We start from the raw sequence: 130,817 nt of genomic DNA, 5'->3' as shown, positions 1-130,817 counted from the left end.
TATTGTTGGGAGAATTAAGTGTGTCCTCCCTGTGAGACCCCCGGAGAAGGAACTCCTGAAAACTTACACCTGATTACCCCTAGGCCTCTCCCCATGCACCTTTTTCCTTGGCTGACTGGTCTGTTTCCTTTCACAGTAATAAAGTGCAACCACGCGTATAACAGCCTTTCTGAATCCTTCTAGTAACTCCTGGAGCCCAAGGGTGGGCTTGGGGACCCCCACCACAGTATCTAATACACTATGCTAACTACCCTACCGGGTCCTGAAGTATGTTCATTGTAAACTTAGGTCTTCAGTGGGAAAATAAATCTTTTTATAAGTAACATTTGTATCATAAAACATTTCAATGCTAATTTTTAGAGATACATAGTTTTAAATTTGGAGCTTACTTACAAAATAACACCGATAAGAGAGTTTTCAATCACTCTTGTGTTTCTTGGCAAGCACAAAGTAAACTTTTAACCAATTAGCTAAAGCAAAATGAAGTAAATTAGTTTATGTTGCTAAAAGGAAGTCTATTGCCTCATTTTTAAAGAAAATCATAGGAAATATGACTATTATATTTATTTAGAGAAGTGGTTTTGACATGTGGCATGATACAAATACCACTGATTTGGGAGTCTATAAATCTCGTTTTAGCCACAGATTAGACCTTGGTTAAGCATGACCCTCATTTTACTCATCTAGAACCTACAATTATACTCTACTTGTAATACCTCATTAAATCATAGTGAAGAGAAAAAGAGATAAAACATACAGAAAAAAAATCTAAAAACATGAAAATAGTATGAGAATATGAAACCTTGTTATATATTCTCAACTTAGTGGCAAAAAAGCAATATTTTCAGTGCAGGTCATTTGTGCTCTTAAGTGGACTTTTTCATAGTAGTTACTTGAATCCTTTACCCTGAAACTCATAATTAAAAACTTGGGAATTTTAGTCATAAAAATAACATATACTTTTGGGCACCTGGGTGGCTTAGTTGTTAAGTGTCTGCCTTTGGCTCAGGTCATGATCCCAGGGTCCTGAGATCGAGTCCTGAATTGGGCTCCCTGCAGAGCAGGAAGTCTTCTTCTCCCTCTGCCCCTTTCCCCTTCTCATGTTCTCTCTCTCTCAAAAATAAATAAATAAAGTCTTTAAAAAAAAAAAAAAAAAACTTCTGGAATCTAGTACAACAAACTCCTGTGTTCCTTGGTAGATTATACATTGCACAATTTTATGTAACAGACATGGGTTGGCCTATACTATGCATTATGGGTTGGGCACCTCCCCAGTATCCATTTACTCCAACTACCTTCTCCCTTGATAAACATATACACTAATTTCCCAAGCAGTACATGTAATACAGGGGAAGGTAATCTCACTCTGTCTACAAGGATGAGTCTTCGATGGTTTAATAGCCTTCCCTTGGCCAGCAGCTCTAATTCAGATGTAGACATGTGAAAAAAGTGGTCTGATTAAGGAGACTCTCAGCAGTCTTGCTTGAAATAGTTGGGCAAAAGTTTCCTTTCACAGTGGGCAGATGTAAAGCATGGAATGTGCTGTGATAAGCATGAGGATGAGGGTAACACAAAGAAGTCACAACCAATAGAATAAAAAAGAAATGGAGTCTGAGTCACTGGATTGAGTCAATCATGAAGCCCTGTCCTTCTTCTACACTTGCAGACAGAGGAGACCCGCATAAGTCTTCATAAGGCCATTGAGTCAAGTATTCTCTGGGCAACCAAAGATATTTTAACAGATTGAACACCTAAATTCTGAAAATACCTGCAGGTCTATAACATGTACAGTAAGTTCAAATATATGCAGTGAGGTGACCAACAAAGCTTCATTCAAAGACCTGGATAAAACTGAGTTTACATGATAGCGTGTATGTTTGTGATCTTAACTGAATTAAAATTGGTAACTCTATGGGAACATTGTAATGAGTCTCATTTTATGTGTCAGAGTTGTCCAGAAAAAAACAGAACCAACAGCATAGAGAGGGAGAAAGGAGGAGATTTATTTATAAGAATCCACTTATACAATTATGGAGGCCAAAAAGTCCCATGATTTGCTGTCTGAAAGCTGGAAAAGCAGGAAAAGCCCTTGCATAATTCAGTTTGAGTCACAAGGCCTGAGAACCAAGGGAGCCTATGGTATGTCTGAGTCCAAAGGCTCCCAAATCAGAGAGGGGCCAATGATTTAAGTCTAGGTCCAAGGCTGAAAACTGGAGAACCAGAAGTGCTGATGTTCAAGGGCCAGAAAAGATGGATGTCCCACCTCCAGCAAAAGGAGTGAATTTGACCTTCCTCTGCCTTTTGGATCTATTTAGGCACTCAAACAATTGGGTGACCCCTACCCGCCTTGGTGAAGTAGATCTTCCTTATTCTGTTTACCAGTTCAAATGCTAGTCTCTTAAAACACACTTGGGGACACACCAAGAAATAGGATTTTGACAGCTTTCTGGGCCCCCCATAGTCCAGTCAAGTTGACTTGACTAAAATTAACCGTCACACTCATTAAATAACCTCTCAGATGAGCTCAGCCCTGATCTTTTCCTTTATTTCTCTTTACCTTTTGTTATTGACTTTAGAAAATCTTTATATTTTCTTTCATTTTACTCAAATATCATCCCTTACACTCTCCACCCCAGTGGTCTCTGACTTATGCAGCAATATTTAAGAGGTACACATATTACTGATACAAGTGGCACGTATTTTATGCAAAGAGTTACTTTACCATTAATTGAAATTTATCACTATCAAGCAAAAAGTTTGGTAGGAAAGAGTTAAAATTGGCTGAATATTCTCTTTATTTTATTTTTTTAAGTAGACTCCACATCCAGCATTGCAGCCCAGTACAAGGCTTGAACTCACAATCTTGAGATCAAGACCAGAGTTGGCATCAAGAGTCAGAAGCTTAACCAACTAAGCCACCCAGGTGACCCTGAACATGATCTTTAAAATGCGGCTACTATATCATCTATATCATGGTATAAATTGCTGGGGAAATAGAATTAAAAACAGCATCTTCTTCCAACCCAGAAATCCTCTCCACAAAGTAATAGAGAAATATCTTTGTGTGTGTGTGTGTGTGTGTGTGTGTGTGTTACTGAATAAATATTAAACCAGGATGTGAAACAGGTCATAGGCAACTCTCTAAGTGACTGTAAGAACAGAAAGGATTCACATACCTTCTTGTAGCTAAGCAGATACAACCCATCACATATATATTTGCAAGAAAAATAATAACTACTCCTCAACTAAGAAGATGTGACCACACCATCTGTCACACAGAATTCATCCTAACTTTACCTGGTAAATGAGTGACCATCTATGTTAACTAATTGGCTTTATCAAGAAGAAAAACATTTATCTTTATGATGGAAGGTAGTTTTGCAACCTGGAGCAGGTGCCCACCTAAGTTAGGCTACCATCATCCCAGGGAAACTGGGAGAGAGGGGTGCCATCTCTTTTGATGTTCACATCGCAAAGAGATGGCTCCCAGGTCCTTGAAAAACATATTCTCCATCATACCACTGGCCAAGTGCCAATCTAGTCTGCAAAAGAATTTATATACATTTCAAAGAGAGGAGAAGTACTTCCAATTACAACTTTTCTGGAAAAAAAAGGGGGGGAGGAAAAGCTCTTATTTTCAACAGAGAAAATCAAGCCTCTTATTTTTAATTTATATTTATCCTTATATGATGCACATATTTTATTTTAGTGTCCAAGAAAATAAAATGGATAAAATTTCACTCAACACGTATTTCTAGGAATGTCTACTGTGGGCAGGCGTGTGCTGGACAAATCCAAAGTCCTTTATTCTTATTCTAATATTTAAGAGCCTCTGAGCATTATTAGAAAGTTGTTAAAAATCTGGTGCAGAGATTCTTTCTGTAGCAAAACCTAACCTAAAATGACATGAGACAAAGTGCAGGCTTTTATTTATTCCACTTAGCGTGAATAATTTTAATACATTTTACTGAGAATTATTAATGTGCTTGAATACCAAGCAATATCCTACACTCTGCTCAGTTAGCTTTAGTGATTGTTTTATTTTAATTTTGGAAGGAAAAAAAGCATTAAAACATGGCACAGTGGAAGGGAGGAGATTAGATTCAATACACATAAATTGCATTCTAAAGAATTTAATGCCACGTTATAACCAGTTAATGTAGATATAAGAAGTTAAATAATGAAAGTTCAACTGAGTAAATTTTAAAGATCTAGGTGGTTTTATTAATTGATTCATGAATCAGGCAGCATCCTTTTTAGTAAGTAGAGGACAGTTCCAAGGACTACAGAAAAGGAAAGGTTTTTGAAGATAAAGAGGGCATTGAAAAAAAGGAAATTATTAGCAAAGATTCCATTGTTTGAGGCAAGGTTGCCCTCCTAAGGGAAACAGAAGGGAACTATCAGTACAATTCCTAGTGCTGATCAGGAAATTCCCACCTTTGCTGGTTAAAGTTTACATTTCTGGGGGGCTGGAACAGCAGTGAAGTTGGGTATTAAGTCTCAGTTTACTGAGTTGGGGACTTAACCTAAGTAATGCCATTTTGAGCCTGTGGTTTTCTTTTTAACAAAGTAGAAAGATAAAGTAGACAGACTGAAGGAAAAGGAAGATGCCAACATGATGTATACATACATGGGCAAGGCTCATATTTATTTTTGGTTAAATATCCTGAATTTAGCACAGAGCCTAAAACTAAGTAGACACTCGGAGCATCCATTTGGCTCAGTTGTTAAGCTTCTGCCTCTGGCTCAGGTCATGAGGTCCTGGGATCAAGACCCGCATCTGGCTCCCTGCTCAGCGGGAGGCCTGCTTCTCCCTCTCCCACTCGGCCTGCTTGTGTTCCCTCTCTCGCTGTGTCTCTCTCTGTCCAATTAATAATTAAGAAACAGAATCTTTAAAACAAAGTAGACAATAAATATTTCTGTCATGAAAGGTACAGGACGAAGGACACCTGGAAAAGAACAGAAGATAGAAAAAGACATTCATAGCAAAACCACAAAGGGAAAAGGAACAACCAGCACATTCCTTAAACGGGGAGGGGGGAGGCGGGGGGAGGCGCGCACTCTGAGCCGCAGGACGGCTATGAAGAGACAGGAAGGAAGGGGACAGGGGTGTCTAAACTATTACCCTGGTGACAGCTGAAGAGAGTGGAGAGAGACTTCAAGGTCTATTATCTTTGATCTTTGAAATGCTAATTCGTTGATTAAAGACTTTCTGACACTTGTTATTTATACTTAAATTTTCAAGCCACAGCACCTCACCAGGCAGGAAATTATTCTTTTAGTTGCACTGACAGTGACTGAGGAGCTGAGGTGATGGGGTGAAGTCCTGGCACGGTCTGAGGCTGTCCACCTTTTCTTTAGAATGAGTAAAAGAGACCCCAGCATCCGAGATGTTTGAGTTTGAAAAGAGATGTTACACAGCAGGCAAGAGCATTGTTCTTTCCTCCTGATTCTTTGTGTTTGGCAATATCATTCTCGGGCATTCATTCTCTAAGGAGACCTCTGAATAGGCATGATTCAGGAGGAGATCCTTAAACCTTCAAATTGTTCCCTGGATGATGTCTCCGATTTTGATTTTTTCCATTGTAAAATGTGGTTGTTCTTGTTAGACCCCAGATCTAATCCAGGTGCGAGGGAAGAACAAGAACCCAGGGACAGGGATAACAGAGACAAAAGAAACCCGTCTGTGAGGAAATGTTTATCAGTTGTTATTATTAGTTAGGTGATGTTAGCACTAAGATCCACAAGATTATGAGAAAATTTGAACTTAAGGTGAAAACAGCCTAATTTTAGCTTTTTCTCATCTTAGACCTGAGGAAGTTTCATACATACTTTTTAAGATTTTATTTATTTATTTGAGAGAGCGAGAGAGGGAGAAGACAGTGGGGGTGAGGGAAAGGAGGGGCAGAAAGAGAAAGCTGAGCAGGGAGCCCAACACCTCCGGGCTGATCCCAGGACCCTGGGATCAAGACTTGAGCTGAAAGCAGACACTTAACCAACTGAGCCACCCATATGCCCTGATGCTTTTAAACACACTGGTTTGTTGGTTTCACTTCAACATATTTTGAGCCAATTGCTTCAGACTGGCTCTTGTACATTCATATTAAATACACACACACACACACACACACACACACCACACTCCAGGTATTTTAATGAAAATCCAGAATTGACTACCTCTGCCCTAGGTGACCAGCTAGTCTCCTGTTATACTGAATACTGTCTACACCACTACAGTTCTCTTCTGACTTAAACACTTTTAACTACGTGTGTTGTTTTACCTCAAACTTAACTCTTGATTTTTATACCTCCCCCTTCATCCTTCTCAGGTCAGCCATCTCCTCCAAGGTACCTTCATCACTGCAAACAAACCTCATCGCCACTGACTCATGGGGAAAACCTCCTGACATCCTGCTGTACCTCACACTACCCCCACATTCCATCATCAAGTCCTGCTGATTTCACTTTTGGGAAATCTGTTTCCTTTTCCAGGTCCCTTTTGTCTTTACAGTGCTCCAGTCCCCCCTCATATGTACCTGGGTTGCTAAGATGGTCTTTGGACAAGCTTCTCTTCTTCCACTCTTCTTTTCCTACAATTCATCCTCCGCATAAATTCGGTTAGGAATCCCTATTGCTCAAGGGCTTTCAGGATCTCTCTTAGGCTCGATGGTTACTAGGTTAGAATGGAGGAAATGGGGAAGTATTAGTCAAAGGGTACAAACTTGCGGTTATGACTTGAACGAGTTCTGGGGATCTCTGTGCAGCATGGTGATTGTAGCTAATAATTCCATTTATATACTTAAAAGTTGCTACAAGAATAGATCTGAAAAGTTTCCACTACTAAAACAGAATGGTAATTATGTGATAGGAGGAAGTGTTCTCTCCACCAGTGTTCACTCCACAAAATGATCACCACCATTGCACTCCAGTAGTAATCATTTTGCAATATATAAATGTATCATGTCAGTTTGTCATACACTTTAAAGCTACACAATGTTCTATGTCAATTCTATCTCAATAAAGCTGGAAGAAAAGATAATTCTTTGCTATAAGAATAAAATCCAAATCGTTTAATTTGTCCCAGTCTACTTTTTACAGGCTTATTTCCCAGCCTCCTTCCCTAACTCCCCCTGCTTCTGTGTCTTCACTGACCTTTTTTTCTTTTTCTGTTTCTAGGCCACATCAAATCTGGTCTCTTGTGTGGCCTTCGTGCAGGATCATTGTTCATTCTGCCAGAAGCGTCCATCCTCCCATCTTTTCTTCCCCAACCCCACATCCCTGTTCCCCGCACCATCTCCTGTCATGCTGGCCTGACTAAATTCTGTGTACCTTTAGCTTCTCAAATTAAATGTTACCTTCATTCTAAATTAGCTCCATCTAACAAATGCTCTATCACCTCGTATTCTTCCTTCAAATCATTTCCAATAATTGCAATTAAGTATTTATTTTTGTATTTACATTTAAACTTGAGTTCCTCAAAGTCACAGACTAGTTCTGTCTCCTTAGTGCTGAGTGCCCACCATGGATCACAATACAGGTCTCCTAGTCCTTGAATGCTAGGTATCTGTTAAACAAATGATTAAAATTGGAGCTTCCTCTTTACAGGGCATCAGTATCCATGGGATTCTCTTGACAGGAAGACTGATAAATACTCGTGATTCCCAGTTTGGCTCTAATGGGGAGCCGAGGATGAGGACATCAGGATTGTAAGAAACTTTAGACATGATCCTGAGTAGGCATAGCCCTGAGGTTTCCTAGTAATCTGTGTACTTTTACCTAGTCTATTTTTGACAGATTAGCATCCTCGATAAAAGCATGTGCTTGTTGGCCCAGAAGGTTTTGGTGGATTACTGTCGGGTGTTATAGTAAAGCAGAGATCTGTCACGTAAGATGTGATGTACCTCATGGAACATGAACTGTGGGGGAGGTATAACAGCTAAGAATGCCACTGTAGGCACCCACTGACACCAGGGAACAGATCTCCAATAACTAACATATGTCAGTCATTCCATCACCCGGTCCAGCAATATCACTACATCTCTTCTTGAGGAGCTATACAATCTAGAATCATCCTTACCTTCTACCACATGGACATTTCTACAGTTCCTCCAGTGTTACATTAGCTATTTAACTAGACTTTCTATTCAATAGGGATAGTTGAATCATTTCTGTTTCACAGACTGCTTACAGAAATATCAAATGCTTCTGCCACTTTTATTCTGGTCCAAAGATATGTAAACAATCAAAGAGAAATCTAATCTGTTCTTTTTTTGGCAATCATCTACTAATCTAATTGCCAATGAAAAAACAATCTACTTTTTTTCAATGGCAAATAGTAAGTGTAAAAAAAAGGGGAGGAGTAAGCTCGTAATACCTAGAATTATGTAGGAAGATAGTCTAGGCATAGTTTCTAACATACCCAGCTTCAGCCACTTGGCAGTGACACAGTTAACTAGACTCTAGAACTCATCAAGGAAACTGCTGGGACTTCTGAAGGCATAACCCAGCAGAAGAATGCATAACCTTCCTCCTTCCAGACACCCAATATCATGAGCTCAGTCATCTGCAGGAAGAGCTGCTCATTTCAATATGCAGAGCACATCCAGACAGCAAATAATGCATGGGAAGCAATCTCGGGGTGGTCAACCAATAGCCACAGCTTGGAAACCTATTTTCTAGTCTCAGGGAGCCGTGGAGAATGAGACACATCATGAAACACCTGTAGATACCCAAGTCCAGCAGCAGACCAGGCCCCCATGAGCAATCTGGGTCTCTCTGCTCAACTTTCTGGGCTATCCCTACTGATACACAGGCAAAAGTACAAAGGTGTACAGGTATAAAGAAAAAGAAAAAAAGTATCTATTTTTAAATTTAATGAGTGTAGGCCAAAGATTTATTCCCCTTCTTTACTATCCTTTTATTGACTATTTTCAGTGTGTATAATAATGACCCATTATTATGACATAAATGTGTTTATCCATTATAAAGAATCTTTTTGTTATTTTAACAACTAATATAGTTATATATTGTTACTATATATTATATATTGCTATATAATCTTGTTGCTATATAATATATATCTTGCTATATGATATATTTTATATGTATTTAATATATAATATAGTTGCTATATAATATATCCCTTGTTGCTATTATTAACAACTAATATAGCCATAATATAATAGTCAGTGCTTATTCTGTGCTGGACAATGTGCTTATTATATGCATTTTCTCATTTAATTGTGACTACAAGTTATAACAGGCTAAGTAATTTGCATAACTTTATATATGAGATATTGTACTATGAAATAACTTTCATCTCATTCAATTGCAACCTGTGAGAAGTTAATAAACTTTTGTATTAGGGACTGAATAACATTAACAAAGGGAGGCTTGGGGGAAACATTTGTGGGAAAGAAAAATCAAGTCAAAGAAAGTGAAGTCAGATTTCCATGACTTGTTTTCTGTAAAAATTTGGATGACTTAGTTTTGCCAAGCTGGTTCATCAGCTGTAGAATCAGATTAATAATAGCTCTACCCTATAGTGCTGCTTTGAAATTAAAAGATAGCATAATTATTTGGCCTTAGGAAATTAAGTATAATTACCGAAATGAAAATGCTATTTGCCTAATCACATTTATAGAAACCTTATTTGATCACTGTAGGTTTTAATTCAGCAAATGTTTAAATTAGCTCTGGGTGCCAACATTCCCAACTCTGAAAAATTTTAGAAAATGATAGGATACTGCATATTTCATAGTATTTGTTATATTCATGTTTCTAAAAGCAATTTCTGACCAATTTTAGGTTGTTCAAAATTGGACATTTCATCTTAATTCTATCCAATACCTTAAAAGAAATTTTTAGGCAAACCTGGTCCCAGACAGCCAAAGACCAAGCTTTTTGCTTTATCCTCAAAGTTCCATGTGGATTACCTAATGTTATTAGTTGGTTCTTAGTCAGCTCAGGCTGCTATAACAAACTCCCATAGACTGGGTGGCTGACATAACAGACATTGATTTCTCGCAGATCTGAGGAAGTCTGCGATTGGGGCGGCAGCGTGGTTGGTTTCTGGCAAGAGCTTTGTCACTGTATCTTCACAGCGCAGGGAGATAGACACTGTAAGCTCTCTGGTAAGAACACGAATCCAATTACGGGGCCCCACTCTCACGATCTCACCTAAACCTAATTACCTCCCAAAGGCTCCACTTCTAAATACCATCACATTGGGAGGTAGGACTTCAACATATGAATTTTGAGGGACACAAACCTCCCGTCTAGAACATTTGACTAGGGCTGCCATGGCAAAGCGCCACAAACTAGGCAGCTTCCACAGTAGAAATTCTTTGTCTTCTGGGTATTGAGGGTGGGAGTCTGACATCAGTACATCATAGGGCTGGTGACTGCTCAGAGCCAGGCAGAACCTACTCCATGACTCTCTCTCAGCTGCTGGCGGTTTGAGGGCAACCTTCGACATTCTTTGGCTTCTGCTGGATCACTCTGATCTCTGTCCTCATCTTCACACCATGTTCTCTTTCTATGTCTGTGTCCAGATTTTCCCCATGCCATAAAGACATCAGTCATCAGACTAAGAGCCTACCCCACTCCAGAATGATCTCATCTCAACTAATTACATCTGCAGTGATCCTATTTCTGGGTAAGGTCATATTTTAAGGTATTAGGGGTTAAGACAACAACATTTGAATGGGGGGCACAGTTCAATTCCTAACACCTAGTTAAGTTTAATATTTGTTAAGACTTAGATAAGGAGATGAAACATTTAGTCCCAGGAATCATAGGCTATATTATTTTTTCACATCACTATAAAATTTTATTTAATGTATGATGTGGTCTATGTTTTCTCCCTTGAGAAAATATACTTTTCTCCTGGGAGAAGTATAGGCAATTGAAAGAAAGTTCTGAGCTTCGTTAATGAAAGGCAACTCTCATTTACACAAAGAAATTGAATCCGAAGTGTCATCTGAGAACACTTTGCCAAATCAAATTAGTAATTTGCTGAGTTTCCTGGTATGGTACCTCCAGTGTTTAAAAGTGATTTCTAAATTAGCTATTAAAAAGCATTTAATTTTGCATAAAGCAGTTTTCACTACAGAGCCTTAATTAAAAGTCACTATTCAATTATTTATGTACCACTCAGGGTATTCAAATGATTTAGAAGGAACCAGCAAGTCATATTTTACAGATCCAGGCCCACTGACACACAACCACTGTGGCAAATTCAAAATACTATCACAACTTTCCTTCTTCGTGTTTGTATATTAGCCTTTAGGCAAAGCTGCCAGCTAATGCGGTCTCTAACCACATCAAAGCCAAGAAGATGTTGGACGTACTCTGAATACACAAAAGTCCAGAGCAATTCAGATCTCAGAAGTTTTACCAGCTTGCAGGAGAACAATAACATTGATAATACAAACAATTTTTTTTTTTTTGAGTTGGCTCCACACCCAACATGGGGCCCGAACTCAGGATCCTGAGACCAAGAGTCACATCCTCTACCAGCTGAGCTAGCTACGTGTGCCAAAACAACATATTTTTAAAGAGCTAAGTACTAATCACACCGACAGAAAGAAGACTCTGTTATCTAACGCAACAAGGCATCTGCCACTCTGGTTACCAGGAAGGCTCTGAGGCCATTGGAGGCCCCAGTCTGGTGGCTTCCAGCCCTGGTCAGTTGCATTACGGGTTCCTGAAGAGGGGAGAGTGTAAAGGTGTGCCATGTTCTCCCAAAACAATAAGCAAATGAATGACATGGGTACTCACCACTCCTCTCTGATAACTTGATGATGTCCAAGAGGTGTTCTACAACCTGGACATCTACTGCAGGGGAGACCTACCAAGGCTGACACTGCCCATCACAGACAAGTAGCTCAGGCAAGAGCCGTGGGTATTATACACCCGGTAGAAGCAGGTCACATAGTTCTAGGTGTGGCTGTTTGGGGCAGTGAAACTGGAGAGGCAGTGGGGGCTCCCACTAGCTACAGCTTCAACTGGCAAGCCTCAATCTCTCTTTTTAAATGCACAGTATCCCGAAAGTCTTAGTCCAGGTTTAAGTTTTAATATCTCCAGTAGTATAGATACTACAAACTTACAAAAGGAGATCATTTGGAAGACTCATTTCTCTACATTTACTTAGTTTTGAAATATTTGGAAAATTAATGGTTAATTTTTTTAAGTTCCTCTGAAGAGGGTAGACACTGACTAAAACAAAAGATTAAATTAAAAATCTATTATCTGGGGGGCACCTGGATGGCTCAGGGAGTTAAACACTGGCTTCCACTCAGGTCATGATCCTGGGGTCGTGGGATCGAGCCCCGCATTGGGCTTCCTGCTCAGCGGGGAGCCTGCTTCTCCCTTTCCTTCTGCTCAACCCCCTGCTTGTCTCTCTCTCACGTGAATAAATAAAATCTTAATATATATATATATATATATATATATATATATATATATATACATTGTGTGCTGCTGGTGGAAATGCAAAACGTTGCCGCCGCTGTGCAAAGCAAGATGGCAGGTCCTCCGAAAATGGAAGATGGAGTCACACTTCTGGATATGGATCCAAAAGAATCGAAAGCTGGGTCTCGAGGAGATACTTGCACACCCATGCTCATGGCAGCATCATTCATGATAGCCGGGCGGTCGAAGCAATCCAAATGTCCACCAATGAATGACAGGATGAACAAAATGGGAACACAAACACAGTGGAATATTGTTCTGCCTTAAAAAGCAGGGAATTTTTCCCCTGGGGATAAAAATATATTATATGTTTATAAAAAATAAAAATTAAAAAAAAAAAGCAGGGAAGTTTTGACTCATGCTACAATGTGGATGAACTTAAAGGACATGATGCTAAGGGAAATGAGCCAGTCACAAAAAGACAAATATCATACAAATCCACTACTCTGACATATCTACAGTGGTCATATTCATAGAAACAGAAAATAAAATGATGATTGCCAGGAGCTGGGAAAAGGAGAAATGAGGAGCTGTTGCTTATTGGGAATGACGTTTCAGTTTTGCAAGATGAAAGTGGTCTGGTGATCGGTTGCACAAGAACGTGAAGATATTTAATACTACTTCACTGTACATTAACAAACAGTGAAGATGGTACATTTTATGATAATGAGTTTTTTACCACAACAAAAAAAATATCTTTCAAACTTTCTCAGTGCTGCATAAAAGTGTGATAAATGTAAATGATTGTATTTTCAAATGATTGGGTTTTTGTTTTTTGTTTTTTTTAAGATTTTGAAGCATTTATGCTTCTCAGATTATCAAAACTTAAAATGTCACTGACGTTTGAGTTATCGTACATTTTGGAGCTTCCCTCCATTTGTGCCTGATAGTGAGCCTTAGTAGGTTTAGATTAGCTGAAATGCTGCTGCTCTAAAATCCATGTGGTAAATAAAAGCTTCAGCGTAATTTTTGAAACACTTGATATTTTAGAACTTTGTGTGGATTTGAAATGCACTTGCATTATCGCAGAAATTTTGTAATTACATTTGGCAATACTTTCCAGCAGATTCTAAAATAAAATTTTAAGTGTATATTTTAGTATAGTTGTAAGAATAGTTTAATTTTTTCTCTCTTTGAATTATGAAAAGTTTCAAATATCTTAAAAAGGAAGAGAGATGCTGGGACAGCTGGATATCCATATTTAAGGTTCACTTGCGTGCCTATTGAAGGAGTTGGTGGGTCAGAACCCTCACAAAAGTACTATGCTACTGAGGAATAAAGAATTTTGTGTTTTTTGAAAGCAGCTGTTTTTAAAATCAACAAAGTATTTACTTGCAAAATCAAATTTTACCAGTAACAAGGCTATGGGACACTCTTACATAAATGACTAAACTTTTCTTTTTCTATGGGCTGAGTTGCTTCCAACAGGATCATTTACAGTAATCATGAGAGCTGGTGAGTCAACTCAGCCTCCTAAGACAAATATTGTTTACAACTTCAAGTGAACAAACACAATTCTCCAAAACAAATATTTTCATAAATACTGCTTTCCACAAAACAAAATAGTTCTAAGGTCAATAGTGCTTAGAGCATATTTAATAAACCAATATTAAATATAGATACAAAAAAAAAAACAAATAAAAAATTGAAATACTAGGGTAAGTTCCCTTCTTTTAGGGAACAGACTAAGATACTTTAGTATAATAAGGAACAGGCTGAATGTTGATTTAACTTACTTTTTATGGCAAATAAGGGCTAAATATTCTTTATCTTCCTTCCTTATTTCTCTAAATATATAGTTATGACTGACCTGGTGCTTTGAGTTCTTGGAGTTAATTTGTTTCAGAACTGTTTCATTATTCCTCTCAGTTTTCACTTTAGGAATCATTATCTACAGTAGCTTTTTTTCCTTTAACTTAATCAAGGCTGAATTAAAGTACCCTGAGCTAATCATTTCTTTTTCCCCTTGTAATGGTTCATTGTGAGTGCACATTACAACCAACCTTCTTTATATCCTATTGACATTTTGACAATTGTACATTGAATAATGCTACGATCTCCCTTCCCCCTCACAAAGATACCCTTGCCCTAACCTTCAGAACCTGTGAATATGTCTCTTTAGGGGATACAGGAGCTTTGCAGATGTGACTAAACCAAGGACTTTAAGATAGGAATGTGTCCTGGGTTATCCTGGAGTCACCAGAGTCCTGTAAGTGGGACAGCAGGATGTACAGAACAGAGACTCTGCTGCTGGCTTTGAACAGGGGGGAAGAGACCACAAGTCAAGGAAAACAGGCAGCTTCTAGAAGCCGATAAAGGCGAGGACCTGGACTCTTCTCTAGAGCCCACACAAGGAACACAGTTCTACTGACCCATTTTATACTTGTGACCACCTAAAGGCAAAGATGGTAAATCTGTGTGGTTGTAAGCCACGTCTGTGGTGATCTGTTACAGTGTCAGGAGGAAATTAATACAAGAATGGTCTGCAAGCAGCTTTCCCTCATCTCCTTCATGGGATCTGAAGATGTTGCTTGTGGTGCTTTTAGGTGTGTTTGCGTGGCCAGTACTGCTCACGCAAGTGCCTCCTGTTAGTGGCCTGAATCATGGTTGAGAAGTGAGGGCAATGGTGAGCTGCCTTCTAGTAAACAGCGGGGTTTCTCCCACATGTGATGACCTCAGTAACAGATTAGAAAGCTGTTTACTATAATCAAAACACTAACAAATTAAGTTGAAATAAGACAGACTTTCTAGAGGACGATTCAAGGAAATGGCATACCTAAACCCAATTAGTACCTCTCATCAGTAAGTTTCAACTGCTCCCCATCCCTGCTTCATGTCACTTGAGTTTCCTATAAATCTGAGTAGAATATACTCATCTTGAACCTTTATTGTTTCGAGATAAGTCTGGAACAATCAGATAAAATTGATATGAAAAATGCTTCCTGACTGCAATACTTTTATGCTCCTTAATTAAATATCGATCTTTGAGGTTTTCTTTGATTATCCTCTTTCCCATTTGGTTCAGATCCCAGATTCTGCTTCCACATAGAATTAAGACTACTGCTCTGTCTCCTTTTATTCTTCCCGGTTGGGTGCTGTGATTGCTTTTTCTTCCCCATCCCCACCCCCAACATTTGCCTTCCAAGATAATAACCTCAAAGCTGGTGTGTGTGTGTGTGTGTGTGTGTGTGTGCACGTGCACATTCATGTGAATGTACACGTCCACGTGTCTCCATGTTCTCCGTTTTTTTTCTGCTGAAATCCTGCTGAAAGGTGGCCTGGGAAGAAGAGGTTTTTTTTTTTTTTAAATTTTATTTTTTATAAACATATAATATATTTTTATCCCCAGGGGTACAGGTCTGTGAATCGCCAGGTTTACACACTTCACAGCACTCACCATAGCACATACCCTCCCCAATGTCCATAACCCCACTCCCTAAACCCCCCTCCCCCCATCAACCCTCAGGTTGTTTTGTGAGATTAAGAGTCACTTATGGTTTGTCTCCCTCCCAATCCCATCTTGTTTCATTTACTCTTCTCCTACCCACTTAACCCCCCATGTTGCATCTCCTCTCCCTCATATCAGGGAGATCATATGATAGTTGTTTTTCTCCGATTGACTTATTTCGCTAAGCATGATACCCTCTAGTTCCATCCACGTCATCGCAAATGGCAAGATTTCATTTCTTTTGATGGTTGCATAGTATTCCATTGTGTATATATACCACATCTTCTTTATTCATTTGTCTGTTGATGGACATCTAGGTTCTTTCCATAGTTTGGCTATTGTAGACATTGCTGCTATAAACATTCGGGTGCACGTGCCCTTTCGGATCACTACGTTTGTATCTTTAGGGTAAATACCCAGCAGTGCAATTGCTGGGTCATAGGGTAGTTCTATTTTCAACATTTTGAGGAACCTCCATGCTGTTTTCCAGAGTGGTTGCACCAGCCTGCATTCCCACCAACAGTGTAGGAGGGTTCTCCTCTCTCCGCATCCTCGCCAGCATCTGTCATTTCCTGACTTGTTAATTTTAGCGATCCTGACTGGTGTGAGGTGATATCTCATGGTGGTTTTGATTTGTATTTCCCTGATGCCGAGTGATGTGGAGCACTTTTTCATGTGTCTGTTGGCCATCTGGATGTCTTCTTTGCAGAAATGTCTGTTCATGTCTTCTGCCCATTTCTTAATTGGATTAATCCTCAAGGATTTTGATGGATTCCTTTCTCACATTGAGATCCTTCATCCATTTTGAGTCTATTTTCATGTGTGGTGTAAGGAAATGATCCAATTTCATTTTTCTGCATGTGGCTGTTCAATTTTCCCAACACCATTTATTGAAGAGGCTGTCTTTTTTCCATTGGACATTCTTTCCTACTTTGTCGAAGATGAGTTGACCATAGAGTCGAGGGTCTATTTCTGGGCTCTCTATTCTGTTCCATTGATCTATGTGTCTGTTTTTGTGCCAGTACCATGCTGTCTTGATGATGACAGCTTTGTAATAGAGCTTGAAGTCCGGAATTGTGATGCCACCAACTTTGGTTTTCTTTTTCAATATTCCTTCGGCTATTTGAGGTCTTTTCTGGTTCCATATAAATTTTAGGATTATTTGTTCCATTTCTTTGAAAAAAATGGATGGTGCTTTGATAGGGATTGCATTAAAATGTGTAGATTGCTTTAGGTAGCATAGACATTTTCACAATATTTATTCTTCCAATCCAGGAGCATGGAACATTTTTCCATTTCTTTGTGTCTTCCTCAATTTCTTTCATGAGTACTTTATAGTTTTCTGTGTATAGATTCTTAGTCTAAGAAGAGTTTTTTTTTTTTTTTTTAAGATTTTATTTATTTATTTGACAGACAGAGATCACAAGTAGGTAGAGAGGCAGGCAGAGAGAGAGGAAGGGAAGCAGGCTCCCTGCCAAGCAGAGAGCCCGATGCGGGACTCGATCCCAGGACCCTGAGATCATGACCTGAGCCGAAGGCAGCGGCTTAACTCACTGAGCCACCCAGGCGCCCCTAAGAAGAGGTTTTTTAACAAGGCAAGGCATGAAGTCATATTTAGTTCATTCTGGGTTTCACTATTCTAAATGTTAGCACCACCTCCCAACATCCCGATCAAGTTTTGAAAATTAGATCTTTAGCACTATGTGTTTTAATTTAAAAGTTTTTTTCAGTGTTAATAAAACAAGGAGAAAAAAAATCCAATTTATCCCAAACAGACATGAGTAGGTACAGACTTGGTATAGTGGTGAGCAGAGCTGCCTGCATTCCATAGCTCACTATTGTTTTGAACAATGCAAGTTTATCACCTTAGGTTTTTCGTTTTTTGTTTTTTTTTAAATATAAGTTTTAATTTTTTATTAACATATAATGTATTATCAGCCCCAGGGGTACAGGTCTGTGAATCGCCAGGTTGACACACTTCACAGCACTCACCGTAGCACATATCTTCCCTAATATCACCTTGGTTTTTAAAGTCAAAAATGTGTCATAGGTTACCTAACCTACTCCATATTTCTTAGAAAATGGGCTATAATTTTTTCCTGAAACAGTACCTGTCGTGTTCTGAGGCCACACTCCTAATCGACATGGACGGAAAGTTAGCGGGTCGCTAAGCCAGGCCCTTCAGCCCGTCAGCCCCGGTTCTTCCCTCGCCCACCCCTTCAGTCCTCTCTCCACTGAGATCCCTTTGCTCTTCATGTTTCCGTTGTGAGACTATGTCACAAGGAAGAAGAGCACCCAGGACAAAAATGTGTTGAGAGTGGGGGCGTTGACGATGCAAACACACTTCACAGGGGCGTTCGGCGGCCCAGCCTTCCCTCTTCCAGGAGTTAACTGGATACTGCTGTTAGGCAAACCCTTTCTGGTTGGCAGCAACTTTTTTTTTTTTTTTTTTTTAATCCGCATAGTCTTGCATGAGTTCTATGCACTTTTCCTGAATGCACACATTTCTAACATATTTTGCAGTCCAATCTTCAGAGGCATCTTCTGTATTCATTTGGTTATTTGCAAATCTTTCACTATTGGAATCGGTCTTTATTTCCAGCATGATTTGAAGAACCGGAATATTTTCCCCACATCTAAAACAATGCACATAGCGTAAAAACCTCTGGGGAATTAATTTGTTTACTTGAAACTTTGTTGGTCATTGTCTTTGAAAAATATTTTTTCTTTCATACACAAGGGCAAGAAACAAACAAACCTTTGGACTCTATCTAAAGCAACTTTAGGAATTAACATTGACTTAACTATTTTTAACCACAGGATGGTGGAGGAACTGGTCAGTGGCTTTTATTTGGCTTAAAAAATTTTACTATTGAGCATTTTAAAAAATCGTGGTTTGTGGTATTAGCAAGTCTTTAAATATTTCTATTATAACATTCTTTACACTGTCCTGAGAGTTTAGAGGTAGGGTTCAAAGGGGTCAGAAAGAAGTTCTGGAGAATCAGCAAGTCTCAGGTCTTATGCTTGAATTATGGGATCACACACACTTAGAAAGATAGATACTCTTAGATTTCATCATGTCTAACCATCTGATTTTGCAAGAGAAGTAACTCAAGTCCAGAGAAGATGAGAGTAAAGAACAGAGAGCACATGGTCTCTTTTATTAATTAAAAAAAAAAAAAATTGGAGGGGAGAAACCATAGCTTCTTAAATCACATACAATGCACTTGTCCCAAAAACAATGTTACTTCAGACTTTGAACATAAACATAGCCCTCCAAAGCTATTATAAGAATAAATGAATGATATAGATCTATCCATCTATCTCCCTCCTAGTGTTTTTATTCCTCTGGTAGAATTCTGACTAACACAGATATTGGTATCTTTGTATCTAGATATCATATTATGATACAAACAATTGAGCCATTGAATAAGCTCTGTCATGTAATGAAACCCACAGTCTATTTTTAAAGTTATCATCAGTCTATTTTTAAAGTTACCAGTTTTCCCTGTAAAACTACCAGGAAGTAAGGCATTATTTATAATTTTGTGTTTTTCCTATCAGCTAGAACATAACAAGGTATAATAGCTTTCAAAGGTGCCTATCAGGATAGAAAACAATCAGAGGCCTTATAACTGTCCCAATCTCCCGTGGTGGGACACTGATGCTCACTCACTGTATGATATTATTTCTGTTATATAAATTATGACCTAAAGGAATGTCCAGTCCCTGACTTTTTTTTTTTTTTTTTTTAATATAGTAGTGAGCATAGCTGCCTTCCTGGTTAAGTTGTGTGTGTGTGTGTGTGGTTTTTTTTTTTTTTTTTTTTGGTCATTGTCTTTGTTTTATAAGAATATATTTATTTACTTGACAAAGAGAGAGACAGTGAGAGAGGCAACACAAGCAGGGGGAGTGGGAGAGGAAGAAGGAAGCTTCTGCTGAGCAGAGAGCGAGATGTGGGGGCTGGATCCCAGGACGCTGGGATCATGACCTGAGCCGAAGACAGAAGCTTAACAATTAAGCCACCCAGGCACACCCCCTGGTTAAGTTTTAACAGAGATTTTTGTCCTATGGACCTTAAAATAATTTTTATAAAACATCTGCTTTTCTTGCTGCTGCTAGGTAACTAATGTCTGATGGAGATGATATTTAAACTAAAAGAGGATTTCTAGAACCAGAACCCTCTCCTTGGAGCTGTGAGCAATCAAGTTGAACATAAGCTAACTGACTTTCATACATACCTCTTAGTAGGATCTAGGCATGGAATAGAATGTGAATTATTGTTTGAGTTTATTGAAGTCAGATGCCAAATTCATAGTGACATAGGCTCTTCCTTGTTATCTCTTAGGTCTCTTTTGACTTTTGGGGGAGGCTGAACCCCACCTGAAACCATTAACAGTAACATGATAAATTGTTTCTAACATTAGCTCTCCAGATGTGGAAGCTACAGAGGTTTTTTTTTTTCCAGGTTTTTTAATGAGAAAAATGTAACATAATTGAAAAAAGCTTACATGTAGTAAATATGTACATGAACTAGGATAGCTATGGCTATTGTATGTATAGAGCTGTAAGCTGGACTAATGGGCTATTTAATAAGATTCCTAAAAGAAGGGGTGCCTGGGTGGCTCAGCGGGTTAAGCCTCTGCCTTTGGCTCAGGTCATGATCTAACGGTCCTGATATTGAGCCTGGCATCAGGCTCTCTGCTCAGCGGGGAACCTGCTTCCCCCACCCCCCGCCTGCCCACCGTCTGCCTCTCTGCCTACTTGTGATCTCTCTCTCTCTCTGTCGAATAAATAAATAAAATCTTTAAAAAATTCCCAAAAGAATTTATTGTTAAAGTTCCTGCTTCTGGTAATGGCCAAGTAGTATCTATAAGACCAAACTCCCTATAGATAACAAATAAAAACTCCAAACAAAGTAAGAAAAACAATTATTTGAAGTTACTGGAGAATGACCAAAATTCAGGCAGGTATGGTGGAGGGCAAAGAGTGGGAGGAGTTGACACTTAGAGGAAGACAAGAACAATGGGTGAGTGTGTCTCCTCTATCCTTCTAAAAAAGCGTGTATGTGTGCATGTGCGGGTGTGTGTGTGTGTGTGTGTGTGTGTGTAAATGCTTTGAGTTTGGGGCAGTTCCAAAACATTCATTTGAAACTCCCCCAACCTCTCACCAAAAAAATGGAGGTCAGCGAAACAAGCTCTTTAAGAGACTGAAAGACAAAAACTGCAATCTCAGAACACCATCCAGTGAAACTATTCTTTAATAATAAAAGCTATTAATAAAGACATTTTCAAGTAAAAGTTAATTAAGGTAATTTGTTATCAGGTCTCTACCTCTAGCAATTCTCAAAATAGGGCTTTTTGGTTTTGGTTTTATCATTAAGAGAAAGATACAAGGTAAAAACTCAGATCTTTGGGAAAGAAAGGAAGCCCTGAAATGGTCCATAAGTGGATAGGTATACAACAAGTATTTTTTAACTAGAAAAATACACCAAACGGTTAAAACAAAAGGTGATTTTGTCTTCTGGAGTGTTTACTGTTTGTAGACACAGTTTATATGATCACTATTACAAGAAAGGATGGGAGAGAGGGTAAATAGATCTGTACAGTTACAAGGAATTTATATTTTTTGTAAAGTATTACAATATTAATTCAAACTAGACTGAAAATTTGTGTTTGTTCATTGTAATCCCCAGGGCAACCACTAAAAAGGTAACAAAGAGGTATAGCTAGAAGGCAATAAATTAAAATGGAATTCCAAAAAAATTCAATTAATTATGGAAGTAGGTAGGAAAGAATGGAGAGAGGAGTAAAATCCAGAGGGAAGTGGGAAAGTGGGAAGTGGGAAAAAAATCATAAAATTGTACACTTAAATCTAACTATATTAGAGGTGGATCATACATGCCATTTAAAAGGCACAGAGTATCAAGATGGACTTTTAAAAATTATTTTTATCTTTATTTTTATTTTTTTAAAGACTTTATTTATTTATTTGACAGACAGAGATGGCAAGCACACAGAGAGGCAGGCAGAGAGAGAGGAGGAAGCAGGCTCCCTGCAGAGCAGAAAGCCCAATAAGGGGCTCGATCCCAGAACCCTGGGATCCTGACCTGAGCTGAAGGCAGAGGCTTTAACCCACTGAGCCACCCAGGCGCCCCAAGATGGACTTTTTTTTTAAAGCAAGGCTCAGTTATATGGTGTGCCCAAGAGTCAACCTTTAAATACAAGGACAAAGATAGCTTGAATGAAAAAAGATATGCCATACCAACAGTATCCTAAAAAGGGCAGAGGAGCTATACTATCAGAAAAAGTGCACTTCAAGATAAAGATTGTTACTAGAGGCAAAGAGGGACATTTCATAATGAAAAATTGGCCAGTTCATGAGAAAGACATAACAATCATAAATGTGTATCCATCTCATAACAGAGCCTCCAGGTATATGAAGCAAAATTGGTCAAATTAAACAGAGCCATGGGCAGTTTACAATCAAGGTTGATTTTGATACCCCTTTCTCAGCAGTTCATAGAATTACCGGACAAAGAAATCACTGAAGACAGAATCGCTGAACAACTCCATCAACCACCATGACCTCATATATGTTTATCGAACATTCCATCCAACAACTGCAGATTAAACATGACTTCCAAGTGCACATGGTACATTCACCAAGGCAGACCACATGCTATAAAGCAAGTCTTAATAAACATACAAGCTCTGAAACCATAATGTGTGTGCTCTCTGACCACAATGAAATTATGGTGGAAAGCAACAGCTTGTTAAAAAACAAATATCTGGAGATTTTTAGAATTTATTTATTTATTTTTAAAGATTTTATTTTTAAGCAATCTCCATACCCAATGTGGGGCCCAAACTCATACTCCTGAGATGAAGACTCTGACGCTCCGAGCCAGCCAGGCACCCCAATAACTGGAAATTTTAAAATATACTTATAAATAGTCCTTGGGCCATTGCCATTACTCATTATATTTCAGAAGCCACTGAGTGTTCGCATGCTATGATGTGAAACAGGTTTTGATGGGAACAAAAGACTAGAGGCCATATGGGCAAAGTAAACAAACAGCTTCTCTAAGCTCTGTGGAAAAGCTTTAAGGTTTGGCCAAGAGAAGATCAATGATCAGCAAGTTCATCTGTTATTTTATCCCCAGCAGTACTGCGGCATCAGAACTTCACAATCCTCTTTTTTTTTTTTTCCTTAAGATTTATTTATTTTAGAGAAAGGAGGGGGAATGAAAGAGCAAGCAGGGGGAGGGGTAGAGGAAGAAGGAGAGAGAGAAACCTGAAGCAGACTTCCCACTGAGCGGGAAACCCAACATGGGAATCGATGCCAGGACCCTGAGATAATGACCAGAGCTGAAACCAAGAGTCTGATGCCCAACCGACTGAGCGACCTGGGCACCCCTTGTACCAACCTTTGTTACAAGCTACTCAGCCTAAATGGAATTCTCCCACTTATGCATGTACACACGGACTTATCTTTCACTACTCTCTTGCCCTTATGTTCCTCTCCATTATCCAGAAATCTAGTTGGAGATATGCTTGGGCATACTTATCTTCTAGATTCCATTGCATTTGGAAAAGCTGCTGCTTGTTACTAAAACCCTGTGTTTGGTGATGAGCATATTGGAAAGAAGAAAAAATGAAATATGTTTTCATCTCATTGCTCAATAAGAAGATAAAAAGAAAAAACATCAGTGTTCAGAAGAACTATTACTTTTTAGAAGTCATTCCCACACACTTGGGAATGAGTTCATACCAGCTCTCCAGCTACTTCCATGGCTTGATCTAGACCGTACAGCTACAAGACACTGCTATCTTCATCCTCTCACAGCACTGAAGCACGCCAGGCCATCTTGCCTCCAGAGATATTTTTTAGTCTCTGATCGGCCTCCAAAAAAGTGATGTCTTTCACCTCAGCTAATCTCTTATTTGTGCCAAAGCCTGGTCCTGCCTTTGTTCTATTTGTCCTCCTACCTTGTATCTTCAAGAATGTGAGCCAAGGTGGTCTACCACTCAAAGTTTAGGTCCAGCCAGTGTTTCTTAAAATTGAGCCTGCCTCAGAATCAGCAGAGTGCTTGTTAAAATAGATTGGAGGGGAAAAAAAAAAAAAAAAAAAGATTGGACGGTCTACCCCCATAATTTCTGATTTAGCAGGTCTGGAGTGGATTCCAACAATATCCACTTCTAGTTCCCAGGTGATGCTGATGTTGTTGGTTCTGGGGGTCTACGCATAGAAAACCACAGGATTTTCCTGCTCAAAGAGAAAGCTAAGAAAGAATCCAGTATTTACTCAACCGATTTTTTTTTTTTCTCTTGTAAGAAGTCAAGACTGGCTGAATGGAGATGTTTCAAATCCTTTCACACCTCTCAAGAATACTTTAGAATTTCAGAGGAAACAGGAATTTGAGAGAGCTAGGGAAGAAATTACAGAAAGTTTTTAAGCTAGGTTCAACTCTATGGGATTGGGTTTCTTCTACATCTCAGTTACCAAGGGATTAGAAACCATCTATCCCAGGGTTTTTTGTTGTTGTTGTTGTTTGTTTGTTTGTTTGTTTGTTTTTAAAGATTTTATTTATTTATTTGACAGAGAGAGATCACAAGTAGACGGAGAGGCAGGCAGAGAGAGAGAGAGGGAAGCAGGCTTCTTGCTGAGCAGAGAGCCCGATGTGGGACTCGATCCCAGGACCCTGAGATCATGACCTGAGCCGAAGGCAGTGGCTTAACCCACTGAGCCACCCAGGCGCCCTGTTTGTTTTTTTTTAAGATTTTATTTATTTTGAGAGAGAGAGAGAGAGCGAGCGAGCACGTGAGCACAAGCCAGAGGAAGAGGCAGAGGGAAAAGCAGACTCCCCGCTAAGTAGGGAGCCTGACATGGGACTTGATCCAAGGACCCTGGGATCATGACCTGGGCCAGAGGAAGATGCTTAACCAACTGAGCCACCCAGGAGCCCCATGGTTCTTAATATGTGGTCACTGGACCAGCAGCAGCAGCAGAACCTGGGAATTTATTTGAAATGTAAATCCCCAGGCCCCACCCTAGGTGTGCAAATCAGAAACTCTGGGCTGTTGTCTATAACAATCCGTAATCCACAACCCCTCCGGGTGATTCGCATGCCCAGGAAAGTCTGAGAGCTAATGATCTAGTCCCGGGAGGCTTCACCTTTCTTAGATCTGTTCTAGGATAGGGGTGTGGGCTGAGTGGCCCACAGTTGTTCAACACTGTGTTGTCAACACTCAAAATGCACTCTTCTGGAGTTTGGCTAGAGAATACTGCAACAAAGTATTTTTGCTTCCTTTGGAAACAGATTAGGGATAGTTTCAGGATCATTTCATCTGTTACGGGCCCACATGTTATTGGCTCTGTTTTAGAGAATACCACAATCAATGATGCATTTCTGCAGAGTATAATAATCCAAATTCTTACTAAGTACCAGTCAGGCTGTGGTCTCAATGCTAAACTTTAAAAAAAAAAAAAAAGTATAGGAAAACATTAGAATGAATTTATGATCAACCTTTTAAAAGGAAATTCTTAAGGCACATTCACTCAGTTATTCATTCAAACATTTACTGAACACCTTCTCCACGAGCTATGCATCAATCTAAGATACACAACTGGGCAGAACACAACCCACCTCCTTTGCTGAAGACATCAGAGACTGCAGAAATCAGCAGAGGAATGGGTCTTAGGAACCATCTGCCCTGGTGGTTCTCAGTACCATCCTCACACCAGGAGGATCAGTTATCCCCTGAAATTTGCCTGCAGACCTTGCCCGAGGTGACCTTCTGAGTCAGAAACTCCCGGTGGAGGGGTGGGGGGAGGCGTGGCCAGCGATCCAGATTAAGCCCTTTGGGTGATCTGGACGCACACTGAGGTTTCAGAATCATCAACCTAGCCTAATTATATTTTATCTTTATTAGGTCATAGACCAGTCAGAGAACGGACTGAAAAGAGTCTTGTGTACAACATTGGGTGGTGCGCACTGTGAAGTCCCAGTCTAAGGCATGATCAGGTCCAGGCCCTTATTTTACAATTAAGCAAAGTAAATACCGAGAGTTAAGTCACTCGCTAATTAGTTAAACAGCTAATTAATGGCATAATGCCGCCTCCAAGCTCAAGCCAAACGATCCCAAATTCATCTCCGTACTCCTCTGCCTACGCAGCAGCAAAAGCAAAATGTGGGAGACGGAACACAGAATCGAAGCCCCACTAATCTGTGATTTAATTTTTATTTTTTATTTTTAATTTTTTAAAAAGATTTTATTTACTCATTTGACACACAGACAGAGATCACAAGTAGGCAGAGAGGCAGGCAGAGAGAGGGGGAAGCAGGCTCCCTGATGAGCAGAGAGCCCAATGTGGGGTTTGATCCCAGGACCCTGAGATCATGACCTGAGCCAAAGGCAGAGGCCTAACCCACTGAGCCACCCGGCGCCCCTGTGATTTAATTTTTAAAGAATCGATTTTGCCCATTTAAAAATGGGACTACTCCTTGGAGAAGGCAGCCATGATTTTCTTTTTGTAATGTCTACCATGAAGAAATGTGCGTGCTCTGAAAAACAGATATTATTCTCTGTGCCAAAATAAAATAGTGTAACTTTTGGCTCATTAAAAAAATAATGTTCTCGGGGCACCTGGGTGGCTCTGGTGGCTAAGTGTCTGACTCGATTTCAGCTCAGGTCAGGATCTCAGGGGTGTGGGATGGAGCCCCTCATCTGGTTTCAAGGTGAGCACGGAGCCTGCTTAAGATTCTCACTCTCCTTCTTCCTCTGCCTCCCTTAAAAAATAAAAAAAATGTTCTCATGTTTCACATGCTCTTGCTGAAAGAAATGGGTATCACTGTTGATAGAGAGACTGTGCTCACTTAATTACATACCAGAAAGGAACTAAACACAAAGGACAATAGCAAGGCAAAAAGTTGAATGAAAGAAGGCATAAACAAAATAACGCTGTCTGCATCCGTTTCAAAGACGGGCAAAATGACTCTGCTGTCAGAACGCAGGATGATTTATGCTGAGGAGGTGAAGGTGGAGATTGGGAAAGGCATGGGGGTGACTCTGGAATTCTGCTAATGTTTCCTGTCTCATTGGATGGCTAGTTACCCAGGTGTGCTGTTTCTACGCAAGCCATAAACCATGCATTTTTATTTATTTATAATTGAAACCCACAAAACCAAGGTGTAGAGATTTTAAATGTGGAAAGATTAGCTCTAAAAAGGTGTTTTTCACAGAGAAATGTTTTACTCACACCTATTGTGCAAGAAGAGGGCCACGACAGTGGAGAAGCATCTATCCGGAGGGACCTTGACGCCTATTACCTTTCAAAAGTATGCGTTGGACAGAAGTAACTGCTATTAGCTCAGAGAAGGTGAGGTCAGAGATGTTGAATCAGATGAGCCTAGGACACCACATTTGCTCAAATCAGACGATTCTAGAGCCAGACAAGACCTGAGGTGTTTCCAGACTGCTGGTTTTCTTGGCTTGAAAATGAAATATTTTACTTTCCCCTACTCTTACAATTTTATACATTGGATCTGCTGAATTTCATATCTTGAGAGGCTAACAGTTTTAAAATTTCTGATTAAAATGATACGGCCTTGAACTCTGTCCCAAATGGAGTAAAATGCATTCAAATGTATAAATGCAAATTCAGAAAATAAGACCACATTGCGTTAAAAGTATTCAAATTCTTTGACCCAAATTTCATTTCTATTTTTCTAAATAAGTATAGATAAAGATTTATGTGAAAATATCTTGAATGGTTATTTTTATTTATTTATTTATTTTATTTATTTTTCAAAGATTTTATTTATTTGAGACAGAGAGAGAGAGAACACAAGAGGGGGGAGTCGCACAGAGAGGGAGAAGTAGGCTTCCCGCTGAGCAGGGAGCCTGATGCAGAGTCCGATCCCAGGACCCTGAGATCATGACCTGAGCCGAAGGTAGCCTCCTAACCAACTGATCCACCCAGGTGCCCCTTGAACGGTTATTTTTAAAAGCAAAAAGTTATAAAATGTCTTATATTGAACCATAGAATCATAAATATGTCCCATACATAGCATGAACAATTATATGTATTGTAAAATCATGTTTTTGAAGAGTTATTAATGTGGTAAAATGTTACAGAATAATATTTAATAAAGAGTAGGACATAAAATTGATGTAGAATGGACTTATTATTTAAAGAATTAAGCAAAATCATATTTGTAAAAATGTAAAAATATTGGAAGTGCTCATCTCTGTGGCAGAAAACTGTGTAATAGTTTCTTCCAAATTTTTTTTCCAAAATAAACATGCTTTAGTTTTTTTAAATTAACGAGGTATTGCATGTTCTTTCTAAAGAAATTCAAGTATAAAGAGTAAGAAGAAAAAAGTTCTCCTTCTCCTTCTTCCAGCACTGCCCAAGACTAATGCAAAAATAACAAATATTAGAAAATACCATTCCCTTTCTATGTATTTGTAAAGGTACATTGTATAAACACAGCTTTCCTTAATGGGGAAAATATTCTTTTTAACTTGTATTTTCCTTTGATGATATATTATGAACAAGTTTTTGGATCTACCTCATTCCCTGATATGGATTTATCACAACTTATTCCACTAGTTCCTTTCTCAGACATTTTATTATTATTTTTTTAAGATTTATTTATTTATTTGAGAGAGAGCAAGAGAGAACAGGGGAAAGGGGGAGAGGGAGATAATATGCAAATAGCTTCCTGCTTAGCACCGAGCCCATCTCTGGGTGGGTTTGATCCTACAACCCATGAGATCAAGACCAGAGCTGCAACCAAGAGGCAGACACTTAACCAACTGAGTCACCCATGCGCCACCTCTCAGACATTTAGACACAGATATTTTAAGAATGTCTCAGTTCCTCCCAGTTTCATCAATAGAATAATCACTGCATATATGTCTGTGGGTACACCTATGGGATGGATTCTATAATGGAAAGACTGAGTCAAAGAATATGCGTTTTTTTTTTAAAGTGTTAATATTTATTGCCAAATTTTAACTCAAAAGGCTGTGTGCAAAAGGAAAGAACCCATTTATCCCACACACAGTACTGTGGATTATTGGTTTTAGGAATTTTTTCAAACACAGTAAAATATTTTCTTATTATTTTGCACATCTCTGATTAACAGTAGGATTGGCCATCTTTCTATGTTGTCCATTTTAATTGGCTTTTCATACTCATTTTGCATTTTCTTAATTTTATTGATTTATAAATGTTCTTTATATTGTAATTTTTATAAAAAGTATTTTCATCTAATCTGTTGAAACTGATCCCACGTACATTTGGTGTTTATTTACTCATGTATGAATGTTTCAATATGGAAAAAGTGTTGACATTTTATAATCAGATTTTTGGGGGGACTTTGTGTTAATGCTTTTTCCATGTCTGTTATAAAGGTATTTCCTACATTTTCTTTTAGTGCTTTCATTGTTTTAACATTAAATGAAGAGTTGTGATCTATCCAGACACTTTTTTTGGTCAGTTTTAAAAATACTTAAGATACTTTCTTTTATTTGAGTATTATTGACACACAATGTTACATTACTTTCAGGTGTACAACACAGTGATTCAATTCAATACATTATTATGCTATGCTCACAGCAAGCATAGCTACCACATCACCATATGCTATGACAATACCATTGACTGTATTCCCAATGTTGTACCTTTTATTACCATGACTAACTCATTCCTTAACAGGAAGCCTGTATCTCCCACTCCCCTTCACCCATCCCCCACCCACTTGCAACTATATTTGTTCTTTGTATTTATGGGTCTGTTTCTTCTTTTTGCTTGTTCATTTGTTTTTTAGATTATACATATTAATGAAATAATATGGTATTTGTCTTTGTCTGACTTATTTTACTTAGCTTAATACTCCCTAGGTCCATCCATGTTGTCACAAATGCCAAGTATGTGTGTGTGTGTGTGTGTGTGTGTGTGTGTGTGTATACCACACCTTCTCTATTTTAACTATTGATGCAGGAAGTCCTTGCTATTTGAACATTCCCCGCTCCATGCTTGCTTACCTTAAAATCACTACCTCAAATTCTGTTTGGGAAAAATATTCTGTGCTTGAAAGTGCTAAATATTTAGTATCCTATTATTGCTACATTTTATAGTTTAAAAAATTGATTTTCTGGATGTTTCCAGATGTTTATTCAATAAAATTGCTAGTTTAAAAAACACTTGCTTGAACTGTGGAGACATTTTTCATTAATTTGATAGCAGAACATAGGGAAGAAAAGGAGTATAGATGTGGGACTCAGAAGGTGGGACCTTAGTTCCATCTTGGTCACTAACTTTAAGGCCTCAGACAACTCCGTGCCTTTCTAGGTCTCAGTGTGGTCACTTCTGATACAGTGGGAACAAAGTCAAATATCCTCTAACACACTTTTTAATTCGTGATCTCCTAAAATGAAGGGGAAATTCTCTTACTCATTGATGTATAAAATTAAACATGATGTATATAAAGTAAGACATAAAAATTGACAAAATTTTTATTACAAATTGCAATATTCAAAAATTTACCTTTAATAAGTCTATTTTTGTCAAATATCAAATACATACTTAATACACTTCTGAAATATGCCACTTTTTGTAACTGGCAGTCAGCACTTATCAAATTAGATGGCCAAATTTATGTTCCAACTAAAATTTTTCATTTTCCATTCAATTAAACACATTAGCATGAACTCTAAGATGCAACTACCACTTCATAATTCTAATTTTTAGCTAGGAGAAAGGGTAGGTAGATAACAGAGGCCTGTCATGAACCGATGGCCTAGAAGGTATCAGACTCCTCTCCCTTCAGGTTCCTGCTTTTCCCTCACAGGACTATTCTAGAAGAACAACACATTCTAGAATTGTCCCTTTGTTTAGTACCAGGTGGTTTCCATCTCCATAACAGGAGACAAATTAATATTTTCTTTTATAAAATAGAAGGGCAATTGTGAACAGCAAGACCAGAAAGGAAATCTAGTCTGGAAGAGGGGGCATTGCTCAGCAGAATTTCAAGAAAAAGAATTGGACAGATGTCCATTCAGGGGTACTCTAATCACTCCAAGGTGCTGTAAAGCTCTTTATGCCTGGCTTAGTTATTCTGTGCTTACTGTTTCCAGTGTAATGAAAATGACATTCTCACATACAGATGATTTTTCAAAAGGATCTATGCTGGGGTAGAGAACCTGACAGTGCTCTAATGGGAAGAAAGGAATTCATCAAAGACTGAGTGTTTAAAATACAGGAGGAATCATCATGTTACAGATTTAGGTATGTGGTTAAGTCATAGGGAAAAGATCTCCTTTTCTTCTTGAGGACAAACAGGTAACCAGAAAGCTGTCTTTTGATTCAGCATGATGACGTGACACCATAAAGTTCTTCATGTAGTTAACTTGCTGATGTTGTTTGCTATGCATCCTCCTTATATCAACTCTTACTTAGGAAAAAAATGTTTGTCTTGGAGATAACCATTGCCCTGACAGCAACAGGTACAGGCCTTAAGTTTTTCAAGAGTTAAGAAAGAGCTGTGTAATAAAACTATGAACTTTCATGAACAGGAAGATGCTTCACTGTTACTACTGAGGACAAGATAATTTAAAAACTAAACTCACCTAGTTAGAAATATAAACAAAGATCTATTTACGTATGTACATCAATTAGCTCTCCTCCCAACAGGGAAGAAAGAGCGCTGAGGAAAACATGAGAAGTGTGGAACTATACATTTACATACCTAATAATTATTAATACTATCAACTCATGGTGTTAGTGCTAATGTGCATGAATTTTGGTTCGATTTCTATTTCAGTATGAAGACACGTGAAATGCGCCACTCACGATGGTAGAAGAAACAGGGCTGTTCCTATATAGATGACAAGAAATGTAACCATTCACAATGTTGGGTGGAGAAAAAAAGCATAACAATGAGAGGTCATTTGCTTAAGAAGTCAGGTGCACTGAAGAAATAAAAGCTCTGAGAATATAAGCCCAGATTTTTAAAAAGCCATTTATTTTAAAAAACTGGTTTGTCAAATCACATACACAAGCCGATACACAACTACCAAAGTGGCCCTGTTATAGACACCAGTGGGGCGTTCACCACACAGTACCTGAAAAATACAGCTAAAAAAGAGTAGGAGTCTGTTGAGTATTTAATTTCAGATACCTACTTGACTCCTTGTTGAATGGCTTTAAGTTAGCATATAGTGAGTGAGAGGTAGAGTCCCAAGAATAATAGCTGATGCCTCAGGGCTCCATTTAAAAACAAAACAAAAACGAAAACCATTTCCCCCCTCTGCACAAGGGAAGCCTATCCTATTTTTTTTTTCTTCTTCTTTGTGAAAACAGAAGCCAAGTTTCTCTTCTCAAATGGTTCAGCATTCCCAGTAAAAGTGTTGTGTGGTAGCCTGGTATTGTGCTTCATGTGCCATTTAATTTTCTTCACCTTCTGATTCGGATTCTAGGGAGAGAAGAGAAAGTCGGGGATTTTATTCAGAGATTCCTTTAAAATTTTGTTTAAAAGATTTATTTATTTTGAGAGAGAGAGAGGGGGCGTGTGTGTGTGTGTGTACCAGTGGGTGGCGGGGGAGGGTGAGAATCATCAAGCAGACTCCCCAGTGAGCGCAGAGCCTGATGCAGGGGTTTGGTCTCACAACCCATGAGATCATGACCTGAGCCAAAACCACGAGTCAAGAGGCTTAACGAACTAAGCCATGTAGGCCTCCATTTTTTAAAAATTTTATTAAGTAATTTTATTAAGTAAATTTTTTTTTTTAAATTTTATTAAGTAAATTCTATGCCCAATGTGGGACTCTAACTTATGACCCTGAGCTGCATGCTCTGCTGACTGAGCCAGCCAGTTTCCCTCAGAGGCCCCTTTAAATAAAGTCATGAAAGAGTTTCTAATATGCTACCCCACCCCAACTCCCCAAAGACATTTTTGTGCCGTAGGCATGCATTTATTAGAGAAGACAGTCATACGTGAGGACAGTAGGAAACTTCGGCTCCTTTTCGCTTTTCAATGAACTTTGCCTTTCTAAAAATGCAGCTTCCTCATAAATACTATTAGAGACTATAATTACTTTTACTCTTCTGGGTGACCTAAAATAAACTTCTCATGCTCAGTGGGATTCACTCTCATCCATTATTCTTCCACCTAGTGCTCTCATCCATTATTCTTCCACCTAGTGCTCCAATTTTATTTATTTTTTTTCAGAGATTTTATTTATTTATTTATTTGTTAGAGAGAGAGAGCATGAGCACAAGCAGACAGAGAGGTAGGCAGAGGCAGAGGGAGAAGCAGGCTCCCCGCTGAGAAAGGAGCCCGATGTGGGACTCGATCCCAGGACGCTGGGATCATGACCTGAGCTGAAGGCAGCCGCTTAACCAACTGAGACACCCAGGCATCCCTAGTGCTCCAATTTTAAATTCTAGTAACTAGTATCTATATAATCCCATAAAATGTAATTAAGCCAAAAATTATCTTTTCCTTTCAACAGCTGATGATTTATTCCTTTGTTCCCCATTAGAGTGGATAATTTAACAGGCTGGCTTTCTTTCTTTCTTTCTTTTTTTTTAAAAACCACATAGAACATTTCATTGCTTTGATTTCAGAAAGGAAGGCTAAGTTTGCAGGCAAGATGTTTGATATGGAAAACACCCTAAACACTTGAGTTTTAGGAAAGCAAAAGAAGTCTGTGGAAGAGGTGGATACCTTAAATTAGAGTGAGAAAATATTTGCTAAATGGCCACCAAAGTTGTTAAATGGAATCATACCTTCCTCTGCGTTCTGTAGCCACTCAACGAATTTCTTCATCTGGTCAAGAAAAACACTTTTGCCTTTGGCAACGTGTGCCTCTTTGTACCATTTCAATATTGCTTCTTCACTCAGTACGTCAGCTGCAATTTCAAATCAAAGATTTCAAAGTTACTATATAAATGTCATGTTTTAAAGCAACTTTAGGTCTTATAAGTTAACAGAAAGCAATCATTTTAAATATTAAAAGCCCTGCTATGAAAGAAATCTATATCTGAAATTTATCAAGAAGACAGGAACCAAGCTCATTTCCATATAGCATGGTGCTGAGTCTTAGGAGTTTGCTTAGCAAATACCTTAGTGACGATGATGACGATATACATCTCATCAGGCCTGATACATTGCAAGCTTATCTGTGAGTCACTACTGGGACTTGGAAATCTTTCCCAGCACTAATGTGCTGGTAGGAAGTGGGTTATTCTGTAATTTTGCAAATGAATCAGCAATTCCAGCAATTCAGAACACTCTGTGATCTGCCAACTTCAAACACATCTTGATTAAGCAGCAACCTCAAATGACTGGTCTTTTAAGGGGATTTACTCTCTTAGGAGAAAAAAAAAGGCAAATAAAAACACCTAAGTAGAATGTAATAATGCTATCAACAATTAAATGTGAAGATGAGCTATCTGGATGTATCACAGGACCAATACACACATTACTCAAAATTCTACATTTATTCTATCACTATGTCATGAATTTCCTATAACATAATATCCTAAACCACAAGAGTAATATTTTCCTTGTACTCCATTAAGAGGAAAACAAGAGACATTAGGTAGACTTCTTGCAGGATTCTAACAAAAAGCATTATCTATTAACTACTCATTACCTTAAATTCTAAATTCCACAGATGTCTCATGAAACCCTCAAGATACAATTAATTTAGACTACTTAATGTTAAGAATAGGAGGGGGAACAGGAAAATAATTGTCTACATATTTGCCAATGTTCCAATGGATATTCTTTTGGGATTTCAGAGTGAGAAATGAGATGGGAAGCAGATAAAAAGAATTTATTATTGTACCCAATGCCTGCCCAATCCATTATAAATGCTGAAAAATCACACTAATGCTGTTTTTGCAGTTAAAATAGAATTTTAACTTACAAAAATGAGAAAAATAATTTGATACTGTTTTCATTGAAATCATCACTGTTTTCACAACCAAAACCTGAAGTTTTTTTTTAAAAGTTAATAACTGGCTTAGATTCAGTGGAAGAGACTGAATTGACTAAAAATGCCCATGATTGGTTTTAGAAAATATCATGTTTGTTTCCTTTATTTTCATCATTAAATACACTACATTTTGCAAAGGAAAAAGGAAGTCTGGATTTACTCATTCCTAAGAACTGGGTATAAAAATTATAATCAGGAGTCCTATAGAATTACTCTTAGCGTCTAGTCTTTAGCTTCCATTTCCAGCTCCCACTCTCCACTCAGAGCCATGAAAGAACTTTCCTGCCACTTGCCATCAAAGCCCAGTGTTTGTAGAGATGAGGAGCACACACTTCACAGCCGAGGAAGTGACTTGTTCTTGTGTAAGACTGCACAGATTTTTCAAGAACACTTACTGGCTCAAACATGGATTTTAAAGAAGTCCTTTTTATATAATTTGTCTTTGTAACATTTTTAGATACTTGTGATTCATTTTTTTTATAAGATGCTATTTATTGATTTATTTGAGAGAGAGGACAAGGGGGAGCACAAGAGGGAGAGGGAGAAGCAGACTCTCTCGTTGAGCAGGGAGCCTGATGTGGGGCTCGACCCCAGGACCCTGGGATCATGACCTGAGCCGAAGGCAGTCACTTAACCAAGTAAGCCACCCAAGCACCTCAACCAAGATGCTTGTGATTTAAAGCACTTAATTTCCAAACTGTTTTGGTCATGCTCTCTATCAGTAAGACAATTTTGAGCATGTACACCCAACATATGTTTTTCCATTTATAAATTATATGCAAGTACTATAGAGCTATTATACTTTAATGGAATTTAAAATGTCACAAACACGCAGAGAAATACTATTTTACCTCCTCACTTTAATGAACTGTGCAAGATACAATGCTCATGGTGGAAAGCTGAGTTAGACTGCAGGTGAAGTTGCCTCTTTGCCTCGGTCTTTCTTCTGAAGATTGAGAGCTCATTCATGTGTTTTATTGCCCCACAGAGGCCGAAAGAGGCCATGCAACTACTACAGACACAGACACCAAATCATTAGGTAAAACTAATCAGATGCCCCGTCCAGAAAATGAGACAAACCGCAAAGGTGAGTTCTCAGAAGAGCCTACTTTAGTAATGAATACTTGCCACAAGACCAAATTTCTACAACCAGGAAATAAACCATAAGGAAACAAACTACACAGGACAACTTCGGAGGCAAAGCCAAACATTGAATTGAAGAAGAATCTCAACTTCTGTTTAGTGAAAAGTGTAATTTAAAGAGGAAAGAACTTTCTGAGAGATAGAGAACTTTTTCTCCCCGACTAAGGAAAATTGGGGAGACGAGTTCATCAACATTGAACAACGGTGTTTGATGGGACCTCCAAGAAATGCCTTGCTAGGAATACAGTACATCAGTAAAAATACAGTAAGAAAAAACAAGTGCATGCAGAATTCCCTCAGATTACAAAATATTTTTCTCCATTCTATCTAGCCGAATACTGTAGGTCCTTCCTCCAACATCCCATCGCTTTTCATCATCCACTGTGTAAGTCTTATTTTAGAAATGAAATGGTGACTATAATTCTCGGTTTTCTTCTATACTCTGAAATTTAGGAGGTCAGGAACTATTTTATTCATCATCTCATTTCCAGCATTTAATGGGAGGCCTGCTATCTACTATGCATTTGATAAAGTCTGATGGACAATTTCATCAATTTGATGAGAAAAACTACCTATTTCTCAATTTGTAGAGTTAAAATTTAAATGTTGGGTTTTCATGAGAATCAAAGAATATACTAGTGGTTTAAGTGGTTTAAGAATGGCAAAGCAGGAGGGAACATTATTTAGATATTTAAGTTAAAATCCGCATCACTTGCAGGGCACCTGGGGCCTCAGCTGGTTAGTGTTCCACTCTTGGTTTTGGCTCAGATCATGATCTCAGGGTTATGGGATCAAGCCCTGTATCAGGCTCCCTGCTCAACATGGAGTTAGCCTAAGATTCCCTCTCCATCTGCCCTCCCCCAACTCACGCACTTGTATGTGTGTGCAGCCTCTCTCTAAAATAAATATGTAGGGCGCCTGGGTGGCTCAGTGGGTTAAGCCGCTGCCTTCGGCTCAGGTCATGATCTCAGGGTCCTGGGATCGAGTCCCGCATCGGGCTCTCTGCTCAACGGAGAGCCTGCTTCCTCCTCTCTCTCTCTCTCTCTCTCTCTGCCTGCCTCTCTGCCTATTTGTGATCTCTCTGTGTGAAATAAATAAATAAAATCTTTAAAAAAAAAAAAAATAAAATAAAATAAATATGTAAATAAAATCTTTAAAAAATATATTTAAGAAAAAACCAAAACCACATCACTTAGAACTTAGGAGACTCGTTATTTTAGGGGTATCACGTAGAGACACAAGTCAAAAATAATTTTCCTTAAGAATGCTGAGAACACATGGTGAAAGGGCCACTCAAGTTTTTTTAGGATGAGAAAAGAAAGTTTCTTTCAGAAAAATATGCATGAAGGACAGAACTCAACCTAAGAACTATCTGCAAACAATACAATCTATGACAGAAGTACCGACGGTGCTCGAGAAGAGACTCTTCTATTTTTCCGATGTACATGCTGAGACTGGTACTTAGCTTTAGGAAGAAAGGAAGAGAAATTATTTTAAGAAGTGACTAATGTGGGGGTGCCTGGGTGGCTCAGTTGGTTAAGCCTCTGCCTCCCGGCTCAGGTCATGATCCCAGGGTCCTGGGATTGAGCCCCGTATCAGGCTCTCTGCTTGGCGGGGAGCCTGCTTCCCCCTGCCCCCCTGCCTGCCTCTCTGCCTACTTGTAGTCTCTGTCTGTCAAATAAACAAATAATTATAAAAAAAAAAAAAAAAGAAGTGACTAATGTGATGTCTGAAAATCAGCGATGGACTTACTATTTTTCTTATTGCATAGTAATATAAAAATCTAGATTTTAATATAGAAAGTGAATCTTGACTCAATGACCAATCACCACTTTTTTCCTTCAGTCCTGAAAAGCACTATTACTCACAGTTTATTCACTTTTATTCCCTTACTATTCACATGTTTAAAATAAAATCTTTCAAAAATGGCATTCATTTAAAATAAGGTTTGTCAAGGAGACACGGGGCATCATAGTCTTGTTTCTGTTATCCTCAAGTTCTAGAAATACAAAGAAGGTGTGTGTGTACATAACAGAGAGAGATTAAATGAAAAGGGACACATTATTTCTATTATATTTTAAAAAACCTGCTTTGAAGCAGAATGTTCCTTACAATAAATAAAAGGAATCCATATCACTCACTACAGAAACAAACTAGATACTATTTGATATTTGTTAAATGTGTATGTGTACATGGAATTAATTGTACGTATAATCTTGGAATAGGTTACTACAGTGCACAGGATTTGTCATTTCTGGCATTCAATAACCCTTTAGCCCACTGTCCTGACCAAGAATCTTGGCATCATCTGGAAATCTGTTAAAATGCAAATTTATGGGCCCAACCCTGGACCTTTGGAACTAGAATCCCCACGGAATCTGTTTTAACAAGGTGATTCATACACGCAGTAGCACTGGGAAGAGAGTGTATTAATACATACAAACTGTTCATAAAGCCTTTCTAGGCAGATAAATTACAGCATAAGAACATCCAAATCCGGGGCACCTGGGTGGCTCAGTCAGTTAAGTGTCTGCCTTTGGCTCAGGTCATGATCCCAGGGTCCTGTGATTGAGCCCCAGACTGGGCTCCCTGCAGGGAGCCTACTTCTCGCTCTCCCTGCTGCTTCCCCTGCTTGTACTCTCTCTCTCTCTTTCAAATAAAGAAATAAAATCTTGAAAAAAAAAAAAAAAGACCATCTAAGTCCTTGTGGGAGTGGGGAGGAAGTACATCTCCTGGTACACAGGTGTTTGTCATATAAAATTAAGTCAAAGAAAAGATACTATCCAAAAAAAGTAAGAAGGTAAACATGGTAACTCTTAACAGTAGGATGGAAAATCATTCCTTGTGGATTCCATCTTTCCGAGAGAAAAAAAAAAGGTAATTATTTCATTCAGAAAAACAGACTATATAATTTTGTGGGAAATTATGAAATTACCTAAAAAACAGCATTTAGTTTTCACTTCTCAGTGATGTATTTTCAGTTTCCATTTTACAGTTTCCTAATTTCATTTACAACAATAACTAAGCCAGGATAAAATTGATGCTGACACCTTCCTGTGTTCCCTCGGGTCTGCTCATACTTTCTACAGACTGTACCGACTGTTGTTTAAAAACTGACTACCTAGTTAATCAATGGCCTAAGGAAGACCTAATGCTGCTGCTTTTTACTTCTTGGTACCCACATCCGGTTATTTTATAATTTCAGGTCACTGTTCTTTAGCATTTGGGGCTGAAGAATAGGAAATAACTCAAAGCAACCGGTTTTGTTGTCAGTAGTTGTTGTAAGGAGCACAATGGGGATGGATGTCGACATTAATGGTTAAACTGGGAAACTGAAAAAGGATTTTAATAGACGCCATTACTGACAAAAAGTTGTGTGTGTATGTGCATGTGAATGAAGTAAGTCCAATGATAAAATGAGATGCTCCTGCAGATAAGGCTCGAATAAGTATGTCTCAGTTACAAAAAGATTTGGTAAGAGACACTGTTTAGTTGGGTTAGCTATTACGTGACAAGAAAGTAAATTGTGTGCTTGGGCTACTAGTTTATAAACAGTTTGCTTTTCTGTAGAGGAAAATACCGGCCACTCACAAAGCAAATGTGAAACCTGTCTCACAGGTCTACCAGTTTACAATGGAGTCAGCTATGGCTGGTGTTGACAGAATGGCCACCGGCTGGGCAGACATGGCTTCTCCTTCTTGGCTACTGGGTACCACAGGTGGGTTGGCAATATGACCTGCAGGTTTGGTTCTGATGGGTCACCTTGGGTGTCCTTTAAGCCCTAGTTTTAGGACATTGGTATCTCATGACCATGTCTAAGAGGACTTCATTTGATCTGGCCAGAGGAAAACACCAATTACTGAACTTCAAATAGGACTTGGCAGTCAGCATGTTCTCCTGATATAAACGTTGTGCCAAGAACCTTAATGCTGAGAAGTGAAGTATCACCCAAACACCTGTAGGCAAGACCTATGCAACTAAAGAAACTGGATGGCCAATGAAAACTCTGAGATGCTTGAACATGTTAATAGCTATTTAAAATTAGCTATTAATCAATAATGTAACATTTCTTACACTTCACATGACCAAATTATCATTCAATATTGACAAATTTAAGAACACATAAAAAAGAAAAGAAACATTTAGTTGATGTTAATTTATACTTTTTTTTTTTAAATTAAATTGCCATTTAAGATTGTAGTACCTTCTAACAAGCATTTTATAATGGTCAAAATGTATCATTTCTTCAGTTCTCCTTTTCCCCCCATAAAACTACATGAACTCAGGCCAAAAAATAGTTCAGGATCATTTTTTATATACTACAGGTGTTGAGATAGACCAGTTAAAAAGCATTCATTTATTAAAGGCTGTGCCAGTTGTCATGACAACCTAATCCTTACAAACACAATGAAAAGACAGTAAAGTGAAAACTCTAAAAATAGTCACTTCCTTAAAAAACAGGAGAATGGTTGGGCCAAATAATTAAAATACAAAGTAAAAAGCTAATTATTTCAGTAATTTTAGTCAGCTATTATAGCACCTGGGAAGGTCTGAACATACTACAGGCAACCTTTGGTAGCACTGTTATTAGACCTAATCCTTACAATTCAAAAGCAGACCTAATTACTTTGTGTTATTACAGTCTTTTTCACCATTCCTCCCCACCAAAAATAATAACCGGTTTATCACCAGTCTTCTGGCAGTGTGCCCAGGGGCCTAACCATGCATATACGGCATTAGCACTTTCTTCACAAAAGATGGCTGCCTTACTGAAATTTGCAAAAATTAGCATGAACCCCAATGTCCCCCTCTGCCTCAACCTCTGCGCTGGGCTTCGAAGAGCTTCAGTAAAACATGGAAACACACACACACATACACACACACGAAAACAGAAACAAAAAACCAAACCAAAAAAAACAAAAACCACGGAAACGCAGTGGTAGAGCAACATGGATAGATACCTTTATAAAAGAGAACCACGATCTTCTGAAAAGCTTTCATGAAATGGATGTTGTCATAACAATACTCTTGAACCTTCTGGAGGAGTATGAGCTCTGACTGGCCTTGGGAGCTGAACACAGCCAGCAGCGGAGCGTATTGCTGGAACAGAAGTGGGGAGTAAAACCAACCATTAATTTTCATGGGAGGTACAGGGCCAACAATACTTGAATCACAGCAGAAATCTGGAGATTTGCTTAGAAAGCATTCACTTTTAGGGATATTTTATTATAACATTATGTCCAATCAAAATTTACTTTTTATTTATTTATGTTTTTCAAAGATTTTATTTACCTGACAGATCACAAGTAGGCAGAGAGGCAGGCAGAGAGAGGGGGAAGCAGGCTCCCTGCTGAGCAGAGAACCTGATGCGGGGCTTGATCCCAGGACCCTGACATCATGACCTGAGCTGAAGGCAGAGGCTTAACCCACTGAACCACCCAGGTGCCCCCCAAATTTACTTTTTAATCCTAGTATCCTGGGGCGCCTGGGTGGTTAAGTGGGTTAAAGCTCAACTGACTGAGCCACCCAGGCGCCCCCAACATTGTGTTTAGTAAGAACTTACCTTCAATATATTTCATAGACCCTTACACCTGTGACATTTTAGGTAGTGGCAAATTTGGAAGAAATAAACACACAAAGCAACAACAAAAAACCAAAACACCCAGGAAATCTATCTCTGGCCTAAACCTGGGTGAACTGCAGTTGAACCCATGTGTCATGCATACAGTTAACAAGCTGTAGTTGGCCTGCAACCAAGACTGGTCCCTGTTGACCCTGTACCTTCAGGTGCTTAAGGGCCTGCTCTGCAACCAGTTCTTCCTTCTTGTTCCACTCAACGGCATTCATTATACAGGTCCACAGAAGTCCAATCACCGCTGTCTCAGGAAGGTCATTCCTCTTCATTTCTTCTTTAACATAGAGCACCACCTGCATTTCATGGAGAAAGGGGTCAGAGAGTAAGAGGCAGAGGGGAGCTTCCCTCTCACTGTGCCTGGATAGTAAAAGGCTTTTGGGGGGACAAACATTCAGCTTGGTCCCTCCTTTCCTAGTATCTAGTCTCAGATTACAAGAGGGAGGAAGAACAATGATTTGTTCGCAAAGCACAGTTATTTTTAGTCCAAAAATTAATAAGTTCCTGTCTGGCCGGGAGCTGCTGGGGAATAGGAAATAAGAAGGAATCTTTGTTTCTTAGGAGGTAATTCTTTTATGTGCAGGAGCCCCTCTGGGTCCAGCAGAGCTGATTACTTGAGCTGGTTTGATTCTCTGGGGTTTAAACGAGGCAACGGAGCTGTGAATCTTTACCTCCAACTCTCAGCTTTAAACCCCTTGATGAATAATGGCTTTAGTTTGTGCAAGTCCATCCACCACAATATATTCCTTAATACAGAATGATTACTTTTTTTTTTTTTTAAGATTTTATTTATTTGACACACACAGAGAGAAATCACAAGCAGGCAGAGAGGCAGGCAGAAAGAGAGAGAGAGGAGGAAACAGGCTCCCTGCTCAGCAGAGAGCCCGATGCGGGGCTCAATCCCAGGACCCTGAGATCATGACCCGAGCCGAAGGCAGAGGCTTTAACCCACTGAGCCACCCAGGCGCCCCCAGAATGATTACTTTTGAGGACCCTCATGCCCCATGTGAATAAATTGTGCAAAGGCAATTTTTTTATAGGATTCGTATCAATGCAGCAATTCTGAACAGGTTTATTTCCCTCCTTACAACCATGTTTAAATATGCAAATTTATCCTCAAATCTGATGACATGGGATAAAAGGTCTGCCCAGCTTAATGTATTTTATATCAAACTGGATTAGAAAAAAATTTTTTTCCCTTTTGAAATACAATCACAAAGAGAGGTTAGGTCCCCAAAAGTGATTAAACACCATAATCTATGTCAAGTTGTACTACTACTCTGTGACTAGCGCGACTCTTCCCCCCTCCCTGACTTAAGTGAAAAGACACTGTTTTCTTCCCCCTGGCCTGGGATGCAGAAGTGTCAGGAATGGGGTGAGTGGCCTTTGAAAAGAGAAGGAACTGAGAAGCTCCAGTGCCTGAGTTGGCTAAAGAAAGCTGCAAAGACAGGCAACATGTTTGCATCCAGATGTATCACAACATTTTTTGATTGTGCCTTTTTTTTTTTTTCCCCTCCACGGACAATCATGTTCAAATTCTTGCTTAAAGAAACGTTACTCAATATATTGCTGACCTTACTGCCATGAGATTTAGAAATATTTTTTTGTCCCAACACCTCCATCTGCTGGATAGCATTGGTCTGGGATTCTCCAGTCAAACAACGTAAGGGGCTGTGTTGGGCTTAGAGCATGCAGAGTGCTAAGGGTTGGGGACTTGGAAGCAAACAGCAAAAGGAAAGGACTTGATTTAATTTTGGATTATCATGTTAAAGTTCAAATAGGAAGTTTTCTGCAGACAGGACTTTTTAAAAAAATTACAAAGATACAGTCACAGCTCTATGAACTACTGTTATAAAAAATGTAATATTTACATTTACAGGGAAACCCAGCTACTCTGAGTATGATCCAACAAGTCACTGGCCCAACTCATCTTTTTCCACGACATGAATTCAAAAACCATCAAAATTTTTTCTCTTAAAATTAAAAAAGAAAGAAAAAACTCTATATATTCATACCTGGTGATCCATGAAATACCCAGTGTTGCTTTCAAACACTACCCGTATACTTAACCATATTATATTACCTGCGATCAAATGGAAAAAACCACCATATCATGGCCTATACTGATAGTGGATGGCAACTCTATCTGGCAGATGAGCTAGTTTGCTCACCACAGTAGCCTGATACAATAAATCAACTGTGTGGAAATGATCACTAATTTCTGGAACAAGCTAGAGGATTCTGAACCAAAACTTTGGCACTGAGCTAGTTTAAATGGTATACACAAGTAGAGGAAGTTCACAGAAGTAGACAATGGGAGGTCTCCTTAAGGAAGGTCAAGCTTGTGCGACACAATGCCATTCCTCTCATGGCATGGGTTTCGCGGTGAGGGAAGCTGACGGTTCCCCACCTCCTTGATTGGACATTCCTGAGAAAGACGCTCCTGCAGCTCCTTCTGCAGCTCCTTTCTGGTGCCCAGGGACTGCTGGACGCGGAGGAAGTCAGAAAGCTCCTTCAGGCCTGCGTCGGTGAAGTATTTAGCAAAATGATCCACGCTCTGCCTATTAACCGGAAAGAGCTCCTGAAAGACAAAAGGAAAAAGACTGCTAAACAAAAAACTATTCAAATTCCAGCAAGCCTAAAGGACAACATTTTCATATTAAAACAGCACTAAGAATATCTCATATTTGGAATGCCAGAACAGAGAATGATTGCCGAGAAGAATAAATCTTGGGTATATTTCTTGAGCATTCGCTAAGCACCTTCTAAAATTAGGCAGTTTTACAGAGGAAGCAAAAAAAAAAAAAAAAAAAAGCTAAGCAACTTACATAAACTAGCTTCACCCATTTTGAACCATATTTACTTTTCTTTCACTTTAATCAGAGTGTAGCATGTATGAATACATAAGTAAATCTGCTAAATTAAGTGCAAATAACATGGTAACTTACCAGTTAATAGACAAAAGTCAGTTTTAATAATGGGGAGATGACTTGAGATAACATCGGAAAAACAACATTAACTATTATCTCAAGAACCTCTATTCACATTCTGAGAAAACGCTATTATTCTAATACTAGCTTGGAGCTAAAGAGAATTCTTGTCTTATCTGTTTATTACGGTGGCTCTAAATTAAGTCAAAGTAAGATCTAATCTAAACCCACCCTACCAAACCCTTTGGTTCATTACGTAATTCTGCTGGAAATTTTTAAAGAGAGCAATTCACCATGGCTGCTTGCATATTTTTACCTCATTTTCATTTTACCTTACACAGCTTGGCAGAGTCTCAGTAACACTTAGTCATGTTCTAATCCTGTGTGACTTCAACACCCAACTAAGATATTAAGACAGTTTTCAAAGCTCTCACATTTTTCAGACTGCTGCAGTCTAAAAAAATAGATCCAAACTTTTATGGAGGTTAGATGTGCACACACGCATGGTCAGTGGCTATAAGGCTCCAGTAAAAATCTCAGAAGAAAAATCTGTAATAGGTTTGCTACCACATACAGGGACAGAGCCAAAGCCTTCTATGACATGACTCAAAGTTCAATTCTCTGTATCATCACCCCAAAACTTCCCTTATTGAGTTGTAAGTTTCAAAATGTCAGAAGAGTTGGTGGGAGCAGCTATTAAACACACGTTCATGTTTAGCAAACATTTCATATCAGACTGAAATTCTGCCATTTGTTCTCCCATTCAAAAGGTCTTCCAAATTCGGGATGCAGGGAACTAATCTGAGTTTCTTCCATGAATCAAAATGTGGTGGGCATTCTCCTCATAATTATGTAAAGTAAAAATTTTTACAGAAGATCAATTAAGTCTCAATAAGGCTAAGTAGCTTGAACAAAATTATGCAGCCAGATATATTTAAGGACGTAACTGAGTATACTCGTGGCCAATAATTATTCCGTTATTTCACACCAGCATTCAATATTTAATTTAGGAAGAATGGTACTGCAAAGTTTGATCTAAAGTTAAGTTCAGAGAAATATACCATCAAACATATTACTGGTGGCTTATTTATGAAATATATCCAAAATCCTTATAAATGACACATAATACATTGAAGATTATTATTCAGATTAAACTGAAGTCAAGTCAGTCTAAATCCTATCATGACATTTACCACTTGGAACACGGTTTGTATTTGTTAGAAAAACCCTATCCAGATATAAACATCCATCAGATTAGGGTGTCCCTGCTTCTGCTCTTGTTTCCATATGCACAATTCTGCTGAGAACTTCCCAAAAGCTTTTCTTTCATCTGACTCACCAAACACCCCCCCCCCCTTCATATGAGCTTCCACCCTGCTCAGCCCACCTAGTCACTTATGATTTCTCTTTCTATATGGAAGCATCTACCCTAATTCCATGAGAAAGTGGGTTCTTGAAGGCAGGGAACTTTTCTGTCCTGTCCTCTCCTGTCTCCTCAGCTTCTAGGACCATGCCTGGCACAGCACAGATACTCAAATACAGGCTGACTAAAAATTATTATCAGTGGCAGAAAATAACTGGATTCTATATCTTTCTTCTTCTTTATCATATTCTAAAGACTTTAAAGACCCCCAAAGTGCTATTTTAAGGTAAACTTCAAGAGACAAAGGAATTTTAAGTGACTGAAAGTAAAAGAATTTACAGTTAAAATTATTCTTGGGTTTTCTGAGGGGAAGAGCCCATGTTTAGAATTAGACTGACAGATACCCTTGCACACTGCAATACCTCAGAAGGAAAATACAGAGGACAGACCAGGCGAACAGAAGATAGCAAGGGTGTCTTTCTTTCTTTCTTTCTTTTTTTTTTTTTTAAAGATTTTTATTTATTTATTTGACAGAGAGATCACAAGTAGGCAGAGAGGCAGGCAGAGAGAGAGGAGGAAGCAGGCTCCCTGCCGAGCAGAGAGCCCGATGCGGGGCTCGATCCCAGGACTCTGAGATCATGACCTGAGCTGAAGGCAGTGGCTTAACCCACTGAGCCACCCAGGCGCCCCGCAAGGGTGTCTTTCAATTTTAGACTTTGTTCTAGATTGTGAAAGCAATGTCACTTGGAGAAATCTCTGTCATCTGCATAGCTGTTGAAAGAAATTGTAGAGAGCAGGTAGAAATTCAAGAACAAAATATTATTCTTGCTTTTTTTGGAAAAACGTAAAGATAGAGAAATAAAAATATAATCAAACAATCGTGATCATGGGAGCTTCAAATCAACCACAATAAACTTATTTCTTTTCCTAAAAACCTAAGTATTTCCAAGGTATCTTGGCATAAACAGGGAATCCTGTTTAAACTCTTTATTTTGTTAACAAAGTAACAACTACATGAGATCAGCATCATCCATCTCTAAACTAACATAAATGTTTAGTTAGGTGGGACTGATGGGACTTATTATTACAACTTTAAATCTATGTAGTTACTAGTTATAAAATAAAGTGTTAATTCTGATAAATGTTGACTCAATCCCGACAAACTACCCAATTTGAAAGTCTCAGTAGTCCCTATGACTATTTAATTTCATCATTCCATTTATTTACAAAGATTAAGATGGAATTCATTTCGATCTGCCAAATATACAGAAATCAACGGAACCATGTTCCAAATGAAAACAGACCCAAGCATTTCAGTCACGCATCGTCAAAGCCACAACTGAAGCATCAAGCATACAATCCCTTGTCTAGACGACACTTACAAGCAGCCTCTTGTCTAAGTTGGCTTTTCTCAAAGAAGAGGTAACAGAGTTGGCATCTTTTTCTGCCATCCATGCTTTAAAAAGCTTGACAGCAAATGAGGCTGCAATGCCTGTTTAAAAAAAAGAAAAAGAAAAAAGTGAGAGTTTCATTCCTTTCATCAGCACCCACTGGGTTTCCTGAAATGAGTAAAGTGCTCAAAGACTTGATTTGGTAGAGGTAAAACAGAGAGCTCTCTAGATACAGTTCTAGTCTCTTCTTTAGGCACATTTCTATTTTCATTACTCAAAAGAGAGCATTTTCATAAGAAGGAAAAAGAGTTAAAATATTTTTCAAAGTGGGTCTTCCTAATGCTAGCCTGGTATAATTAACTGTAAATTTATTTATTTAGTTTTACCTTGGTTTAAAAGAGATTAAAAGCCCAGTATTTTCTAGTGACTTTGCCTCTACTTCACCATGTGGCTCACCAATATTTCATGTGTTTAACAATGATCCTGAGGTACAACAAACAAATCTTGAGACATAAAAATGAAATGGAAACACATGAACTAATTTGCTGATAAATGATACCAGTTAAAAACCATTAATAGTGACAGATATAAATAAAGCTATACAAGAAAGTACATCATTTAACTTACAATTTTATTTTTGTAAAAAGCATTTGAAAATGCTCATGAGTTAAGCTATAAAAATATTGATGCTGTTTCAAATTGAACTTTTTTCTCAATATTTTTAGATGATTAAAAGAGCTATGTTAATCAGAAAACCACTGAACTACATATCCATACCGACATTAGCATTTATTTCCAAATATAAGTAATTATCATTAGTAGACAGTTCTCCTGTGAACACTTCAACTTTCCAAGGTAATGTTACATTTACTTAATGAACAGTTCAAATGTAGTTGAAATATTAAACTGATTTTTCTCAAGTGAATGCTTCACTATTTTTGATCTAAGAAGCTCTACTCCCCTTTCCTCTTTCCTAAGAGAATTTCAATTTTGGTTAGGCCAGGTGACTTCTAGCCTAAGTTCTGGTACAACCTCCTTCTGCAATGATTCGTTTAGAGTCCTCAGCAGAAGCCCATCTGCCCAGAGCATCTCCCTGGCAACTGCTACCAGGCCAAAACTGGTCATGTGGCTTATGGCAGCCAATCAGCTGAAGGCAAGATAGATTATCCTATGTTGAAAATTACTCTTCCACTCAATTTGAACAAGAAAGCATGTGCCTGGGGCGCCTGGGTGGCTCAGTGGGTTGAGCCGCTGCCTTCGGCTCGGGTCATGATCTCGGGGTCCTGGGATCGAGCCCCGCATCGGGCTCTCTGCTCAGCAGGGAGCCTGCTTCCTCCTCTCTCTCTGCCTGCCTCTCTGCCTGCTTGTGATCTCTCTCTGTCAAATAAATAAATAAAATCTTTAAAAAAAAAAAAAAAAGAAAAAAGAAAGCATGTGCCATAACTATACCAGCAGACATCTTATAATTACTAGGGAAATCATCCTTGGAGTGAAGTTGATGCTATGAATGGTAGTGAGAAATTATGGGATAAAACATTCAAGACCCGGATGCCATTGTTGTTTCACCCTGAAGTCTACCCGACTTTTACATTTTTTTGTTACATAAGAAATAAATGTTCTTATATGCCAACAAATGTTCTTATATAGCAATTTTAAGTCTTGTCTTTGAGTTAGTTGCAAGTAAAAGTGTCCAGTTGATATATCATTTATATAAACATCAACTTTGTCAAATTTTCTTTATTTGAATAAGCAGAGGAACTAGCCAAAAAACAAAACAAACAAACAAACAAACAAAACCAGAAACCATGGCTAGGACAATAACACAGGTGATACAACTTGGAGGATTTTATATTTGTTGACATGAATTCACCAAGTCAGTGTAAAATTTAGTATATATTTATGTCTTTAAATCAAAATAAAAATTAAAATGTGGTATAATCTGTATTTCACTAGAAACAAAGCATTACAATATTTTAAACTGAGAATCTAAATCTTGGCTAAACCTATCACTTTGCATTAACAGTGTTTCTTATTAGAAAATCTGGAGAATTTCTCTGTACTCAAGATTTTCCTTGGTGGGATAATCTTATTCTCCTTAGCTATTTGTTGGGTGCAGAGTTGGGAAAAAAGGGTAATTTGAATTAATATGTTCCTATTTAGGAAGCAAAAGTTTAAGCCTCTAATTTCTAAAGATGGTATAGAGTGTAAGAAAAAACTGTATGATACAAGCACTACATCATTTCCATAGCAAATGTATTTTCCTTCTCTCCCTTTCCTCAAATTTCAATATAAGAAATTTTAAATATACAAAAATATACAAAAAATTGAATAAATTGAATTTATTCACTCATATACCTACTATCTAAATTTTAATATTTTTATGCTTGCTTCATCATTGTCCATCTATCTATCTAATAATTTTTGATATATTACAAAGGAACTTGTAGATCTCATGTAGGATTTAATACAACCAGAAAGACAAGTATTTTCTGTTATAAAGGCTAGGATAATCTAATTAACATATACTCTTTACATTTTACGTGATTTATCTAAGTGTGAAAATGGCTCACAACATCAATAAGATGTGCAATATCACCAATTCTCTTCAGGAAAACACTTCAAAATGTCATAATATTAGCAACATAATATCAGCAACATATTAGTAACAATCACAGAATCAGAATTATCATAAATCTAAGCTATGTTTCGCCAAAAACTATAGAAAATCTCTAAATAATATCGCTTGACTCTCAATTTACTAATCTTTTTTCAGCCAAAAGAAAACTATAATCCATTTCACTGCAGGCATAAATGAGGCTGGGACTTCAACATTTGTAGGAGAAAAACTAAGTTCTAAGAAGAAACAGATGTTTTCACAAAAGCTCCTTTATTTTTAAGAAAAAAATAACTCTTTGTTTTGTGTTACATTATAACTCGAATATCATTATCCTCCTCCAAGAGCCCACTTTTGTTGTATTCGCTAACCAAATGATTGTATACATGCCTATCAAAATTCTTAATGCCTTAAAATTAAAGCAAGACTTTGATGCAACCATCTGGACTTTTTTCTAAAACTGAGATAATGAATATCTTAAAATGTGATCAAAATGAACATCTGAGCACAAGATTTTGAGAATTAATGGTTTAGAAGAATGTTTCTAACAGGGAAATAAACATTCAGGGCAGGGGAGTGGGGCATTTGGAAACAAGAAGGGGCCTTTTCGTTATACTAAATAGAGGTGGGTGCTACATGTGGGCATTTTGTGTCCGAGGGCAAAAAGGTTAAATGTCCCACAAAGCACAATGAAGCATTTCTCAGCAAAATATGCTAGTGACAACTAAATGGAGAGAAATGGCTTAGACTACAACAACTTCAGGGTATCCAACCTAGGCATTAAGTCGTACACCTCAAATTTCAGTTTATTATTGATTTTTCTTTGTCTTTGTACAAAAGTATGCATATTCTTTCTTCCAATTCCCCACAATAAACATGTACAATTCTTACTGTTTAAAGATAAACAGAAAATCTCTTACATGGAGGATGGGTGGGTAGCAGATCACAGGAAGAAGTGATGCTGGTATTTTCCTAAGCATGTGTGGCTTTACTTTTCACATTTGCCAGGTAAGAAAACATGAGAGTGCTTACCTTCTTTGACTAGGCTGTCGGTGAACAGACTGGTAAGGATGGTGGCGGGAAGGGTGCCATTGCCCAGCAGGATCCCGGACAGCATTGCCAGCTTTGTCTGCTCTGTTTCGGAAAAGGCTTTAAGGAAGAGGAGAAGCTGTGGGTCAAACAAAAGAAACCATGTCTATAAAGCAAAGGACTAAAGTAGGAAAAGAACGATCAGAACATCCATGCATGGCTAGATGTGAACAACCAGCGTTATTATTCATTAGAAACACATACATAGGTTCAATAAGAAACTGGATGCTAAGGAAAGTGACTTTCTCAGGCATGGTTCCTTTCTTCCAAGTTTACCTACACATAGCTATAGATAACATCCATGGGAACAAAAAGAGATATTTGGAGAACAGTGTGAATAGGTTACATAAAAAATTTACATTTGACTTTGTACAGGACTAAGGGTAAGTTTTACATAATGAGCATAATATTTACTGAAATACATTATTGTCCTTCACATTTTTCATTTTTGGGGGTGCCTCTGTCCCCCCCACTACATCTATTCATTTTCTTTGGGCTTGTTCTAGCACAATGAACAAAAAACAGGAAAAAGTCCGTAAGTTTTGACATCAGCATTCACTTGTCTGAATTCAGAGCATGTAATATTCTTTAAGACAAGAGTGTTGGGTGAGAAAGGTTTTCTAAGTTCTTGATGCTCTTATAAAAATAACAAGACTCAAACTTGCTATTTCTTGGATCACGTAGCTTTGCCGCCCTGGTGATGAGGTAATGGAGGATCTGACCCAAGTTCTTAATGGAGAAAAGGCCTCTGATGTAAGTTGGAAAGAGCAATTTTGGAGGGGAAATCAAAAAAGTAGCAACCCTAGAAAGGTTACAGGAAAACCAAAGCAAAGGGGATTATACCCCACTTTCCATTTTTAATTCTAAGAATATTTAGCAATGCCCTCCTCTTTCCTAAGGTTCCCCAACCTAATGGGTTGACTCGATTCCATGACTATCTTCTCTGTTTCATAGTCCTGGGGCATGTTACCAAGATCCCCAGGGCTCACTATCACTATTGGGTGGGGCCTTGCTGACTTTTTCACTACTTTGCACCAACCAAATGCCATTTACTCTGTGCAGCCCATAGGGCAATATTAATTTACTATCCCAGACAGTTAAAGAATTATTACATTAAGAGAAATTATCTGATTCTAAATATTTGTATTATGAGTAAGCGGCAGAACTGGAATTGAACTAGTCCATTTCACTCCCAGGTTATGCCTATTAAAGTCTCAATGAATTAAAGACAAAGTTGTAAGAAAACACCAAGGGAATGAGAGCATCAATGGGTGAAGCTCCAGGGAATACCAGGAACAAGGCAGAGTAAAAGGACTGAGAAAATCATAGACCCTTCTCATTACTTTCAACTTTTCCTCTGATTGTAAAGATGATTAAGATTCAAATGAATAGGGCGCCTGGGTGGCTCAGTGGGTTAAGCCGCTGCCTTCGGCTCAGGTCATGATCTCAGGGTACTGGGATCGAGTCCCACATCGGGCTCTCTGCTCAGCGAGAAGCCTGCTTCCCTCTCTCTCTCTCTCTGCCTGCCTCTCCGTCTACTTGTGATCTCTCTCTGTCAAATAAATAAATAAAATCTAAAAAAAAAAAAAAAAAAAAAAAAGATTCAAATTAATAATGAGAAACGGCTTCCAAAATAAACTTTTAAACACTACTTTTGAAGCACATCAATATACTCACATTCATTAAAAATACTCCATTATAACAAAATAGTGCAAAAGATAGATTTTTTAAATTAATATTCACATTGGTCAATTACATATATATTTTTAAAGATTTTATTTAATTTATTTGACAGATGGAGATCACAAGTAGGCAGAGAAGCAGGCAGAGAGAGAGGAGGAAGCAGCCTCCCTGCTGAGCAGAGAGCCTGATGCGGGGCTTGATCCCAGGACCCTGGGATCATGACCTGAGCTGAAGGCAGAGGCTTTAACCCACTGAGCCACCCAGGTGCCCCTGGTCAATTATATTAATCAATGTTAAAATCAGATGCTGTGTGTATTCCAGAACATTCCTTGAAAAATGGATATATTGTGAAAAATAAATAGTTCTTCAAAGCATATTCATCACATGAATATAATAGCTAAGGAAATTTTCAAGGTACAAATGAGCTAAGCGAAGTAAAAATATGAATGGTATTCTTAGACAAAAGTGGTAAAGTGCTTATTTAAATGCTTTACATAATTTCCCCCTATTATTTCCTCTCCTTTATTTAATCAAGTGCTTGTTATTTTGTAGGCACCTAGTAATGTAATGGATCACATTTTTTTTTTTTTACCATTTAAAAAAGTTTTAATATACAATAGGAAGAATAAAATCGACCGCTACAGAATAATAAAAATGTGATCTCCTCTCTAACCCTGCTTCCTTAGAATTAAGATTATTAGCTATTTAATGGGTGTCCTTCCAGATTTTTCAATGCACTTATATAGGTCTCCATATTATAAATAACTATATAACTATATATACATATATATGTATATATATATATACATATATATAGACACGTATTGTTTTACCTGAATTATACATTTGTAATAGCTAAAACTTGTCAAGGGTACCAGCTATTTTTATGATTCCTTTCTCTGTGTTAATACCTACAAAAGCCTTGATCCTCATTTCACAGAAAAGTAAACTGAGGCACACAGAATTTAAGTAATATGCCTGAGGTTAAACAACCAAATGGCTGCTTTGCACCTTCTCCAACTTGTCAGGGACATTCTCCCTAATCAATTCAAGTGGCCACCCTTCATTGTTTAAGGAATGATTTTACTGTCAAGATCTTCCCTTATGTATGGATCCACTTTTTTTTTTTTTCTAACAGTATGGATTTACCCTGAATAGCGGGAGGCAAGTATGTAGCAAAGTAGATGTTACGGTTCCTTTTTCCCTTGGTGTATAATTTAGGCAGATACCTAAAATTGGAAACAATAAAAAGCAACACACAAATCTGTAATAAGTTAATGGGGGTAGGTACTATATGTAAACACCCAAGAGTTAGAAACTGGAAGAGGGCGCATGTTGCAATTACTGAAAGGAGGGCTTTTTTAAATGAGGTGTGACTATTTCTTTTCCTGACTTGCTAGAGGTCACTTAAGTATTCACCACCTTATAGGTCATCTGGTTTATTTGCACAAAACTATGAGGTATGTCATCTTACGGCAGCTGTTTTACAGATGAGAAACACCATTGACATTGACACTCATATATTATCTCCCAAGAAATGCTTTTATCCCCTTTGCTAAACTGTGTTTTTGGAAATTAAAAAATGTTGCTGGGTATTAGCTGCTATCCATACATTCTTCCACTTGCTTTAACTGATTAAATCACCACACCTTGACTCTTTGCTTGATATAATCATTTTTCTTGCATATTTTGGTATCTCTAGTTTTTACTTGAAGCCCTCAAAGTCTGGGATCAGATGCTATAAAACCATTCCTATGGAGCAAAGCAGGCTATCTTACATTAAACATGAATGAACAAAGTCTAGGCTAATCGTGTATATTTTCCTATAGCTATTAGCTAATGACCCGTTGCACTCATTCATTCGACATATTTATTAAAAGCTTACTATGTTCATGGTACTTCAGCGCTATCACTGTACATGCAAAATTTTTGTCCCCCTCCATTTCATTAAACAGGTAAGACATCACATTTGAATTTTTACCTTTTTCATTTCATCCTCAAATGCTTTTTCCAAATACTTATATCTCCTGATGAGTTTATTGAAGACCTAAACATAAAAGAGAACTGTTCAATATCATATAAACAATTCTAAAAGACAATAGGTGTAGAAACTCACCACAACCACAACATGGACCTCTAATAATAATAGAAAATTGTACTTAAACGTGTGCATTCTGTGATAAAAAAAATTGGAAGGATTTCAAAGGGGTTATTATAACCTGGGGAAAGGTTGGGGGGATGAATACATCCATGTAGAATAAAAGAAATTCAGTCAGGAGTAAAATAGGTTAAGAAACCAAAAATAACTTTGATGGAAATATAATAATGTTAAAACTGTGAAACGCAGAGATTAAAAATGGAAATGAAGGGAGTTGTAGATATCATCACGAAGACCACGGCTATGATGGAGATAAGAGCAGACTTCAGGGATATCCTACTCTTAGGCCTACACGAGCAAGTTTTTTGGCAGACAAGCAAAAATTGGTATAACTTAAAGGTAATAAAAGATTACTAGCCCTCAAAATCTAGTCAGATCATTCAAGCAAGGTTTGCCACTGTGCCGGTAGAATTCTGGGCTGGTTTTTTTTTTGTTTTTTTGTTTTTTTTAACTGGAATGATGTTTGCTATGGTCTGAATGTTTGTGTTCCTACTAAGTTCCTATGTTGAAGCCCTAACCTCCAATGTGACTGTATTTGCAAGTAGGGACTTTAAAAGGTGGTTAAATGAGGCCGTTAGGGAGACCCTAATCTGATATGACTGATTGCCTTCTAAGAGCCAGAAGAGACTGTACCGGGAACCAAACTGGCTGACACCGTGATCTGCCTCCCCAGCCTTCCCAACTGGGAATAATAAAATTCTACCATTAAAGTCATCCAGTCTACAGTATTTTGTTATGGTAGCCTGAATAGAATAATACAATGTTCTTATTTAAATAAGAGATTTTATAAATGTTGATTATTTTTTATTATAACTGGAAATGATTTCTGAATCTAATTCCTTTCACTTATAGCTACATAATAAGCTCTCATCTAAAACTTTTAGTATGCTTATCCCTTAATATGATCAAGATGGAGTCCAAGAGTAAAAATGACACTATTGCCCCATGAGGAAAGAGTAATGACTCAGGCCGGCAACTAGAATGCAGTAAGGAAAAAGAATAAATGGTATTAAAATCCAGCAAACTTGATTTCCAGTTTACACAGTCACTCGAGTCCTGGGACTTGCAATCATAGTGTAGCTGAGAATAACAACTGACTGTAAGAGCCAGTGACAGAATACAAAGACACCAATCTTAAACTGACTAGTCACGATGCATGTATGTTCAGCCTTACAAGGTCATGTTTACCAGGCTACATTTCCACCACCATTCTACAGTTCCACCACTTCCTGACCTTCAGCGTATCTGCAGGATAAGGTCCTAGACATGGAAAGGCTGGGGGTCAAAGGAAGTGTGTAGTTTTAGTTTTAAAAGACAGTACCAAACTGCTCTCCCTAAACATTGTACCAATTTATACTCCCAAGAGAATTTATGTGAGCATCTGATCCTCTGTGTTCTGTATAGGTAAGAAGTAAAAAAAGCCTACTTTGGCAAAGTTTTAATGTCCACTGCCTTATTATGAATGCAGTTGAGTATCTTTTCATAGGTTTAAGAGCTATCTAACATTCCTATTAAAAAAGTAGCCTGTAGAATTTCTGAACCCAGTTACCCAAATTCTGCTCAAATGTTTCCCTTCTTACACAACAATCTCTAAATGAGGGGCTCTACCTGAGCATAATTTCGGATGGTTTCATGATCTTCATTTGCTGAAAACACACAGTGGTTGGTCATCTTGGTCTTGTCACCATCATCTATGCGTGTTCCTCCAGGGGCTGAAAAGAGAAAGATAATGATTAAGACAATACTGAAATGAAAGGAGGATTTGCAGAACAGATCAATTCCTGTACATCTAGGAGAACAGTAAAACTAGATGTAAAAATCTAGAATCACATAAAAATTCATAAGATAGGGTACATGTGGAGATGCATATGTTGTTACATATTTGTGTCTATTTCTAATAGAAAGCAATTCAGTTGATCCATTTTATAGTACCACCATAGTGTGTGAGAGTAATGTTCTACCAGGACCCTATCACTATAAGATCCTATCACTTTAAGTCTGGACTCAATTATTCTCCATGTAGTTCCTGATATGTCTCACACTGGGACATAGTTCAGTTTATCAGGCTTAATAATATTTTGCGGGACTCCAGCTCACCAGCGCTGAGGTTGGCCAGACTTGGCTCTTAGAGCAGATCTTGTTAGTTTCTACTTGAATAGGTTTGAAACCTGTTCCCTCCTCCACTAACGCTACTATCCACGCAGGGTTGAACAGTCTACATTCCGACTCCTTCCTATTTGTATTTGATGACCTGGCAGCTGTGTTGGTTAGCAAAGAGTGTATTTTATTCTCTCTCATCTTTTATCCCCACGGCCTATACAACATCATGGAATAAATGGACTAGAACAAAAGGATGTCTCTTTTTCCTGTGATTCAAATTTGCACATTCAAAGGCTTCTCCTCTAAGTTTCAATGGTGGCCATTACAAACCCTGGTTGATTAGAAGAAAAGAATTAACACTAGGTGTTTTTGTTTTCTGATTCTCCTTCATTGTAATTAGGGTAGGGAGTTTGAATAAACCAACGAATGCCTTTCAAACACTCAACAAGTATTTGACGAACATATATGTGTGCCAGCCACTTCTTTTAAGCATTTATGTAAGTATCTTGATTTAACTTGTGATTTCAGATCTTTGGATGAAAGTGCTATACCTAGTCAACCTTTTTCAGACTCCAGCATATCATTTTATAAGCAAATTACTTTTTAGAAAAGTCAGCTCTTTCAGGAATCTATTTTCATGCAATTAATTTAGGCATAAGATTTTAATTAGCCCTCTGTAATGAATACAACCACCTGGAACAAAATTTTATTAAGATGATAATCTTCTAAAAACTCTGGGCTAATGACTCCTATCTCACAGAAGTATATAACTGAAACGTCTGATTTTGAAACTCTAGTGTTATCTCTTAAGAGGTAAGTTTTAAAAACTGCATTCTTTTACAAAACATTTGTTACACATTAATAATATTGCTACAGCTTGTTAATTTCTTTTCCCCTGATACCGGACTCAAGTGTTAATTGCCCTTTCTAAAATTTTGGTAAGCCTGCTGTTTTCCTCAAAATATAAGCAAAAGAAAATATTTCTTTTAACTACTCTTCAAAAAACACAACTAAAAAACCAGGATGACTACTGTTTTAAGAACAATGGAAGAAGGTAAATTTTTTTTTTTTGTGGCTATGAAGACAATTCCCATACTCACCAAGTAAACAAAGTGTTTATGTAAAAAGAACATGCCTGGCTGGCTTTCTTCATTACATCATAGGTCTGGCCTCAGAGATATCTGGGGGTTCGGCCAGCTGTGCTCCTAAGTCTTACCATACGTGCTGCCCTACCTTTTTGGATATACAGATGTGGAGTGAAAGGGCAAAATCTGGACTGCAGATATAAATTTGCTGATCATCATAATATAGATGGTTAATGAAGATTTGAGATTATCAATGCAAAGTGCACAGATAATTTAATCCATATGTGGGGGCAGTAAGTATGGAAACCCAAGAGTCATGTGAAAGGCATCCAGAGAAATCGAAGTTGAAATGGTCTCACGCCAGGGAAGAAAGTAAACCATTTCCAGAATGACAGAGGGTCAGCAGGAGCTGCCAAGAGGACATTAAGAACTGAAAAAGGTCTACAGGAATTGACTACTGAAGTCATGAGTGACTTTGGAAAGAACTGAAACTCGCTGAAGACTATTCTTGTGTAGAACTTACCAGTACCTCAATAAAAATATATCATAATTAATGAAATAGGAAAAGCCAATCATCGCATCAGAAAATGTTCAACTTCACTATTGACTTAAAGTTTGTGAATGAAAACATCACTTACCTAATGGGCAAAATTTAAAAAAAACTGACAAGTTTGACAGTACCTAATATTATTGCTAAAGGTATAGGTAAACTTGTAGGAACACACGATTTTTGATAAAACATTAATTAGAATATTCCTTCTGAGGGCTGGTCTTCTTTCTCTGATAGGTAGACAAAGATAGATAAAGATAGCTCTAGCTCTATACTTCAATTCATTAATCCCTTACTAAATATATAAAGATATAATCAGATAAAAGTACAAAGCTATGTGTATACAGATACTAACTATTCATAATAAAGAAAACTAGGAACAAATTAAATATGCTTCAAAATCAGTATGATTCTGGTTCTTTTTGGAATCATCCAAGGTAACACCCATAGGCATGAGAGCCAACAACATTTTGTTGAGTAAATATGAGAGCCATACAGAGTATCATACTTGTATAATATCACCCTATTCTTACAAATTAGCATATGTGGGTAAAGAGATTTCTAGAAGGGAATTAATCAAAATATTAACAAGTTATCTCTGGGAAGTGAGATTTGAACACAATACACATAGCTCTTATACTTGGACTTGAATTATCAGCCGTGATAATATAAGATCTTTAAGAACAATAACAGTAATGAAACCAACCAGGTATGTGGTGAAAAGCAGCAGTACAGATCAAAAGGGGGCCAGCTAGTAGGTGGAGCCACGTACCCCAATGGAGAGATTTCTCAGAGGGAAGAATTTTTAAAGTGTGGCTCTACCTAAAAATGCATGAAAGTACGTACCTTGTCCTTAAATAGGATGGCTTAAACAGTGTTTCTTTGTCTTTCCTTTTTTTTTTTTTTTTTAAGATTTTATTTATTTATGACAGAGAGAGATAGCAAGAGAGGGAACACAAACACCGGGAAGCTGGAGATGGAGAAGCAGGCTCCCCACTGAGCAGGAGCCCGATATGGGACAGCGATCCCAGGACGCTGGGATCATGAGCTGAGCTGAAGGCAGACACTTACGACTGAGCCACTGAGGCCCCCATTAAGCAGTATTTCTCAAAGAAAGGCACTGATACCACACTGGACAGGGCCATTTTTCATTATATTGAATAGCCCTTGCAGAGCAAAATAGGTGGCACACCTCCCTCCACTACCAAGTCTTGTAGCAACCCAAACATTTCTACACACTTGCAAATGCCCCCGAGGCAGCTGAAAATCACTGGCCTAAGGGATCTGACCACTTCTCTTGATTTATGGTTACCACAGGAACTAATTATAAAAACTAAGTTCTAAGAATAACGAAGAGAGAAACAATGGGTCATTATGGCATCTAATCACCATTTAGATCAACATACCATTTCACTGAAAGAGTATTCTAAAGCTTTCTTCCTTGATGCCTCTGCTCCATAATTTTTATTTTGCTTTTTTAACGTACCTTTAATAATTTTAGAACTTCTACCCTTACTCCTTTTACCTATATGCTCACAACTACTCATTTTTTAAAAACCAGATTTGAACTGTATTTCTGACATTTTCTTATTTACGGATGAAAAAGCATTTATTTATTTATTTATTTATTTATTTTATTTGACAGAGATCACAAGCAGGCAGAGAGGCAGGCAGAGAGAGAGGAGGAAGCAGGCTCCCCAAGAGAGCAGAGAGCCCGATGTGGGGCTCGATCCCAGGACTCCGAGATCATGACCTGAGCCGAAGGCAGCGGCTTAACCCACTGAGCCACCCAGGCGCCCCTGAAAAAGCATTTAATGAAAAACAGAGAATTACTTTTAAATTTGTTAATAGTTACATTTCACCACATGAAAAAAGGCTGGGCTTCAAAAGAAAGGTGCTGTGGACTTTGGGGGTGAATTAAATACACCGGAAGGAACCAGCAGACACGCACAGAGTTATACTCTACTACAGAAATTACTTACTCCTCCTATATCTGCTCCAGAAGCATGTAAGAATTAGGGACTCATGAGCAGCTGGCCTTTGGCTGTAAAGCAAAGTGGCCATGCTATGACATCCATAAAAACTGATATTTCTAAGCCTTTCTTAACCACTAACTGTTTCTACAGCCCTGCTACTACCATTCCAAACTGCAAAGTAGGTAAAAATTGTAGAGGCTCCCATTTTTGTTTTTTTATCAAGTCTCATTAACGTGAATTTATAAAGATTCTATCTTACAAGGAAATACTCCAATGGAAGGGAAAGTACTAGAGGAAGAATCGATAACACATGGCTTACCAAGCATACTGCCAGCCACCAGGATATCGAAGAGTGTGTCTGCATAGCGACGATAATCTAATCTCGAGCCTGTGGAATCCAGAAACTTGGCTACAGCTTCAAGGTCATCACCAGCTTCATTAAGCCCCTGGACAAGTGTATCCCTGAAGACTGTGGGTTCGAATTTCTCTTTTTCATCTAAAATAAATAAGTTACAAAATATTCCTTTTATTTATAGAACCTATTCCCCGATGCAACCGTACATTTCCTTTGTTCATTATTCTTTATTTGAGAGTGTGGTTATTTTAAAAGTTGCAAGACAACTAACTTTTTATTAGATTTACATGTTCCGAAACCCCTTGTTGAAACATTTACTCAATCACACGATTTATTTTCTATTTAAAGGGGTCACAAAAATATGTTAAAAAATATTTATATATAAAATATGTTAAAAGTCGAACTAATACATAATAAAATTGATAACTGATCATTTCTGTCATTTGTAGGATAGGCCAATGTAATCTATTAACCCTAACCACTTGAGAAAAAATAAAGTATAACAATCAAAACTTAAAATTTTGTTTTATTTAGGATAAAGAAAATGACTTGGGGAGAATTGCCTAAGAATAAAGGAGAATATACAATTAACAAAATAAAGATTAGGAGCGAGGAAATGAAGAGGGACATTTCTTTATTATTTACTATTATTTTTCTTATTACTGACATACACTAGTTTCAGTTATCAATATATCAATTATATAACTGACACATTAGTTTCAGATGCGCAGCATGATTCAATGTTTGTATATTTTGCAAAATGATTACCACGGTAAGTCTAGTTAACATCCACCACCATACACAGTTAGAATTCTTTTTTCTTGTGATGAGAACTTTTAAGATCTAGCTTACCAGCAATTTTCTATTGTACCATACAGTATCATTAACTAGAGTCACCAAGCGGTACATCACATCCCTGGAACTTACTTTTTTCATTTCTGGAAGTTTGTTCCTTCTGACTACCTTCACCCATTTTGCCAGCCCCTCCACTCCCTGTCTCTGGCAACCACTAGTCTGTTCTCTGTGTGTATGAGTTTGGGGTTTTTGTTTTGTCTTAGAAGATTCCACGCATAACTAAGATCATATGGTGTTTGTGTTTTTCTGTCTGACTTATTTCATTTATCATAATGCCCTCAAGGTCTACCCGTTTGTCCCAAACAATAAGATTTCCTTCTCTTTACGGCTCAATAATATTCTATGGTATATATGTATATACCACATTTTCTTTATCCATTCATCCATCAATGGATACTTAGGTTGCTTCCATACCTTGGCTATTGTAAATAATGCTGCAATGAACATGGGGGTGCCTCTATCTTTTCAAATTACTGTTTTCATTTTCTTTTTTTTCTTTTTTTTTTAAGATTTAATTTATTTATTTGACAGACAGAGATCACAAGTAGGCAGAGAGAGAGGAAGGGAAGCAGGCTCCCCGCTGAGCAGAGAGCCGATGTGGGGCTAGATCCCAGGACCCTGGGATCATGACCTGAGCCGACAGCAGAGGCTTTAACCTACTGAGCCACCCAGGTGCCCCTGTTTTCATTTTCTTAAGATAAATACCCAGTAGTAGAATCACTGAATCATATGGAAGTTTATTTTAAAAATTTAAAAAAGATTTATTTATTTATTTGAGAGAGAGCGTGTGTGGCAGGGGTGGGGCTCATGGGAAAAGAGAGAAAGGGAAAATCCTCTAGCTAACTCCCTGCTGAGTATGGAGTCCAACTGGGGCTGGATCCCAGGACCCTGAGATGAGGACCTGAGCTGAAATCAAGAGTCAGCCACTTAATCAATTCAGTCACCCAGGTGCCCCTTTACATTTCTGAGGAAATTTCATCCTGTTTTTCATAGTGGCTATGCCACTCTACATTCCCACCAATATTTCTTTTTTTTTTTTCCTAAAGATTTTATTTATTTATTTGACAGAGAGAAATCACAAGTAAGCAGAGAGGCAGGCAGAGAGAGAGAGGAGAAAGCAGGCTCCCCACCGAGCAGAAAGCCGACGCGGGGCTCGAACCCAGGACCTGGGATCATGACCTGAGCCGAAGGCAGCGGCCTAACCCACTGAGCCACCCAGGCGCCCCCCCACCAATATTTCATGAAGATTTCCTTTTCTTCACATGTGTATTGACACTTATTTCATTTTACAAGATAAGTTATTCCAGGGCACTTAAATATTTAATATATATCATGAACTATATATGTATACTTATGGCTTCAGAGCAGATGTTCCCAATCTTTTTGGTCTCATGACCCCTTGCCACCCTTGAAAAGTACTGAGGATTCCAGAGCTTTCTTGTGTAAGAAGGTTATAACTATGGATACTTACTTTATAGAAATTAAAACAAAATTTAAAAATATTTATCAAATTAAAAAAAATTAGTGTGAAGACAGGCTTTGTTTAATCTCTTTAATGCCTGGCTTAATAGCAGACAGATGGATTCCCATATCCACTGTTTGCAATCTGTTGTGCTATCACACATCATGTAGCCTCTAGGAAATGACCATAAACCATGAGTGAACATGTAAAAGAGGCAAAACAAATCTTAGTTATAACGAAAATAGTTTTGAATTTGTAGAACCCCTGAAAGGACTTCAGAGGATGTAGGGATATGCATATATGGAGTTTCCTACCTTTAGCAGACTCAAGAAAGACTTCTTGTGGAAGGTCAGTTTGGAGTCAGATCTTATTTTTTTTATTTTCATTTTTTTTTTTTTAAGTAATCTCTATGCCCAGTGTGGGGCCTGAGCTCATGACTCCGAGATCAAGAGTCCCATATTTTATCAACTGAACCAGATGGGGGCCACTGGAACCAGATCCTAAACAAAGCAAGGATCATACACTGTTGAAAAGTGAAGATGACAAACCAGAGGTCAGAAGAGGCAGAAGAAGAATATGACTAAATTAAAGGTAAATGTAGGGTTCAATTCAAAAGGAGTTCACCTTCCTCTCTTCTTTCCGAGAATAAGTTTGGATGTGGAAAGGGGTGGGGGGTGGGGGAGGCTGAATGAGAAACTTCACAAAAATCCCATCATAAATACCTTTAGAGAGATAAGCAGACACTGCAACTGTAAGAAAGGAGGAGGAGGAAGAAAGGAAAAATAAAATGTTAAAAAAAGAAGAAACATTTCATGAACAAAAAGAGTTCTTGGAAATGAAAACTATGATAGAAAAAGTCAAAAACTCAATAGAAGAGTTGAAAAAGAAAGCTGAGACTCTCTCTCAGAAACTAGAAAAAAAATTCAAGAAAAAGAGACACAAAACATAGGAGCAAAAAAAATAAGAAAAAGGGCACTCCAGTCAAATGTCCAAATACTAATTTTAATGAGAATTTTTTTAAGATTTTATTTTTTAAAAAAATAATCTCTATACCCAAAGGAGGGCTCAAACTCATAACCTGAGATCAAGAGTCCCATATTCCACAGACTGAGCCAGCCAGATGCCCTGATAATTTTTTTTAAAGGAAAAAAAAATGATTTAAAAATTTCAAGAAACATTTTACAGAGTTGAAGGACATGAGTTTCTCAGTAAAGAGACATCCGCAAACAAGGATTCAAAGTGGGCCCACAGTAAGACGATAAGAGGCTGACGTTCTCGTGTAATCCCAATGCTGGGAACAAAGCAGTTATCGGCCAGTTTCAGGGGCAAAAACCTAAATCACATATAAACTATCAAAAAACAGAATGACATTAAAGATTTTTATTTATTTATTTTTTGACACAGAGAAAGAGAGAGCTCACCAGCAGGGGGGAGTGGCAGTCAGAGGGAGAGGGGGGAAGCAGACTCCCCGCTGAGCAAGGAGTCTGATGCAGGATTCGATCCCAGGACCCTGGGACCATGACCTGAGCCCAAGGCAGCCGCTTAACTGACCGTGCCACCCAGGCACCCCAGAATGACATTAAATTGCTCAACAGGAATACCAAAAACCAGAAGAAATTTCTTCAAAATTCTGATGGAAAATGGTTTCCAAACTCTAAGTCTGGGGTTCAAACTGTCAACTAAGCGTAAAAGCGGAATAAACGTATTTTGAGACATATGAGGCCTCAAAAATGTTTCTAACACACTCTTTTCTAAAAAGCTCCTGAAGCCGATGCTCCACCAAAATGAGAGAATACCTCATGATCTCATGGTCTTATCAAGTCATGAGATCCCAGGAAAAAGAGAAAAAAAATAGGAGATGGACAACAGGACTCTCTGGGACAGTGGAGAAAAGATACTGTAAATATCTCACATTGTCAGCTGTACCGCTGGCCTAGAAGGCTTGTCACTATGATAGCATCATCTGATATATGATAAGAAGTCCTCAAGTTTTTGTATTAAAAGAATTACATAATGAAGGAAAAGGTTGGTACTGAGTCGTGTTAAGGCACAGACAAGAACAGCAACAAAAAGGGGTAAATTAGGAAATTTAAATTATGAAACATTAACCCCAAAGATCAAATGATGTTCAGGAGAAGAAGAGTAATCCAGCAACAGCTGAACTGTGAAGGGCGTGCGCAAAGTCACAGCAAGAGAAACCCTATGCAGTGGTCTAGCTAGAAGAATCGAAAGGACGACTGCAGGTGGGTAGGGCAGTGAAGAGAGTGAAATCCTCATCTTCCTTAGTATCAAGTGCAGATATGATGCCTCCCCCAGAAAAGTCAGGAAACAACCATGTAAGAATGTTCTGTGGTTGGGCGAATGTACAATTAAAAGGAGCCTATGAAAAGCAGAAGACATTCCTCTGGGGAGTCTATCTGCCATTGCTAGAACATGTTTTGCAGGATGCTTGACTATTTAAACCATGTGACCTGCATTCATTTTTTTTTTTTAAGATTTTGTTTATTTATTTGACAGAGAGAGATCACAAGCAGGCAGAGAGGCAGGCAGAGAGAGAGAGGAGGAAGCAGGCTCCCTGCTGAGCAGAGAGCCCGATGCGGGGCTCGATCCCAGGACCCTAGGATCATGACCTGAGCCGAAGGCAGAGGTTTAACCCACTGAGCCACCCAGGTGCCCCATGACCTGCATACATTTAAAAACTACTTGAAAACCAGATAGTACCTGTCTGGTTTGTACAGACTGACTACTTATACTGGTCCAGTAAGAGGGCTGAGTTATAAGGGGTTAACCCCACAGCATCAGAAGCAGAGAAGAATGGCATTCCCAGTACCAGTCAGAGTCACACAGCGTAAGATGCCATCAAGACAGACGTAAATTGAACACGAATGTAAATTTTTCACGAACAAGAGATAAAAGTTCTTTTGATGCCATAAGCAAAACATTATGCAGCCAAGAACATGCCAATGTTGACCACAGGAAAAATATAATTAAGGTCTTGTTTTGTGGAGGGGGAGGAAGAGAATGGGGAACTCCATAGGAACAGATGACAAGAAGCTGGAGGAGGGGGCAGCTGTGACTGCGCGGGAGGAACTCACTGGCAACCTTCCACTCGGGGTCCAGCCAAAAGGTAATTCTCCTAACCCCTTGGCAAAAAAAGTTTTCTTTCCTGTTATATGAGAACATGAGAAATGAAAACACCACAAGTTGTTTATTGTCGCGTAACCAGCTTTCAAAAGCAACTGGGGCCATGCCCGTGATGGCACTATGACCTACTTGAATGTTGATTCGGGTGGTTAGGACAGACTTAGGTGATTCAAAAATTATACATTTGAGGCACTGGAAAATGAAAGTTAGTAAAGAGGTAAAAAATCTAGACCATGCTAAGAATTCACACAGAGGACTTTGGTTTGAATCAGAGAGACAACTTAAAAACTTGTGTTTGTATAAAGCCCTTCATTTCAGTTCTATTTTCCCAAGAGACGTGCCAAGGAAGAGGAAAGTAAGGTGAGGAAGACAGCATGTCAAGGCCGAAGATATTCTGGCAGTGAGCGATAATGCATTAGGTCAGGATGATCGCCTGTAGCTCTGGCATCTTAAGAAGTAGTGATGGCATGCTAGGATTAATCACTCTTCTGCAGGCTGAAAAGAAGCTCCCATCTGTTAAGATGAAATACCCATCCAGAGGAATACAAAATTCCCAAACAAGAAAATGGCAAGAACACTGACAAAAGTTTGGGGAAACACAGACAATATTTTACCCCAAAGTTCTTTTTTATCTGAAACGAAATTACATATCCTTTGTATTCCACTTGAGGACAGTCTAGCAAAAATACCAATAAAATCCTAAAGAAAATACGCTATTACTTCCTTGTGTTTCCATTTGGCAGGTATAACCTCCTTTGAAGTGGGAAGTGTATAATTAGGGTCTCAAATGTATACTGTGTTGGTGACTCACAAGTGTGACACTAGAGAGTTAGTCAGGCTGGCCCATTATACTGACAAAGAGAAACAGGCTTATTTCTGATGCTCATATATGCCTGTAAGTTATCTGAACACATTGCTTCCTCTGGGAACCACAGTAACTAGTTAATGTAACATTTTTCCTACTGTTGATTAAGTGAAAAATAACAAAACCTACATCCTTTTTTGAATGTTACTTAAGTATAGTAAATGAATAAGAACAATCATGGGCTTTCTAACCATACACATACAAATATATTCACATATATATATTTATATTTATATATATATATATACACATCATATATATATATATATATATATATATATATCAATCACACACATATTTCAACATTTAAAGGTTCACTAGATTAGTGACTAACACTTACTATAAATCTCAGAGTGATTAAAACTGCTGAAAATTCTCAGGGGGAACCCAGGGTTTGTGGGCATCCTGGATGCCTGTAGTTGGTCATTTTTTTCTCTATTTTCACTAATTTTAATCCAATTTCTCTACAAGATTTATAGGGAGGCGAGATCAGTTATTAAATATTTCATTTAGCTAAGCATAACAATATCTAAGGGGAGAAATTTCCACTGTTTCAAATTCCCACAAGCCACGCTAGAAAACACAATTCTTTGAAGAAAATACCATAAATAAGATGTGTATATTTCATAAAGGAAAAGAGTCTGAATAGATTTCTAAATGATGTGTCCTATTATGATGTTTAATTTTGATGTTAAGCAATAGAAAATACATTCTTTTTTACTAACTTGACATGGAAGAATATTAGCTTTGCTAGCAAACAGTTTTAAACTGAAGACAGATCCCCAGAAGACAGCCCATGAAAATGACCTTGAAATAGCCTCACTAGATTTTTTGCCTCAGCTCTATAAAACTGCCAACCATTTATCTGGAGTCAGCCCTATCATAATCGCAAAAGAAAAACAAAGATGATAAATCATCAGGAGGCAATTCACTAGCATAAAGTGTAGAAAATGAGGTTGACTCCATTTTTTTTTTTTTTTTTGCCCCAGCCAGCATTTTGGCACAAAATAGCTCAAGTGCTGCTGAAATCCCCAGCAGCCCTGAGTTATATAAATCCCGATCAACTGACAAATAATACGTATTTCTGGGTAGCTCTCTCTGAGTATTACAGCAGCAGGAAGACGCAGGCACAATCTTGCCCACTGAATGAATCAGAGACAAACCAGCTCAGGATTAGAGAAAATCTTTCCAGTTCAAAACTGAAGACTGACTCTCTAAGGGCCAGTGTACTTGTTGCGTCAAGTCGGCTGTTGTGCAATCCTTGGGTCCTCTCTTGGCTTTTAAGCTCAGTTAAGGTGAATCGGCGTCACAGGAATAAAGCTGCTCAAGCTGGAGATCCAGCTCTGAGATTAACACGTTCCCCCAGTGGGCAGGGGAAAGTGAACCTTTCTGCACCTCACAGTTGGGCATATGTTAGATATTATCACATTGCCAAGCTCCACAATACCTTAACTATAATTAGTGTTCTGAACTATACTGTTCCTTAAAGACAAAGTCCTTTTAAAATCATCTCGACATCATCTCTTCCCCATTGCTTTTAAACCATGAGATAATGAAAGTAATGAATTGACTGTAAGGTCTCGTATTGATAATGTCTGGATTTCAATGGGGAAATATAGTGGGGACACAATTTCTAAGCCCAAGATAAGGGCCAAGATGAGGACCAAGCAAGCAGAGGGAGATAGATGGCTCAGGCCACAGGCCTTAGTTTATAGGGATGAACCAGGGATGAAAAAAAAAATAGAAAAGGGGAAAGCACAAGACAAAAATACTGCACAAAATAACCATCTTTTGCTTACTTTACAGTTTTTTGTTTTCATTTTTAGTAGGAATGTGAATTCCCAGCAAGCAGCATTTATAGTTAAATTCAGCCTCCAAACAGTGTGGAAATTCCTTAAGAAATTAAAAATAGAGCTTCCCTATGACCCTGCAATTGCACTACTGGGTATTTACCCCAAAGATACAGATGTAGTGAAAAGAAGGGCCATCTATACCCCAATGTTTATAGCAGCAATGGCCACGGTAACCAAACTGTGGAAAGAACCAAGATGACCTTCAACAGACGAATGGATAAGCAAGATGTGGTCCATATATACTATGGAGTATTATGCCTCCATCAGAAAGGATGAATACCCAACTTTTTTTTTTTTTTTTAAGATTTTATTTATTTATTTGACAGAGAGAGATCACAAGTAGGCAGAGAGGCAGGCAGAGAGAGAGAGAGAGGAGGAAGCAGGCTCCCTGCAGAGCAGAGAGCCCGATGCGGGGCTCGATCCCAGGACTCTGAGATCATGACCTGAGCCAAAGGCAGAGGCTTTAACCCACTGAGCCACCCAGGCGCCCCGAATACCCAACTTTTGTAGCAACATGGATGGGACTGGAAGAGATTATGCTGAGTGAAATAAGTCAAGCAGAGAGAGTCAATTATCATATGATTTCACTTATTTGTGGAGCATAACAAATAACATGGAGGACATGGGGAGATGGAGAGGAGAAGGGAGTTGAGGGAAATTGGAAGGGGAGGTGAACCATGAGAGACTATGGACTCTGAAAAACAATCTGAGGGTTTTGAAGGGGCTGGGGGTGGGAGGTTGGGGGAGCCTGGTGGTGGGTATTATGGAGGGCACGGATAGCATAGAGTACTGGGTGTGGTGCATCAACAATGAATTCTGTTACACTGAAAAGAAATTAAATTAAAAAAAAAATCTGTCAAAAAAAAAAAAAATTTCAGCCTCCACTGCTATCTAGTGACTCTCATGAACTCTTCTACTCCAAACGACTGATTGCATTTGGATTTCCTCTCCTTCTGCAAGGCTGGACTTGCTACTTATGCAGTTAAGTACTTATGCAAGAGAGCATAAGCTGCAGGGGCTATCCCAACATTGGAAATGCCAAAGCCATATACTACGGGCTATGAGCTATCAATTCAACAATTTGGCACTTGGTGATCATTATCTGCCATCAAGCTTTACCACAGCAGTGAGGCCTGCACAGAGATATCCAACCGTCATTCATCTTTCTACATGATACTTCCTTAAATATGTTTCAGTTATTGTCCTCAGTGTTAGTCAACATAATAATTTCATATCATGTTTCCTTTTAAAAAAAGTATCCTTATCAAGTTATAGCTCAATTTTTTTTAAAGATTTTATTTATTTATTTGAGAGAGAGACAGTGAGAGAGAGCATGAGCGAGGAGAAGGTCAGAGGGAGAAGCAGACTCCCCATGGAGCTGGGAGCCCAATGTGGGACTCGATCCCGGAACCCCGGGATCATGACCTGAGCCGAAGACAGTCATCCAACCAACTGAGCCACCCAGGCATCCCTAGCTCAATTATTTTTTAAGTCCAAAAGGACTTCTATATAATTACGCAAAACTGATGAAAAATTCACAACTATTCTTTAGACAGGAAGGATGGTAAGGTGAACACAGCATAAAAAGAAGTCACTCGGGGCACCTGGGTCGCTCAGTGGGTTAAAGCCTCTGCCTTCGGCTCAGTTCATGATCCCAGGGTCCTGGGATCGAGCCCCACATCGGGCTCTCTGATCAGCAGGGAGCCTGCTTCCTCCTCTCTCTCTGCCTGCCTCTCTGCCTACTTGTGACCTCTCTGTCAAATAAATAAATAAAATCTTAAAAAAAAAAAAAAAAAAGAGGGACACCTGGGTGGCTCAGTTGGTTAAGCAGCTGCCTTCGGCTCAGGTCATGATCCCAGCGTCCTGGGATCGAGTCCCGCATCGGGCTCCTTGCTCGTCAGGGAACCTGCTTCTCCCTCTGCCTCTGCCTGCCATTCTGTCTGCCTGTGCTCGCTCTCTCTCCCTCGTTCTCTCTGACAAATAAATAAATAAAATTAAAAAAAAAAAAAAAAAAAAAAAGAAAGAAAATTGTTTAAAAAAAAAAAAAGTCACTCACACTAACAAAAATGTTACCAGTCATCAAACAGGGTCTGTTACTACCTTTCCACAATAAAAGACATTTGAAAATATCCTGAGCTTTAAAGATATTTAGGCAGCAAATTTAATTTAATTTGACTTCTTACATTTTCAAGTGTAAAAACTCATCAATATCTCCTTCCCTGATTTACTTTTCTCCTAAGTTTTACCATCTTTGTTCTCAACATTCCTTAAAAACAACAAAGGAAGTAAAACTCAAATACAAATGTTGATGTCAAGAACAGTAGAGTTTATTGTCTTCATAGCCTCACAGGAGAGTGAGGAAACTTGACCAGATAGAATCATTCTCCTTTAGTAGATAATGACACAAAGTTCAGACAAATTAATAAACGACCTGTCCAAAATCAAACATGTAAATAACCTGCCATTCAAAGGCTTAAATGCAAAACTTCAAATCCTACATCTAGAGCTCAAAAGAAGCGAACAAGGGAGGTTCAGTGGAAACAGGGACAATTCTAATCCCTCTGCAGTCTCCCAACTTGGTTAGAACTTCACCCACTTTCTCAACCCCCATATACACGCAGACGCGCAGCACAACCTTACCCCTTTTCCGAGTTTTGAACCGCTGGCCTGTTAGCACTGGCTTCTGATGCTTATTCATAAAATTTCTGAAAACAAAGAAAATAAATATTATATATTTCAAATAAGCAGTTCACATAAAAATATATGACAAATAAGCATATGTTCTACCTCACTTGTACTGAATATACTTTTAAAAGCAGGTTTAACTGTTGAACTACAAAACTTCTGAAATCTAATACTATCTAGTGTTGGCAAGAGACATAGGGAAAACGACCACAGGCATAAACTTGGACAGAGGGAATAAATTCCATGCAGTACTTTGGGGAAGCATTTGGTGAATATAAATATTTACATGTACATAACCTGTGGTCCACAATTCTTTTACTAGAAATTCACTTTGCCGTTTTACCCACACAAATATGCATAATTATGCCTGTCTGCATGCGTGTATATGCGTGTGTATAAAAGGATTTAGTCGAGGGACACCTGGGTGGCTCAGTGGGTTGAGAGTCTGCCTTCTGTTCGGGTCATGGTCTCACGGTCCTGGACGGAGCCCCGGCTCTGCCCAGCAGGGAGCCTGCCTACAACCCCCCTCCCCAATCTCTTTCTGCCTGCCTCTCTCCCTACTTGTCATTTCTCTCTCTATCAAATAAATAAATAAATCTTTTAAAAAAAAAAGTGTGAAGTGTAATTTTCTGGTTAAAAAGGGAATATACATAATACCTGCTTTTCTCTGCAAAGAAAATTTAAGATCACATTATCTTCAAAAAAAGTAAAAAGAACTTGCTCTGTAAGACCTCTTACATATTAAGAATAATTTTGTGGCATTAATATTATAATATGAAAATATGTCCAGATTGCCAAAATTATGAAGACAACACAATTAAGAAAATGTCAAGCAAATTATTTAATTACCTTTCAAAGTTCTTTTTAAATTGTGATTTGAGAATATCTAGATTTTTTAAATTAAATCACCACTAAACAATCAAGAAAATGTGCTCTACTCAAGTAAACGATTTAATTATGTCTCAAAGTTTTAAAAGATCCTTAAGAACATGTAAAAATGATTCTATTTATATACCAAAACTTTCCATACCACAAAAGAAGAAAATCTATCTTCATATTGAAAGTAATCTGTTTACCACTTAAAACTTTAATCATAATTTAAAAAGTGGAATGGATTAAAAAGAAAAGTAACAAACACAAAAAGGATTTTCTGTTACGCTTTAAGTAGAGAGAATTTTTATTAATACTATAAAGTGAACTTAATATATCAGGCTTTAAGCTATAAAGGTGACTAAGCCAGATTCCATGCCCTCAGGGAACACAGGGCCTAGAGAAGATAAAACAGGCAATCATTTACCATACAATAGCAGTACAGATCTAGAACAAAGGGTAGAGAAAGGGATTACTCCATGTGTGTGGGGCAGCAGTTACACACTGAAATAGTTACAAATGCAATAAACTTAATGAAATCTCATTTTATTTGATGGAAGTTGGAAACAGAGCTTCTAATGCATTATTTACATTCTCTACTATTTCATTCAGAAATTTCCTTGTTTAGCATTTTCAACAGATCACTCTGGACTAGCAAACATTTCACTGGGGTACTCACAATGAATATGCATGTGTGTTTCTTGTTTCTACACCTCGCCAAACACTACAAGTATTACATAAAATATTTTCCTGTGCCAGCAAAGAAAAAAAATACCTGCTAAGGAGTTTAGGTCTCATACTGAGGTATAAAAATAAAAACAGACTCCAAGTAGCCTGAAACTTTTCTAGCAGGTGACCATGCTGCGGTTACTCTTTGCTAAAGATGTCTCTATTTTGGAATCAATAAAGCATATTTTAAAAGTGGGAGCCTTCTCTAAAAGTTTTATTTTACAGTCCAGAATAAAAACTCACAGAATTCTCTAACTCTACCTTAGCATTTTGTTGCTGTTTTTCTGCTAATGAGTAATTTCCACAAAACACAGCCTACTGCCGAGGACAAGAGAATTACTCTATTTTAAAAATCTATAGTTCCGTTTATAGTTTCTTCAGTTGTAAGCACAAAAGTTTGTTTCTTCGTGGTCTCATCTTGTGATCTTATTTTGCACGCCCTCCATATACGGGAGGTGGAAAACAGCAGAGTAACATGTCAACAAAAATCATACAAAGATTCTGACGTACACAGCAGCAAAAATTAACAAAAACACAAACAGCAACTCACCGACTGGTATTGAAAGACAAAATGAAGATATTCTGTTCACCAAAAGTCTCTACTGCTTAGCTGTTACTATTTAGAGCAGAGGCTTGGCTTGTCTCTAAATTTAGCCATCCATGCTACATTATAATCTGCTCCAGCGAGGGTCAGCTTTATAAGGCACTCACTGAAGCCCGTGTGGGAGAGGGAAGCAAGGGCACTTTGAATAAGAAACTGTGCTAGTTTCAATCTGGGAAAGTAGCGAAGAATAACAAAGATGGCTGCATTAGGCCAATGTCAAATGCTTGTTTTGATTAGGTTGCATGAAAACAAGTAACTAAAAATACATACACATAGGTATGTATAGATACATATTTTAAATCAGAGTTTAACAGAATCCTCAGAGACAAAACTTATCTGGGGTATAGTCTATAATGCATTCAAAAATCCTTAAGCCAAACATACAGATAAAATAAAAATAAGCTCATTCCCTGCCCCCCCAATAATGGAAAAACACAACTGGATTTAAACATTTCACGTTATCTAAGAGACTCCCTTTCTTGGATATTCCACAAGAGAAACGACAATAAAATATTAAAAAGATTCAATCAATCAAAATTTCAAAACTAAGTACACTATTAATGAAATAAACATCTTTTGAATAAACTCCTGAACTGAAAGACCCAACTGAAACATTTTTCGGTTTAACACGTAAGAAATAAAATTTCACCCACCTCCCTCTGTTACTATTCTGTCCTGGGTCCTTTGTAGATTCTACCCTTTACTCCTAACTGACTCTGGGCCCAAGTGTGACTATGGGCCAGTAGTTCAGATGGATTGGCCTCTTGGCAACTGTGTACTAATTCTGCCAGTTGCCCAGCACACCTTGAGTGGATTGACAGGTTGTGTGCTGTCCTGCCTGATATTTTTCTTCTTTAATTCCCTTCATTTTGGAAAGAACCTGATCTACCAGAGAAAGACTGATTTTCTTGCTGTTCCTATAAGGGGATGACTATTCTGGTCTGGATAATTGCTGAACTATGATAATCTGCCTTATTTCATATGTTATACTGCTAATATATGCATATAACTAGGCTATTCAAATGACCTCATATAGGAATATGAATATGCTAATGGGGGCCACAATCTTCTCCTATAAAGGGATAAAAGAAAATGAGACATATGGTGTGTTCCACCTACTCAGTTCTGCTGTTAGAGCCTGAAAGCAGCCATAGATCATATGTAAACAAGTTATTCCAATAAAACTTTATTTACAGAACAAGTGGTGGATCACACTGGGATCTCAGGCTATGGTTTACCATCCCCCATTCTAAAGCCATGTATCTAACAGAAGTATCTGTGATGGTGGAAATGTTCTGTATCTGTACTGTCTAATATGGAAGCTACTAGACACATGTAGCCCTTGAATCCTTGAAATGTGGCTAGTGTAACTGAGTGTAACTAATTAAATAAATTAAATGTATTTAATTTTCATTAATTAAAGTGAAAATAGCCAATATCACTAATTGGTTATGTTAGACACGCCAGTTCTAAAGAATTCATTATGACCCAACACACTTCATTTTGATAAAAGAGGTGAAAATACATCCAAAGAATAGAAAGTTTTTAATTAACTTTTTTTTCAAGTAAAGTAGCTCTGAGGAGCATTTTGCCCAAATTTCAAAACCAGGAGGCTATGGTGAGAAAGAAAAAAACAAAACAAAACAAAAAACCAAAACAAAACCAAACTTCAAAGCAAAACTCCGTGTGTAGTAAATAATCCTGGAGACACTGAGAAGAAAAAAAGATTTTCAATTCTAAGATAATAAAAGTTATAGGGCAACAATATCATCTCCAAAGTATAAAGTGTTTTCATAAAGAAACAGTAACACTAGCACACAATTCCCGTAATATTACTGAGTCACTTCATTGCAACATTCTCAGGAAGTACTTTGTGTTTAGGAGTAACTTTCAAGAACTATCTTTTATTCTATGTTCCAAAGGAGCAAAATAATGTACCATAAAAAGAACAAACTAAAAATCGCCCATAGTTATGAACTCTTCTTTCTATTAAAGTGAAAACTCCAAGGATGTACATCATAAAATCCTTTACAGAAAGTTGTCATGTCCAGGAGTCATTTGGGTTGATAACAATGATCTCAAAAGAAGCAAAAATAATTAAGGTGCACTCTGAAAGTGTAAATTATTAACATTCTAAAGCAATAGACCAGATAAATGTTTACAGTAACACTATACTTTGCCCAGAATAACATTAGCTTGTTTAATGTCCTTGTCATGATTTTATACCAAACAGCCTCTCTATAACCAAAATCACCCAGCCTCTACAAAATGTTTCATTGCATCTCCAAGCAAATTCTATGTAGGTTTTAGTTCTTATAATAATTGAAAAAGATAAAATTTAAAATAGTAGCCTATCTATAAAAGAAAAATGTTTCTAAATAAAATCAGACATTCCCTTCTTTAGGACAAAAATATTACTGTTATATTCATATCCCCTTTACTCTTTCTTATCTTTAATGGTATGAAAGCACAAAAATAATCTTTCTTAAAGAACACCAATCATTAAAAAAAAAAACAAAACCAAACTTAATAATAGCTCACTCCTCAAAAATTTACAGCTATGTATTTCCAGAGGGACATTAATGGTGGAAACTTAAATCGTGCTAAGCAACCACCTGACAAGGAAAGAAGGACCAATGCCCAAGGGAATTATGTTGTGAAAAAAAGTACTAAGAGCTAACTGTTCATCTAAATCTTTTAAGATACAAAGGCATCATGATAAAATTTCCTTTAGCACATTTCCCAATTTCACACCTTAAACTTCTAAGTATACTTACCTTGTTTCCAAATGCTGATATCCTGTTTTCCTTGTAGCAAAAATAAAAATATTCTAAAAATTACATTTTAAGTATCACCTACCTCTTCATAGAAATAAATGAAGGTAATGTGTAATGTCATTTATTTCCTCCTAGTGAAATTAATTTAGAAAACCTTCTAGAATTGGAAATAAAATCCTAATAAAATGCTTTCATCCTACCAGTTCATGCCCTCTGTTTACAGTCACTTCTACAAAGCACCCTGGACACGTACATTCCCTTCTCTGAGCTTCCATTTTCCCCAGAAGCAATCTCTCCCAGGATCCTTCCCTTCCTTTAATAACTGACAGGCATATTCATTCAACTTTACAGGTGGTCTAATCCTGCTGATGTGATTTTGAAGTCTCTCCATACTTGAAAAGACACAAACACACATATACAACAGACACTGTAGCACACTTTGGCTTTTAGAAAACCAGTCCCTCAAATATAATGCTTCAAAGTATTTTAATAGCAAAATGCTCCCAAGCCTCTGTTCTGGGTAAGTTAAGCCACTTAGAACTTTTGTCTACCAGAAAACAGCATTGTGATGAGTGTATACCTACAATATTTCAAACCATAAATTTTGAGAATTTAGAGGAGATGGTGGTATAAAACAAGGATATGCCCAAATATTAGGCAGCTGTGGTTTAAATGTTTATTAATTTGTATTTTGGGGCAGCCTTTCATTCTGGGGTCACTGCATCTCCCCAGGGGACATGTAGCAATGTCTGTAGATCTTTATTTTGTCACACTGGGGAAGTGGGGACGCTACTGACATCTAGTTGGGAGATACCACGGACACCACTAAGTAATGGACACCGCATAGGAGAGCCCCTGCAACAAAGGGTTCTCTGGCCCAAAGTTTTAATTGTGCCAACAGTGGAAAATCCTACACCTAAAAGGAAAAAATTGTGAGCAAAACCAGAGATGTTCTTTGCTCGCAAGAGTTAAAAATTGTGCACATACATCTAGAACATACCAGATCAACGAGGCAGATATTTCCTCAAGTGACTTATTTGTTTGCCAAACACTGATGCTAATTTTAAAGAAAACACATTTATCACTGAGTAGCCTGTCATAGCTAAAATCAAAAGTACAATTAGTATACAAAATAAATGCTTCCAGCAGTCTTTAATACTAATTGCTGTCTTTCCACACTGATACTTTTACACCCTCTGATAATCAGGGGAAGATGGAGGGTAGGCAGCAATGCGGGAGTGAAGAGGGAGGCAGAGAAAGAGGATGATGAGCAAAAAAATTTTCCCTACTTTTGGATATCACAGTAGTGAGAACAGAAGGACAACAAAGAAAAAGATAAAATACATGACTGAAAACTGCAATTGTTTAATTTTTAGACTTGGAGAAAATGATATGTTAAGTAGGAACAGCAAAGCAAAAACAAAAAAACAAAAAACAAACAAAACCCAGCAAACAAAACAACCCACAAAACAACAACAAAACAAAAAAAACCCACCCAACAAATTCTATATACATGATATGATCTAAGCTACATAAAGCCCACAAGCACTCAACAGTGGTCAACATGAGCACTAAGTTCAAAGGGCATTTTCCTCTTACGTTACTGGTCTGTATCTTCTATAATATAAGGATATATAACTTTTTAATTAGAAAAATTTTATGTGTTTAAATGGAAATGCTTTACCTTCTTTTGAAGTTTAAACCAATCCCCAAAGGGTCACAAATAATATTATCTGTGCATAATGAGAAATAGGATGAAGGATCTAAGTATCACACCCTACTAAAAGAAACAAAGGTCTCTTGGACAAGTGGCTGATTCCAAGGTTGGAGCACTGAAGATACCCTATGATCCTGAGATGTCTTGTATCAAAAAAGTGAATTGATTTTAACAAAAACAATCAAACTACATAGAAACCATCCTGAGGACACTCCACTGGCATCACCTGAGACAATCTGGCCATCAAAATAATGGAAAATAGCAAGGATAATGACTCACTGAATAAAGAAAGAATCTATATGTCTATACTCATTTATTTCAGGCAAAGCAAACAGATCAGTGCACAAGGGGAAAGGAATTGGGGAGAAATGAAAGTTTTCTTTTCAGTAGAATGCCAACTGATAATAGAGAGGGAAACATGGAGTAGAAAATCACCATTTTGCAATCATTGTACCAAAAATTGATTTTTGCAAGAATCACCAACGTATACCAAAAGTGCTGGGACACGTGCGCGTGTGGGCAGGCATGATTGATGATCAACAGGATATTCAGATAGCCTCACGTAGCTTTGTAAAAATTACAAAAAGAAAAATGGTAACTCCACAGTGGAGAAACAAGGTCATGCCTTAAACCCAGAGACAACAGACATCACGTGGCTCTGGGTGCTTATAGTTAGAACAGGATATATTTACGTGGCATTCCAGACAAAAATGCATGATCTCAATCTAACGTTGAGGAAACAAATGCAGATCTAGGGACAGACATCCTTCCAAACAACTGGCCTGCACTCTTCAAAAATGTCAGTGTCTGAAAAATAAAAATCAAAGAACTGTAGCCAATGAAAGGAGACTCAAGAATACGTTATTAAATGCAGCATGCCATCCTTGACTGGATGCTGTACTGCCCTGTAAAAATATGTTAATATATTCAGGACATCACTGGGGCAACTGATGAAATCGGAGTACAGACTATGGAGATCAGTATGGTTTCTATGTTAAATCCATTCAATTTTAGTACTGTACTGTGGCTCTTTACGAGAACTATCTTCTTCTAAGGAAATGTGCTCTGATGTAACCCAGTCTGAGATGGTTCAGAAATAAAGTGGATACATAATGTAGAACCAATGGGCAAAGGCCAACACTGGAAGTCCTGCAGACTTGAGCGACTCAGGCTGGGCAAGGAGAACAATTCAGGGAGCCGAAAAAGCCCAGCACTTAAACAACATGGGGATTCTGTATTTTCTGGGACTGCTTAGAATTAAAGCTTGCCACAAAGAGGGTTACTGTAACTTCCCAGATCCTACAGAATTTGGTCAGGTGTGAAGCAGGAAATAATCCTGCTGTATGGAATGCACACTCCAAGTAAAAAAGCAAATAATGCGGGCGCCTGGGTGGCTCAGTGGGTTAAGCCACTGCCTTCGGCTCAGGTCATGATCTCAGGGTCCTGGGATCGAGTCCCGCATCGGGCTCTCTGCTCGGCAGGGAGCCTGCTTCCCTCTCTCTCTCTCTCTCTCTGCCTGCCTCTCTGTCTACTTGTGATCTCTCTCTGTCAAATATATAAATAAAATCTTTAAAAAAAAAAGCAAATAATGCAAAAGTCAAATCTTGATTTGAAGAAGTCTACAATGCTCCTCTGGTTAATATATCTCCTTGTACTTGACTGTCCCATGTGCGAGAAAATAGTTCCCCCAAACACCCTTACCGTAACATCAGAATGGGGATTCTTTATGCCAGTGCAAACACAGACTACACAAAATCTTTGGCATGAGCCAGGTATGACCTGCTTAACCATGCCCTGCACTATGTGTATTATCTCTGCCATGGAGATAGTCTTCTATGTTACAGGCTTAATGGAGGAGAGAATGAGAAGTATATTAAATGAAACTGAGTATTATTAAAGATTACCATAATAGAAAGAATAAAGTAAACAGCGGGGGAAAAATGTGTATGTATGCATGCAAAACAATATGTGAGGTTTTTAAAGATAAGAAGCTCTAACTTTTACTATGTCAAAACAAATACCTAAAGGCAAAGTTATGGTTCCTGAGCAGACAAGGCTTCTAAAAATTTTAAATAAAACAGCCCATTTTTTTTCCTGTATATTTAAAAAAAATTTATCAAAGCGAAAAACATGCAAATATAAAATGTTACATAATAACTGATTTAAAAAGATCAATTCCAGAATTTACCTACCAAATTAATTTCTTCCTTCAATACAGGGTAACTATACATTAAATTAATTATGCTGTCATTAATCAAATTTCCTTTTAGTAGCATTTTTATGAATTCCTTTTTTATGTAATGTTCAATGGCAATGAATATACTTTTCTTGTTCTAAAAAAAAATATTTTATTTATTTGAGAGAGAGAGAGAGAAAGAGAATCCCAAGCAGACTCCATGCTGAGCATGTGGGACTTGGGACTGGATCTCACGACACTGAGATCATGACCTGAGCTGAAATCAAGAGCCAGACAGACACTCAACCAACGGAGCCACTCAGACACCCCTGAATATACTTTTCAGAAAGCAACTTAAAATATTTATTGATGAGGTGCCTGCCTGCCTGGCTTGGTTGGACGTGTGATTCTTGATCTCAGGGTTGTGAATTTGAGCCCCACATTAGGTGTAGAGATTATTTAAAAATAAATAATTAAATAAACTTAAACACACACACACACACACACACACACACACACACACACAATAACACCCAAAATACATTTATCGATCAACTGTATTATCAACAGAGTAAATATAAAATCTCACAAAGTGATGATTTAGAAGGGCTATATGTACCAAGATATGGTTTTATGTTATCCACTGTTTATTTCATTAATATATGGTCATATATTTTATGTTATAATGCATAACTATTAATTCTTTGAATAAGGTATGAAAATACTTTTTATAGAGAAAATAATTCCTTAAAAATTGATAATAAAATTGGCTCATCATAAATCCATTATTGCCCATTTAGCGAAAAGAGGGAAAAAAGATGGAGAAAAAATATCTATAATTCTAACTTTAAGTAATGACCACTGTATGCATTTTAACATACTGCTTAATCCTCCACTGGGAGACTGCATATATGCAGAAAACATTTAAATCCAATTCTATCATCTTCTCTAATATCACAACAAAGAACAACTTTAACAAAATTGCATTTGAATGCACAGTCGTGATATCTGATTTAATGACATCCTCTAGGATCTTTATTTTAAAAGCCACGTGTTCTAATGCATCACTTTAGGAAAATTGGAAACATTTTATTTTATTGGGCTCTTTTAAGCTGCAAAGCACTACTAATACACTGATAGCACAAAAAACCTAGCACAGTATAAAAGGCATAAAACTGAAAAAATAAAGACCACTACTTTCCAACTTTCACTCGTTATCTTATGTTCATTAAGTGGAACCCCACTCCACAAAAAACATAAAAAATATTTCAACATTGTCTTATGTATCCTTTCAGAAAATGTCTATGCATATATGTCAACAAGTCCACATAAGTGTGTATAAAAAATGGGTTGAGGGGGCAAGTTAGTTGGACGATGGACTCTTGATTTCAGCTCAGGTCACCTTCTCCACGTCCGGAGATCAAGTCCTGCGCCACTGCTCAGGGTGGAGCCTGCTTGAGACTTTTTCCTCCCTCTCCCTCTGCCCCTCCCCCACCTCTCAAATAAATAAGTATTAAAAAAGAAAAGAAAATGGCTTGAACATTTCTGATGGGAACCCAAGATACGCCAGACCATGTGCTATCAAAAGATCCATAAATTCATCAATTGTACCAAATGTACTGCTCTCGTAGGGGATGATGATAATGGCAAAGGCTGTGTTATGTGTGGAAGCAGAAGGTCATTGAGGTAATCTCTGCACCTTCCTCTTAATTTTGCTATGAACCTAAAACTGCTCTAAAAAAGCAGTCTTAAAAAAAAAAAGAATCAGCAGGGAGTGGTGCTAAATGCCAGAGAGCAAGTCAGTTTATTAAAGTAGATTTTGTATCAAAAGCAAACCTGTTAAGAGTATATATGACTACTAGTTCAAGTGAGAAGTTAGAAGATATTATTATGACAAGGAGGATTGAGGTATATTTCATTTTTCTCAGGACTTTAATCTAGGACAGGAAAAAAGAATCCCCGGGGGGCGGGGGGGGGGGTAGTGAAGAACACTCGTGACTAATAACCAGTGGGCAAAGTCAGCTTTGGAGCATTTGCTTAAACAACATGATAATGGACCATGAGGAAGCTCAAAGGTGGTGGTGGGCAGGCATCCAACTTTCCACATTTATGAGTTCTCTCAACCAAGCCACTCCTGCTCCCATCCTCCCAGGAGGGGGCCTGCCCAAGCCTGTCTAGCAGATGAAGCCGTATTTGAAGGCTTGCACACAGAAAGCACTCACCACACACACGGATATTTCACAATGGGCAGAGCATGAATTGGAGAGAAATGCCGAAGCCAAGCCCAGGTCTTAATGGTAATTCGCAAACGATACACAGCACACTGATGATATGGGACCGTATTCCCCAATATGATTTTAGAACAGTGGACTGCACAAACTCAAATTTAAAAAGACAAGAAACCAAAAACTTAACAAACAAAACATCAGAGAGCTATAAATCCTCAAGTATATTTTTTTAAAGGTGTAAACCTAAAGAGAACCATGTGTTTGTATTTCTTTATCAAGCGTACAACTGGTACTGGTCAACAGTACCAGTTTTTTGGGGCCGGCCAGAACAGCAGCATGCTGCTCACTCTCTAGCAGGTAGAGACGAGACCCAAGTACTGCGCCAAAAAAAGCCCGGCGGTGTGAGTTAACAGGAAGTAATGGCCTCCAGTATGTTAAAGGGATCAAATGATGCATTTGAGCTGCAGGTGTGTTTATTGATGTTTTTAATCATTAAATATGTGTTTCTTAGTTGATATCCATGAAGCATAGAACACTTTGAAAAGCAGGGACCTAACACCAGATGCTCATCTAACAACCCAAGAAGGCTCTGAGGTACCACACCACTTGCTTGAGGTCATGCATTCCATCCTAACGTTGGTGATGAAGGAGAGATGAAAGTAAAAATTCCCTCCACAGGAGCTTACATTCAGGGAACAGTGAGGGCCAGAACCTGATCAACCCAGTCCCCACCTTAGTGTACTTTGCAAAAAGCCAACCAAAATCATTGCCGTGTCTTGGGCCATTATTTATATGATACTCGAAGGCAGCTTTTTCATTATTTGCCTCATAGATTTTATGGTTCAGAATTAGAGAGAGTAAAGCATAAATATTAATGTTCAAGTCTAGTTCAGCACTTGGATAAATTGAATTGGCATATGCTACCTCCCAAATGCCAAATCATCTTTCATGGAGTTCTGTTAAGGAAAAAACATTTATCTTTAGTGAGAGGAATTAACAGAACTCCTGCCCCTGAGGGACGTGTAAATAGTAGGAAATTTATGGCACCATGGCTTCTAGTACTACAGAAACTGATTATCATATTGTTTCCTGCAGAGACTCACCTCTAACAAAAACATAATCTTCACACTCCTGAATACTGATGCCAGGTCCCTTCCCCCTAGCCAACAGTTTCCTCTGTCCCAGCAATGTGGGGTTCTCCTTCCTGTTTATAATAACCCAATTCTATTACCTTGTATACTGAGAAAAACACATGTCATTTTTTTTTTCTTAGAAATGATCACATGAGACTTCATCAAGATAAAAACTGCAGAGCAAAGAAACAAACAACAAAACTAAAAGGCAACCTACCTTTTGGTAGGTTGAATGGGAGAAGATATTTGCAAATGACATAACGGATAAAGGGCTAGTATCAAAAATCCATATAGAACTTACCAAACTCAACAGCCAAAACCCAAAAAAATCCAGTCAGGAAATGGGCAGAAGACATGAACAGATGTCTGTCCAAAGACACACAAATGGCAAATACACATGAAAAGATGCTCAATATCACTCATCATCAGGGAAACACAAACCAAAACCACAATGAGATACCACCTCACATGGGTCAGAATGGCTAAAAATAACAATTCAGGAAAAAACAGTTGTTGGCGAGGATGAGCAGACAGGGGAACCCTCTTAAACTGCTGATGGGAATGCAAGCTGGGACAGCCACTCTAGAAAACAGTATGGAGGTTCCTCAAAAAGTTAAATACAGAGCTATCCTATGATCCAGCAACTGTATTACCAGGTATTTATCCAAAGGATACAAACATAGTGATTCAAAGGGGCATGTGCACCCCAACGTTTAGAGCAGCAATGTCCACAATGCCAAATTACGGAAAAAGCCCAGACATCCATTGAAAGATGAATGGATAAAGGAGACTACACACACACACACACACACACACACACACACACACACGTATACATAGGTATATATACATACACATATATTATATATGCACATATATACATACACATATACATACATATATATGTATACACACACACACACACACACATATATATAATGGAATATTACCCAGCCATCAAAAAGAATGAAATCATGCCATTTGCAACGGTGTGGATGGAACTAGAGTGTATTATGCTAAGCAAAATAAGCTAGTTTGAGAAAGACAAATACCATAAGATTTCACAAATGTGGAATTTAAGTAACAAAACAGATAAAAATTGGGGAAAGGAAGGAATAATAAAATTAAATACAGAGAAGGAGGCAAACCATAAGAGAATCTTAACTATAGGGAACAAATTGAGGGTTCCTGGTGGAGAGGTAGGTGGGGGAAATGGGGTAAGTAGGTGATGGGCATTAAGGAGGGCCCTTGATTTAACACTGGGTGTTATATGCAACTGATGAATCACTAAATTCTACCCCTGAAGCTAATAATATACTATATGTTAACTAACTTGATTTTAAAAAGATCTAAAAAAAAAAAAAAAATCACAAATCCAGGAAGCTGCTGAAGTTAGTTTGAGAAGTAGTAAGGTCCTTTGTGGGAATGTACAAGAACAGGATGATAGTAGAATATTCTAAAACTGTTCACCTCACAGTGACTTACAATATATTCTGGGCAGTGTTTAAGAGTTGGTATTCCTTCTTATTACTTACCTCTGCCTGGGGGTTTTCTTGTGATTTATTTATAAGTCTTCAAAGATCACAGTACATCTAACAACTGGTTTTTGTTTTGTTTAAAGATTTATTTCTTCATTTCAGAAAGAATGCTACACAGATGCAAATGAAGGAAGGATGGAGGGACAGACCCTCTCCAGATCTCCATCCCACAACCCATGAGATCATGAGCTAAGCTGAATGAGAGTCCCATGCTTAACCAACTGAGCCCCCCAGGTGGGCCAAACAACTGTTTTTTGAAAGTCCTCAACTAACATAAAAATAAATTGAAATATGAATAGATAAAATATAATTCTACATCTTTCACAGATTTGTTATTGTTTTCCTACTAAAATGTTATTTGCATAATTAAGAAAATTAAAGGTAGAAAATTAAATGACATATATTTATGTAGATATGTAGGTAAGTATTAAGGACCCTATTTACTTCAGAGAGAGAAAGAGAGTGTATGAGCATGAGTGGGGGCAGGGGCAGAGGGAGAGGGAAAGTGGGCTTCCCACTTATTGTGGGGCTTGATCCCAGGACCTTGTGATCAGGACCTGAGCCAAAGTCAGGCACCTAACTGACTAAGCCACCCAGGCGCCCCAAGACACTATCTTTAATATTAATGTGGGGTATTATGCTTTCTTATATGTTATTATATTTTTCTTTTTTGACATAAAGAAACAAAAGATACATCTGATATTAAAAATCAAGAAAGAATAACAAAGGCACTGTCTCTTTGGCATTTGCCAAAAGAACAGTTCATTCAGTGAGTTACTCAAATCTTTATTTTCAAAATAGATGGTTTACAAATATAACTATCAGAACATTTTTTGGCACTCTTCACTCAACACATGCCAAATTCAGAACAAGCCAAATCATTCCATTTGGCATTTAACTGCCCAAAAAACACTTACTAAAGAGACCCATGGTATCAATATCAACATTCAAGTGAGCTAAGAATGGAAAGTATTATTGTATATCCTAATGTTTGTACATTTTATATTAAAAATACAGAAACTATTCTAAACCATCAAGTGTTTTATTCCCTAATAGATACCAAGGGAAAATGCTGCAGAAACTCCTAATGACAACCACAATCCTGCATTAAAATGATTCATATTAATCTGATTATTAAATCCCTGTCCTATCTCTCAGGTTTAATTTGTTTCAGGATTCAACTGATTAAAAGTAGGGAGAAAAATATTAGAATAGTCCGATTAGAAAGAAGTAAAATTTAAAGAGTAAGAAGTCTTAAGAGTTCTTTAAGGTACAGATTTTAAAAATTCCATGGATCGGATATTCAGATAGATTTTATTTAAAAGTAAACCTCACAAAGAGCTTCCAATTTATTTCCTAGCTACTTATATTCTAGTTATTTTGAATAATTTCAAGTCATTGTATAATCAAGGACAAAATATTCTAATAGATACATGACTTTCTCTTCCATTGTTTGTTTTAATGTCTATTATCAACTTCCTGCTAATGCCAATGCTGAAGACAGTGGTTTGTAATTTTAAATTTAGTCTGAAACATGCGCTGTCACATTTTATAAACTACTTGAGAGCAAGAACACCATCAAAGTGTGCTTTAAAATATAATCTACTACTTCTATGATCTTAAAAAGTTGACACACTGAGGAAAACATGTCTTTGGGTGAAAACCATTGCTAGTTCCAGTCTGGCTGCCTGTAAAACTGTAGCCCATATTTATCTTATAAATATTTATAATATTATAATATTTTTTATAATTGTTTTTCTAGGGGGTTGTTCTCTCTGGCTTGCCAAATTCACCAATCCTTCCAGACTCAGTTCAAAATCTCACTTTCTCCAGGAATTAGCCCTCCCACTGAGCTCCACCCATTCTGGAATTCACACTCCTGTCTGTACAGCTCTGGTTGGAGATTGAAAGCTGTGTGGAGGAGGGGTCATTTGAGCTGAGAAGGGTTTGAGTAAAATTTGATATGCAAAAATGGGCAGAGGAGGGCATTCCAGGATCAGGAAGCCAGTGGGTGGGCAGAGGAGTAACAACATCGTTCCAATGAGAGCTGATAGATTGGCAGGCCCCGGAGAAGCCACTTGAACAAGCAAAGGGTTCTCAAAGGTTATCTGACCTATGGGCTGACATAAAGCAGGACAGAGCTTTAGGACGATTACTTCATACTGTCCCTATTGGTTCAGGGACTGGCCTGTCTCCTGAAGGATAGTATAAGCCTCTTAAGGATAAAGATCATGTCTTACTCTCTGGGATTCATTGATCATAACAGATTCCTATTAACATATCAATTCTGGGCTATAATTACTAGAATTGTATCTTTTATGATTCTCTCTTTTAAAAATAATTTTTATCTTGGGGCGCCTGGGTGGCTCAGTACATTAAATGTCTGCCTTCAGCTCAGGTTATGATCTCAGGGTCCTGAAATCGAACTACGGGTCCGGTTCCCTGCTCTGCTTCTGCACCTCCCTATTGCTTCTGCTTGCTCTCTCTCCCTCTCTCTCTCAAATAAATAGACTCTCTAAAAAAATAATTTTTATCTTCCCAAATTAAGGAAGACAGGTGTATAGCAAATGCTAACACCAATACAATTTTATATTGAAATGTTTTATCAACTGGCCTATAATTGTGTTTTTCCCAAATGTAAACAGAATTGGCCCTAAAAATAACAATTTGTTTTTACACAACATTTCACAGTACAGAGTATTCTCAAGCGTCCTCAAAGTCACCCTGTAAGTTTGGTGAGCACCTCTATTGTATATATACGAAGAAACGGAAAGCAAGGGAGATTGCTTTGGAAAATACATCTCACCCAGAAGCTGGAGCCATGGTCTTCTCCCTCCAATTCCCAAGACTCTAGTTGTGCTTGGCCGACTCCCAGAGACCATCCATAATCATTTCCTACCACATTAGAAGAGGCTACTTAATGGGCCTGCTTTACTCCAAGATCAACAGACCAGGAAGAGGGTGATCAATGCAGTTTAGAGGGCTGCTTTGTCTTCCAGGTTTAACACAATCGCACCATAGACAATCAAATGACAAGTGACAAAACCACCAATTTTCTAGCCTAAATGTATTAATTGGTAATGAAAAGGGAATACTAACTTCTTCCTTCTGATGCAGAAGCAGCTTTCTATTTTTAATTATTGGAACAGGTCTGTTATACTCAGATAAGAGGCATTGGCCTAGAGTTTTAAATTCCACAGCAATACAGTTTATATAAATATGAGATGAAGCTGGAGATAAACTAATGTGTGCTTCAGCAACACCTGGCAGTGGTATAGACTGGCTACCTTGTCCTCAGACTTGTGAAGACTTCATTCTGAAGCTTAAGTAAATCTTCAAAAATCCTACAAAGTCTAGGAAGACGTGTTAAAAATGATACAAGCAATTTCCATGTTGGCCTTGGGAAACATTAACATTTAAAAAGTCCAAAACATAAGAAAAGAAACAAACATCAGGAAACCTTAAGTTACAAAGTTGTTAAGAATCCAAGAAGTAAATGTGAAAATAAGCATGCCGTTAAGCAAACCCTGAGTAAGAATCTTGCAGGCACAAGTTCTGAGTCTGGCCCTTCTCTTCCTTCTTTAATATACTTGTCCTAACAATGCTAATATTGCTCACAAGAGTTTTGGTACTTCATTTTTGGGAAATGGTTTATGAGACATAGAAGAAAACCAGTATCTCCACTTGATTCACATCTTGGTTTTTTTTTCAGTTAAATTAAATATATTTGTACCCTTTGTTCAGACTTGTCTGCAAATTACTTTGTCATTTTTCAAAAAAGATGAAAATTAGCTTCCAGGGAGATATTCATAAGCCGGGGACACAAGCACTGAGCAATGCCACCTACCTTTCAGTTTTGTGGAGAAGCTAAAATGTGATATGAACAGTTTATGGAAATGCGTTGTTCACAAGATAGTCCTTTGCAGATTTGAGGTGCAACTGTTTTAACATTAAATGAATAATTGCATAAGCTAAACTCTGAGCGTAGAGAAAGAACATTTGTATTCCTAGTATTTCTTCTGCTTTGTTAAACAACAGTTTTTAGAGGCTGTAATACTTCCAAACTCTCCTTTTAAAAACTTCATTATGGAAAATTTGAAACATACACAAAAGTAGAGAGTATAATGAAGTCCATGTATTCATCACCCGGCTTCTAGTGTTAACAAGTCAATTTCCTTATTAATACTCTTAAACTCACTGTTTGTCCCCCATGGTCCCAGAATTATATTGAAGCAAATCTCAGATGCCATACAATTCCCTCCTTAAATAATTCCGTATATATCTCTAAAAGACAAGGAGGGATCTTTAAAAACACATATATATATCTACAATAGTTTTTTTTTTTCAAATGTAAAAGAAAATAAAGTTCCGTGATAGCATCAAATATTCTCAGTCAAAAAAATGTACCTAAGAAAAGAAAATCAAATGTCAAGGAAACATTACCCAGAAAGATACAATGCTCAAAAACAAGTTCTTCCCCTGCAACAAAAAGGAAACAGCAGTCTCTAAAAGCAGAGAGTTGGAGGTCTGGGGATTTAATGGGGGAAATCCAGGAATGGTATGCAAAATCTGTAACATGTGCGTATCAACATTCTTTTTTCTTGGTTGACAGGATTCATCAATCAGAATGTCAAGAACCTTGAGAGCAAAACATTTCAAGACCTTCTGCCCTTGATTATGGCTGTGTGTGCTCAGTGCCACATCACTACAAATTGCCAGGAAGGATTACTCGAGTACAGAAACAAATCCACCTAAAATAACTTAGAGATCAAACTCAATTCAAATCAGCAAGCACGGAGTACATACGAGGTGCCAGACGCTGGGATATGATTTTGAGAAGCCATGAGGTGCCAGACGCTGGGATATGATTTTGAGAAACAAGGGTAAGTTAGTCCTAGTTAATTCAGAGTTGAGAAGGAGATGGGGTCAAACAGGTTAATAAGAACTATAACAGAATGTCATGAAAAGGTACCTGCTTCGGGTATTTTCATGGGGAGCCAGATGAAGAAGATGGATGGGGAGGCCTTAGGGCGCCTAAGAAGGTAGGAGAGACTTAGGGCATACCAATAATGGTACCAGTGACTCCCGTTTCAAGATTTTACTCATCCCCCTCAAACATAAGAAGAAATGTGTTTGCTAGCATCCGTAATGCCCTCACTGGATAAGGTGGGAGAGGTGATCATGAAAATAAGTGGTATTCTGAAAGCTAAGCAGTCCATCAGATCTTAGGAGGAGACAGGAGACTTAGTGGTGAAGGAAGGGAGGGCATTCCAGGAAGAGAAAAACAGGAACAACGGGGTGGAAATTACTGGCATGTGAGGGAACCAGCAGTGTGGTGACCTTAGAGTGTGTGGGAGGGGCTGGCTGACTGGAAATGCAGGCTGGGACCAGAAGTTGGAGCCTTCCAAGCAAGAACTGGGCCTCTGTTCTGTGGCCAGTGGAAAGCTATTGACATGTTTTAAGTGAATCAATTCTGTCTTTACAGAGTATGTCTCCTTCTTGGGTGGATGATGGGTGCTCCAGGTTTATTGAACTGATGGCATCTTTAATTAGCTGCATGGGGTGAGATGAGAGGGAAGCAGGCTACTTAGGAATCTGCAGCAATGGGCCAGGAGGGGAGGAGACATAAAAATTTCAGACATTTCAGAAACATTATTTTTAAAAAGGTGACAAAAGAAACAGAAGAGAGACCAAAGCATCATGCAAATTTTATTATGCAGTGTGGAACAGTGTGTTTGTATGCTCCAAGTTCTGTCAAAAAGTGGGAATATACATATAAGCTATAAACACGTAAAATATCCCAAGAAGGATAAGAGAGAAACAACAGATAACCAATGACTGCAAGGCAACCCAGGAGAAAAGACAGGGAAAGGAGGTAGGAAAGAGACTTTTGTATCTCTGGCATGCTGAAATCACATGAATATGTTATCTATTAGCTAGTTGAAAGAATATATAATTTCCCCCTTACTGCCAGCCACATAGGTGGAAAACAGTAAAAAGAGAAAAGGTTTGGGAGACAGATCTGGGTTCCAGTTCTGGCTCTGACACTTCCTAACTGTGGGGCAGTGGGCAAATTTATTAAGTTCTTTTAGTTTCTGTCCTCTTATTTGCCACAACAGAGATTACACTGGCTACCTCAGGTCATTATAACATGGTTAAATTTAATACCATAGAAAGCATCTGTTAGAATATCTGGCACAAATTAAATACTCCGTAAGTGGGTGGTAGCTATTTTATTACCAATAAAACTTCTTTGACATGAATAAATTCTTAGTACAAGAAAAGTTCCTTGATCAAGTTTAAGGTATGCTCATTACTTAATCTGATTCTTACATTAGGTATTTACCCTGTACAAAATGATTAATGTAATCCATCTGATGAATGCTATCCATTACACATCTGTTTCTAGGAATTTAAACAACTTATTATTTAATCTGCATTTCCTCACAGATGTTAGTTTTTGTCTTTAAATGGCACTGACCAAATTTACTGAGGTCATGTATTCAGAGGACTAAATACCAACCACATGCCAATAAGTACCAAGAAAATAGGTAATAAGCTGCTATCCTCGAGGAACTAACAACTTCAGTGAGACAAACAGTTGTGACCTTCAAGTAACCATGGCCCCAATCTGGCACAGTAGATGGAAATACTGGCAGTGAAGACCCAATTCTGGACACACATCCACCGTAAGATGTTCAGTCACATGCTAGGAGGTTACTCTGCAAGCATTTTCTTAGGTTTATGTGTTTCTTCTGCAGATACTGTGTTTTAAATCAATTGTAACTGTGGCAGTAACAGCATTTTAAGTGTTACAAAAGATGGGTCACTCTCAAAAGCCTTACTACTTGTTGTTCGAACAAGGCACATCATTATTAAATGCATCATCAAACAACAGTTTCTTTGTTATACATTGAGATGAATAATTACAAAGTATTTTCATGTGAGATATTCTGGCTCAGATCTGCCCCAGCCTGTAAAGATGAAGCCTTAAAAAGAAAACAGCTGGAGTTTAGAAAAGATTTTGTTAAATGCAGGAAATAATTATGAACATCTTCCAGGATTTCAGAAGTGTTGGTGAATGCTTAAGGAAAAAAAGGAAGAAAGAAAGATGAAAGAGAGAAAGAGAGAAAGAGAGGAAGAAAGAAAGAAAGAAAGAAAGAAAGAAAGAAAGAAAGAAAGAAAGAAATGGAAGGCATGAGGCCAGAAGAAAATGCATTTCATTTCACATAGGGCACTGTGGGGAGAAAGTGGGTGGTGGGGATGCTTAACAAAAAAGTCTAGACGATTATTCAAATATTTCTCTTTGAAGTAGATGGGTCTAGGAAGAAAAATCAATAGTAGTCCATAGAGAAACAACAGTAACACATAAACACTAATTTCTAAAGAAGCTTTCATTGAGGCCGTAAATATGTTAAGGATGCGCGCCCTGGTGGAATGACCGACTTCGTATTAGCCAGCAAGTCTTGCTTCTGAGCCACAGGAGGGTACACACTTGTATTTACCCCCTAGCTACCCACGGTGTTAGCTCAAAGCTCGAGGCAACATATTACAGTTGAATGAAGGTTGGATTAAGAGGCTAATCTAAGGCTATATATAGACAGCAACACCAATTTAATCTCCGCCCCCATCCCCTCCCCTCCCTATTTCCATAAATCTCAAGATCTGAGTTACAAAGAGACTGGGAACTCTAGCAGAGCAGAGGCCCTTCCTTCCCCCTTCGCTCCAGGCCATCTCTCATAAACGAAGTATTAGTTTAAGTGTAAATTGCTTCCAAACATCCTTAACAGGCACCATAGGGCGATCAGATCCGGTTTTCTTCTCCGGCTTCCACAGACGCCAGAGGAGATGACAAGTAGTGTGTGTGTTTTGGACGGGGTTGGGGGGGTGGCGGTCGAGGCTTGCCAAAAGAGAACTACCTTCTTCAGAGACTATTCTCATGATGCGCTCAGCTCTCTCGCACCGGGGAGCTCTCCTCCCCATCCCACCCCTAGCCCAAAGCCCCAGCCCCGGCGTCTGGGGAGCCGCATCTGGCGGTGCCACGCACGAGACGACAGGCACCCGCCGCTTCCCACCGCGTGGCCCGCCCCCGCCAGCTCGCTGTCCCGGGGTCTCCCCGGGCGGCCAAATGTGGCAAGTGGCGACTCTTCCATCTGGGGTACTGACACGGTATATGCGATGGTAGTGGGGTAGAGAGCAGGCTTCCCCACCGGGGGACAGGAAGCCGCCCCAGGAGGCACATGCTTCCTGCCCGCCAGCTCCGGCCCGGATGGAAGCCCCCAGCGGGGCGGCGGCCGAGCTTCCCGCAGCCTTCCAGGTCTCCCCTGTCCCACCTGGGTTGCTTCTCACCTGTCCGAGGAGGTAGCGGCGACGCGCGAGGCTGCAAGCTGCGGCGATTCCGGCAGCGGCGGTGGCACCCGCGGCAGTGGAGGCGGCAGACAATGGAGGAGTGAAGGACAGACACATTGACATCGACCCACAGAGCCCGGCGCAGCCCCGCCTCCCGCGTAGCCCCGCCTCCCAGCCCGCCCCCGGCCCGGGCTGCGCCACTCCTAGGGAAACGATGGGGGCTTCTAGAGGCAGCCAAGGATCTCTGCACGCGTCGAGCAGCCATAGACGGACCCAGAACTTCTGAAAAGAGAATTTAAATATTGTCTGTGTCTAAATATTGAAAAGAGCTGCATGGGGGGTGTGAAGAACGTGGAAGAGGAATTTAATTCCCCCCTTTGATTTTCTCCATTGGGTTTTTCCTTGCCAGGCTGCTCCAATGGGAGTCTTTCGCTGCCGCCTCCTGTAGCTCCTCCTCCCGGCCTGGCCAATGACGCGCGGGCGGGCGGTGACTGTCGCTGGGTTTGCAGCGACAGACCTCCCGGCTCGCCCGAGCTCGCCAGCTGCTCCCCAGCCTGCGGGAGGGAGGAGAGAATTCGAACGCTTCCGCGCTTGGCTACTCAGCGTCCTGGTCTCGAGTTGCCCCACTGCGGTTGGCATTCCTAACACACATACATAGTTTCTTTTTAATACCGCCAAAGAAACAGAATCATCTTCAAGCTGGCGGGAGCAATGGTTCATATAACGAAAGGCGAGCTGACCCAGGAAGAAAAGGAGCTGCTAGAAGTCATCGGGAAAGGTATGGGTGCTGGGCTGCAACGGGGCGCTGCCTGCTTGGTCTGGGGGCGTGGCGGAGCCCTGGCGGCGCCGCTGGCCCCGCTGACCCTCCGCAGAGGTTTTGCGAGGTTGGTGGCCTCGCACCAGGAAATAGCATTTCCCTCGGTAGTCTGGGACCGGTTGCGGGGGCGGAGAAGAGGGGAGCAAGAAGCAGTGCTGGGACAAGAGCCGAGGTTGCAGGGGTTCGTCTCCCAAACCAGCTTTGGGAAAGATACACATATGCAGGCCCCAGCTCAGGTTATAATGAGCGACCTCTGCGTGTGGGTCCCACGATGCGCATTCTTCAAAACTCTCAACTTGATTTTGATCACCGTCAGTCTTGGCGACGGTGGCCTTAGGTTCTTAGAAGGGTGTCTAAAGGGCCCTTTCGACTTCCGGAGGCCGAAAGATCTCGATCCCATAGTTGTCCCCGCCCCCGCCTGGGGGTGGAGGGAACTCATAAGGAGAAGGGTTCTTTATAAGGACACAGAACTAGGTCTGTAATTTGCCACATGGGGGGTTCTGCGCCCGGGCCTCCCCGGCTTCTTTCCAGAAGCCCCCCGCCTCCGCAGGAACCCTCAGGGAAGCGAAGAGGTGGCTAGGCGTCCACAGCCTTCGGCGCACTTAGCACGGCTTGATCTTCTCCCTGCGCTCTTCAGCTCCTTCCCTTCCACTCTCCCAACGCCTATCCCACTTCCGCCTCTTCGGGTGTTGGGCAGGGAAATGTAGGCCGCCGGAACGAGCCAGAAGCCATGTTTCTCCTTCAGTCCCCGAGTGGATGTCCCATAGGAGTTCCCTGCTGAGTCCTGTTACCTGGCAGGTGCCAAGCGCGTGACTACGTGGCTTCTCCTGCACAGTCACCGCCCCGGGATGGGCATGGGGGACTGTGGACAGAGTTAAGGTGGTTGGTTTACGGTCCGGGGTGAGATAGCCTCATCTGTCCTGGAATGGCACAGAGGCATTATCGCAGCATAAGGGCTGCCCAGTTTCCAGTCCTCTTTCTTTGAAGCAGTCAGGCTCAAATCTGCACCCCCAGAGAGTAAGGCAGATTTATTCTTCATACTGACAAGGGAAGTCTAAATGTAAAAGAGAAAAAAAGTCGGATTTGAACCCAACAAGTGCTGATGAGCTGAGCCCACCTCATCTGATCTCAACAATTTTAAGTCAGTCACAGCTACATTTATCATAAGTCTTCTTTGCCTAGAACTCTGGGACATGGACTTGGTGCTTTTGTTGTTTGTTCTGCAAAGTTCTGGCCGAACTTTTTGGCAAGGCAGTCTTTTGTTCTTCCCATCTCTGGGTAATTTCTCCTTTCCCTCTTTGGTTCTGGGATTCAGTTCAGCGAACATGTGAGCCCCAGCTGTGTGCCAGGTACTGTGCTGGGAGAAGGAAACAGGATCCACTCAGAATCCACCAGGAATGGACATTCTGCTTTTAAACAGTCCAGAGCTATCAGTTTTTCAAATTACAAACAATTGAGCAGTTTTATAAAGTGGGTTTTTGGAGGAGATGGGGGGGATCCTTGGATATTTCCTTAGGTATACACCAGTTTTTATTTTAAAAATCATATAAAAGAGAATTAATGTCAAGTTTAGTCTGGTTAGTGCTGTGGTATTTCTGGGTCCACATTGTACATCAAGTTGCATTCGTGCTGAGACAGTGTGGTTCACCAATTTCGTTGGCCCAAGCCATGAGAAAACAACTGAGATGGACTCAGTCTGTGATACTGTCTTGTCAAATGAAGGTCCTTGGGACATCAATGTACTCTCAAAGAAAAATAATGGGAGATATGAGAAAATAATAAACTAGTCAGCCTTTATTGAATGTTGGTATGAGCCAGGCATAATTATTAGCACTTTACATGTGTTGATACATTTGATCTTGATGAGCTAGGAATTATTTTTAAGCAACAGCATGATGAGAGACTACATGAGGTGGTTCACCATGCAGGTCTAATTTGGAATCCTACCACGATCATGTGCTGGTGATGTGGCCTTGGGCAAGTTACTGTCCTGAGCTTTTCCTTGATACTGACTTCATAACATTGTTGGGAGGATTAAATGAGTTAGTGTCTGTAAAGCATTGAAAGTGCTATTTGTCTTGTCTGTTACTATAGTAATAAAGTGATCTCCATTTTATAGACGCAGAAATTGAGGAGCTGAGAAGTTAGATAACTTGTCCAGTGTCACATAGGAAGTAAGTGGCAAAGCAGAAATCTCATTTGGCTTATAGTCCTAGAAATACAGTGGACTTGAAAACTAATTAAACAGGGGCTCCTGGGTGGTTCAGACAGTTAAGCATCTGCCTTCAGGTCACATCATGATCCCAAAGTTCTGGGATCGAATCCCACATCGGGCTCTCTGCTCAGCAGGGAGCCTGCTTCTCCCTCTCCCTCTGCCTGGCAATACGCCTACTTGTGATCTCTTTCTTTCTATCAAATAAGTAAGTACAATCTTAAAAAATAAAAAGAAAGAAAGAAAACAAACTAAAGAAAAAGTGAAACCAGAACCATAGCTGTCCATACCATATTCACTTCTAGAGGCAATTTAATATCAGCAACAACAGTATCATCTATCAAGTTAAATTCACTTTAATTTTAAATGTTACTGATTTTGTAGTTTTGTGTACCTTTGATTTCTGAAATATTTTTTGGTTTAGAGTTGAATGAAGGTCTTAAGCAAAGTTTGTGTTTATACTTAAAAGAAATATATTTTTTTAAGTAGGTGGATAGAGTTCCTAATTTTTCCCCCCATTGATAAATTTCTCAACTTTGGGAGGTACTAGATCAGTCAGCCCTAGTACTTGGAACTGACAATAAATTTTCATTCAAGTGTGACCTGTCATTTTGGCCAATCCAAAATAAACTCAGCATATGACTGAGTATCTCTCTTTGGCCAGTCAGCACCCTTCGGAAGTTAAGTAGACTGTGAGTGAGACTTAACAATTTAGAGAATACTGCACATTGCTCCTGGACACTTTTAGAACAATTTCTTCTTCAGGTGACTTCACATGCTAGGTAGCTTACAGATTGTATATTTGTTAGAAATGCCAAGAAGTTCCAGATAAAACTGAGAAGCTCTTACATATATACCATTCATATCATAGTTAATGATGGCATCCATTTGATGACATTTAAGAACAGAAAATTGGAATCACTGAAGCACATCCAGTGGGCTTATATTACGTGTACATTGACCCATTCTCCTAAGTTCTGATATCTTTTTTCTTGAGCACTGAGGAAGCACTATTTCAAAATAAATTAAACTTTCCTTAAGGGTATAACCAGAAGATCTTCCATTACTTGTTTAGTACCTGAAATCTCTGGGATTGTGAATTAATGAGAGAGCAATGAATTTGTTACTTTTTTTTTCATTATTTACTTAATGAAAAATTATGAAACGGGCTTGGACAATAAGGTTTATTTTACCAACAACTTGCGGTAAAAAGCATGATAAGTGGTACATATTTTAAGTGTATTCTAAACTTCTATAATTTTCTAGTGAATGTCATTAATTTAGGAATTAAATTAATTAAATTAGGAAAATAAAATTAGAAATCATCACAAGTTTTTCTTCTTTGGGTATTTTGCTCATCTATTTTCCAAAATCTGGAAGCCCAAACAGTTGGAGAAAAAAAATTTCATCCTGGTCCCTGCATTTTAAAAAGTGAACTGGAATTCAGTGGTATATGTGTTCATCCCTCATCTTTATTTACTTATATTGAATTGCTTCCTGACAAGACAGATTTAACTTAGACTGTTGGCCATTGGGCTAAACACTTTATAGAATTATCGACGTATTTTCTTGCGTGAGCCCAATGTTTGTGATTGTAATCCCCACCCTCCCGTAACATGGAGCGTGCTTTGACATGCTCACAGTCCCTCTAGTATTCTCCCTTTCCTGCATAAACATCTCCTAATCAGATGGAAAATCACTTCATTCATTTCTCACTGGATAATGGAAATCAGCCAAAGCATCTTCCTGAAGTGAAATTGGGTTGCCAGAGTTTTTGTTCTATTTTAATTCCTTTCTAAAGATGTTGGAGAAAGTCTCTGTTGAGAAGGCCAGGGATGGATAATGTTCATGTAGAACTTGCTCACATGCTTGAGGGCTTTCCCCCATTCATCCTGTAGTCCTTCAGCCAGTGATACTAACTGCCCTCCAGTGGAGTAGAGGGTCAGAAAAATGCACTATTTACATGATAGCTGCTGTCAGAATCCAGGGACTTGTAGATCATTCACTTGACACATTTCCCCAGCAGAGCTATTTCTCTGTCAATCTAGGAGATATTTCTCTGTCTGTTCCCTGTTCATGTGAGGCAACCAGATGACTTGCCTAAGGAGCAGGTCAGGGAGAGAGAAGCATGCTAATCTTTATTCTGCATTCCACATTTAACCTGGAAAACTAGCAGAAGTTAGCACATTCTTAAACTGTAATTTTCAGTTGAAGGAGAGAAAAAACTCCCAGTTGTGGGATGTTCCTATTCTTTTATGTCCTTGTGAAGAAGAGGCTTGTCTCATTCTTTCTTCCCGAGAACATCCAATTTCATTGTTCTTTTCCCCATCAAACCAGAAATTTTATGGCAGAACGAGTAGCTGACTATTATTAACGATGATAATAGCAACATTCTTGCAACTATTTGCTTATGTCAGCATGCCTCACAGAAGACTGGAAAAACTTGACAGTTGTGGCCCAATTATAGCTTATTTCCAAATTTACAAAGGGCTAACCTTCGGGTTTATGTTAGAGGACCTTCAGTATGACAGTCTGAGTACTGACCATAGGCACTTTTCTATGGAACCGGGCTACAAAGAAATGTTTATCTAAGCATTTCTAAACCAAGAATTCTATTATAAGTATGCTGCCATCAAGTCACAGGGCTTGGTGATGACAGAGTATAGAAATCCTGACTGTATTTTGAACTCCAATTATTACATGGACTGGAACTTAAGCTTTAGATTGTGGGTTGGACTAGATGCCCTTTAAGATTTCAGTAGTAAGAGTCTCATGCTTTGTGGTTATTGAATCACTGCCAAAAGGAAAATATGGCCAATTTAATATACTCTAAGGTCAGTGGAAGTAAAAACAAGATGGAGCTATTTTAGTTTCTATAAATCTGTTCTTCTGTCTAATTACTCAGTAGAAAAAATGCTGTTATGTTGATGCTTTATTTCTTAACAGTCTAACCAGACTAGTTTTAGTTTTACATATAACCCTTTAACATTTGTTTTCGTGATGTTAGATTTTTTCTGTTGTAATGATAACCTTATTTTTCATTTCCTTCTGTCTTTCCTTCTTTTCTTCCTTTCTCCCTCCTTCCCTCCCTCCCTCCCTCCTTCCCTTCCTTCCTTCCTTATTTTTCTTTTTTAAAGGTACGGTCCAAGAAGCTGGAACACTATTAGCCAGTAAGAATGTCCGCGTCAACTGTTTGGATGAGGTAAGATTTAAAAAGTTGAATAAAGTGCTTTACTTTTTATAAGAGTGTATAATATCTAAAATGTAATATTCACAGTTGTTTGCTAGCATTTGTGCTTAAGTTATACTAATCTCTAAGCCAAAGGTGAGCAGACAGGTCACAAAGACAAGCAAGCATGTAAAAACATGTTTAATTTTGTTAGTCAAATAAGTCCAAATTAAACCACATCATGTCGTTTCTTATAAAGAGTGAGAAACACTGGACTTCTCTGTACTAATGAATTAGGTGTAAATTGACATCACACACTGGAGAAAATTTTAGAATATGTGTCATTTTTAAATATGAATACTTCTGATACAGCAGTTCTACTAATAGGGTAAAGCTAACCAAACCTAAACTCAACTTCCTAGAATAATTGCTCTTCAAAATAACTTTCTGCATTGATGGTGGTGTCTCTCCTGGCCGGTCCGATATCGGCCATTAACCACGTGTGGCTAGTGTCTTTTTTATTTTATAGTGCGTCTTTAGCGCTAGAAAGTTAACTGAACATCACTTGCTCATGCAAAAGAGGAAGGGGTTTTACTGACCCTCTACTCAGAAATAGGTACCAAAATTAATTATCAGGCAAAATAAAGTTTAAAGCAAAAAATAAAAATAAAATTTAAAAAGTGACTTTCTCATAGATTAAATTAATAATTAATAACCTACCAAGAATATTGTAGCTTTAAGCCTTCACTTATAAGCTTATAAGCTTTGAAGTACATAAAGAAAAAGAGAATTCAAAGGAGAAATTTGTAAGACCACAGTAACGCCTTTAAGAAACCACCAGATTAAATAGCAAAAAGGTAATTTAGGGAACAGAAAATTTGGGTAACTAATTGACAGTCAATGCACTGTGTGTAACATGGACAAAAATAGTACATTGTCTTTTACATGGAACACTGATAAAAATTAGTCTATGTATTATACTATTTTATAAAGGCAATTTTAGCTAATTTCAAAGAAATTCACCTAATGCAGTAGAATACACTGAAAATACACAAAAATATGATAAAAAAAATAAAACAACCTGAAATTTTTATTTTAATTCTAAGTAATTCTTGGGTTAAAGAAGGACTAGAGGTAGAAATTGTCTGCAATTTAGAACTAAAAGCAAACTTATCAAAAGTTCCTGTTTATCAAAAGCTGGATTATATGGCCAAAGTGATAGAGAAAATTTTGTAGCATTTATTATTATACTTTCAATCTGTGTGATGTGAGCTTTTAACTCGAAATTTTTAATAAAGCTTAGGCTATACTCAGCAAAGGAAATGAACCAGTGAACATGAACGTTTGAAAAAGCCATCAGGCACAAGCAACAAAAGGAAAACTGAAAACTAAAATTTTTATGCTTCACAGTATGACATGAAAAAAGTGAAAAGATAATCCACAGATTGGTTTTACAAATCATATCTGATAAGGGACTTATAACTGGAAGCTATTACAAACTTCTACAACTCAATAAAAAAAAGACAACACATTAAAAAATGGGCAATGATTCTGACTAGATACTGCTCCAAAAAGGTATTCAGATGACCCATATGCACATGAAAAAGTGCTGAATATTAGCTACGAGGTTAACTGCAGTGAGGTACCACCTCACACTCCCTGGGATGGCTATAAAGACAATGAAAATGAAAAGCAAATGGAAAAATGCTCAATATTAGCTGCCCTCAACACTCAGCGGGGCACCTGCTTCTCCCTCTTCCCCTCCCTCTCCCACTGCCTGCTACTCCGCCTGCTTGTGCGCTCTCTCTCTCTCTCTCTGTCAAATAAATAAATAAAATTCAAAACAAAAAAAAAAACCTTAGAAGAATGGGGATCAAGCCAAGGAGATACCTGGAGATCCTGGGGACAGTTTTGGCTTCCTTGATATTCCTTGAAGGCAATACTTCTCTCACCCAGAGTTTCACACTTGCATTCTCTTTCCCTGGAGGATTCTTCCACGGGTCATTTAAATCCTTTGTGTAGCCACTCTCTTTAGGAAAGGATTTGTCCAAAAGCCACCTGCCTAGAGGGACATTTCTTAACTCTCCTTTTTCAACTAATAATTTCTTCTTGCTCTCTGCCATTCTGTTTCCCTCTTATTTGATGTTCTTTCTCTAGAGCACTTGTACCACCAGCCCTGTCGCCACAACTAAAATTTAAATGTCAGGGACTTAGCCTGGAGGGGTATGGAATTAGTTCATTGCTACCCACAGCGCATAAACCTGTGTCGGACATACATTAGGCACTCAGGAAATATTTACTGAATGAATGAAAGCTTTAGGTAATAATAGAGAATTGTAACATAATAGGCTAATATTGATAAATTCTTTGATTTAAGAATCATGGGAGAGAAGCTTCAGTTCTTTTTACGGTCATTAATATCTAAAGAATTTTAGCTGCTTGTTTTTCACGCAGTTCAGTTAAGCAGACTTCTTCCAAAGTTGCCTTTGGGAAATGACAAGGAAGTTTGGAATTTTACTCTTGATGTTTCAGTGATTCGAAGATGCCATAGATTTTAAGACTCACCCAGATTTCAGAAGTAGTAAAAAAAAAGGAAGGGGGTGGAGATTGGTGATAATTTGTAAGATTCTAGTATTTGTGAAGTACAACTCAGTTTCAGAGATGTTAAAATGTAACTGATGAATTACATGTAACACTGATAACATTTTATGAAACCTTATTTCCGCTTTCGTGATTTGAGTTGGGATGGACATTAGGTATTATTTTTTTCTAACTGATTATAGCTTATTCCATTTTTATAACTAGAAGATGACATTTTCAATTTAATTTATTTTGAACATGGGCATATTCTCTTCTATAGCTAGTAGATTGATAGTATTTTAAATTATCCAATTCCTTTTCTTGATATTTTATACTGGAATACATAAAAATACTAGAAAGACTAGAAAATTTGTAGGAAGGTAGCTGCTTTATATCTGTTTGGAACATCAAAATTTATTAATGTCACTTCCTTTTTTTCTTTGCCCATTGAGAAGTTTCCATAAATAACAGTCTGTACTATAACTCAGATAATGCATAGTAAAAATTACATTCAAAATTTGTAATTCTTTTTGTTCTTATGATTCAAAATTGAACTAAGAAAGTGTATGAGATATCCTCTTACTTGGAAAGCTTCTATACATTTCATAATACACATTATGTTGTATACCTGAAATTAATATAACATTGTATATCAATTATACCTCAGTAAAAAAAAAAGAAAAGAAAAGCTTAATATAAATTATCAGTTAGCACACGTTTGGCTTCTGTTACCCAGGATCAACCAGCCCAGCACTGACACCTGATATGGGAAAAAGATACACTGCTTTATAGACATGACAAAGATAACAAGTTCAGAAATTATACAGAAAATGATATGATTGGGTTTGCTCATTGCCCCTTTAAAAAGCTCTCATGGATTGCCTCTGAAAAACCAGTCCCTGTTAAGACTGCTGGTAAATAAGAAAGAACAAAAAGAAAGAAAATTAAAAAAAAAAAAAAAAAAGAGGAAACAGGATCAGGAACCAGGGAGGCAGGCAGATTAAATGGACAGAAGTGATCAACACAGAGGACAGTTAAAACACAAGCAGACGTAAACAGGTGAGGACACTTCGCCATGTAACCTCCCCAAATTTTGCACATCTTCTTTGTTTTTAAGCATCTTTTCTCATTGTGTTGAATGCTGCTTTAGATTTTTTTTTTATATATAGAACAGTATATATATATGTCCTATATTATGTCCTATATAATACACGTCCTATATTATATAAAGGACAGTATTATAGTGTCAGGCTTATTCATTCAGTCTTACCTTATAGGATGGGGTTGCTGTGTGATTGACTGCCCATCTGCCTGTACTGTGTCCTTCCCCACCTCACAGGTTAATGCGAGCTTCTTATGTCCAGGTTATAGCATCCTTTGGGGGCTATCACCCTAGTCGTGTTCTGAATACATTTTTGCCTCATTCAAAAGGTAATAACCATATAGTTCATTCCCACTTCCTCAAAGCTGTGTGTGTATGTGTGTGTGTATGTATGTGTGTGTGTGTGTGTAATGAGATCCTGATTACCCCCACCTTCCTGAGCCACTCCCAACCTTGAAATACCTCATTCTTGTAGATACTCCCAACAAAGGAAGTCTTAACATTATAATCTTATCAATGTTTTATTGCTCTCAAGAAACAATGATGACTCCTACTGAGATGTCTTCTGGAGAGCCTCTTGAAAGGTCCCAGCCTTCCTATAATTCTCGCATCAGTAATACTTCAAGAATATTGGTTGGGCTCCTAGATGACTGAGTCAGTTAAGTGTCTGCCTTCTGCTCAGTCCTTGTATCCCTGGGGCATCAGGCTCCATGCTCTGCTTGGAGTCTGCTTCTCCCTCTGCCTGCTGCTCCCCCTGCTTGTGTTCTCTCTTATTCTCTCTCTCTGACAAATAAGTAAAATCTAAAAAAAAAAAAAAAAAAAAAAAATACTGCTAGCTTCTGTTCATAATAATAGTGTGGGATCATAAAGAACAATTCAAAGCATGTTAGCATTCAGAGGTTTGAGAGATTGTGTTTTGGAGAGGTTTTTATCAAAAACAGCTTTGAAATGCCAGCATTTATAGCTTATCCTGGTTTACTTGAGAACAACTTGTTTATTTATCTACCAAATAGTATCAGATTCCCAGAACAAATAAAGCTGGATGTTTCACTGGATATGCACAAAGCATATGGAGACTAAACAGTAGAGTGTAAATACTACCAACCATTTCTCGGTATTTATACATTCAGTCATGTATGTGATGAAATCATACATATTCAAAATGTACATGTGGTTTGGGGATCATTATTTTTAAATGATACCATGGAAATAGACATTTGCTGCATCTTGTTTTTCTCATTGTCAGTAATTCGTGGAAATCTCTCCAGTTCTCTAGATACAGATGCGTTCCTGTCAGTAGCTTCATAGCATTCCATGTTGTGGATATAACATACTCCATTCAGCTTTCTCTTTGATAGGCATTCTAATTGTTTTGAGTTTGTTTATTTGTTTTTTAAAACATTTCTGCATTCGGGCACCTGGGTGGCTCAGTGGATTAAGCTTCTGCCTTCGGCTCAGGTCAAGGTCTCAGGGTCCTGGGATCAAGGCCCACATCGGGCTCTCTGCTTGCTGGGGAGCCTGCATCCCCCTCTCTCTCTGCCTGCCTCTCTGCCTACTTGTGATCTCTCTCTGTGTGTCAAATAAATAAATAAAATCTTAAAAAAAATTTCTGCATTCATATTTGTTGGCTCATTTGTTTTCCTAGGAACTAAATGTGTGTGATAGAGATGAGAGCCCAGATGATCTAGGTTTGGTACCTGCCTGGCCATTTTACTGCTTATGTGAGGGTGAGCAAGTCTTCTCTGAATCTGTCTGCTAAACTATTAAAAAAAAAAAAATTAGGTAACAAAACCATCGTTTTTCCTCAGCAGTTTATGGAAGAGCCAAGTGAGGAAATCAACATAAAGTACTTTACAAATTATAAAGATGAATTTATTAATTCATGTTTCTTTTATGTTTTTGAATAATTGCAGGAATTGTTCATAGGGGAAGAGGTAAATAAGTAAAATTAATACTTTTTTCCTTTCTATTGAAGAATGGAATGACTCCTCTAATGCATGCAGCCTATAAAGGGAAACTTGATATGTGCAAATTACTTTTACGACATGGAGCTGATGTAAATTGTCATCAACATGAGCACGGATACACAGCCCTCATGTTTGCTGCACTTTCTGGTGAAGTTTTGGCATTTATTCTAATATATTATTATTAGTCATCCCTACAAATTTGTTATAAGTACTGCATACTTTTAAATTAAATGCTTTTTCATTATAGTAATTTTAAGATCGGTTCTTATAGAAAAGGTAGGAATTGGTTTTTGAAGTTATAATGTATGAAACATAGTTAATTTGGTAATATGTTTCTTTACTTATTTAAATCACTTAATTGTACTGACGGTCTATTTTGTGTAGAGTTAAGAAGTTGGATCGTTTTTCTTTCAGGTTAGTTCTGTTGATGTTCTGTATCTTTGTAATGTGAAGTAATCTGAGAACTTTGTTGTTCTCTTGAGAAAATAGCTGCTATGATAGAGTTGTCTCTCTGTTTCACTGACATTTATGTACTGAATTCTGCTGATCCAGTTAGAAATTTACTCTTACTCATCTTGCTTATATTTGTGAATAAAGACAACCAGGAAACATTTAAAATTAAGTGGAGTTATCCATAGTTGTAGTTTTTTTTTCTTAATAAACTGAGGATGTAATATAATATTCTCACACTTGAAAAGCAGTAATCTGTATTTTGATAAGCCTGGAATAGGAAAGCATGGAGGTGCTTAGATGGGCTAGCTATGTAACGCGTATTAATGAGGGCATTTGCTATGAGCAACGGGCGTTGTACGTAAGTGATGATTCACTGAATTCTACACCTGAAACTAACATTGTACTGTATGTCAACTAGCTGGAATTTAAATAAAAACTTGGGGGGATAAAGGAAAGCATTTCTAAATATGATACATATATATAATTAAAATAGGACAACATTGACCAATTTGATTATACATAATTTTAACATTTCCAAATATAGAATATACCATATAGAGAGTAAAATACAAATGCAAAACTAAGGAAAATATTTATTACATATCTCTCAGGGTCATATCACTATATATCAGGAGTTCTCATAAATGATTTAGAAACAAGTGCTGCAATACAAAATTGGACCAAAATTGAACAAAAAGCACAAGAAATAGAACTGGTTCATGAGGATATGAAATGCTTTCACCAATAAACAAAGAAATGCAGATTACAAGAATAAATGATCATTTGTCAGTTACCATATTGGCAGAGGTCAAGAAGGGAGCTAATGTCCCCAGCATTGGTGTAGGGATTTCTCTGAACCATTTTGGGATATGCATATCAGCCAGCCTTGCTGGAAGTCAGCCTGGCAAAATGCAGCTAAAATATGCATAACTTTGATTCTTGCAGTGTTTTCCAGGAACTGTTCTAAGGAAATCATAGTTCAAACTTGCTAAAATTAATGGAAAATGCTGGTCACTGAGTATAATTTATAATAGCAAGTATCTGTGATGATTGCATTAGTAATAGAATGCAAATAGAATAAAGGCAAATGGATGTTTAGAAAGAAGAGTATGGAAAGATAGACCATCACCTGTTAAATCATTATTCCAGGGCCTATAGGTGTGAGGGTTGGGATGGGTTGGTAGATACTAAGTGGAAACATGTTTTCATTTTCTCTCTCTTTATTGTTGATATTTTTTATTTTGACTTTATACTAAGAATTATCTGTCAGAAAAATATATTTTGTTTCGTTAAAAAAAGTGATAATTCCTAATTCCATACTATTTTTTTATTGCCTGAAGGCATTTTACGCAAAATGAGGTTAATTTCTATGTGGATTTTTTTCCCATTTACTGTAGTTACAGTTTATACTTTAGGAAAAAAAAATGAAAATATTCACAAGATAGAAACCTAAAATTAAATGGGGAAAAAGGGTCCAGATAAATTAGGAGATATTTGAATTGTGCTTCCCTTAGTATTAACCGACAGGTTCTTTTTAACATCAGGTAACAAAGACATCACATGGGTAATGTTGGAAGCTGGAGCTGAGACAGATGTTGTCAACTCTGTGGGAAGAACCGCAGCTCAGATGGCAGCCTTTGTGGGTGAGTTTTTATGGCAGTTTTAAATTTAAGCTTTATCTGAAGTGTCCTCCATGAAAAAATGCATTTTGCTTCTCAGAATACAAACAGTGTCATGTGTGTTTGTTTATTTTTTATTTTTTTAAAGATTTTATTTATTTATTTGTCAGAGAGAGAGAGAGAGAGAGAGCGCACTCAAGCAGGGGAGGGGCAGGCAGATGGAAAGGCAGGTTCCGTGATGAGCAGGGAGCCCGATGCGGGTCTTCATCCTGGGACCCTGAGATCATGACCTGAGCTGAAAGCAGATCCTTAGCTGACTGAACCACCCAGGCATCCCTGTCATGTTTATTTTTAAAAATGCAAAATGTATACAGCTTACTAGGTTTTGTCTAACTTAGCGAACTATCTAGTAACGCTGTGGAGATAACGAGGCTGTTTTGAATTTCTGCTTTGTGAGATACCAAGAATAGTGGGGCCATTTGGGTTGTAGTTAAATGCTTTGAATTAATATATTTTATTTCTCTAAGGGAACTAGTTTACCCTAAAATCAAGAACATGACCTCTGAAGTCAAGAATCATCAGTTGAAATTCTGACTGTACCGCTCAGTACCAGGTTACTTAATCGTTCTGACCTTCAGTTTCCTCATTGTAACTCGGTTCATGGTTACTGAAATGACTAAGTGAAATATTGATGTAGGGAGCTTTACAGGTAGCACGAAAGAGATGCCATCAGTCACTGTTGCTAATAAAAATGTCAACAATGCAATTTCTTCCTAGAAAGGAACATTAATAATAATATAATATATAGCTGCCTCATTATCATCCTCATCAAGTACAGACATTTATTGTATCTTCCCAGTATTTTCTGGTGTATCAGTCTTGTTCCAGGACATAATAGGAAGGGTTTGGAAGAGAATGGCGTGCATATTTGGTCACTGGTATTTTCGTCCCACTGATGTGGCAGTTGAGAAGAGTCCAGAGATGGACAAGCAAATATATAGACATCTGATTTTTGGGAATGCAGCCGGTGGCCTTTTTGGGACTAATAAATCATTAAACAAATACTTAATGTTCATAGTCTAGATACCAAGCATCGCTCTAGTGGTGAGCGAGACAGAGGCTCTTCATGCTGTCATGGCAGTGAGAGGCTAACGGCAGAGACAAGCATTGTGGAAGTATACCTCATGGGACATCTTAAGGGTTTCATAGAAATATATCAGAGAGAGGGATCTTTTATCCTGCCCCAAGGGGGTTTCAAGAGAAATTACATTTAAGATGAAATATAGTGGGAATTAGTCTGTTAGTTTGATATTAGGAGGCAATGACTGTGTATTTTGTCAAAAGTTGTTATTGTCTCAAAATCACAAATAGTAGCTACCAATGATTAAGTCAGATAGTCACTGAGTCACTCTGTGACAGCTTTGTCAGAGCAGATATTCTCATTTTATCTCAATTTCAGGAGGATTTGAGAAAAGCGTGGCCTTGCAGTGTAAACTTAAGAGAATTACCATTTATCTCCTACCATTAGGGGCTCCCTGGTTCCCCCCAACTCACCTCTCAGTTAATGTTGAGGCTGTCAGTATAAGGGGAAAATAAGACTAATCCAGGATAATCTTGATTCTCATATTTTAATTCATGTCTGCTGTTAAATCATGACAAGATCACAGGCAAATCCCTTCCCTCCACAGACCTCCTGTTTTCTGATCTGTGCCATAAGGCCTGGCAGTTAGATCATAGGAAGTTCTGCTGAACTCTACAGGTTTTCATTTATGTCCCCAGTGTAGGAAAACAGAGGTCAGACAGAGATTCAGTAACTTTCCTCAGTTCCCAGGGCTAGAAGTGGAGGAGCCTGTTCTTTCAAAAATTAATACAGTGTTCTTTTCCTTAACACTACTGTATCCATAAAAATCTAAGGTAGAAATTGTCCACTATCCCATCCTAAAATAAGAGAAACAAGAGGGATATTTTCATTCCATTTTAATCTATATAGAGTGACTTCATAGACAAAAATTAAACCCCTTTTAGTCGACATTATATTTTCCATTATGGTCAGTCTTTTTAAAAAGTCATTGTCCCCTTTTATAGCCCGCGAGTGGAAAAGTTTATATAAATATGGGCACATGTGTACAAGATCATTATTTTTTAAAGAAGACTTTTATCTTTTAAAAAATATTTATCATACAAAGATATTCCTTGTGACTTGTTTCCTTTCCTGACCAGTATGCCGTGGAAGTCCCTCTCATCTCAGTAGGTGTAAATTCAGTTTCTCCAGCAGTTACCTAATATTCCATGATACAGGCACTCATAGTTCATTTAGCTCTCCCTATAAATAAATTTTACAGGTTTTTAAAAAGATTTTATTTATTTATTTAAGAGAGCAAACATGATTGCAGGGGTGGGGGGGTTGGCAGAGGAGCAGAGGGAGAGGGACAGACAGACCCCACTTGGAGCACAGAGCCTGACACAGGGCTCAATCCCATGACCTCAAACGGTAACCTGAGCCAAAATCGAGAGCTCGATGCCCAACTGATTGAGCCACCCATGTGCCCCTGTTGCATAATTTTTAAAAATCACTATAAATAATATAATGATCCTTGATCTTACATTTTTACATGGTACTGCTTTAATATGTATAAAACATATTCTCAGAATTTAAATGGCTGAGATGCACGGTCTGTATTTTTAATTTTAGTCTAAGTCTAGATTGCTTTCCACAAGGGCATAGAAATTCACACTCCTGTGAAAATCTTCTTCAGCGCTGGGTGCTTTCACTCTTTTGTTTTTGCCAATCTGATAGTTGACAAGATGGTATATTGTGAATTTGCTTTTCCCTCATTATTCATGAAATTCAGCTGCTTCTTTTGTTACTTATCTATATTTTTCTTTTCTGTGGATGACTACTCATACTCATTATGTATTTTTCCTTTGGGTTGTCTTTTCTTACTGCTTTGAGGAGCTTTATGTATATTATGGATGCTGACATTTTGTCTATCACACGTGTTTCAGATACTCCTTATATATTTTTCTTTTGACTTTCTGGGAAATTTTGCCATAGAAACTTTATTTTTAAGTAATCATAGGTTTTTTTGTTTGTTTGTTTTAAATACCTTCCATGGTTCTTGTCTTGCCAAAAGAGTTCTTCACTGTCAGTTAGCTAACTATTCTCCTAAATTTCCTTCAGATTTATTTTTTACTTTTTTGTATTTTCATTTAATTTTTTTAGAGTTCATTTCCCCCTGGATATTTAGTTAGTTATGATAGCACCACTTACAAAGCCACTCAACATTTTCCTGCCAAAAGTGAAATACCAGTTTTGTTGTAAGTTAAATTCTCTTCTATACTGGTATCTATTTCTGGACCCCATATTCTCTTCATGGGGCTGCTTGTCACTTTCTGTATTAATACCACGTTGTCTGATCACACTGACTTTAAAGCAAGTGTTCCCTTTACTTATTCTTCTTTCAATACATTCCTCCCTCCCCTCTTTGTTTTTTTGTTTTTTGTTTGTTGATTCTTGTTGGATTTTCATTTAATGGTTATGTAATTCGTTACAGAGACTGCATGGTATGCCTATATATTGCTTTTTGTTTCTTTTACTTATTTTTGGTCCTTTGGTCTTATCCATTAGATTCCCTCACAGCAGATCTTTCTTTTATATAAAACTACATTTTTTCCAGGGTTATTTCTAACTAGTTGGTAGTTATTGCCCATATTGTAAGAATTCCCACCACCACTTCCATGATGTCATTTCTAGCTGGTTACGGACAATAAGGAGAAAGTCATTGATTTGTTTTTTTGCTTGTCATTTTTACTAGAGTCTCCCCAGCTTTATAGCTAATCAATTTCATTTATTTTCTATTTGAATTAGCTCTAGGCTTCAAAGTAAGAAGAAATAGTAATAGTGAAAATTGGCATGTCTTTTTTTTCTATTTTTAATGGAAATATTTTTAGCTCTTCACTTTTTATAATATTGCTTTTGGTTTTACCATTGCTGAATGCCACTCTTTGTCTTGTTACAGTTTTTAGTTCTACTTTTTCTGATAGTCCATTCATTTTGGATTTTTAGGTTTTTTGGGTTTTTTTTTCCAGATTTTATTTAAATTCAAGTTAATTAACATATAGTGTATTATTGGCTTCAGGGGTAGAATATAGTGTTTCATCAGTTGCATATAGCACCTAGTGCTCATCACATCAAGGGCCCTCCTTAATGCCCATCACCCAATTACCCCATTCCCCCTCTACCTCCGGTCCAGCAACCCTCAGTTTGTTCCCTATAGTTAAGAGTCTCTTATTGTTTGTCTCCCTCTCTCTTTTAATCTTACTTTATTTTTCCTTCCTTTCTCCTATCTTCATCAGTTTTGTTTCTTCAACATATGAGTTAAATCATGTGCTATTTGTCTTTCTCTGACTGACTTATTTCACTTAGCGTTAATACCCTCTCTGTCCATCCAGATCATTGCAAGTGGCAAGATTTCATTCTTTTTGGTGGCTGAGGAGTATTCCATTGTCTAGAATGGACCACATCTTCTCTATCCATTCAGCAGTCCATGGACATCTGGGCTCTTTCCATAGTTCGGCTATTGTGGACGTTGCTGCTATAAACATTGGGGTGCATATGCCTGTTTGAATCACTATTTTTGTATCCTTTGGATAAATACCTAGTAGTGCAGCTGCTGGATGGTAGGACAGTTCTATTTTTAACTTTCTGAGGATCCTCCATGCTATTTCCCAGAGTGGCTGCACCAGTTTGCTATTATAGTCATTCTTGATTCCTTTTTGGGTTTTTGCATTTGTCAATAATCTCTTTGGCACCTCTTTGTTCTCAATCTTTATTATTTCATTATATTAGGGTAACTACTGCTACATCTATATGTTTATAAACCCATGTACATGTGCTTTGCTCTCTAACCCAAAATGATAGTCTCTGGCTTTTAACAGGTACTCAGCTTGTGCATATATATCATTACTGATAAACTTGATTGCATCCCTCTTTTACCTCATTATTTTTATGCTTTGTTTTACTTGGTGGTTGCTGGTTGTTTTTGCTTGTGCTTGTGTATAGTGTTGTGTGTGTGTGTTTCCTTAATGTGACTGGCCTGGTCATGTTAGAGTACATTCATTTCTTCTTTTATTAACTAGAAAGATCAAGAAAGTTTTCCCATTCCACTAATGCTTACTCTCCTATTCACAACACTCCCGATTAAACCCATATTTGCCAGTTAAAAGCAAGAACAAAATATCCCCCGTGGCCCACCCGCAAGGCACTGGATTTGCCCATTTAACGGTTCCAACATGAGGAAATCCTTCCAGCTCACTTGTTTTTCCACATTCTCTGCCTCGTCAGACAACACGTCTTTCTTTTCCTCCTCCACCATTGCCACCGTCCGTGGACTTGGCTGAGAGGGTTCAGTATTTTTAGTACCAAAATGTTATTTCAATGTCATCCATCATGGGTTACTTCTCTTTGACTAATCCTCACAGTCAACAAGATAATTTCTCAGTCAAATTGCCTCCACCCATTATTCAGATTAACCATCTCTGCTGCCAACAGTTGGTGTCTACTCCCCCTTTCTCCTCCCCCTTGCTCCATCTTCAGCTGTCTGTTCCCATTTAGATTTGGGTTACAGGACCTTCTCTCATGGTTTATAGGTTGAATATGTTTTGAAACCCATGGTAACCGAACTTCTCGTTCTCCCTGAAATGTGAGTTGTACCAGAGCTGGTTTCACGGTTCTTGGATCACCGTTCTGTTCCCTCAGTCATACACAGAAGTTACTTCACGCTTTTCTGCTGTGAAGTTACTTCACACTTCACACTTTGGAAATGAGAATTTATTTTCCCTTATAAACTTTCTGTATCTCATTCTGGAAGTATGTTTCAGTTTCAGTTTATCTTAGAAAATAAAAAATTTTACTAATATGTGATTAGTCGTGTATATGCTTCCTCTGAGTAAACCTGCCTAGGACTGACTCAGTGAGCCCATTCAGTCAGGAAGACTCCAGTCTAGTGATGGTAGTACTGGCCCCAGATGCACTGCCCAAGCCCCTTGCCCAGCATTTATTTTCTGTAATAGTAGTACTATTTTATTTGTATTTATTCAGAATTCATTAAATTAAACACCAGTAAAACTAAATATTGAATTGTTTCAATTATAAACACTTAAATGTAAATTAAGTAAAAGTTTATGATCATTAAGTATATATCACTGTAATGTAAATTATTAGCAGATAAGTTAAAATAAAATAGCAAAATAATCTAAGCTCTACCTAAAATGTAAAAAAAAAAAAAAAATCAACCCTGAAGTAAAGAAAAGGTAAAGTAATATCATGTTGTCCTTCTTACAAAGGTGTAATCTTAAGAGACCTCTAGTCTTGTGATACTGACATTGTTATGTAGCTGGTATTTTTTGCCAACTGCTCAGAGGGATTTTCCTGACTATATTAGTAGAGAGATTGATGAGAAAATAAGAGTAACAAACTAATTCTATGTTTCCCCCGACTCCTTTATTTTCAGCTCATTCTCTGTCAATTTTGGTTTTTTTGTAGGAGCTATTTTATTTTGTTTTTAACTGAATTTAATTTTATTTAAATTCAATTAATTAACATATAGTGTATTATTAGTTTCAGAAGTAGAGTTCAGTGATTCATTAGTTGTATGTAACACCCAGTGCCCATTACACCATGTGCCTTCCTTCATGCCCATCACCCAGTTACTCCACCCCATGCCCTTGTAGCAGCTATTTTAGAACCTTTTTTTTTTTTAAATTAAATAGTATCACATATATGTTTATCGAAGTTGGGTGTAGATTGTGTTTTAAGGAAACAATATAGTTTGTCTTCATCTCTGGTTTCTTCCTGTACCATTGTAAATTCCCACACACAGTGACCTGTGTTAATTTTGATGCCATCATATCATGTCCTGCTTATAGTAGGGGATTTGCTTGGTTGTTTTTGCCTTTTCCTTCGGGAACATTATGGAAGTAGAGATGATTGTTTGCTAAACAGAGCTCCTCATATTTTTACTGAATGCTATTATTGTTTGACTCCTCCCCAAGATACATATATTAGAGCTTTCTGATTTAAAAAAAAAAAAAAAAAAAGAAAGGCAGAAAGAAAAAAAAAAAAAAACCCACCCTAGTGTTTCAGTACTTTAGAATGGCATTAAATACCAAAAATGTGTTTGTGATCACTACTAAAATTTCCTTTTAAATCAGGGATGTGTTCATCTATCATTTGCTAAGTTCTTAATTCTCCATCCATTTCTTGTTTCCCTTCAAAGATTTCTACTATTTTCACCTTTAAATTTCCTGGATCTGCCCTTCCGCTCACATCTCTTCCATAATGATTTCCATTTCCTCATTTTTTTCTCTGTTTTGAGATATTTCACCCACTTTGTCTTCAATATTACTCTTTTAGACCTCAGTAGTAACCTGGATTACCTCTTTCAGTTTGTCTCTTGATTTTATTTTAATTTTTATTTTTTGTCATTAATGTTAGAATTGTGAATCTTTCTGCAGTCCACAAAGTTTACATTTTGTAATTGATCTATGTAAGTGTTCTTGCTTGGTGATTATGGTTATGGTTTGGTTGTGGTCATGGTCCATGCTGTAAGTGTACTTCCTACCAATGAGGCCATCTGCTGGAGGCAGTGCACAAGTCTTCCATGATGCTGGATCCCCTTGGGTACTTCGCTCCTTATCTCCTACGCAGCTGGGTCAAGCTGATAGTGGTTATGAAGCAGTGAAGAGAAGGGCACTGTGTCGAACCCAGGGGTATAGAACTCTAAGTAAACTCCCAGGCCAGCAGAGCTCTCTGCCAGCCTCAAGTACCAATGTCTACCCTGCAGATCACTTTGTCAGCAGGATCGAGCAGATGCTCGCAGGACCATGCACAAGTGGACTGGGGCCACATTGGCCCCCCAGGGCAGATCGCTCTCCAGGAGCCCCAATGCCTGGTCCCAGAACTCTCTGCTGCTGGTCGCCCTGTCTTGTGGACAGATATCCCAAAGGAGCCTGCATCTGCCAGTGTGTCCTGAGGGTTCTGCCTGTTTGCCCAGAGTAGCCACTTCCCTGCCCCAGAAAGTTAGTGGCGAGGGAGCTGGGGAGGAGCAGGAAAACACGCTCAGGTCACCAACTTCCCCAGGGACAGTCTTGCTTCCCTAGGACCAGTTTTTCCTCCAGAGGTGTTACAGACAAGTGGCATAGGGATCTCTAAGAAGCCCTAATATGAATTCTGAGCTTAAGCCAGCGAAAGCTTTTCCCCTAATTCATTTCACAAAGAGGCCAAGCTTTTCTCAAATTCACTGGGAGGGGAGATTAGTTAATAGTAATAATAATAAGCTTTATATAGAATAAATTTATATTCTGTGTAAAAAAAGCCAGATGTGATTAGGGAAGAATGGCCATCATTTCCGTAGGGCTGGAAGAAGAGACATTTAAACTTAATTAAAAACAAGCGACTTTTGTCAAATATTGAGGGTCACTCACAAATTGAACTCCATTTTTTGATAATCCACATAACCTTCTTATGTATTGTGGATTCTATGTCTTTAAAAGGGGATTATGTTTTGGACTTCACAAAGTGTGCTTATAGATGTTCCTCAAAACATTTTACCTCTCCTTGTCCTCTTCTACTGACTTTTCCTGAAAATTAAAGATGTTGGTGCATATTTTACTTCATGAGAACATAGCACCCTAATTAATACAAAATTGGGAAATGTCGTATTTTGAATAACAAAATAACAGATTTCCTGTTTTTCTATTAAAAGGTCAACACGACTGTGTGACGATCATCAACAATTTCTTTCCTCGCGAGAGACTGGATTATTACACTAAACCCCAGGGGCTGGATAAAGAGCCGAAACTGCCTCCGAAGTTGGCGGGTCCGCTGCACAAAATTATTACTACAACCAATCTTCATCCTGTCAAGGTAGTGTTGTGTTTATTGTCTTTGATTTTTTTTTTTAATTGTCTTTGATTTTTATTTAAACATTCCTTCAGCGTTGAAACTGCTCTTAATTCTATAAGATCGTAGTTGCCATGGTTGGGTTTTGTAGATCTAGAGCTTGAGGTGGGGCTCTGTTGTTCAGTTGGTACAGTGAAGGGACTGCTTGGTTTAAGCCTGAGAGCAGGTGAGGGGCACAGGCTAGACTGGGAGGAAAAGCCAGGCAAAGAGGTGGGTTCAGCTGAAGCCCACCTTCCACCTCACCTCACTGGGAGCTCTGGACTCTTCATGGCTCCAGAGATCCATTCTTTTGGATCACTCAGTTGCCGTTCGCTGAGGGCTGTCCTCAGAGGGAAAGGACAGGTTCCCAGGTAGTGCCCGGGAAGGCAACATCTGATGGATCGAGGCACTTCCCTGGAGGAGGCAGCTCTGAGCCCCTAGCAGCCTACAGTCCCGGAAGCTGTGAGTGGGGATTTGGGTGGGGCACCAACAGCATCTGCTACAATAATTATCCTTCCAAGAAGTGTTCTGAAATGTCATCCTGAGCTCATATTTTAATGTAAGTAACTATTTGATGCCTTTAAGTAATAAAGTTCTTCCAGTATTAGTCAAATCATACAGATTTTCAAACTTTTTAGACCAACCCAGAAGTTCATTTGGCTTACCAGAGAAACTTTGGGAGCCATTTGGAACTATTTTCACTGCTCTTTTCTTCAGAGTTTACATATAACTTTTTTTGTTTAATTACCAAATTTTTTTATCTTTATATTTTATAAATTAATCCAGATGAGTATAATCTCCTCAATGAATCATTACATAAAACTCTCTGTATGCTACAGTGATGCTCTCCTTTTTCAAATTTTACTCATCTATATCTTCATTCATGTGTAGATTTGATAGTAATTCAGGACTGTTTGGTGAGCAAGGTGGTAAACCAGATCAAACACTGAGGTTTTCTCTTAATAAAAAATGTTATTATAGATGCAGTAAAATTAAATTTCCTTCAAGTCTATTACATTGAGTCTGTGGAACATACCGGACACCATTAAAATAAATATTATAAGTAACTCTTTTGAAGACTAGCACTCCTTTGAAGATAGAAGTTCCAAATTTTATGTAATGTTATTACTTTATTGATGCTTCCCTTTGCACACAGACTCTGAACCTCAAGAAACAAACAAATCAACAAAACATACCTGTTCTGTGGCTTTCCACCCAAATTACTTTCCTGGGCCAGTAAGAGAGAGGACAGACTTGCAGATCCTTTTTCATAAGATAGACTGGTAGAGCCTCTTCTTTTTTTATTTTTCAAAACTCAGATGTCATCCTTCCCATTCTGAAAGAACCCCCGGAGTAACACTTGGGATTCTAAGAGGGCAAAAAAGAAATTCGGCCATGAACCATATGTTCGTATTTACGGTGGAGAGTATATGGAACTTAGAATTTAACCTTTTAAAAAATAGGTAGCCTCTTCTGTATCAGTGTTTTGTTTTGTTCTGTTCTGTTTCTTTCCCGGCATACACAAGCAAAGAGATAACGCCCATATAGGAGCTACTTAGAGCACCCTTTCTCTTAGTGGTGGGGCAGGCTGGGTGGGAAGACAGGATTTTTCCTAGGGATACATTATTTCTAGATATGGAGAATGTGTGTGGATTGGGTCCTTCTTGTTCTCCTGCGGCCGGAGCATTATAGAATCTTCACGTTTAGACTGATTTGAAGAAATTCCCTGTGTTTTTCTGATTTACTGTAATTTATGTCTATGTTTCTACCCCTTGAGGTTGCAGGAATCTCAATGATTGCAATAATTGAGTCTGTAGAGTAATTTTTGGATGTTTACATGGAACCTAGACTCTCGGGGTTAAATGTCCTAAGAATTATTTTATCTCTAATTGTCTTTAAGAGCACCTGTTTGAGTAAATTAGAATAAGGGTATATTTATACAGGCAATAAATGGTAAAGGTATAGAAATGCAAATCGCCTACATTCTATTTTTTTTGTACTCTTGGTCTTATAAAAGACACTATTCTATGATTATAGTACCTTTCTCCAGACTAGACCTTGTTTTTGTAGGTATAAATGATCTATTCACTTGAAAACATTCCCCCCTTGCCCCCCACACTTTAGATTAAAGTTGTACAGTGCTTTTGTGATGCCTTATTTTCGTTGCTTTAGCCCTTTCCAAGCCAGCGAGGGTCTTCCTGGGGTGGATTATAAAAAAGTAACTAACAACCATTTTCTAAAGTCAAAGGCCTTTTAAAAGCAGCACAGAAATCCTCCTGGACACACGATACCCCTTTTCACCACAGTGCACGTCACATTGCTGCCTTGGCGGCGAGGGTAAGTGGGTCCTGTGGCATTGGGATGTTTGTTTTCAGCAGGGACTCGGGCAGTTGTGCTGAAGCCCAGAGTACACAGGTTATAAAGGAGAAAAACAGAGTCATGGGAAAAATAACAACAGAACCGAGCATAGTCTCTAAGGGGTCAGGGGACAGATGTACACAAGGGATCCTGTCTTTGATTATTAACTTTCTTGAGCCCAGTTGGTTTGGTAATTTTTTCTTAGAGGGTATTTAAAAAATAAAAAGAATTCAAAATGCCACTATATAAACATATTCTAACATTTTTGGGGAGAGGAGCTATATCAGGCTTTTACACTTAATGGAATACATTTATTCCTCTTTGATAATTAATAATGAGATTTTCTTTATAATGGATGACTTTGTGATGCTGCAGAGATTAGAAGAAGGTAGCTAGTTCAAATATTCTTTTGTGATTACCTGTGAAATGTTTCAGTAGGCTCATAGTAGAGCTGTGGTTATATATCATTTTTCTTTGGGTATACTAGTGTATACTTTGAAGTAAATAAAGCATAACATCTTGGGGCACCTGGTTGGCTCAGTTGGTTAAGTGACTGCCTTCGGCCCAGTTTACGATCTGGGGATCCCAGGATCGAGTCCTGCATGGGGCTCCCTGCTCGGAAGGGAGTCTGCTTCTCCCTCTGACCCAACCCCCTCATGCTCTCTATCTCTCATTTGCTCTCTCAAATAAATAAATAAATAAAATCTTTTAAAAACAAAACAAAACAAAACCTAATGTCTTAACAAAGAAAAAAAACCTTTAATCTGGGTTCTGAGATTTTTAAAAAGTTTTTGTCAGTTTAAGATCCTATGTTTTGATTATAAATGCTTTACCCAAAAATGTTGAATAAACAGTTTCAAATGATTAGTGTTGACAGTAGAAATATAAATGTGTGATTAATGAGCCTGCTCTGCCAAAAGTTAATTTTTATGTATGTTATTGTAGGGAAAGTCATCGGCACATTTACCAACAAATCTTCTTATACTTATTTCATGACCCCTCATTTATTACCGAGTGCTGTATTTTAAGTAAAATACTAGATTACATATCATTCTGGTACTCTCAAAAATAAGTACAAATCATATTTTAATTTCACAAGAACACTTAATCTGTGTTAAATTTCCAGGTAGGAAGGTATGCATGGGATTCACAGAAGTTAACAAATGATCTTCCTGTTGGAAGCAAAGGATCTAATTCGTGAAATCTGCTGTCTGTGATTCCCTGACATTTACATTCCCCACGATAGGTGTTTCGCTATAACACATAGATTAACAAACACTGACTTTCTGCCCTGTGCATACAGTTGTGCCTGTGTTACATATGTGTTTACATTACTGGTATGTCCCCATGAATGTTTCCAGTGGCCCTGTGCAGACCTACTTCAGGTAGGTAATCATCTTCCCAGTAACAAAGCCAGTAGAAAACAGTACTCCTCATTACGCTGATTTTGCACTTAATCTGTGCCTATATGAGAAGTGTGGGACTCATAATGCATCAGATTTGATAACTGTCTAACATTCCTCCTTGAAGGCTTTTAATTTGCTTTCCTCTTTGACCTTTTTTCATTACCATAGATGATAAGCATATCATAAAAATTTCCACAGAGAAATGTAGTTCATTGGAAAGGATTACACCTTTTATTTTTAGACTTCTTTCTGTAAAAACCTCATCTTCTTACAATTAATAAGAATTAATGAGAATTACAGTACTCCTAGCCGTGAAATTCTAGTAATGTTAGCTAGAAGTAGTGATTGCTTGGGGATTTGATTCTGTATATAAAGGAAATGTAAGTGTGCCGTGTCTATCTTTAAAAGTGCTTTTAACAGAGACTCTAAAACCATTACTGTGAGTGGCATGCTAACAGCCTGGTTTAGCTTGATGGCAGATCACTGGATAATTGAGATAAACAGAGTTCAAGAGATTTCAGGATGCCGAGGTCCTTCTGTATTTGTTTTAGAACTTGGATCATTGGCAGTTTGCATTCCAGTTTGAATTAACATCGTAAACATGTGACCCTGAGAGACGCTTTATTTGGTGATCTGTTGAAATCAACCCAAAATAAGTATCCAATTTATACATGAAAAGTCTCTCATGGAATTTCGAGGCTCACTGGAATGTCTTCTAGATCGTGATGCTTGTTAACGAGAACCCTCTGCTGGCAGAAGAGACAGCCCTGAATAAGTGCTACAAGGTGATGGATTTGATCTGTGAGAAATGCATGAAGCAGAGAGACATGAATGAAGTGTTGGCTATGAAAATGCATTACATCAGCTGTATCTTCCAGAAATGTATTAGCTTCTTAAAGGATGGAGAGAATAAACTGGATGCTCTGATCAAAAGGTACCATTTCAGCCATGTCACATGTAAAATATACTCAGATGGATAATGTTTTATCATACGAAGCCTCATCATGGATTTAAAAATTAAGCATTTTAGCAGCCGTTGTTATTGTTGGACTCACATTTAGTCTGCAAGAAACAGGAGCAGTGTTCTCTTTAGGTTGAGTGATTATTCAGTTCTCTGCTTTTTACAACAAGACTTTCGTTATCCCCAGTTTACAGGTGAGAGAGCTGAAGTGTTTAGGTAGCTTGTGTAAGATGTGGAAGGTAGCCCAAGTCCAACTTTGAGGATGGGTATGCCATGCCTCAGGTTGTTGCTCTGGGTTCATCATGGCGCTCAGCCCATCTCCATTATTGAACCTGGGAGAGCTGCGTGTTATCCTTGTTCTCTGACCCCCTGGGGTCAAATTCCCCCCCTAGTTTTTTTTTTTTTTTTTAAAGATTTTATTTATTTATTTCACAGACAGAGATCACATGTAGGCAGAGAGGCAGGCAGAGAGAGAGAGAGAGAGAGGAGGAAGCAGGCTCTCCACTGAGCAGAGAGCCCGATGCGGGGCTCGATCCCAGGACCCTGAGATCATGACCTGAGCCGAAGGCAGAGGCTTTAACCCACTGAGCCACCCAGGTGGCCCCCCCCCCCCCCCAGTTTTACTGAGAAAGGTGAACTGTGTCAGAAGGGTGTAACCTAATGAGATTTTTCACTCTTTGTACAAATAACCGGCATGGTAATGAGTAACTAGCTGCTCCGGTAATGGTGGTTAGTGTGTGTTTTATGGCAGGGGTCCTTTTACAAATACCTCCCAGGGCACGTAAGCAGGATAAGGACTAGCCAAACATGCAGGTAGAACAGCAGTTTGAATTAAGTCTATCAGCACAATTGGAAGAGACAATGAAAATCTCAGGTAGCACAGAAATTACTCACAGTTCATGGATTCAGCTGGGAGGAAATGCTTAGAGATTCAACTCCAGTTACTTCTTAAAAAATATCTTTCAGCTTGTTAAAAGGCCGAGCTTCAGATGGCTTTCCGGTATATCAAGAAAAGATCATAAGGGAAAGCATCAGGAAATTTCCTTACTGTGAAGCCACACTCCTCCAGCAGCTGGTGCGAAGCATTGCTCCTGTGGAAATTGTAAGTTAACTCTACCAGTAAGACCTAATTGCCATATTTTGTACAATTACAGACAAGTTCTCTTTAGCATTGATTTATTAATGTAATAGAGAGATAAGTATTTGTTATTTTAAACGGTTTCCAGGAACAAACATCGCGATAGGCATACCTATTTCTGGGCATCCGTTTCCCCTCTCTTGAGCCTCTTTTTCCATTTTTATATAGCTCATGGTTTAATAAGTAGTATTCTCCTATGTCAGAATGTAGATGGTTATGTGGAAAATTACATTTTAAAGACCTCTGTGAAACTGTAAATGTGGGTAATACAGATACACACATGTACAGCTGTGGCTCATGAAAAACCAGTACAAAGTCCCGTATTAGATGGAAGTAGGAATTGATTGTCTAGTTTGATGGTTCCTGGTTGGTGGGGATGTAAAGGGATGAACTATGGGAGGCTCATTGTATGTCCTGATAAGCAATCTCAAAGTATGTCCTAGCTTCTCATATTCTACCTTAATGCCTCTGATTAGAAATGTTCCATACTTAACAAAATTCTTTTTATACTAATATACTTCCATATGCTCTGTATATACAGCTATAGGAAGCAAATTTCACCTTTTATTATCTGTTCTTTAAATTATTTATTGCCCTTTTATCATATACTTATTTAAATAGTATGTCTTAAGATTCTCCCTCACTCTTCGTGTTTTGAACACATTTCTGTTCACCTTATCTACACCAGTCATGCTTTGCTACATTTCAATCAAATCCTTTATCAGCCTTTTGTCTGTTGGGTAAGAAGCTGATCCTGACACTTGGTCCCATCCATGGCTTCCTCCCACCCTCCAGCAATGTCGGTTCTTCTCTGCCTTCTCTAGGCTGTCCCATCCTTCTCAGTGTGAGAAATGAGGACAGGTGGGTTCTCAGTGCTCCTTCATATATTAAGACTTTGTCTGCTCAGAGCCATGAAATAAGAAAGATCTGAAGAGACAAGGTGATTTCATGAAGTTCATGCATTCGTTTATCCCGGAGAGTTCTCCGTGATTTCACATAGAGATTTTTTTACCCTTACTTTTTAATATACTTGGCTATTTGGTATTTGAACTTTTGGAAGATTAAAGGTAGCAAATTATGAGGGTGTTTTATCAATTATGAATTTGGTTTTGTCCACATATCAAACTCCGACTAACCATGAATTAAATCAGTAGGGTTTATTCATTGCCATATACTCAGAAGCACAGAGATAGGCAGACCAGATCTGTCACAGATCTACTCTTAGCTTTGCAGGTTGTCTGGGGAAAAGAGCAGTTTCGGTTGGTCTGGACCCTGCTCCTCTGAATGACGTTCCGCTTCTCTTGGTGCAGAAATTGGGGGAATGGACGTCAGAGAAGCAGCTAGCCCGGCCAGCTATGGGCTGTTTTCACCACTAACAAGTAGTAGCTGACATTTCACCTTCAAAGTGGAAAACAGCAGAACTGAAAATAGCTCAGAGTACTTTAAAGAAAAAGTCAAAGCAGAACAATGTGGGGTTGAACCATTCACTATAGCCCTATATCATAGCATTATTGTCCTTCGAGTTGATGCAGTGTAATCATTAATGTTTACCCTAGTGATCTGAGTCATTGAGAAAAGGTTTATACATAGAATAGGATATAATACATCTTAGAAAATTTTTCTCCCTTTAAAAATTTTTCTTCTTACAGGGCACGTGGGTGGCTCAGTCGTTAAGTGTCTGCCTTCGGCTCAAGTCATGATCCCAGTCTCATGGGATCGAGCGCCGAATCAGGCTCTCTGCTTAGCCGGGAGCCTGCTTCTCCCTCTCCCACTCACCCTGCTTCTGTTCACTCTCTCGTTGTGTCTCTCTGTAAATAAATTTTAAAAAATCTTTAAAAACAAATAAATAAAAAATAAAAATAAAAACTTTTCTTCTTAAAGAGTTATATATTCTCTCTGGAAAACTTGATTTATCTGGACAGTGCCTGTGCTTGTGAATGTCCCAGGAAGCCACTGTTTACTTCCTAATGGGTTTTGTTAAACTCGCAAGTTCACAAGCCACTGAAGCAGTACTAACCATTTCCTGTCACAGGGTAATTCTCAGGGTTGGCCTGCCATGAGGATTGCCTGTGGCACTTTCTGACAGTGCTGATGCCTGGGCCCTCCCACCAAGGTTTCGGTTCCCTCTTCCTCCTATGGATCTCTGGCTTCTCCCTGTCACAAAGCTCAGCAGGAAATGTGAAGCAACAGAGTATCCTATTAAAGTTGTTTTGCTTTATCACTTGCCAGAATATATTTTGACTTCTGGGAGACTAGCTAATGTCTCTGATTTGATAGGATGTGTTGAGTAAAGCATCCTGTTTGTTTTTAAGTTGAGTATCTTTCTGTGGGAGGAGCTCTGGTGCTTAAACAAATTCTTATGTAACAAAGTAAATGACGAGATTTTGTATAACGAGAAAGAGTTCTTGCCACCAAGATTTTGTATAACAAGAAAGAGTGACAAGAAAGATTCTGTGACCTTATTCAGGGGTACCCTGGATTCTTTTCTGAAGCAGTAATTGACTCTGACTACCATGCTCTTACAAGGTAACGTAGATAAAGTCTGGGTCACCGGCAGCCTGAATGACTCCATCTCTGGTGTGCCTGCTTCTGGACAACATCATTCATGGAGTGTCATCTCTGTAGTCTTCCGATGGCGATTTCAAAGTGTGTTTTCCTCTTCTTCATACCTCTTCTAGGGTTCTGATCCCACTGCATTCTCTGTTCTTACCCAAGCCATCACTGGTCAGGTGGGTTTTGTGGATGTGGAATTTTGCACTACCTGTGGAGAGAAGGGAGCAAGTAAAAGATGTTCTGTCTGCAAGATGGTAAGAATGAAGTTCCTTGAAGTTCTTCAATACGGTTTAGGTTTCATATCCAGTTTGATAAGTGACTTGTAGTGTTCTCTAAATAAAATGGTTGACATTAGTTTTCTAATACATTCTAATAGAGCATAAATTCTAATTCTGTGCATCTAATAATTAAAAGTAATTTGAAAGAGCGGTATGGGATAAATGTTCGGCGTAGTTCTTGGCCGTATGTTCCAGGCTGCCGCAGCTTTTGGGTAAACCGCTTCCAAGAAAGAAGGAATATGGGTGAATGAATGAGAGAAAGATTGTATGTAACACATTGACTGTTGCAGATATAAGAGCCTAGAACAGGCCAGTTCATAAATACGCCATCTTAAATCTTCTGATGGTGACTTGAACTACAGTCTCTTCATCATCTCTTGTAGACTGCCACCTCCCTTGTGACTGCCACCGATCTTTAAGCTCTTCTGAACTCCGCTCCCCACTTCTGCCGCCATGATCTTTGTAAATGGCCTACCTTCTCCTCACAGATATTACCCATAAGCATTCATCTGTACATTCACTTTACCCTCTAAGTTATATTAATTTATTTATTTCATTATGTTAATCTCCTCTTGTTTTCAAGTTTGGAATTCTTCAGCATATTAATAATAGCCATCACATTTTGTTGTGACTTACTTCTGCAGCTTCATTCTCCTTCAACTACTTACTTCTTTGAACTTCAGTTTCCTTGTATGTGAAATGGGGTTAGCATTGTGAAAATTCATTCATTGAGACCATCTACGTAGGTTAACCGTTGCTGCATGTAAAACACTATGACAACAATCATTTGCTAATTTCCCATGTTGGCAGCTGGCTGGGATTAGCCGGGGCACTTTTTCTCCCTGTGTCTCCTATCCTCCTTGGACCAGCAGGCCAGGCTGAGCCGTTCTAGTTAGAAGTAAAAGGGCACGAGTAGAGAAACACAAGGTCCCTCGTAGTGTAGTCTTGAAATTGTCGTATTCTCACATTCCTTTGGCCAAAACAAGTCACACAGCCAAACTTAGAGTGAATTCTCCTTCCCATTAGTGAAAAGAACTTTGAAATCTCATGAGGAAGTATACACATGAAGGGAAGAATAAAGAATCGGGACCAATGAAACAGTCTACAGTACATGTCCTCTCTATGTAAGGGTTTAGCACAGTGCTTGGCATATAATCTTACAAAAATCTCAATTCCATTTACAGAAACTCCTCCCTGTCCTTGAACATATAATTCACTTTCCTTCTTGCATTTTTGTATAAGATAATCTCTGCTTGGAATGCTTCTTGCCCATTTCTCTGTTGACTGACTCTCTTCATACAGAGTGAGTCACTGCCTTCTTTGTGCTCCTGTTGCTGTTACAACCTGTATTACGATGTGAGTCATGTTGGGTATCTGCCTCCCTCCATGCCGTTCCATCCAGCTCTTTCTCAAACTTAGTTTCCTCTGAGACAGCTCTATCTCCTTGTCATTGTACAATCCTGACACATAGTAGGTTCTTCTTAAATCATTTGTTAAGGTCTTTGGTAGACCACTTAATATATATCTATTGTTGTAAAGTATAAGTTAAAAATGACAAATTTAAATCAGTGGCCATCATGGTTTTAAAAAGAAGGCGTAGGGGCACCTGGGTGGCGCCCAGGTTTTGGCTCAGGTTGTCATCTCAAGATCATGGAATCAAGCCCTGTGTTGGGCTCCACACTCAGTGCAGAGTCTGCTTAGGACTCTGTCTTCCTCTGCCTGCCCCCATCCACCCTCCAGCTCTCATTTGCTGTCTTTCTCAAAATAAATAAATCTTTATAAAAATAAAGGAAAGCATAGGAAACAGCATTTTTTATAGCATAGCTCTTGGTTTAATGTCATAGTTAGAATATCATGCAGTCACAGCTCTTGAAATGACGTAAACTTACAATTGTTTTCAGGTTATATATTGTGATCAAACCTGCCAGAAAACACACTGGTTTGCACATAAGAAAATCTGTAAGGATCTAAAGGACATTTACGAAAAACAACAATTGGAAGCTGCCAAAGAAAAGAGTGAAGAGGAAAACAGTATGTATATAAAAAGCGAGCTCATACTGCTTCTCATTGGGCAGAGGAATGATATTATTAATGATATTAACTGAGTCTTCTCTGGGGACCAAGGATACTTGGACTTGACCGATATAAGAATCACATTCCAGCGTGTCCCTCTTTGGAGTTGTTGGGATAATGTACATAATATGGTTAGCTTAGAAGTCCCTGGAAGACAGAAGCTATAGAATTCTAAGGCATATAGTTTATTCTCTATTCTACATTCTGACTCACAGGAATGCCCTGCAATGATGGGACTCTAAATGAGTGTTCACTTATACTCGGCTCACAAGGGATCTTAAGGTCTTTGACTAAGGAAATAATTAAATTTCCCCTAATGGCTACCCAAAGATTTTAAGGTTGGGAACCTTTAATTTTTTTCAATTAAAATACAAAGCTGTAGGTGAAATTACAGAGTAAATTTATAAATTACAGATTAGATTGTAGCTCTAATGTATGGATTAGGTTTCTCTAAGTATCTAGGCATTGAACTCCATATTACTTTCTCTCTCCCTCCCTCATGAGGTATATGACTCATTTTCATCAGAAACAGTGAGTTGCTTTAGCAGGGATTCTCAGACTGCAGTGGAACCCACCTCCAGGCCCTTGTCCCACCCTGGAGAACATATCGTACGTTTTGTGGAGAGCATCTAGCTTGAAAAGGTTGCCTGGTTGACTGATAACAAAGCCCTTCCATCCCCACCCCTCAGTAGACTGCGTTGCCTTCACTGCCTGCTTGAGGTACACTAGGAGTAGGGTTGAACAATTTGTACAAAATTTAATTTGTATAAATAAATGGTTCAGAGAATCGTCAGGCTTTCTGACTGCCATTCCTTCTCCTGTTTTCCGGACCCAACTTTTGTATCCTGCATGTTGAAGACAGAGGCTGACAGCTGGTCCTGTTACCTAATGAGGAAGAGAGTAAGATGGTCAGGACAGAGGGAGTTCCTGGCTGGTAGGCATCAGCAGGGGCTGCCCACTCTTCGAAGTGTCACAGGCACCTTTATTCTCCAGCCGTGTAGGCGAGGCTTTCTTACCCCCCACTTCACAGGTAAGGAAAGCACCCTGCGCAGGCACTTACCCAAAGACCTCAAGCTCCCTCATGGCAAAGCTCTCTTCGAAGGCAGGTCCCAGACAAGCATTTCAGAGATTTCCAGGCTTGGCTGCAGAGCCAGAGGCTTGAGTCCAAATCCTGGTTCTGCTGCTATCCTGACTGTGAAACTCTGAGGAAGTCGCCAAGCCCATCTCTTCTCAGTTTCCACATGTGTAAAAATCATGACAATAATGATAATAGGGATCATTTACCTCATGTGGCTGTTGTGAGGATTCAGTAATTTAATACACAGAAAGCATTCAGGCGATAGACTGACGTGTAATAGGAACAGCAAAATGACCTTCTCTCTCTCTCTCTCTCTCTTTTTTCTTTTTATCAGATGGCAAACTTGATGTCAATTCTAATTGTGTTCATGAAGAGCAGCCGGAGTCTGATGCGGGAATCTCCCAAGAGACTTGTCAGCCTAAGGAGTCTGTAGAAGGGGAGAAAGAATGTTCTTCAAGTGGAGCAGGGTTGGAAGGCTTCCAGGACGCTCCTGCAGGCCCGCAGGAATCTGAGGAGTAAAGGGCAAAGCGGGGCTGGCACGGATGGTTCATGCCCTGGCAGGTAGCCAGAGAGCTCACCTGACTGTGTCCTCACTGCCTCATGACACCTGCATGGCACCATGGCAGGAGTCCATGTTTCCTAGAATAGATGCCTTCAAGCAAAGCTCTGTCTACCATGCCCTGAGTTCCTGGTGATTTCTGTACTGTGATTGAACAGTTATTCCAAGGGAAAAATGTGTGTTTCAAAGTATCGCAGAAACATTTTGACTCCCTTTCTGAGGCCAGCTTCTCAGCAGTTGTTCTCAAAACAAAAGAAGTCCCCTTCAAGAAGAAATGTAGGCTCTGGGGAACAAAGGGGCAAGCAGAACAGGCGTTGGAGAAAGATTCTTCAGGAAAGAAGACTTTACTAGCCACGGAGATGGATAAACAAGTCATAACTTATATATGAATAAGATGCATATAAATAGCATTTATAATAGTGAAGTCCTACTTATTTAGATGCAGCGAAATGAAGAAAAGGTGTACATTACAGGATCTGTCACAGTTCATTCATTGTAGTTTTGTATAGAAACAATTTTGAGCAGTCTGAACTTTATATAGTTCCTGCAGTGACATTTTATCTACAGCATTTGTACCTTCAGATATGTCAGAACAAAGGCATAGCCACAGTTATCTCAGCATGTGCATTAAAAAGGGTGTCTCATGAAATTTCTGATTAAATAATGGCTAAACATAGTGTGTCCCCAGTTATAAAACAGATTCATGTGCCATATTCTACTTGAAAGGCTTTTTTTCTTTCTCTAAGCTTTTCATGGGGCTCTTCCTGCCCAGAAACTGATTTATAACTGTCACGTTTAGAATGTGCTGCCACCACTGCTCAGCACATGCAGTGCGGAAGCCAGGCTAGGGCCTGATTGCCGAAGACAGTGCTGTGTTTCAGAGTTTCTTGTAATGATTGTAAAATAAATCATGCCTGCTGATATAACCAATACCACATCTTGTTTCCTGGTTTATTGCTGTTGAGGGATGGCAAAAACTAGAGAAATATTAGAGAACCTACATTTTAGGAAATTCAAATGCTAGAGAACAGAGTAAGAAGGGTTTTCATGAGTACTATTGCAAATCAAAATGACTCCCATTTCCCACCTCACTTCACTGATCAAGATTCTTCTATGTTGCTGGTTCTCCCTTCCTTCACTCATTGACTTTTCTCCCAACCCCAGCACTACATCTGTACGCCCTCTGGCACACTGTTCCGTGAAGACTCCTTGTGAGTGAATTCAGTGTGAAGGGTTAGCTGGGTAGGGATTCAGCAGGCAGATTGGCCCCTACACTTGTCAGTCATGACAAGCCTCACTTACCTGTCAAGACTCCTCATCTACACACTGAGAAACTCCCTCTTTGACTAGTAAAGTCATCCTCCCAGGCTGCCCTCTCCCACCGGTGTTTTTATGTGCATTATCTGATTTTTAATTGCCTTTTTTTTTTGTATGTGTGTTACCTCCATTTTGTGTTACCATTATGATACGTGTCTTCGAATACATAGAGAATTATGCAAAAGCAGGAGGAAATAGGAAAACTGAGAGATGTGGCAATGGAGAGGAATTTTTTCCCTTCGTT

The 130,817-nt window shown here is 38.4% G+C and overlaps 2 protein-coding genes across 7 annotated transcripts; one reads left to right on the top strand and one right to left on the bottom strand.

Annotated features, from left to right (window-relative positions):
- Positions 1–31,936: 31,936 nt before the first annotated feature.
- Positions 31,937–94,152, bottom strand: BZW2 (basic leucine zipper and W2 domains 2). Of its 2 annotated transcripts, none has more exons than XM_047694200.1 (12): positions 93,993–94,152; positions 71,827–71,891; positions 60,972–61,148; positions 56,550–56,653; positions 54,765–54,830; positions 51,044–51,179; positions 47,389–47,498; positions 44,124–44,294; positions 41,863–42,009; positions 41,043–41,181; positions 33,725–33,847; positions 31,937–32,408 (listed from the first exon to the last, which is right to left on the bottom strand). In XM_047694200.1, the coding sequence occupies exons 2-12, from the start codon at positions 71,882–71,884 to the stop codon at positions 32,380–32,382; spliced, it is 1,260 nt and encodes a 419-aa protein (XP_047550156.1). In that variant the 5' UTR covers positions 71,885–71,891; positions 93,993–94,152; the 3' UTR covers positions 31,937–32,379. The 2 variants fall into 2 exon arrangements, with proteins under 2 accessions (XP_047550156.1, XP_047550157.1); XM_047694201.1 differs by lacking the exon at positions 93,993–94,152 and adding an exon at positions 74,021–74,085.
- Positions 94,153–94,487: 335 nt separating this feature from the next.
- ANKMY2 (ankyrin repeat and MYND domain containing 2) lies at positions 94,488–130,186 on the top strand. 5 transcript variants are annotated; one of them, XR_007121376.1, is made up of 11 exons: positions 94,488–94,770; positions 100,159–100,223; positions 105,848–105,986; positions 107,837–107,935; positions 116,677–116,837; positions 121,336–121,550; positions 122,544–122,679; positions 125,394–125,522; positions 127,448–127,577; positions 128,403–128,649; positions 129,032–129,169. XR_007121376.1 is itself a non-coding variant. In XM_047694199.1 (10 exons), exons 1-10 carry the CDS (start codon positions 94,704–94,706, stop codon positions 128,129–128,131), a joined length of 1,149 nt encoding a protein of 382 aa, XP_047550155.1. In that variant the 5' UTR covers positions 94,488–94,703; the 3' UTR covers positions 128,132–128,378. The 5 variants fall into 5 exon arrangements, 4 of the variants coding, with proteins under 4 accessions (XP_047550155.1, XP_047550152.1, XP_047550151.1 ...); XM_047694199.1 differs by lacking the exons at positions 128,403–128,649; positions 129,032–129,169 and adding an exon at positions 128,124–128,378; XM_047694195.1 differs by lacking the exon at positions 128,403–128,649 and having other exon boundaries at positions 94,490–94,770; positions 129,032–130,186.
- The last annotated feature ends 631 nt before the right edge of the window (positions 130,187–130,817 follow it).

The sequence above is a fragment of the Lutra lutra genome, chromosome 11, assembly GCF_902655055.1.
Source record: "Lutra lutra chromosome 11, mLutLut1.2, whole genome shotgun sequence".
NCBI classification, from domain to species: domain Eukaryota; kingdom Metazoa; phylum Chordata; class Mammalia; order Carnivora; family Mustelidae; genus Lutra; species Lutra lutra.
Note: the sequence above shows the minus strand (reverse complement) of the source record. Positions and strands in the feature narration are given on the sequence as shown.

Excerpts from the sequence above, each read along its gene's own strand:
- BZW2 (XM_047694200.1), bottom strand. The coding sequence starts at position 71,884 with ATGAATAAGCATCAGAAGCCAGTGCTAACAGGCCAGCGGTTCAAAACT. Across the intron at positions 51,180-54,764 it reads TTGAGGATGAAATGAAAAAG|CTTCTCCTCTTCCTTAAAGC; the intron begins GTAAAAATTCAA and ends TTTGACCCACAG. Across the intron at positions 32,409-33,724 it reads GCTACAGAACGCAGAGGAAG|AATCCGAATCAGAAGGTGAA; the intron begins GTATGATTCCAT and ends TTCTCTCCCTAG.
- ANKMY2 (XM_047694195.1), top strand. The coding sequence starts at position 94,704 with ATGGTTCATATAACGAAAGGCGAGCTGACCCAGGAAGAAAAGGAGCTG. Across the intron at positions 107,936-116,676 it reads TCAGATGGCAGCCTTTGTGG|GTCAACACGACTGTGTGACG; the intron begins GTGAGTTTTTAT and ends TTCTATTAAAAG. Across the intron at positions 125,523-127,447 it reads GATGTTCTGTCTGCAAGATG|GTTATATATTGTGATCAAAC; the intron begins GTAAGAATGAAG and ends AATTGTTTTCAG.